Genomic DNA, 107,959 nt, shown 5'->3' with positions numbered 1-107,959 from the left:
GGGTTGATGCGGTAATGTTATTTTTACTGGCAAATGCACACAAAAGTTACATTTATAGACTGGCTTTACTGTCCAGCCAAACTGTGACTAAAGAGGTCGTGGTTTGTTATATGTGGGAGACAGATGGTATCAAGGGCGTTAAGAAAACTCTATGACTTTGAAACAAACTAAAGTGAGTCACCAAACCAACACTGGGTGGCATGTTGGTTGGTAAGTGGCATGGCAGCTACATGCTCTAAGCAACAGCAGACTTGTGGTGTTACTGCAGGTTTCCTGTCTTAAGGAAAATGGGTCACTGTGGCAATGTGACCCACACAAGAGAGGAACAGAGCATTGAGGATAATTACAGCTTGAAAACAAGTACAACAGAAGGCATACTGTATAGCATTCAAGCTAATGGTGGATACTCAAGCTAACAGATAGCAGCAACAACAACAGAGAAGTGCTGTTCCGTGTTGCATACTTTAAAGGCATCCCTATTCTTATTAAGCTTTCAGGCATTTAAGTGAAACGTGACGGGACGTACCAGTTTCTGGTATGAGTTCTCAGTGGAACATTAATGAGGTGGAAAAAAAGCTCAGCGGGATGTTGCCACTTCATCGCTTCATGCACCAACACATTTTAATGTGTCATTATCACTCAGGAATGTTGATGGCATTCCTGATTTATTAATCCACACAATTCAGTGAGGATGTGTTAGAGGGCTTTCCCTTGATGATGGTAGACTAGGTTCCGCTTTAGTGTTTAAACACAGTCTAAACACAAACACCACTCATACTGTACAAAAAAAAAGAAAACTTCATACTTAGAAGTTGTTTCATTGTAACACTTACTCAGTGGACTTATCGTTAAGCCAAACAGTGTTGCAACTTGGTATTCATAGGCACACAGAGAGCTGTTTTGAGGTTGGCTACTGTATGAGCTTATGTTGAATGAGAGTTACCAAGGCACGGAAAACTAAATTAAAATGTTCAAGTACAAACGTGATTCTAGCAGAATGGAGAACAAAACCTTTGGATGCTTACTATGCTTTACTTTTAGACCAATAGGTAGCTACTGTATGTATGAGGGCCTTTATGTGGGTAATTGGGTCAACTTGTAAAAGAAAAGCTTTGTTAACGGGGATGTGATCATTTAGGGGCGGAAACATTTCTCTCAGCTGTGCTATAGGTAAAGCACGTCTCAGAATTGTGAAGATTATTTAACAAATGTTTAAGCAATAACGCATTCCCTCACAATCAGTTTTTCCCCTAGGCCCTTGCAAGCTCATACTTGGGTTTACAGCATGTTATTACTTTCCATCAGTGGAGCAGAAAGTTAACAGGTAAAGATATGACTCATGAGACAGATTGTAACATGCAAATTGTCAATTTGGCAAGGAAACCTAAAAGCAGGGGTTTACTTGCATCGTTCAGAAACCATAATTCCATCCCCACTGGGGCAAGTGTCTATAAAGGCACCAAGACATATTAAGCAGATATTGAAGGGGTTTGAATGAAAGCAAAGGCAACAGTTTCTACAAATAACGTGAATTTATTTTTCCAAAAAGTTATTTACAGTATATACACATATACACACACCCAAAATAAGCGACATACAGTAACAGTAACACTTTGCACAAAACCTCAGACTCTGTGCAATGAGATCAGGAATCTCCTTCAGTTATACAGTGTATCAGTAATCTCTCAGCAGAAAGGCACACGTCTTGGTCACAACAAGCACAAACAAACAAACACACGCACGCATTTACCACACACAACATACACACAAGAATACTGCATCTAGGAGAAATGCATTCAATACATGCTTCATTATGGGATGTGCTCTGATAAATAAAGTTGGTCTTTGCAGTGCTTCCATTTTTTCATAAATAAAAGATATTTAAAAATGTACAGTACAGCGACTACATTTGCTGGTGTATATCCACTGGCACAGATCTGTTTTCTATCAAACTAGTCCACACAAAAGGAACGTTCTGCAGCTCCGCCGGCAATCTCAACACATTTTAGGACTGCCTCCCGATTCATTGATGAGTCTCATTTTCCAGCCGCCTTAATAGGCTGAACAGACCCGAGAGTCCTTGTTTTCAGAAATCAACAGAAACCTTCCAGGTAGAGTTTTGAGTCCAGTCAAGCCCCCTTCACCGTGTGCTGATCAATCCTCCTCCTACGAAAAAGTGCTCAAATAAAGAGAAGGTCGTTCTTCTCCAATCCATGTTGGGTCCCCCATGGTTATGGTGCTTTGATTGTTGGAGTGTGGAGTCGTTACATGGCCAGCCTGCCGATCAAAAAACAGTTTAATTTACTAAATATGATCTTATGAACATTATTCTAAAGAATGATCAAAAATCACATATCATTTCATCCACAAATATCCCAACATTTTACAATGTTCATACCGTTTTCTTGGTTTCACTTCCCAGCCATCACGACATTTCACAAAAGTAACAGAGTCCCCTGGTGAGATTTCAGTTTTTGAAGGGTCTTGGGCACAGAATGTAAACCTATGACAACACAGCAAAGTAATGTCAGTAAATGTGTTTCAATAAACATAAATCAGTTTTCATGTCAACACAGCTCATTCATGTACTTACTTCTTTTGAGTTTCTCCAGCTTTCACACGAATACGACGGACCTCTAGTACAGGTTTGGGAGGTTTAGGGTTCCAGGCCCAGAAGGTTTTCTTAAATGACTTCCAGAGAGAGTTCCAGGATTCAGAATCTCCTTCCCAGCTTAGACGGATCTTTAGCAGGTCACCGATATCCGACTCAGTAAACACCAAGAAGGTGTTGGTCAGGTTCAGTCCTATTGTGTTGGTATCATGGCTAGAAGAAAAGAGGAAATTAGGTTAAGTCAGGTGCCCAGAAAACTAAATTGTATTATTATTTTTTAATGTACATGGTTATGTCAAAAACGTTAAATTAGCATTAGAAATTTAAAGTGAACAATTACAGGAGTTCCTCTGTTGGTCTAAGCTTACTCTACTCCACAAACCATGTGACTGCCACTTTGAAAAGGTTAGTACCAACAAAGTTCAAGTTCAGATTTATATCCCTGCAGTCGTGTGTTTCTCTATGAAAAGGTCAGTGAAGCTACTAGTCTGCACATGAACTGTAGTTTACTTTGTAAGAAAAAACTGGTAGAATTAAAATTCTGCTACTTACACATCAACAAATAGGTTTGTGGTGTCATTGTGGGCTCCATATAACTGGACGTAGAAGGTGGGATCTGAATCATCTGCCCGTTTTCTGTTGAACACATGCATCTTCATCTGGTAGTGGTAGCCTTCAAAGAAATGAAAACAGAGTTAATGATTGACCCACTGTTGATTTGTTTACAGTAGTAATTTTCCTCTGCCATCCGTTGAGTCATAAAACGTGTTAGCTGTAGAGGTTAAAGATAAATACACGTAGCACTTTTTATCAGTTTTGCAGTAGGTAGTAAAATAGCAGTAGTAGAAGATAACTGACTGAAGTGCATGAATCATTGTATCAACTCACCTCCAAAGGGAGTGTCAGCACGTGTCTTCAGGTACATTTTACTGTTGCGCCTCTTTCGCATTTTTCTTGTGTTGTAGCCGATGTTGTTGCAGCGATTTTTACGGCAGCTGAGGCAGATGCCCTTCTTGAAGCGATCGGGGCCAGTGCACTGGAAGGCAAAGCTCATGTGGTCCTTGTTCATTAGGGAGTCCACAAACAAGTGCACTGCACGCTCATGCTCGCACTTCACTGCCTCCATGAAATCTGGAGAAATGGAGGACGGCTGGTTAGGTTATGCAAAACCCATAAAGCTGGTTATGTTGGATACAGTAAGATTAACCTAGTAAACTAAAAGATTGAGTGCAAAATTGTTGTTTTGTTACGGACAAACGCCAAAACAAGACAACCATTCTCTTTTCTTTCAAGAACTTACTTCCAGCCACTGCCAGCACGTCACCCAGACCACAGCCGGGCTGCACATCACCACCATTGGGATAGATATCAATGTCACCAATTGGCTGCTGGATCCCGATGCTGACACCCAAAGCTTCTCGAGTGTATGTGTGCAGAACATCAACAAAGTCAGCATCATCAGGGGAGAGACGCTTCTGTTCCTCTACACCCTCAAACATTGGTCCTGCTGGGTCTAGACCTATCAGAAATAAAGATGAGACAGGAGGTCAGTTAAATGAGGCAGCAACCTCTTTAAAGGAGTGTTTATTGCACATTTAATTTCCACTGAACCTACCAGTGATTCTGCCGATGTTCCCTCGCACGAACGTTCCCGCATAGCCGGCGACATGAGCGCCTAAACTGTAGCCAATCAGGTGAACTTTCTCCAAAGGAAGCTGCAGCTCGTCCTGTCAGAGAAAACCACACCAAGATTAGCATCTGCCATCTCGACACAAACTGAAACTGAGCAAATCCTGGATTTCAGCCAGTGATGATCAGTCATGCCTGCAGCTGAGCCAAGCTCAGTTAACCCGGACAGAATCTACCGACAGTCCCCTCAATGCAACCGAGCCTCAACCATCTGTCTCACTTTGTCTCCATGAAACACTCTTTTGTCTACGTTTACAACTACATGGCAGGACGCCTGAATCTCTCCTCACTTGTAACACCATGTGTTCTGTCCAATTTTGTGACAGTCTTGCTAAAAGGTAATTGTTGTCTTTGCCTCAGAGAAACTAAAAAGATCCCCATTAACTTTCTAATGAGTGTTGATCGAAAAAAGCTACTTAAACACAGAATATCCTGATTCTAATCAGTGGAGACATGTGCCAGAAGATATTGAGCTACTGCCCTCTATAGGTAACCTTAAATTAGCAATTTGGATATGAAGCATGCCATTACACTTCTTCAGACATGTTGTAATGTGACCAAAGGTTTGAGTAGGACACGTTTTTAATGGATCTGCAGGTACTCTGCTGCTGTTCTGTCACTCAGAATTACTGACTGAAACTACCACATCACACACTACCACATAAATAATTTACAGAAACACAACCCCAAACACATGAGAATGTATGAGACCAATGAATCTATCTGCCGTACATACTAGAGAAACCTTTACCTTATGGGAACAAGCTATATAAAGAATGAGTGAAAACACATGCATGTGGTCTGCAGGGGCATTTCTGCAAAAACTTTCCTTTTTTGACACCTCACTAGAAACCAAGTGATGCATCGCTGCATGATTTGCACATTTCCGGAGAGCACTTATTTGGCGTTTCATATCGGGTTTGACTAATTTCACTATTTTGTAAGGAGCAGAAATGACTGTACACACCTGGAGCCAGTTGATCAAGGCTGCGATATCAAGGCCAACGGTGTGGGTGTGGTTGACCGCGTCGGGGTACAACTGCTGGGCCATTGATATCCAATCTACAACCACCACGTTGGCCTCCGTTTCCCGCTGCATCACTGCAGACACCAGCTTGTGCATCCAGTTTTCGAACATTCCACTCATCTGATAGAGAAGAAAATGACAATAACAGGAGTTGGTCATTCATTCTTCATTCAAACAGCCAGACAAACCTGGTGTCCTCTCTGTGTGACTCTGCACTTAGCCAGCTCACATCCACATGATAAATTCCAACAATCAAAGCAGTCTGGGGTCAGAGAGACAACACTTCCTACTTTGCAAAACACACAAGATTCCTTCACTCCTTTAGGCAGCAGTGTGTCTGACCCAGATCCAGAAGAAAAAGTGAGAGTGTAACTGAATAAAAAAAAAGATATCAAATCATACTTACAGTCCAGCCGTGGATGATGAAGATGGTCTTGGATGTAGCATTGAAGCCACACTCTGCTAGACACTCCTTCTTGCCGGCCTGAAGGTAACAGCCCTCATGTTCCAGGTCCAAACTCTTTCTCATGTTGTATTTGACGATGCCATTGTGACCCTTGTCGTCTGTTGACGATTCTTCCAATCCACTGTTTACACCTGAAATTACACAAATGAAGGGAAATGCTTTGTATGACTTTCTTGGGTTTTTTCTTATGCATTCAATGAATGGGGTTGAATCAAATCTTTTATTCTTCATTTTCAAACCCACGATCCAGAAACCACTCAACCAATCACCTCTCACACTCTCAGGGAGCGGCTGAGGCAGCCAATCGCTTTGCTTCACAGCCAACATCTGATCTACTAATGCCGGTTGGGTGCAAGTTGTACCGGAGACACAGGCACAGAGCCAAAATACCACAACCACCATCCGTCTCCTGATCTTTTAAATCATCCTCTCCTTCTCTCTGACACAGTTGCAGCCTGGGCTCCTATAATTATATCACACTTAAACACTGTGCGCGCAACCCTGAGGCTAAAACGGTACGATTAAAGAATGTGACTGAAGCAGCAGGCACACATTTAGTCTAGGTTTTCTAAAGAACTAGGCTAATTCATGCCGAGATTGCTTTTTTAAAAACGATCATTAAAACACGAGACAGGTTTCCGTGTGCAATAAACTAAAACCAGGCAGGATTGGGCAGATGTCAAACGTCAGATCTGAATTTAAATGAACTCAACACCCTCTGGTAACTGGCCACACACACTAAAATGACTTCAGCTGGGCTGTAGACTCGTCTGAGCGGTCAGTGGTAAAACGCGGATTCAGCGGAACATCTTTCCAAGTAGTTCACAGTCACACAGACGTGGCGCTGCGTGTCCTACACTTTTGCGTCAAAGCCGCTGCTCTCCCAAAAAAGGACACGTCGCCGAGACGTTTTTTGGAATCCATCCCCGTTTTTCTGTCTCACTCCCTTTTCCGCCACACTTGCTATGAATTGTAATTTAGCATAATAGTCTAAAAGATGCACATTAATCAAGCTGCGTACTTTGGGAAATCAAAAATGTAGGCAACTTAATACACATTTCAGTCGCAGATATTTCCTATTCGCAGGTTTGCCCCACGTCCCATGTCTGATGTCAGGTTTTGACAATTTCCATAGAGGTTGGGAAATTACGGATACAAATGAATGAGCCAAAGACACAAAGCAGTTTTCTTACCTTGAAGAGCAGCGTTTTCCCCAAGAGCAGATGAGAAGAGCGCAGAGGCACACTGCAGGAAAATCCACAGTAAAAGGGCTTTATGATTCATTTCTCAGTCACAGAAGAGTGTGGTGTAATTAAAAGCTTCCTGGAAATATAAAATGCCTCTCTGTGTTGCCTGTTGTAGCGCAATAGGAAGGTGGTGGAGTTTAGATCCAGTGATGACAAAGAGCAACAGAGCCGGTGGTGCGTTCTGGTGCGCGCCTGTTAAACCACCGCTCTAGAAATGTATAAACTAGCATCAAGTGTGTGATTAGAGTTTTAAATAGTTTCTCCTTTTCAGTCATCTGATCATCGGCTGATCTATCGGGCCTCTTATTGGTCAAGCCCCCATTTGTTTACGTTGAAAGGCGTGGCAAAGCTGAATGAAGTCGTAGTAGGCTTCTCACGTTGCGCGTTTTAACCCTTGGGGTGTGCACGAATGACGCAGGAATCCATAAAACGTATCCAGTAGCTTTGGCTCTGGTATGAAACATCATGTTACGCACACCCTTGCTGCCTAACCGGATTTGAACAATGAGTTAAAATAATTTATTCTTGAGAGTTGATGATCCCACGAGGCTCACTGGAATGACAATAAACGCGCGTTTTTCTTTTTATTATTACAGCAAGGCTACAAACAATTCAAATATCTACACTTGCTCATTATCATAGGGGAAACCCACGACGACCCCCCCCCCCCCCCCCCCCCCCTCCCCCTCCTCCCTCCTCCAAAGCGTCGCCCTCTCCGGCTGGCTTGCTGCCAGACCGTCAGCTTAGCTCACCGACCGGTTTCAATTGATGAGGCGAAGAATGGGCTCACTCACGCAAGGGTCTCTGCTACAATAACACCACTGTTTTGTGTACATACATCAGCACCCACTACCCATTAGGAAGTGTCATCTGCCACCACGGCAGCCCCTGGTACCTGAGATCCAAACGACTTTTACGCTATGAAAACAGAGTCACGCTGCTGTGACAATGCGCACTGGGTCAATGATTTGACGGCAACTCGAGGTCAACACGCCATAAAGACATTAAACCGCACAATGACCAACCTCACAGCTCGTTATCTCTATTAGAAGACAGGAGACATATTTATCTCACTTTTCTTAATGGTTCCACATTTTCTTATCTATTTACTTTTCATATCAAAATAATGAATATAACTTTTATTTGGTTATCTGTTTGTTTTACTCTAACAGAGAGAAACTATTTTATGTGTTTTTTTCAAAAAGAATTTGCTAAATGTGTTGTATTGTGTACACACAGGGTGAAGGTACATGTGCTGTATTGTCATACTGATTTCAAAATGACCCTGGACAGATGAAATGAGTCATCAGTGTGTGCTCTAAGTGTGTTTTGTACCTGCAGTGTACTTCTTGATAAATGCAAATAAATCCAGTCCCCCTCTCCGCCCCAGTGTTCTTATTCTTTGGTCTGACTAGACAGAAATTAAGCATATTTTTAATCAGGCTTTTTCAAATACCGGTCTTAATATTAAAAATGTATTTTTCAAAGGGGAGATTAAGACAAGTGCGTGATACAGGAGTGTCTAAAATAACTTCCTATCGTCCTATTTTTACTCCATGTATTAATAGCTGTATGCTTAACCTAGCAGAAGGTGCCCTGATGCTGCATCTCCAGAGGGCACCAGAGTTCAAATGATGAGATGATGCAATGCAGAGTAGAGTAAAAAAAACCAACATCCTGCTCACTTACTGTTACAGATAGAATGCCTTTATGACTAGCTATTATCTCTGCTGCACAGTTTAGAAGACGATGATACTGTAAAGTACGAGCACTCTATCTCAACTGTAACTCTCAAGGGACTGAAGAATTATTCTCAAACTTATGATGCTTTTTAACCTTACACTAATATTTAAAACTACAGGAGCAAAATGTTATGTTTTGAAAGGAGTCAGTTTGTTTTTTGGGACAAAGCACGTAGTAAAGTAAAGTAGTGATTTAATTCAACTGAGCTTTATTTAAATAACATCTTTTGTACAAACAAGCAGTCAAAAGTGCTTCAAGATTAAAACAGCACATACATGAATGTTTAAAAAAAAAGGCACTGATTAACATTATATTAAGATATTATATAAAAAAATGTAAAAAATACAGAATACATGTCAATAACATAATCGACACAAATGACTAAAAATAATAGTATGAGCAACAAAGCTAGGTTAAAATGATCTCAACAGCTCTCAAAAGACACTGTTAGTCAGGCTAAGTTGGATTTGTTTAAATCCAGATGTGGAGTCCTAAGGTCTTTAGACAGACCATCAGAGATTAGAAAAGCGTGCAGTAGTTGGTGAGTGTAAACCTCAGAGAGATGCTCTAATCCCAGCAATGAAGGCAGTTGTTATTGTAAACTGAGGTCACAAAACCAAGATAGACCCAAGGTTGTTTTAAAAAAAAAAACCTTCTTCTTGGTACGGGGGCTGAGGACTGAAGGCGTACAGACAGTTGCTATTTCTGGGCTTTAGTTTTTTACAATTACAAAAATACATCCTCCTTTTGTTTCCATTCTAAAACTAAGCATCACAGTGACAAAAAGCCTGCAGTCACCGAGAGTCAGAGATATGCTGTTATATTTACTTCAAAGAGAAATGTAACTTTTCATGCAGGAGAACGGTCACTTTTTCATTCCACACATCGCAGCAGGCAGCTCTCCAGTTTGGTTCTGCATTGTGCTGACCTCTCTGATTTTTTGCCCTTCAAGCTCTGTTTGGAAAGACCTAACATCAAGGCATGAGTGAAATACTAAAACAATCATGTAGACTCATGCAGGCTACTCTGTGAGAGTGTAATCTAAACATCTTGACAAAGAGTTACCTTATTCGGATTCATTTCTAATAGCTGTGACTTCAAAATCACTGATTCTCTCATGTGTCGGTGCTTTATAAAAGCACTCACACAAAGTAACACTCTGTAACTCTTGGTTTGTACGCAAGTAAAATCTGCTTAATTCATTAACTTCTGAAATATTTAACCTATTAAGAGCTACTTACTGCTCTATCCTTTTATAAATGGCCATAATGTCTGAGGCTTGGATCTTCTTATTAAGGTCATGCAAATATGATTTGGGAGTTCGGGGAAATGTGTTGCCAGCTTCAATATGCATTGAGACATCTATTTGATAAGTGAAGTGGCTTGGAGATAACTTTAGGTTTGTGATGTTGAGCATTTTTACTGTTATGATTTTTTAAACTTTTAATATGTTTTTTTTAATTTCAGGAAAGACTTTGTCAGTCTCTTTAATAATTGTCAAATTGTATTTGTTGTGTTAGTTACAAAAGTAAATGAGTTTTGTTAAGGTATATTTCAAACCTAGAGGTGATGGGTATTGTGTTTGTTAGATCTACAGGGTATGACATGATGACTTACATTTAGGCTTATTTGTCACATCAATACAATGGCTTATTTTTCAAATTTGGCTCACTTCAGTTCAATGCTCTGATTTCTAGCCAGTCCTGGGTACTGTATTTAAATTAAAACAAAAAAAGGAATCATTTAGTCAATTCAGAAAACATACTCACTGTTATGGAGCCCCATCAAGTGGCAGGTATCAATATTGAAAAGGATAAATTATACCTGGTCAGAAATAAGGAGAGGGCACAAAATCAAGTAAATTAGGACAATATGTTTTCTAGAAGTTAATGATGGAATCATTGTTCTAATTGGGTTACGTCTTGGTGCCCTTTCAAAGTCCTACATCACTTTATTCTATCTTTTCTATTTCAGTATTCATACAGTTCTGGTTACTTTATTCCTGTTGTTTCTTATCCATCATTTCACTACGGTCACTTTATTTATCTCATTTTTACCTTTACAGTTATATTGTATATATTAGTTCTGTTGTTCCATTATTCACCATGCACCTTATTAACTTATCATTTAGTATTTAGCCGACTTGCACATAGCTCTGTACATATATATATATATATTTATTTCTTGTTTACTGCACATAGTTCTGTTTACATCTGTTTACATCTGTTAGTCCGATCACTGTCAACTCATATCTACTCTTTTTATATTTTGTATTTTAAATTAAGTTTAAGCTTTAAGTTGTATTTAAATTGACACTTTATATTTAGGTTAAAATGTTTCGTTTACTTGCACTGTTGTTGATTTACTGCTCTGTGTATCTCTTTTTTACCTTTACAGTAATATTGTATATATTAGTTCTGTTGTTCCATTATTCACCATGCACCTTATAACTTATCATTTAGTATTTAGCCTACTTGCACATAGCTCTGTACATATATATATATTTATTTCTTGTTTACTGCACATAGTTCTGTTTACATCTGTTTACATCTGTTAGTCCGATCACTGTCCACTTATATCTACTCTTTTTATATTTTGTATTTTAAATTAAGTTTAAGCTTTAAGTTGTATTTAAATTGACACTGTTGTTAATTTACTGCTTAAGTAAGTTAAGTTAAGTTTTTTGAATTGAATTGAATATGTTTGGTAACTCTCAATCACTCACCTGCTGAGTCAACTTCAACACTTTAAAAAATGTGACAACACCGCCCCCGTGCGGACAGACAGCGCGGTGCACCGGACAGTGACACAGCAGGAGGCGGAGGGAGGAGGGAGGAGGGAGGAGGGAGGAGGATTGGGGGGGGGGGTGGGGGGGCAACGAGCCAGACCGGATCCTTCATGAGGGAAGAGGCCAGGGACAGCAAGCCAACCCCGGCTTCTCTTCTCTTCACTAATATTGTTCTATATTGCAAAGCGGGGGAGCCCTAGCGAGGGGCCGCTTTAAGTGTTCATAGGATGTCCCGTCATGAAGGTAAGACTTGCACTTCAACACGGAGGCGCTAACAAGTCGCTGTTAGCGTTTTAAAAAACGTAGCTAACGTTAGCGAGCCGAGAATTTCTTGTTTTGCAGCCCACCCCCAGCTAGCAGCAAGGTTGCAGTGTTATTTCGTGGAGACGCAATTATGGCGGCCTGATACTAATGCATCTCATCTCAGGACATTGCAATTGCAGTTTCAAGGAAGAAAAAAAAAAAAAAAAACCACATGAACCAGCCTGCTGCCTACCACAACAAGGCTGACACAGACCGAGCTAACAATGCTAGGTAGCCTGTAGGCTAACAAGTAATGGGTTTTGTAGGTTAACGTTGACGAGATGGGGAGCAAAGGAGGGGAGGGGGAGTGCCGAGGATAGGAAACACAAGAGAGCAGTGAATCCCAGGTGGCGTTGCCGGGTCGAGGCTTGCCATAATCGTGAAAGTTAGCTGAGTTTTTAGCCTCCCTTCATGGTTAAAAAGTTGGCCTTTTTTTAGATTCCAGTTTTTGCAGCACATGAACACTCACCTCGTCCTTGCGATCAACCTTGTTGGGCTTGAAGCTCGTCGGTAGTGTGAGGTAGATGTCAGATAGTGTAGTCAGTGAATAGTTACAGCTCTCCAGCCTTTAAAAAGTGAAGTAAGTGAAGTGTAACACAGCGGATTTTTATTGGTTAAATGAGCCCCAAGCAGCGAAGGTTAGTGAGGCCTTGGGCGGCCTTTATTTTATATGCATGTGTGTTTTTGTTTTCCACTTTTGTTGTCAGTGCAGTCATCGAGTTTATTTATGCATGAGCTGTAAAGTTGTTACTGTCATTAAAGTGTCTGTAACAGCCCCTCAGTTGGCTCTGAGCTTTTACAGCTTACTAGTTTTGAATGGTGAGAAGAGGAAGTTTAGACAGGCTGGTGTCATACAATACACACCGAGACTGTCCCAGTCAATCAAGAGTTACCTTGAACACATGGGCTTCCTCTTAACCCCTATAGATATAGATATAGATATAGTGTGTGTATAGATATAGATATAGTGTGTGTATAGATATAGATATAGTGTGTATATAGATATAGTGTGTGTATAGATATAGATATAGTGTGTATATAGATATAGTATGTATATAGATATAGTGTGTATATAGATATAGATATAGTGTGTGTATAGATATAGTGGTTATAGATATAGTGTGTGTATATATATATATATAGTATGTATATAGATATAGTGGTTATAGATATAGTGGGTATATATATATAGTGGGTATATAGATGTAGTGGGTATATAGATATAGTGGTTATATATATATAGATATAGTGGTTATATAGATATAGTGGGTATATATATATAGTGGGTATATAGATGTAGTGGGTATATAGATATAGTGGTTATATAGATATAGTGGTTATATAGATGTAGTGTGTATATAGAAATAGTGTGTATATAGAAATAGTGTGTATATAGATATAGTGTGTGTGTATATATAGATATAGTGTGTATATAGATATATAAGTGTATAGACTTAGACAACGAATTAAAAATGTGCAGCTCAATTAGAAAATTCAAAAAACTGTTCAAATTCAGGGTAATAGAAAAATATAAAACATCATTATGATAATGTTTATAATAGTCTGACTATAGTTAATCATTTATGGAAGCTTTTCATTTATTATTTATTTTCCTTTTATTGTTTTGATTTGGTTAACTGACAACTGTCTTTCTGTTTTGTGAAATCAGGTTACTTTGTTTGTTTTGATATACTGTATAAATGAAATGTTTAAAGGGTAGGCATAGTACGCCACGGCTTCATCCTGCACCTTTTCGGCCATTGGTTTATTTTTATTATTGCATTATGTTCTATGCTTTGTGGTCATGGACCGAAATAAATATTTACTACTACTGTTTACTACTATAGTGTTGTAATAAAATCGGTGTAAAGATGTCTTTATGAATGAACATGGTGTTGTGGATGTAGTTCGATGAAAATGTGAACGGGGCAGAGGTTTGTGAACAAGTCTGTTTGACAGAAGATGAACAGAGTAATAAACCTGTGATAGATTCAATATCCCTGCTGTATTTAACACTGAGTTACACATTCAATCCTCAGTTTGGGGAAGAATGTGTCAGAGGAGTGATGTTTCTTCCACTTTGCTTCTCTTTCTTTTTTTGGGTACTTAATTCGAGTGTATTTCCTTTAGTGGATATTGAACATAAAGAGCCAAACATCATTAGGTGACGTCAGCTCTTTCCTTTAACGTTCACTGTCTTTGCTTACAAGTATTAGGAAGACTATAAATGTCATGCAGTGTTTAAGATTTGGGGCTCGGAGTGTTGCTTCATTTCTCTTATTTAACACATGTTAGTTATTGTGTTTCATTCAGGCAACACAAGTAAGACTGCACATCTTTAAATGTAGGCTAATGGTTTTTTCCATGACCACTAATCTGTCTGTTATTTTTCCAATTAATGATTTTGTTATTCAGCCTTTTAAATATCAGAAAATTCTGAGGTTTCACACTACAGATACCCCCTTTAAATATTACATTTTGAATAACCTATTAAAAAAAAACCCCGAATAAACTAGAAATATTTATGTTTAAGAATCAGCATTGTCTAATTGTAATGTGTTTTTATTTTGTTGTTATTTATGTTATGTTTACCACCTTCCACCAAAATCTTTTCATGCCATGATCGTCACTGATCTGTGAAGCAACCAGCTCATAGACAGAAATGATATGCATTAATAAATCCTTTAGCAGGCTAACCAACCAGACTTTAATCTGTCTCCATTGTTTGATTTCGAACCTTTTATTGCATTTACATCTTCTTTTATGTCTGTATCTTTTTTTTCTTCCCCCAGGCGTGAGCTGTGATGCATGTTTAAAAGGCAACTTCAGAGGTCGACGGTACAAATGTTTAATCTGCTACGACTACGATCTGTGTGCATCGTGCTATGAGAGTGGTGCTACCACAACCAGACACACAACAGAGCATCCCATGCAGTGTATATTAACCCGAGTCGACTTTGGTGAGTAGAATTTTTATTCTCATGAGTTTAATGATGAGCAGAGCACCTGTCCACGTTGTGAAAATGTATACAAAGTGTGATGAAGAGTCCTATGAGTCGGCTCTAAATCAGCACTATATTTCTTGTTCCATAACTATTTGCAGCATTCAATCTTTTTGGCAGATTTTGAAAATACAGAGGTTGAACCAAATTTGCTGCTTCTTTCTAGTGACGTTTCAAGATTCCCTCTCAAACCAGACTCATGGAGTCTTTACTGGACAAATACAGATTAATTGTTAAAGATAAACGATGTTATCAAACAGCTGAGTGTTTTTCTAAAATATATATTTTTTTTTACACAAAAGGTTCTTTTCTCTGTATTTCATTCAGCAAATTTAGTTTAAACCAGGGTTAGTTTGCAATACAAACAGTAAGATTTCTACATAGGTTTTCCTTGATCACTCTTAAAACGTGCAGTTTTATCACACTATGCAATGCTCCAACTGTCCAGGGGGATAGCCTCAGATAGTCTTGCAGGTGATGAAGTGGAATGCGTGGGCTGGCATGGTGACACGTGGTCTGTGAGGTCTATTGAATGCAGTGTTGGCACAAATAACAGGTTACTGTAACGCCACTACTCTTTGCGGTAACTAGTAACAAATTAATAACTTTCCAGATGCAATAACGCCATTATAATTACTGATTATTTAAAAGCACTCGTTGCTCGTTACTTGATGTGAAGCAGACGAAATACGACATTATTTTCCCCCTCCTCAAGTTAAACGACAAGAATATAGCAGTGAGTTGTATCTTATGTGCAGGAAGGAAAACTTCTCTCACAAGAACAAAGCGCAGAGTTAAAGAACTTGCTTCCAGCTGTCAGGAAGCTCGGTGCTGCTGACACGGGAGACCAAGCAGGAGACACTCCATACCGAACAGCCGGCTTGATTTAAAACACTACCTGCTCCGCCATCTGTAAACAGACGATAGACTGATAGACAGGTATGTTGTCGGCAACGTGCTTCATAGTAACTGTTGAGTCTGTTGTCTTTAGAGAATTGCTAAATAAACTACTAATTGAAAATTACTGTACGCTCTATTTGAAACGTGGTCAACTCTGCCAAAGAAATACTAAATAATGTGAACATTAATATGAGGATTGAAGCAAAAAAAAAGTAAGGCTCAAGTTACTTTCCCAAATAACTAGTTACTTTATAAAGCAGTAAATCTGTTAGTAACTCAGTTCCTTTTTGATGGTAGTAACTAGTTACTCATTTTCAGTAACGTGCCCAACCCTGATGTTGGTGAATGAATATTCAATTCAAGATTAACATATCATAATGATGGACAATCCTGCTGTCAGTATGCTGATATCATGCTCCTTAAAAAGTGCCACATCTGTCCCTTGTGTTGTGTTTTTTTGACCAGGCACATCTTCGTTATAACCATTCATTCACACTAAAATAGATTTGGGAATTAAATTTGAGAAAATAAGTTTTGTTTTAATAAATCATCTCTAAAATGCCAGTTTACTTCTGGTTAACTAAGTGTCACTGTTTAAACATCAATCACACGTATTGGTAAACGCTGTTTTACGGTTTTCAGTTGCAAAATGTTAATGGCAGAATATTCCAGAAACAAAAGAGAAAGTATATCTTCATTTCAAGAACTTTATATTTGTTTCATGTTAACAAGCCCTGTGGAAATCAGTCAAACAATCAAGCATGTATGAAAGGATAATGGTGTAATACAGACAGACCCCTGGACCCCAGTCGGTGGCTTTTATAGCCTTCTAAGACTGAAACGGTTACAGTGTGCGTTATCTTTTGCTGGCACCAGCTTTTGTTTTCAGATCGGAGGCTGCTTTTAAATTGCTTTGATTGATTTGACCCAGGCTGCCTTAGGAGGTTTTTGGAGTGTGTAATGGGGCTTCTAGGTTTCATTTATGTCTTCATGAATAAAACATTTTGTTGTGGCAGCAGTTAGGAAGGAGAAATCCTAAGTGGACCGTACTTACTGTAAATTCAGTGACTAATCATTCTAAATGAACTTAGAAGTACATTACATGTTGTGCTATTTCAAATGGTATCTGACAAAGCCTTTGATTGAATGGACCATTTATTCCCTGCTAATTTTTCATCCATTAGTGCCCCCGAAATATGTTAGGACTTAATCTCTCAAACTTCGGAAATGCTGTTTTACAATCTGTTGAGCAACAAATACAAACTGTGAATGTGTGAAAACTTTTCATTTGGAGTGGGATTTGTGTGTTTCCTTTTGTGTGCCTGTTCTATGGTGACTCTCGTGAGTGACTGATTTTCTACTATATGACTTGCTTTAATGGTATAAAAGTTATTTTTTTTGATTGGGTAAAAAAATGTCATTGGAGCTGTGTGTTAGATGTTGGAAAAGACTGTTGTGTTATGAGCTACTTGAAAGCTCTAGCTGCATGCAGTGTACTCACAGGTGGTTTTGTGTGAGTTGGAAATGTAGTTTCTTTTACAGTGCAGCAATACTTAGAAATCTGAAAAATGCTCTCTTCAATGAGGTGTCTCTCATCGCCTTTATCTGTCTGATTTGAACCTGTTTTATGATTTGACTGTTGGAAGATTAAAAAAAAAAAAAAAAGACTTTAATCAGGATGTAACCACAACTTTCAGTTTTTTTCATTATTATTTCATCAGTAACCACTGCTCTTGATATTGAGATTTTAGTCTCCGTCTTTGCCTTGCATCATTCTGTGACAGCCGTGATACAGCTTAAGTCCCATGTTGTAGAAACACTGCAACACAGGCACCTGAAATTGACTTACAGTTAAAACGAACCCAGAACATTGATTTCTATGTGCATCGTTTCCCCTCCCCCCTGCAGACCTGTACTACGGTGGAGAGGCGTTCTCAGTAGAGCAGCCCCAGGCCTTCACATGTCCCTACTGTGGCAGGATGGGTTACACAGAGCTCTCCCTGCAGGAGCACGTTGCTGCAGAGCACACAGAGACCTCAGTAGAAGTGGTAAGTTGGTGCTGAAACTTCACGCTCGGCCAGCTAAGAAACCTTGACAAGGTGTTTGCTCATACATCAACGTCTGGAAAGATCTACGCTTGCGTTGATTTTTTTCCTTGCATGCAGCTGACCGTATTTCACAAAGAAGTGAATTCAATCTGCGTCAGAGAAAAGTCCGTAATATAAGAGGACCCTGTAGTGTGTTTATACCTGTTTATTTGTCCTGCTTGACAGTGTCTCAAATGAAGCCTAGTTGTGATGTCAGCTTGTGACCTCATGTGACCTCATTTGTGATGTTCGATGCAAAACGGAGGGCATTGATAAACAAGAGCTACACAGTCTACCTGACAGTGCGGAGACATTGGCCCGCACACTATAACATTTTCATAACTCCTAAAACATGTTCCTTTTTTTTTTGTTCCTTCAAAACATACTTTGGTGTCCATTCAATTCAGCGCCATACATAAATGAGATAAACATGGAGTTGTTGTCGAAAGAGGTCTCAACTATTAACATTAAATATGTTGAAGTGATACATTTAAAGTTGTCGAGATTTAAGTAATAATGTCCAATCTGAAATCTATGTTCATTTTGAAATAGGTTTTGAGGAGTTAATGTTGATCTAATGTAACACTTATTTGACTGTTAGTTCAGGTTTTTTTTAATCTGATACCGACTGAACCATCTGAGAAAAAGAAATGAAGAAGTGTGGACATGTTTTTTTATAATCAAAATAACATTTTAATTAATTACAGAAAGTGTATCTGACGAAAAGATAAAATGTACTGTTGAGTTCACTCTTGATTTGTTGGTTTATATAAGTCACTGTTAGAGACTGCTGGTCGTGTTGAACATGCCACTGTTGACAGACATAGGATGAACTCCTGTCATTGAAATGTTTTCATATTTTCCACTAGAGCCAATGTCACTTGTCACAATGTTGGAAAGATGATTTAGTGACTTTGAGTAAATTGACGTCAGGTAAATGAACAATGTGTCTTCCCTGCAGCGGAGTTCAACATTTAGAATATGTTAAGCACATCTTTTTAATTATTATTTTTTTAAGATTAGTTTTGGGGCTTTTGCCTTTATTTGATAGGACATTGTTCAGAGCAGGAAATCAGGAGAGAGAATTGGGAATGACATACAGAAAAGGAGCCATAGGTCGGACTTGGAGCATTATAGCCTCCGTACATGGGGTGCAACCTAACGTTTAGGACATCTGCGCCCCATGTTAAGTACTTCTTTAGTATACTTTAGTCTATTAGATGACTATCATATTGGTGATACTGGAGCTTCCTTCAGCAAACTGTCAAAGCTCTAAATCAACCTCAGCCTTCAAATTCACGTCATATCTGCTGGAGCTTCCAAACACTCAACACTCGTGTTTAAATATGGCATTTGCACAGTAGATATTTACCAATCTATGTTTGTTCAGGAGGACCCGGCACCGACCGGTGAATGTTGAATGTGCTGATATTAACCAGTGCACTCTTTTCCTGTCTCCTAGATCTGCCCAATATGTGCAGCACTGCCAGGTGGCGATCCAAATCATGTGACGGACGATTTTGCTGCTCATCTCACACTTGAACACAGAGCACCCAGAGACTTGATATCCTTTTGAAGGCTGCGTTTACTCCTTGACTTTAAAAAGTTTTTATGAAGGATCCTGGTCTTCCAAGTATTACAAACTAATATCATGGATATTAAGGGATGGTTCAGTATTATTGAAGAGTGGTTGCATGAGATACTTGTCAATAGTAAGTGTGTTACAGACAGGAGAGCTCGGCCCCTTTGTTGAGTAATCGATAGGAGTGCGGTTGTTCGATGGAATAGTGCTACCCATCGAAATGTGCCACCGAGCGGCTCTGTACAGTAAAGGAAGCATTATTTGATAGGGGCTAGTTGTCTTTTGAGATATGCTTCCCCTTAAGCACTTCAGCACACCACATACGTCTTCGTCTGCCTACACTGTCTGCAATTCACTTATAGTTATAGTGTGAATTTTTATAATACCCCATCCCAGTTTGAGATCATTTTAATCAACAGATGTTTAAAGACCGTCTTACTGACACGCCACAGTAATGGCTGAAAGGTTTGTTTGCAATGTGGATTCCCTCTTTAACAAGTACACATAGCCTTTTTTGATAAAGTAGACATATCATGGGGTTGGGTTGTGCTAACCGCAAACCTACCTTGAACACATATTTCCTTTTGGCTTTTCTGGTTTTCCAATTTAATTTGTGAATATTGAAGGAGGTCTGTAAAACAGCAGTAAAGGAAAAGACTCCAAACAATGGTAACAATGCAGGCAGCAGAGAATGTGTTGGGGAAATTGGGGAAATAAAATCTATAGCCCTGGGTGTTTTCCTTAACTGCTAGCTTCACGATGAGTCAAGTGGGGTGCGGCATGTGAGGAGGATGTTTCACCCTGGGCGTGGGCTGGGTGGTCCAAGAGCCCGAAGGTCTAACATGCACTTCACCAGCAGCACCACAGGGGGGCTCTCAACCAGTCAGAGCTCCTCACAGAGCTCCAACTACAGCAGAGAGGCCATGGACCCCATAGCAGGTCAGTCATACCGCACACAGACGAGCACATGGTGAACTCGGGCTGACACGTGTGACTCAGACTCTACAGGGTTTATATAGAAGTCTGAGAAATATTCTTGTTATTACAGTAAGGAATTAAACAATTATTTTCAGGTAGATAAACTCATTGTGATCCAGCTGCTGCTGCTGCAGGAGGTCCAGGGCTCAGCTCTGAATCAGGCATGTGGCCCCGTTATAAACAGACACATTTAATGAGTCGTCTTTCTTTACACACACAAAGTGCAGTAGCATCATTATCACACATTTAGCCGTTGTTTTAGTTCACACTTAAGGGTGGACAGGACAACACAAGAATTGCTGGTGTGGAAATTCCTTGTTTAGAATTCTATAATATTCTAAATCTAAATCTGGTCCAGCGCCGCCTGGCATTCGCCATGTCAGCTCCAGCTGTGCTCTAATGAGGACAAGTCTGCCCCACCAACACATCGGCAGCCTCCTCTCTAATGACCCTTACACCCGCTGGGCAGTTGACCAGACTGTTCCGGTTTGAGCCCAAATATGGTCTAGAGCCACACAGAGGTCTCACTAAAATTCTGTCCTGGCTGACAAATGCTAGTTTTAAAGCACACACAGTGTCACTACTACATATCATTGAGAATAGTTGAGATCCTCTTCACATCCCTCAGCAATTAATCAGCAGCTCTAAAAAACAGGACTGTAATAATTGGGTTTTTCTTTGACCAGATGAAATGATTGGACGGCCTAGCGGTCTGTCTACCTATAATCATGCCCCCCATGTGCTGTTTGCCTGTGGACTTACTGCACATTAGCAGTTTTTCAAGCTAAAACCAACATCTTTGCCATTTCTGTCAAAATGTAGATCACCTGTATCATTTTCTTGAAGTTTCCGACCTCACCTTTTAAATGGAAAAGTCTTAACTATTGTTGTAATCTGTAATCGGACTTTAACACTTACGTCTTCTCCGTCCTCCATCAGAGCTTCTGTCACAGTTGTCGGGGGTACGGCGTTCGGCAGGTGGTCAGCTCAGTTCAGGCCCCTCGGCCTCTCAGCTCCAGCAGCTTCAAATGCAACTCCAGTTGGAGCGCCAGCAGGCCCAGGCGGCACGTCAACAGTTAGAGACAGCCCGAAACGCCAGCCGGGGAGGCGGCCGAGCAAATGCAATCCTCAATACAAATTCAACCGCCACAAACCCCAACCCCAGCGCCAACCACAATACCAACCCCAGTCCCAATCCAGGTCAACCTGAGTCCAACACACAGCATTCTTCACATAGCTCCCAGTTTCTACTCAGCAGGTCAGTTTGAGACTTTTTGTATCAAATCAAATGTCAACAGGAATATGGTTTTACTTTTTCCACACTTTGATGTTTTTATTTATTAAGCAGAATCTGAATTGTGCAGAGTAACGACAAGAGGAAGTTGTTTTCAGAATCATTTTATGAATAGGGTTTTTTTTTGTGATCTCCCTTTTTTCCATCTGTCGTCCTCCTAACACCGTAATATTCTTTACATGCACCTTCATCTCATTACTCTTCAATCTCTTCACGCAGGCTGAGCGAACCGCGGCTCTCTGAGGCCGAGCGGCAGGCGTGCGAGGCCCAGTGGGCCGACAGGAGTCTGTTTGTGACGGAGCTGCTGCTGTCCACGCTGCTGCACGACGAGGATGCCTCGGCCTCTTCCTCCGAGGACGAGGACGACTGTCATGGCTCGTTGCGGAATTTCGCTGACTTCGAGTCCATGGGCTGTGTTGAGGTCATGACCTTAGACGTGGCACTGGAGAACCTGAACCTCAAGGAGACGACCCCCGCTACCAAGACGACAAAAACCACGACTAAAACGGCACCAGCTAAGAAAGAGCCACCTGCTCCGCCCCTTTGATGACATGGCCGCTCCCTCCCCTCAAAACACCATTGTAACTGGCTGACTGTCGAGTCAGCCCGACTGCCAATGGATGACAAAAAAGACTGCAGTTCTTTTTGGCTTTTTTTTTTTTTTTTTTTTTTTCTCTCAGTGATTGTCATTTCAGCTCTGTCGCTCCCCACTCGACCCCCATGTTTATTGCGTTGTGTACATTGAATAAAAGTAGTGAGACGAGAGAATGTGAAAGCAAGCAAGGGTGGTGGATGCGTGAGAGAACGAGAAAAAATAATAATATAAATATATTATAGAAAAATCTATATGAAAGTTGATAATCATTTCCACGTAACCCGTGTTTCCTCTAGCAGAAAGCGTAGTTAGCCGTTTTTAAAGAGACAAACACGTCACACACTCAACCCAGGAGAGGAGGCGGACAGAAACCTCTCCGATAAAAACGCTGCTGTGTATTTATAGTTATTAATTAAAGAAGTGCTTGGATGGTTTACCACAACTTAAGCATGAGCTTAAATCACTATGTGCCCATTTTTAACTGCACAGTCACTAGGCGGGGAGGTCTTTGTCTTTTGTTTGGACACCTGAGTTACTGTAAATTAATGGTGCTGAGTGCCACATCGTTGGCATATCTGCACTACACACACACACACACACACACACAGACTGACGGCTGTGTTTGGTTACATTCATGTCCAGTCTCGACCCGCTCTCCCCCTTGTGTGACATCACCTGTTTTGGGTCATGTGACCTTGCTTTATATCGACTGTGGGCACTTTGGTTTTGAATTGCATATCCAGTGTCCATTTGTGTACACTACAGATGCTCTACAAAAAGGCGATACACGACTTGGAGGCAAACGGAGATGAAACATTCTCTTCAGCTCAACCGTTTTCAGGCCTTTTTCTAACCTGGACGAAACACAACACATTCAGTTGTTTTGTTTTTGTTTTCCTCTCTCTCTCTCTCTTTAACGGAAGACCAGATGCTTCTTTCTCAAGCTTCCTGTGATCTGAAAAATTAATCTTCTCTCCTTTACTCATGAATGCAAAGATTTACTCATCATGTGACTTGAAAGAGAGAATCCTGTATTGCTCTTTCCATGAATTGCTCTCAGTCAAAATGATCTTTGTATGCCTCCACTGCTACCTGAAGAAATGCAATGTATGTTTTTGGCTCTGCGAACAAGCCAAATCACAGGGTAAACCTTTCAGTTTGGAGGACAATAAACATGTTTTGGATGGAAATGAACTAACCCAATCCTGCTCTCTGGTTTCTGTTTTTACTTCTTTTCTTTTTTTTCCTCAGTTGCTAACTTCTTGGTGAGCATGTACAGCATATGGTAAAAATAAACACTTATCTTACAGGTCAAGTCCAATCTCAGTTAATCCTGTCATCTCCTGATGCATGTCATCATTTACAAAAAAGGATTTCAAGTATGTTGGCTGGCAAACGTAACAGACCTATAGGGGTGTGCAGTCAAAATAATATCTGTAATATGTCTTATATTAAGGTTACTTTAATGCCGACCCCTGATGAGACTTTTAGTAGTGTGCAGGAGTCTCCATTATCTCAGCTGAGGGGCTTTTCAGTGGTCAATGAAATTGAAGAAAAAAAAAAAAACACACAAAGTAATCAAGATGAAGAACTACCACTCTCTGACCATGAACACTGTCACTGTTCCTGAGACACTGCAGGGCAGGTGATGTTTTTTTTTTAAATGTAACTTATTTAACCAGCATGAAATGGAAACCATTATCCCATTGTATGTTGACTCTGTAACTCCCCGTATGCCAGCATCAAACCTGCATTTTTTCAGCGTTACTGTAGAGACATCTCAAATTAAACCCAGCGCACACGGCAACCGCGCTGGGAACCTGAATTGCCACCATGGTGCCAAGTCTCTGAATTATTACCTGAGCTTGAAACCTCTAAATAACAGCAGCTAGAAAAGAAGTGGCACGTTTATTCAGTCTTTCAAGAGGTCTGTTGCTTTTGGAAACCAAATGCATGCAAAGTGAGGGGAAATGAGCAGAGACAGCCACAACACTGAGTGTTTTAAGGCAGCAGTACATCTTAGGAAGTTAAATATATATATATATATATATATAATATGATCTTAAGAACAGTACAGGTAAGAGGGGTAAATAAAGAATCACATTGTATACATGTCAGTAAATAAAATTGTTTTAGTAAACTTGTAACCTAATAGAGTATTTTGCACTTCATGTAGGATTCAAAATAAATTGACGTATAGACATTTTTATTGTAATGATAAAGTGATGTTAAATCATACAGCTTGGACACAAAGACGCAAATAATTATAATAGGTAACTGAGTGAAGCAAGGTGTAAGGGATTCAATGTTTACTTCTTACAAATACCGGTACAGTGGCCAACCTTTTATAAAAGTACAAATTTGGCTTTAATTATTCAAGGAATAAGTAGTTATTTTGATACAGGGTCAAGATATGATCTATGTTTATGTATGTAAACCACAAGAAATATTTTATTACTGACAGAAAAGGAAAGAATAGTAAAATGGTTTCAGAGGACAATTTACAATGTTTTTCACTCATACACATCCTTTCAAAATAAGACACGACTCAGTGGGATTAAGGTAGTCTTTGTAATTTTAATTCCCATAATTTAGTTTAAATGCAGACATTTTTTCACTGAAATCTTAAATAAAACATTACAGTACGATATATGCAAATCAGAAGAGTTTTAAGATTTTGTAGAAGCAGGCTACAGTTCTTTTGATTATTTTTTTTTTTATTATATTTACTTTGTATTTACTTTGCAGGACCGGACAGTTAAATAGCAGTAAACAGTAAAAAGACAACACAGAGCTGTAAAGCCTGCAGGCCAGCCAAGGAGCACATTCTATTACAAAACAGACCAGAGAACTAGAGACAGCACGCCACATCCAGATGAAGGTCTGAACTGATGCCCCTCCACCTCATTACAAGCAGGAGGGGGCGCTATTACACCAGCGCAGGTGGAGCTACACACCACAGAGTGACAGCGATGTAGTTTCACCTCGACAAGAAACAGCTTGTATTGCACATCCAGGGAGAAAGAAATGGCACATTCTGTTTCTCTAGTTTCTCTCTACAAGGGTTACAAAACAGTTATAATGCAAGAGAAGCAACAGTTACTCCCTCAATGGCAATCACACATTTCATTGATTTGTAGTGATCAGTTGAAACGGACTGGTCTAAAATGCTGTCCCTCTCTACGGGGAGGGAAAGTGTCAAACTACGCCCTCTAGTGGCGGCCTTCAAATCTCACAATTTATAATCGCAAATTTTATCTGTCGAATCATTTTTATAATTGGCTCTCAGGATAATGAACAATGAACTTTCAATAACATTGTTGTACACTTCCGGGTAAAACATGGTAAGATTCATATGTTCAATGTGATCATTAAAAGGACATTAAAATCCCTTTTTTTTTAAAAAATCATTTAACTTCTTACTATTAATATGTGTCTGACATGAACACATTCTTTTCTCCTTAAGTTTAAAAAGGAACATTTCTGTATGTGTTTATTTCCTTTATTCTCCCTGTACTGATTTTAAAGGGGTGGGGCATGAATGATAAAATGTGACATCACTTTTTTTTGTGCACCAATCAGAGTTTTCCATCAGGGCTAATTGGAGTCACAGCATTGTGTCCTTATGTCTGCTCAAAATTCTTCAACACAATTAGGATGAAGCACATTAGCCGAGTAATTGAGTGTTACGTTTTTATTAAAAAATATATTTATTATTTGTTATAGTTGCTCTTAAGTAATTGATATCTAAACAGAATTATTTGATTTCAATGTTTTGACGAGCTTTATATGAAGGAATGCTTCTTCAATATTATGAAATGTAGCATTAGTCCTTTCACAAAAGTTGAGACAGGATAGTGTGAGCCATATTTAGCAGTTATTATTGCTGCCACTTGAGGGTGATTTTAACTTTCCCTGCCTATCTTGAGCAGTGCATCCCTTTTGGCCTATCAGGACTGAGAATGAATGAAAAAACAATTTAAAAAATGAAAGTGTGAGTTACAAAGGGGCGCCTGCAGAGCAGTGCTGTTACAGCACACACCAGATCCATCTGAGGGGAGTGACTTCAGACTCATTTAATGTTTGTTTTAAACAGTTTATTTAAGAGAAAAACTCATCCACCAGCGGAGGCCTAAATGTCTGTAATGTTTCCTCTGAAAAACTAACATGAGATGACAGAGGTTTCTGTTGTAGTTTAATGTTTGTTTGTTTTTTACTATTGCTCTCGATGGTAACCAATTATTTCCTTAATCATTCATAAGTTATGAATAAATGCTTTTGTTAGCATTCACTTACAGCATCAACAATGAGCTGTATGTGCACTCTTTGCTAAGACTCATTGTAGTTGTTTCACACTAATTACACATAATTATTATTTTTTGGGATAAATGACAGAGTGCAAGGATGTTACCTTCTTTACAGTAGTTTAGGCCTCTTTATTTTACAATATGACCAACAGTGTCTTCTTTTATTTTGGGTTGGTAAAAATATTCTTCAGAATTCAAAGTTTCTTGAACTGAAGCTAAGCAGCTAGTTACTCGCTGTAGGAAGACAAAAAGGGCTGGCTTATATATTTCTGTGTAACTGCCATCAAACAATGTTGTTTCTCTTAGAGTTCCTGTTATCAAATAGTCTTGAGCACATTGTTTTATTGTCTTTGTAACTTCAGGTCACAACAGTTTTTGTTCAGAAATTAGAAGTTCGCATCAGCTGACATATTAAGACTGATTTACAAAATGTTGTTTTTCAATGTTTTGGGAATCAAGGCCAGACCTTTAGTGTATTCTGAGATTTATATCTCAGTTAACTCCTTTCTGGCAAATTAAATGTACAAAGAGAGTTTGAGTACACCAGCTCTGCACGCCCCCCTGTAACACACAGCGGTAGAAAGAGTGAAAGGGTATGAGCATCAAGAGGGGTTACCTGCCAAAACAAGGAAACAAATGTCCTCAACGTCCAGTTATCAAGTTTAATGTTTCAATTTTTTCAGCTACAAAGATTTGGCTTCTTGATTTTGCATTCAGTGAGCAATTGTCCTGGTTTTAGCAAGAAGCCTGTCCTGCTCCTATAACAGCTCATGATCGAAGCAGTAGGGAAACAAAATTACAAAGTGTTTTCATCTAAAATTCAAAAATAAAAATGGTAAATTTAGAAATCTGATCTATTGGCAACCGACACGTCAAATCTACATGTTAGAAGAACACACTGGGCTGACAGGGGAGGTGTGGCACATGGCACCAGCGAGGCGAGACACCCCGTGATAAGACCTTTATCTCAGCATCACTGCGATCTGAAAACAGCTAACATCCCTGTTACTGTTCCCACAGTGTGTCCTCCAAAGTGTCTGGAAGCTCGCCCAGGTTAAAACTCAGATATGGTAGAAAAATATATATATAGTCTTGATGAGATTTCTCTACTCATTCTCTTCACTACTGAATTGCACCCATATAGGTAGAGTTAACACATTGTACTGTAGTAGTGTAAAGTGACAGGGTCATGATCAACACTACTAAAACAAAAACGACTCATTGCGCGCACACTTTCTCTCTCTCTCTCTCTCTCTCTCGGCCTCTAGACACTTCAGGTTATTTTTTTTTTTTACTTGCACTTAAAAATTCATGGTTAATAGTTTGTCTTTCATTGGCATCATTAGGCAACAGTTTTTTTTCTGATACTCTACAATATGGTTACGTTGTAAACACCACAGTACTTAGTACATTTACTGTATCTGCACAAAGTAAAACACAATGTTACAAGGCAAGTGGCTACTTAAGCATAGATTTGTTCATGAGACAGAAAAAAAAAAAAGGAAACACACCACAAGAACAAAAAAAACAACAACCTTGAAACACCTGACATCGAGTTTGTTCAAATAAAAATAGCTTTAGACTTTGTTCATCTACAGGTCACGTGTGACCCTGTTAAAAAGCTGGTGATGATCAGTACTATTCTTTCCCAAGATACCGTCTTCATTTTGTGACACGAGCGGCTTCGATTCAGCCCTCAACTCGACCCTTAGACCTAACCTTTAGCACTTAGATTGAAACACAGGTGATCAACAGACTAAATGCTTCTACGCTTCAAACAACGCCTGCCCATTTGTGAGGAGCTACACACGTGGCTGGGGTTGAATCTCCTCTGTTCACACCCCTGCATATCTGGCTGAGTTTTAATACAGTGGTTCGTGTTTGATATGACAAATGAGCGCTGTCTGACAGGACAAGGCTTCAACTTTCATACCTCAGATTTGTCAAAATGAGGGGGTTACATGACAAAGGTGAAGAAATAGATCAACTCTGGACTGCAACATGGGTGGGGGATCTGTAACGACCCGAGCATGGACAGTGTAGAGGTCAATCATTGGCAGGGAGGCTTTGATATGAGGAAATGACTCCGGTAGCTGAGCTTAATGTATGAAAACAAAGGCATACGGATGAAGATATGTGAACATTTTCTGGGACCTTAACTGTGTTTTTGTCCTTTTTTTTTTGGCTTCTGCTGCACCTAATTCTACTTTGAAGAGTCGCATCCTTTGCATATTCATATCCAAAAATCGCTTTAAAATTTTCTCCAGGAGGAAATTTTAAACAAAAGATAACTTTGTGCTGAAACCTTTGACTGGACTGATACCATTAAACAGAAGGGGCGGAGTATCTACGGTTTGCTCTCTTGTGATCAGGATTGATTCATTATTTTAAAGTTGTTTGCAACATCTGCAAAATAGCAGCTTGCCAAGTGTGTGTGTGTTTATTTAGTGTGTGTACGTGTACTCTGGGATGAAAAAAATACTCTATGACATCATGAAGATGCGACCGTAATCCTCCCCTACTCCCACCCACAAAACTCTGTAAGGACATTATTTACAGTACAAATTACAGTATAATACATCATTAAAAAATATGAGATCCATCTCTAAAAACATACAGGAGCTCTTGACAAAAAATCAACTCTTTAGCAAATCAGGTTTCTATGGTATCATGTGGAGAATAAAAAAAAGCAGAGTGACAGTCCCACTACCCCTCTCTGAGGTGTGCTTTCGTTTGGCCCTAGTTGTTCCTGGCTAGCATGTTTCAAAGTGAGATGATTGATGGGCTGGTTGACCACACGCACATCTTTTCTTCTTTCTTTTTTGTTTGTTTTTTTACTTTAAAGCAAGCCGCAATACAACAAATCACACTCAGTCCAATATAACAATATGTACAGGGTTATTTTCTGGCATTTCGGAACAATAATAATGAGCACTTGACCAGGGATGCTACCTGGATTAGCAGGCAGGATGATGTCATCTAACTGCAGGCATGTTTTATTGTGCAGGGTTTTTTTTGTTTTTTTTAAAGTCATGTGCTGATCTGAATTTTCTTTTTAAACTCATGATTTATTTTTTATGAAAAGACAGAAAGTGGCTGCCACTGCTTTTGAGTAAACCATAATTCTTGTTAAAGGTACTGGAATCGCCCTATTATTGTCATATGTACAGCAGATTGAATGGTATGGTGAACACTCTGGTTGCACACACTTTCTTATGCACCCGAAACGAGAATAAATAAAAACCGATCAGAAACTCGAATGAGTCAAAAAAGATCTCTGGACTACGGAGCCAGGCAGCATATGAACCAACTCTCCTCACATACTCAGTACAACCAAGTCCCTCTGAAAACCACTGCAGCTCCCTCCCTCCCCTCTTCTTTCCTCTGCATCACCCTCGCTCTTTCCCTCTCCTCTTTTCCTTTATCTGCACCCACGACACTCGAGCTATGATTTTTACCCAAGTTTCCCTCTCTGACTCTCTCTTCCTCCTCTGTGCTCCCTCCTGGCCGTGCGCCCTCAGACATAGGGCAGGATGCCGTAGACGAACAGGGCCATGACGGCGGCACTGAACAGGCCGGCCACTGGCACCGTGACGAACCACGCCAGGAAGATGTTCCTGAAGAGGCGCCAGTCCACCCCTTTCTGGGAACGGATCCAACCCACGGCGACGACCGAGCCCACCTGGAGGCCGCAGCCAGAAGGGAGGAAAGAAAACAATCAGAGGCAACACAGAAAAAGACAACATGAAGAGCTGCAGGTTGTTCAGGCTTTCTTTAAGATAGAGGGGTTTTATAGAACTGATCATTTGTACTATATCTGCTTGTTTCTCTGTCTACTTCTTTTAGCCGTTATTCCTCAATCTAGTTTTAATGGACCTGGAAAGTGTCAAATTAAATTAGCACTGGGACTGGTTGAAAATATACTTTATGTTGAAGGCCCTAAAACAAAAACATTAAGTATCAGGGGTGGAGGAACTACCACTAACAGAGTTAAAAAATACTGTTTCAAAAAAGTTAAAGAAAACATAAATTTTCTTTAATCAACGTAAGCTAAATGCAGTTGGAGCAGGATTTTTGTAAAATCCAACCGCATTAGAAGTCTGACGCAGTGATTGTATCTGCCATAAGTGAAAATATTTCTGGCGTCAACATTTGGACAGTGGGTGTGTAGCTCCCAGCCAATGACAGCCCACAGCGTGTGAGGTCGGGTCTTTATGAAAACAAAGTAACCATGTGCTTTTTCATTAGCAGGCATCCGTGCAGCAGGTACTGCCATCATTGATCAGAGGTGTAGTGCTGTGTTTACAAACCCAACAAATCACTGAGTTGCACAAGTGATTTAAACACCTCCTTTTCATAACAATGCCTTGTATGTATATACTTTTATTGTTAGAAATAATCAGATTATTAGATGATTACATTTAAAGTACTCCAACCCCCTGCTTAACTGACGTACTGGAGTTTTTGTTGACTGTGTTACATTCTAACATTGAACATTTTGCACGTAAATATATCAAAGGAGCTAAGAAAAAAAAAAAAAAAAAGCCTGAACCCAACCTACAGCTTTTCAGGACCAGCTTAGTCAAATGTTTTTGGGTTAGTTAGAGCAAGCAGAATTATATCTAAATAATATAAGTATAGTGTGGAAATCCAAAATGAGCATGTCTGGTACATATATATGTACGTATGTATAGACGTCGCTTTGGATAAAAAGCGTCTGCTAAGTGAATTCTAACATCAAACTACTGATTTTGTCTTCTTTTAATTCTGAAACATACACTTATTTAGAGGTTTTTTGTTTGTTTTGCTTTTCAGCTATTTCTGCTCATGTTAGACGTCCACTGTTCTCCCACCTTTATTACAGAAATCTAACAGAATTCAAACTCATCTGGTCATGGGTCATGACATTTCAGACACCTCAGTGCGTTGGAGTGGTCTGTGCAGTGACTGGTTTCAGCTCTGTTTGTGACACACCCGGGTGGGCGGAGTTAAACTGTGCCTGCTCTTATACGGCCAGAGAAAACATGACATGCCTTCTGTCACACTCACCACTAAGTGTGGGAAGGTCAGGTCAACAGAGACAGGCGCGTTTGTGGTCTATAGGTTAGTCAGATTCAAAGTTACATACAAATATCTTCCTGGAAGAAGATGTTAAGTTGGCCACTGTCATACTTATCAGAAAGTACCTCAGAGTATTGGCTTGATAATGACATTGTTGTGAAAGAAGTCTATCGAAAGCCTCTGTGGAAATAAATCTGAACACAGTGGTCAGGATGTCTGTTTAGAGCCAGTAGTAGTATTCCAGGCATGCAGCAGAAAAGCCTGAACTCTGTGTGACCTCTGTGTTTGTGTTGCTAACTGCCTGAAGAGCTTTTGAAACAACCAGTCATTGCACATAAACCTAAAACTTCAGGCGGCCCAAACAGTCGAGCTGGGCATCCATTTAGTTTTATCTGAACATGAAAAAATAAAATCCCTAAAGCAAATGGTCACTCTGTGCTGGAACCAAATGGATGCCCATCACTCAACACACACTTTCTCTCTCACAGACTTCTGGACGATGTTCACAGATGTTGTTGGCTACTCTCTTAAAATGTGAATGTTGCTTTTATGATCAGTAATTTGAGGTGAAAGCCTTCAAATGGAAAAAGTGGATTTTTATCTGTAAAAATAAAAAAATCAAGACTTCATCCAGCAACATCTGTGGACCCACCAGACAAAGACACCAAATCAACCAATATCACCAGCACAGTCAGAAACCTCTACCCATCAGTAGATTAAGCATTTTGACAAAGCAGCTGATTATGTGAGGTTTAAGGGAAGAGACAGGGGTATGTGGAGATGAGAAATGAAAGTAGATATTAATAGCCATGTTGATGTTTAGACAGATTGATCACCAACAATTTAACACCAGTTTTGAGTCTTGTGCAGTTTTCTCTACAGCAGATTTACAAGTTTGAATCTAAAATCTAAAAAAAAAAACATTTTCAGTAACTTGTGTCTTTTAATGTTTTCACAGTTGCATCAAGATATTGTTTTGACTCGCATCACTATCATGATATACGAAACATTCATGACAATGCATCTGATAAACTCATTACTAAACCTTCTCCATATAAAACAATACCACATTTAAAAGTGAAGTGTGCACTGTTCAAAAATGATCTACATTTTGAGAAATACACTTTTTGCTTTCTGACTTTCAGACTTAAGAGAACATCAATACCGTACAAGGCTACAGCTGCCTTAAGATAGCAGAAAAACACAGGTAGCCTTGCTCTGTCCAAAAGGACCTTTGAAGCCAACTAATTAATTTGTAAGATTTCTTGTGTTTAATCCTTAAAAAGAACAGAGTGTGAAAAAGCCAATTTACTGCTTTTCTGGAAATTAAATATCACCTGTAAGAGGTTATTCTAGAAATCTGTGTAAGAGTGGATACAACACAGAAGATGTAGGTGGTGAAGAAGGATGACTTTCCCTGTTTTTAGTCTTTTTATTTAGCCACTTACATGCTTCTGGTTGTAGCTTCATATTCAACACCAGCCACAAGACTATGGTTTAGTATCTAATAACCTTACATATAATTCATCAAATATTCTTGATTAAATAAAACAAAGTAACCAAAATCTTGCTGTCAGAGGAAAACTGCACGAGAGGTCAAAACAGAAACTCCAGGAGTTGTGATTGGCTCTGGTGATTGAAGGCTACAGGTGAAGCAGTGAAGTGGAGCTCTGGGAGGGCTCTACACGGCTTCACTACCAATGACTCCAATACCTTGCAGTGGGTGGAGCTTATTGGGATGCCCACATTTGATGCAACAAGCACTGTTAGGGCACTCATTACTTCAATGCAAAATCCGCTGTAAAGACAGATGAGTGGAGACACAGAGAGAAAGATGGAGAGGGAGAGGTAAGAGTGCTGTAAACAAGTCGGACAGGTGGGGTGTTGGCGGGCTGGTGGGGGCGGGAGAGGGAGTCTGCTTGCAGGCAAGCACAGGAGGGTGGATGACCCACACAGCAAACCATGCCAGTGCTGAGAGGACAAAAAAAATGGAGAACAGTTGTTGGAAATGAAACAGAGGATGAGACACCATGTCGATGGGGAGGGGGAAGGGGGGGCGAGAGAGGGGTAGGGCCAGGAGGGATCTGCGTTTCTTTCAGCCTTGATCCGATGTTCCTGCAAAAAAAAAAACAGGGGAGAGGGGCTGCACACTGCTGCCCGGGGCCGTCTCATGCAGGCTGGATATGGCTTATAGTTTGATTGTCTTTGAACAAACTTAAATAAAAAAGGTAAGGATTGTCAGATGTGGAGAACTAAAGGACAGTTCCTGTTTATAATCACTTGGTTCTGGTCTTCATTGTTCAGTTGTTACCGTACTCACCAAGTTATTTGCTCATATAAAAAATGAAATCATCAAGTTTTTTAAGAGACTGGATCAACTTTTAACAAGGACCTTATGCTAAGTATTGTGGATGCTCCCACTCCCAGTTTTAAAATGATGCACTTTGCTTGTTAAACAACCTTCTTCGTCACTGCTTTTTGTCTGGTTGTGTTTTCAGATCTCACCAACTACCAGCCTGAAGCCCTAGGAGGCAGTGTGAGCTCCCCTCTCCCCCGGAAACACCTGTAGGGGGGAGTTGAGAGGCCAGATGAGGGGGGCCGCTCGGTCATACCTTGCAGTGTGTAGTACTGACAGGGATTCCGATATTGGAAGCCAACACGACAGTGAGTGCAGAAGCCAGTTCAATAGTGAATCCACTGTGGAGGAGGAAGGGGAGAGGAGGGGGGGAAGCAAAGAGACATCTTAAATTCTAATGTCTGGGACGAGCTGCTGACGGCACACTCTTGACACATCCACTACAGCAGAACAGTGAACAGCTCTTTGAAATACACACAACAGGGAAAATATATGGAAATCACACACTGTCTCTCACACACACACACACACACACAAACCAGTACACAATATCTCCATCATATTGGCAGGTAATTCATAGAGTTCATAGAAAAAGAAAGAGTGAGAAAATGACTTGTAAGTGGATCATTAGCTGGTAGTTCTGCAGCTTCCTACTTCATAAAAACAAGAGCTGTTAAAACTTTCAGCAACACAGAGGTAAGACTCTAAAGGACAGATAATGTTTACAGCTTATTCACGAACATGAACAAAAAAAAAAAACCATTTCCCTTAAGTGGCTGTTGTGGCCAATCCATTTCACAGCAGTGTTTTTATCATTTGACTTGAGTGGATCTTGAACGAGTGTGCTCTCTCTGTGTTTGAGGAAATAAATAATAAATAATGAAGACGGCACAGACAGATGACCACAGGCTGAAGAGGTTTAACAGTGGCTGTCCTCCACATGGCTTCAAGAATGTGTTTCGATTGTGAGAATCTGAGCATCTTGCCTGACTGATCTAATCATTATGAAGTAATCCTTATTTAAGGATTTTTCTACAAATTTATTGGTTTCAGCAAAACTCTCGTCTGATCTCTCTTCAATTTTCTGCCCACCTTTAAGGTTTGTTCTAGGTGTATTCATGTAGCTACTGTTTGTCCTTTTTTAAAGCAGCCCTTTGCCCTGTGACTGTGTTGCTTTCCTTGATGCAGTTTAGGTCGGCTTTTAACACAACGGTCAGATACTTAAGGAAAAAGTTAAACTTTCCTGTCTGTAATAATAGTTAACACTTAATTGTCGATGATGAGATGATCACAGGGGGTGTTTTATTTTGAAAATCAACCTAAATAAGTGTGCAGTTCCTGTGCCAGAGTTCCTGCTCGGCTCGTCTGGGCAGCTCGAGGCGGCATAGACAGTAGCCCCATGAAAAATAGACAAGGGATGTATTTTTAGTGGAGCAGAGTAGATAGATTCATCTGGAAGCGACACAAGCGTTAACAGCGTGCCCATGATCAGCACAGAAGGGACAGAACTCAGACGCGGGCTGTGGAGGATTCTGACAAGGAGATCTAAGTGTACCATGTTCAGGTTCAGTCAGAGAATCTTTGGTGAACGTCCTCACCAATCTCCCTTGTGACTCGTTTGCTGTGAGATCTTTGTTGAATGCAATCTAGAAAGCACAAAAGTAATGACCAAACGACTGCGTGGGACATCCATCGGTGTCACAAAGGAAGTAATCTATCATTGTGATCTCTTTCTTTCTATAGAGCTGTGATACCTGCTCTCTGCTAAGCTGTGAGGGTACGATCAGGAACTGTGATTATAGCACAGCTCTTGAATTTCATTCTTCACAGCAGACATTTTGACTCCAAAAGAAGAAAAGCACACTTCTATTCAGGTGTCACAGCTTGAATCATCATTCATCCTTACCTTCTATTTTACACATTTTTTTCTCCTACTGTCATGTGTCAAATATTTTCAACTATACCAGGAATGTCAGAAAGTCGTTCTGAAGTCGAGTTCTGCAGATATCAACACCATTCACTTTGCCTAGAACAGGAAATATGATATCTGTGGCCACACCACACAGGATCAGCTCATCGTTAAGCATCAGTAAAGTTCGCTGCTTAGTGTCACATTGGCAAAGTTTTAATCGGCCAATAAGATTTGCAGCTGGCTGTCCCGGTGGTGATTCAACAGCCGAGGTGTTCACACTGATGAAAATCCATATTTCAATTTAGGAAACAGTTTTTACTGCTGTGATAAACGGCCCTGTTCAAGTGTCACCATGCCTGCTAAAATATATGTTCAGCCTCAGACTCTAGACACTCAACTGCACCTACACACACACACACAACACACATTCTCCTGTTCCCGAGCTTCTTTGTAAGATTGATGCTTGGAAAGAGACACTGTAGGACAGAGAGCCTTTAGAACAGCAAACCAGAGCGAATCTGTCTTTGAGTCCTGGCAAAAGACGGAGTTGGTGATGGAAGACGGAGATTAAGTGAGAAAGAATGAAGGCATAGAGAAAAAGAGAGGCCAGGAAAGAGGACAAATAAAAAAGAGGGGCAAATAATGTAATGGAAGTGAGCGTGAGCGTGAGAGACACTGCGATACAATAAAGCAAGAGCAGAAAAGTTGGGAGGTGAAAAGATGATAAACAAAACAAAAGATGTGGTGAGGAAAGGAAAGAAGGAAGAAATTAAGACGTGGAAGAAGTCAGGGCAAGGAGGAGGCAGTTAACCTCATGGATGGAGATTTAAAGGAGTGGGTAGAAAGGAATCTGAAAAAAAAAAAAAAAAGACGAGGCCAGACGGGAAAAAGAGGAGTGCAAAGAGAAGGAGTCAGGCTGGCGTCCCTTCCTGCGGTTGCATTGGAGAGGCCAGGGTTCCCACTGTGGCTTTGCCCCTCCCTCACCCTGCCTTGCTCTACTTCTCTCCATCCAAAATGCCAAACAACTTCCTGAAACCCTGTGTGATGTTCCTGCCAGGCAACAGAGTACACACACACACGCGCACACACACACAGTCAAATAAATAACTGGAACAATTAGACCGCAACTTGCACGCGTGCACGCACACATACAGTGCGTTTGCTGCAGGACAACCTACAGGCACAGAGCCGAGCTTCTTTAAGCCGACAGGATACACATAAACAACCTTGAGGTATGCACAATCACGCACATACACATGCACACATTTGGTCTCGAGCTAGCGCGTGGGAAGACGAGAGGACAGCCAGAGAAAGAGAGGGAGGAAGAAAGATCAGTCTCAAGGACAGAGGAGGCTGCGTGATGTCTGCTGCTGAGGTTGTAGGACAAAGTGAGCCCGAGGGCTTTATGTGTTGTGGACTGTTTATTTATTCATAATCATTATGTAACAAGACAAAGGGCAGAGGAAAACGGAGATTGTATCTTTCCTTCTTTATTCCTGTAGAACATGTTCTAAAGCAGGACCGATTAGCTCCCTGTGAGATTACTCCTTAATGTGCATTTTGTTATTGTACTACCAGGAGTTTATTCTATTAACCACTAAATAGTTTATGAATATGTGGGTAGAATTTTTCAAACATAGTTTTTAAATACTGAGAATATTTTTGGTTTTATATTCAACTTGATCATAACCATTCCGCCCTCTTCATGAGAAATAGAAACACAAATGCAACAAACAAAGAAAGAAAAATACTGCAAAGTACTTGCAGGTTGCATTATGTAAAACTGCCTTCAGCAGCAGCTCTGTTAAAAAAAAAGTGTATGTTTGAGACAGACACTTGATTAGCCAGTTTACTGTACCTGTAGACAGAGAGCTCTTGAAGCAACAGAGGAGCCACTCCAGCTGTGACTGTGCGGCTTTAGGTTTATGGATTTTACTGGCAGCGGATTTAAAATTACTGGTTCAATAGCATTTAGCAACTCTATTAAAGAAATGTGTGTGTGCATGTGTATGTGTGTATGTGTGTGTGTGTGTGTGTGTGCGCGCATTTTTTTTTACAGCTGCATGCACATAAACACTTACCAAAGGAGCTGTTACTGGACGGACCTGTATGTCAGCATGGTGAGGCTTTTTAGAGCAAGTGAAACAAGCGTGCTGGAGAGTTCTTCTCTCTCACATACATTTTCATCTCTTGTACACACAAACACTCACACCCACACTCTCCCACGCTCTGGCTCTCTCACCTTGAAGGGGTGATAGGAGTTAGGTCTTTCCCCATGGTCTGAATGACACGACGGCCCCATACCCACAGACCGGCACAGATGCCTATACCACCGTAGAACAGCAGCCAGACAGGAGTGGCAGCATCCTGCATCACTCCGCCCTGATCGTAGATCATCCACAGCGCCACCAGGGGCCCGATGGCATTACTGCAAATGTTAGAAAACAGATAAGAGTATTCATACTTGACTGAACATAGAGGACAAAATCGTATCAAAGCAGCAGAACAAAACTGATCCTTTTTTTGAGGTTACAAAAACACATCTTTTATGTTATTTCATGAGGCAAAAAGGAATCAGGAATAACAATACATGATGAGATCCTATGGTGTTATTTGTCAACTATGTAGATTGTTGTATATCATATGAGCAGCAGGAGGCAGCACCTGACATCGTTTCCTCCATGGGCGAAGGAGCCAAAGCATGCGGTGAGGATCTGCAGGAAGTGGAAAAGCAGGAACACCTCAGACTTATCCTTATCCTCACTATCCTCCTCGACCAGTTCGTCCAGAGGCCCCGGGGCTGGAGCTCCTTCTTCCTCCACTCCCTCCAGCTCTGTGGCCAGCTTCATCTCCACCCCACCCTCCTCTGCCTCGATCTCTGCCTCTGCCACGGCGTTACAGTACGACGAGTAGCTATCGTAGCGTATCCTCTTCTTGGTGTAGGACACGCTGTTGCTCCTGCCGCCTCCCTCTCCTACCAGCTTTTCACTGTCGTCGCGTGACTCTGTGCGGATGAGCGGCTGGACGGGCATGCCGCAAATAGCTGCCGTGTAGCAGGTGTAGCTGTTGTTGCGGCGAAGCAGGCGGTAATTGTTGTCTGCCTGGCCGGCCCCTGAACGATCGTTGTCATCCATGCGTCCCAGGTGGATCTTGTGCAGTAGGTCTTTGTAAAGACCAGAGTCCTTGTGCACTGTGTGGTACACTTGGCCATCGCTGCGCATGTGGCCATCAAAGCTGAAGCTGCCATTGGAGACCGGGGACTTGAGGCAGCCATTTGTCATCGAGTGTGTCCGGCCTGAACACGGGAAAATTAAGAAGCAGGTGTGAATGTCATATCAGGAGTTTAATGAGTTTTATGACAACCAAAGCGGTAATAGTATCCAATAGCCAGATAGATTGTCTCCACCATGAAACTTTACTAGAGCTTTTCAACATAGAAGTAGCCTTTAATGACGATTGATTTCTAAATTGAGAAATATAAGATGAGCAAGCAGCCATTACTGGTAAGCAAAAAAAAGTATATTATTTGGTGTTTTTGATGAAAAATGACTTGCTTACCAGTCATTTTTCATCAAAAACACAAAATAATATACTTTTTTTTAATGTGGCTGAAAAAGTATCCTGTTTAGAGACTCCTGAACTCTCAAAAAAGTGTTGAAGTATTAATGTTGGAAGAAAAAGAACATGAATTTCTATATTTTTCAGTCATTGACCGCCACATCTCATATCAATGTTATATTCTTAATAAAAAATATTCCCGTTTTACCATAAGCCCTGCCGTTTGGAAGGACGCTGCCTCCATTAGCTAGGTTGGCGAGTTCTCCACTTGACTCTCGGGTGCTGCGTTCACTGCTCCCGGTGAGCGGTAACACAGCCTCATCTGTGCCCTTGGCCCCTGGTAGCTCCTTGAAGACGGGGCTCTCCTCCTCCTCTTCAGGTATCTTATCGAGGCTCTCATCAGAGATCCTAGACAGAGCCTGCTCCTTCTTTAGACGACCTGGAGGGATGGAAGGTTTAGTTGAGAAAGTGTACAAGCCTTTTGAAACTATAAACAGATACCGTGCAGATTTCTGTACATTTTAGGCTTAGGTTTGTCTGAGGGGTATTTGCAGGTTTATAAAGAGACACATAAGTATAATGCAGGTAAAAAGAAAAAGAGGTTTCACAGAAAAACTTTTGATGATTTCAAACAAGAGCAAGCCGATAAAATCAAGAGTTACACAAGTTAATTAACTTATTTGGAACATAGATCAGATTTTAAAATATTTAGAATATTTAGAATTAAGTTGAACGTACTCTGAATGTGCACTCATATCAATACAAATAAATAAGAAAAAAAAAGCCTGTTTCCCGTCAGAAATATTGAAACTATGCAGCAACATTCCACAAACACAAGTTCAGCCATCAGCTGATCCAAACTAATCCTGGTGCTGCTAGCCCTGATGCCCTGCTACTCCTCAAAACAACCCTGACTACAAACACATAACCTCAGCCATGGCCCGTTTCATTTTGACGGATGCGGTCATATCCAGATTAGGGCCGATAACATCACCTCCAATCCTCAGCGGCATTCAGAGGTTGTGACATGTTAAGCAACAGGTTAAATCAGCCTCACCAGTGTGTCAGGCTAAAGAAACATTTGAGGAAATGATGTATTTGGAGCTTCAGCGTGGGCACTAACACTTCAATCATGTTTCTTATGAGCCTTTCTTTTTATGTTTCAATTATTCATCAGGTCTGGAACTTCAACAAGAAGGTTTGGAGCTTAGTCTAAGTTCGTACTGACATCAAGATCAATTTGATAATGACTTCCTTCCCATCCAGCACTCTCTCGAATAGTCCATCAACTGATCTCTACATTGTTATATACAGTGGTATGTCTCGTGTGTTTATAACGTTTTATGCTTTGCTGCAGGCGGATTTTCCCATTAGGGAAACTATTCCTAATGTTGATCTGAAAGCTTTCTAGACTGCAGGCCACGCAGTACTACACAGAGTTCACAGAGTTGTTTGGGTGGCCTCATTGGCTCTGGCAGAGGCCAACACATCCCCTGGCATCCCTTGTTTGGTGTCAGGGCACAGACTGAGCATGCAGAAGCTTAGGCTCTGTTGGAAGGCCTGGGTCAGAGTGCTTTGGTTTCAGATGGCGTGAGAAAGACTGGACACACACACACAGAAGTAGGAACACACACATAGACGGATACCTACTTGCTATTTTCCTCCTCATCCAGGGACAGACGAGCATCCAAACCAGAGCAGCACACACCAGCGACTCCGCTAAAGTGATGAGAAAGATGGCCCACACCGGCAGCATCTCTAACCCGAGCACTGCAATTAACGCACACACACACACACACACACACACACACACACACACACACACACACACACACAGTGATAAGAAAATAACATCTTGCAGCTAGTTTCAAAGTAGTAATTTCTACTTATACTCCCGTCACCTCCAAAAGGAATTTTGAGCAAGGCAACTACACAGGCTGCATCAGTTAGGAGTCAAATGATAATTTGATAGTACGTCGGTGTCAGACTAAATAAACAAAGACAGAACCTTCATTAGAACATGAAGCACAACTGTCACGCAGCACTCACATGGGGCTCCAGTGTACAAGATGGAGAAAGTGTTGATCCCAATGGTGGAGGCGTAGAAGACGGGCAGCGCTCGCAGGCCGTTGGGGACAGAGTCGTCCTGAGTAGCGACAACACACATACAGACTATGTCAGTTTCTTATGGTATTATATGATGTGAATTTGTAGTGTTACAGCTTAACAGATTGCTTTGAATGAATTTTTCAACCCCCCCCCCAAAAAAAAATGTAATTATTGGTGTAAAGTTGAATGTATTAGTATTTGTCAGGATTTATAATGTGATGAATAAAATATGGATGAACCTTTGATATGATTCGTTATAGTTAGATACTTAATTCTTGTAGTTTTTAAATAACTTTGAACAGTTTCAGTGAATTTGTAAATAAACATAAAAGTGTGTAAGCTCACAACTAAAACAAGGAATACTCAAATTTCTCACTGAGCTGCTGAAAATGAGCAAAGACAGATTTAACTTTCTCTTTTGTCTGCCCCTAAATATGCACAGCTCGTATCCTTCATACAATTTAAACAGGTGAGTTATAAAACAAGTGGACTCCGTACAGTGCGTGCTGATAAACACTGGTTCAGACCAAAAGGTTTCTTTGTACCAGGATGTTAATATGTTCATTTCTGCAGTCAAAACAGACATTTTAATATTGGCTGTGCATGGGACAGCCTCATGTGGACATACGAGGAACTGCAGTTTTTTTGCAGAAAAACTGAGTGGTTGTATCAGAACAAATGGTCAAATGAATGTGCAAGTATCAAAAGAAAACGTGATCACTGTAGAAAAAGTTTGCTCTCGTGATCACAGCTTAAACACGCGCCGTACTTTTTGATCAATCTTGTAAAATTTTAATTCCTGCTGAGGTCAGAAGTTCAGCTCTGCTCAACTCAAAGGTTTGGAAATAATAAAAACAAATGATGAGGTAAAACTAGATATCAAACAATTCACTGTTGCACAATGTGTGTGGGAGACTGATGATGTACAGAAGTTAAACTTTCACATCTTCAAACTAATCCTCCCTCTTGACTCTTGATGTTAAATAGCACTTTTCTGCAAAGCATAGATTAAAATTAAATATTCAGACTAATGTGATGAAAATACATGTGGAGACAGAGATAAACTCATCCCCTTTTCAACCGAGCTACACAGTAACTCCAGTCCAAATGACAAATCGTCCTATGACTCATTCAGACATAATCCTGCAGTCGTGACCTTACGATGATCTACAACACTTTTTCTTCTCCTGGTCTGCCAGAGATTGCCTCTTACGTAACATCAGATCTGTGAATGTTGCCAAATCAAATGGATTTTTATCTGTGCTGCAGTCCTTTGGACAAGTTTTGTGTGCATGCGTGTGCCTCTGTGTACAAATTTTAGTATTTAAACATGTGGAACAACATGTCCCTCTGCATGGTGACAGTATCAATGTGACAAAAAAAACTCTAACTGCATGACATCATAAAATTATAAACTGACAACAGTCCTCACATCGGAAGCCATAAAACATAATTTCTCATTAAATGTTTTCCAGCACCCTGATCACAGGGTTAATTATGCAAATGAGGGATTGTGCTTATTCATGTTTGTGTGTTTCAGAGGAAGAGTTATTGTGAGCCCACCTTCTTGAGGATGAAGTGTCTGATGAGCATGAAAAGGAGTCCAGACATAATTCCAGAGAGCAAGGGGGAGATGAACCACGATGCCACTAAAGAAGGAGAAAATGTAATCAGAAAGAAATGTGTACACTTGCTTTAAAAAGAAAATCACCCATTTATATCTTCTGTTCCTTATTTACCTCACTTACCGGTAGTTATTTTCTACATTTCAACAAAAAGCTTTCAATTAAGTAGGGGTTAATAAATGCTATTCAAGCTGAAATATAGTATGAGTTTATTTTACTGACTGCATAGTCTGCAGCTCTATTGAGACTCCTAACGCTGGAGAGATCTGTTCATTCTGCCTCTTCTGAAGCACATTACTCTCTACGTACAATGGGCGAGGGAGTCGTACTTGCTGACAACAAAGTTACTGAAAAGCATTCTGGGTTAAACTCCCCTGTGAGGATTCTTAAGTTCTGCAGTACTTATGTGCGAGTAGTAATGTGTTTACCATGTATGTATGCAGGTTTTAATATGTAAATACTATAAAGACAGAGACACAGGGCTCATTCAGCCATAGGCTTTTACCAATCTTGACAAGCTGCATCCACTGGACGCCCTTCGTGCCGATGGCCACCATGGAGAAGCCGATGGTGGCGCCAACAATGCAGTGAGTCCCGGAGACCGGCAGTTTGAGGAAGGAGGCGATTAGCTGCCAGACTGCTGATCCTGTGATCAAAACGCACACAAAGATTTCAGATGATTATTTATTTAGCCACAATTTCCCATCAAAAAATCGTTGCATCCCTGCAACGATAAAAAACACAAATGCAGCTTCTTTTTGCTTATGTTGTAAGATAATGCATTTTGTCATTTACTTCAGATTAAGAATATCAAACTGGAATGTGACAGCGTGGGAAATGTTATGTGAGGGTCTGAATCCTGTAAGAAATGTAAAAAATAACTGATATAAGTTTGTGTTTTTTTTAATAACAGCAAAGGCATACAGTAACTACCTAACGAAAGTATCTGATATCGCAGTAATGTTAACATATTGGATTGTGGATCTTTGACAAAGGGAAAGCTTCCTGCAAAAAATAATCTGTCCTTTATGCAGAAAGGAACATAAGAATAAGTGAAAATATGTTGGGTATCATGACACCTCAAGTGTCTAATTTTCAGGTAACTTTTCTCAAAGCCCAGATTTCCCCTCACACTGACGAGGACACACTGTGCTTTTGTGCCGTTTCAGAGAACTCCAGTGAAACAGACAAAATAACAGTATTTCCTTCTTTTATCTTTCAAATTCATAAAGTCCTCCTCTATAAACAATACGCTAGTGAAAGCTGTTTCCTATTTGAGATAAAGAAAACTGGTCAGCCACACCTGATTTTTAAGCCACACAGGAATTCCCCGGTTCATAATACCGCCTTATTTATCACTGCTTCCTGGCAATCGGTTTGTGATAAAAAAAGGAATTGTCTCAACAAGAGCCCCATTGTTTTCTGTTCTTGGCCATTTATTTACTGAGGTAATATGATGTTGATGTGTAAAGCTACTGTTGATACTCAAACATTCACACCTGTGCTTCAATGTAAAATGGCTTTAATGTGAGGACAGGCTTACTTAGGGAAGCAACTCAGCAAGATTTTGCACAATGCTGCAAAGTCATAAGCAAAACAAAAAATCTCTCAAAATTCCAATGAGGGAAAATGAGTTAAAGATAAAGAGATGTTGTTCAAATGAAAGTATGACCTGTACAAAGCACAAAACAGCACTGCGTGGGTTGTGTTATATAGTACCTATAAACATATATACCTAGCAGGAGCCAAAAACTTTAGGAAAAAACATCACACTCCAAACATGCAGTAAAGATAAGCAATGCCTCTTCTCCTTCCTGTAAGGTTTGGAATACAACTTCAGAAGGTCAACACTTTTTTATTTTTATTTTTTTATATTCAGGTCTAATTACAGATTGTTTCCTCACCTGTTTATAGGTTCTTGCTTTAAATTACACATTTTTTTTTTATCCCTGCATGGGTTATGTACATTTCTAGTCTATTTTTAATTGCACAGTTTAAGTTTGATTCATCTAGGGGTATTCTTCAAATCTTTTTTCAGGTTAATATATATGTATGGGGAGGGGGGGGGCGTCAGTTTTGGGGCTGAATTTGTAACAAATGTTTCATGTCATGTACGTCTTTGTAATCTGCTACTGGATGCTTTGAATTTCCCTCGGGATCAATAAAGTATCTATCTATCTATCTATCTATCTAATACAGGAAGATTGCTGCATCATGAACTCTATATGCGGCATTGCAGAGTTTTTCATAAGGTCTACATCTACATTCAGTACACAGCTGGAGCTCTCCAGCAGGCAAATATGTTAATGTTATATTTTATTAAGTAGTCTGAAATGATTCATTTTTCCTGCCCTGAAAAATATTGTATTAAACAAAGTTGTGCAGGAGGTGTTTACAGGGGGCATCATGTTCATGAAGACACATGTTTGTTTGACTTTTCAATGTGAACATCAATAATATCTGAAATACATTAAACTCCACAGAGAATTAGATGTTGTTGGGCTAACATTATCAGTTGATTATGGGGCGCCAGTAGCTTTGCCATTAGTGCGTGTGCCCCATGTATGGAGACTGCAGACCTCAAATCAGATGACCCGGGTTTGAATCTGACCTGGGGCTCCTTTCCTGCATGTCATTCACCTCTCTCTGATTCCTGACTCTATCTACTGTCCTGTCTCTAAAATAAAGGCATAAAAGGCTCAGAAATAAAGCTTTAAAATAAAACACATTAGTTGATTATTCATTTGCTGACACAGAAAACTAAGTGGCATCTATTTTGGACTTTATTCAAGCAATACTGGTTCTCAAATATGATGATTTGATTCTTTCTTCCACTGATCATTTTTGGATTGTTGTACTGTTGTTAAGAGAAAAGAAGATGCTAGGAGAAATCCCCCCGGAGATTTGTTACACTATTTGTTTCATGTAGTCTTAATATTCATCAATAGAACTATTGTTTATTTACATTTCAGATGATTTTGGTTAAACAAACTAATGTTGCAACATTTTGGAAAAAAAAATTACAGCGGCAATTGCTTGGAGTCCCTAGGGACATCCTCTTAATGTTCAATTTCTGTCCAACTTACCGACCATGGCGCTGACCTCTCCCGCCATGAGGACAGGCACCGTTTCGTTGTACAGGCTGACATCTATGATGCCCTTTCGAATGGTCTCTCCCACTTTGGCCCCGAGCAGCATGGAGCCCAGTGTCTCAAAGATGGATGCCAGGATGCAGGCCTGCTTCAGCGTGACCACTCCGGACCCCACTGCTGTGCCAAAAGAGTTGGCCACATCGTTGGCTCCCACTGAGAAGGCCAGAATGAAGGCAATGACGAAGCCAAGAATCACCATCCACAGATACGGTTCCAGATCCATCTTGATGTGATTTCACAAGACAAAAATCCAAGCAGGGAAAAAAAACAATCTAGTTTAAATAATCTAAAAATAAAAGAAGTGCTCTGTGCGTTTAAAGCGAGGACTTGTCAAGTCTGCTCCTTTTCTTCTTCCCCTGGTTTTAAAGAGTTCGAGGGGAGAAGCACAGCCGCTAACTAAGCGTTTGGAGTTCAGTCCAAAGATTGGAGACTAATGATGGTGGGTGCAGGGAGCATTCCATAGTTTAGTGTGAGACAGCCGGTCTGCACGATCCTTCACCTGCAGGAGAAAGAAGACAAAAGAGACACAGAGACAGATTAGTGTCATAAACCATGATTACTCTTTTTCAACAGCAGATAGCATCTGACAACACCTCCATGTGACTGCCTCAGAAACCCTAAAGCAAAGGAGGGGAGGGGCCAGGAGAAAGAGGAGGAGAGCTTATGCAAGCAGAAGAATTATGGGCATAAAAAAAACAAAAAAAAAACAGAATCATTCGGGATGATGCCCACACAGGCTCGGGTGAAACACAGGAGACACTCCAGTGCACTCCAGCGGGGAAATCTGAGGACATTTCAGATAGCCACTGTAGGAAATCACAGTCTGCACTTCAAAGAAATCAAATCAGTCTGATCAGAAGGGCCTGCTGTCAGCAGAGAGGCTATAAAAAGCCCACAGTGTCCAGAGTGAGATGTGAGCAATGCTTTTACCGTTAGAGTGGACTATTAACACCTTATCCTCACGCAGCAGGGCAGCAGACTTCTCTGCCAAACCTGCTTTTGTTTTCCTGCCTTTCCCTTAGTCATACAATGTACTGCATCAGATCAGCAGATTATCTTAAACACTATCACATCCATAACTGCAAATAAGCAGAATCATCTCGGACATCAAATATTTTACAGCATGATACTGCAGCACTTCTTGACATTTCTGGACTCCATTTGATTGAGCCTGCACTGTCAACTGAGAAAGGCACTTTCACTGACAGCCTGGTGGTGGATGTTGTTTGCATGACAAATTACATTACGCTTCTAATCTTTGCTCTTTCAGTCTCAGCATGACTGCCACTGCTGTGCTCGCTGCTCACTGGGTGACAGTCAAAGGTACACACAAGTTTTGTAACAAGCACTGGAGAATGAGTTCAAACACAATCAAAAGGCTTTGCTGCAGTACAAAATGTGGGGAAAAAATGAAACAGTGAAAGGATTTATGTTAAGACTGCAATGCAGTAAGAACATCAGCAGTGATGTTGCTATGGGGGAGAGGGGAGGGGGGGGGGGGGGGGCAGTTCACAAAACTGAATTTTTGGGGCTCAGATAGGTAAACAGATAAAACCGTACAGAACATGCAACTTTTCTTGTGTCTTTTATTAAAAACAATGAGAATGTATGTATCAACAAACATCAGTGAGTGACTTCCAAATCTTTTAAATTTAACAAAAATCCACAAATGTTAAAGTTCAAGGAAATAATCAAAGGAGAAGAAAATGACTTGACTACAGTCAAATGTCAGACACAGACAACGAGTTTCAAGAGGTAATCACATTAATGAAGGTTTGTAGAGATCTCAAGGGAACATTTCTATGTAAATTAGCGAGCCTGCAGCTCGAGCATGCCCATGTAAACTGCTGTGACTTTAATTAATGAAGAAGCAACCTGAACCATAAGGGAAATGCACCATTTTTTTTTATTTCAAGTTTGACTTATACCCTGAAGTACAACAAGTCCAACCTGAGAAAAATCATGAACTGCTTAGCTGATAAAGCAATCTTCCAAGTCTTTTTATTACATAAAAATAAAATATTACCTTGTTGCAGTATTACTTTAGTTTTATGGCCAAATATTTGATCAATTATGTAAACATTTTACATAATATAAAAGAAACAAAAAATGATTTACAAATGAATAAAGAAAATGACTCGTGTTAGTTGCAGCCCTTTTTACAGATTTCTTTAGTGTGGCTGTTGTTAGGTGATCTAACAAACAGCAAACAGCTTCCCATGCCCCTAGAAAGTTCCACAAGTCGTATTTACATCACAACAACATCAACAACCGTGATGATGATGATGTTGAGGCCACCAGCCTTGAAACCTCTGGTGGTCCCTGAGAGACCTCCCCACCACAAATGACTTAATCAGGGTCCTTCCCTCCCTTTTTTCTTTCTTCTACGCCACATACTCAAAATCATGTCATACGGGTTAATGGCAGCACTTTTCCTTCTATGGTTAAGCCAATTGTTAATGGGGAGCTAGAACATTAAACGTAAACCGCTTTGAGGCCAGACAAGCACATTCTCTCGGCATGAATGGACTGTGGGCTCCTCATCGCGTGGGGGCAGGCAGCTCCCTTCTAAATAGCCTGAGGCAAGTTATGGCTCTCTCCTCTCAACCAACGGCTCCATCTGGAACAGTTCAGGTCACATACATCTACCCTTTGTCCTTTGTTGAACCACATCACACTTGACCAGGTCACTCTCAAGACCTCTGTGAATCAGCAGATAGTGCCCTAAGTGATAATAAGTTATCGTAGTGTTAAAAGAGAAAAATCTATAAAAAGAAGTCGGTTTCATTTTGGAAATGAAACAGTTGGAAAGTTCTTTTTTTACACAAATTTATAAGGAGAAAGAGAGCTTAGAGGAAGGCAAATCTCAAAATACGATACTTCACTGATCCCCGAGGGCAGATTATTTTTTCAACAGACTTTCTCACGAGACAGGACTTTAAGATTCAGACAGAGGTTTGAGACTCATCTCATTGGTTTGTGACTTATGGACTATATCAGCCCATGTCAATCAGGAAAAGCTAAAAGGTGAACTAAGTGAATAATTCATGATAAATATACTGATAGAGTTATAGGTATGATGTTATCTCTAAAAGAACTCTTAACGACTTCCTGAAGTCCTTCAGGTCTGACCCCTACAGACAGATTTGTTTATCAGAAACATTAAGTCTGCAGAAATCAGGCAAGAAAAGGCTTCAGACAATTGTTTACACTAAATACATCACCATTTGAATCCTTATTCAACAAGTTATTAGACACTTTAATTTGAAAACTCCTAGAGCATGTTTGAGAAGTGCTGTATGAATCATAGGTTTTACAGTCAATGTGTTGACAGCAGCAGACTTGGAAGGACTCACACAAGGAGGCTGTGTAAATGTTTAACATGGGGAACACCTCTGCCACAAGAGGACCACACAGTCAAACATTGCCATCCACCAGGTAGACCCAGACACATCTCCCCTACAAAATCCCAAACATGGGAAACAGTCCGTGTATCGGTCGAACAAGTCGCCATAAAAAGCAGTGACTCCATCTTTAAAATCTGTGTGTGTGCATGTGTACAAAGTGGAGAGGAAAGAGGACCAGAAGTGACTCGAGTTCGGAGGTTTGCTCACAAGTAACAGACCTTTTTAAATCAGGTCTAAAATTTTCTAAACATGGAAACTAAACGTGACAGCCGCAGCTGACGCTTGGTCCCCTCTGAGGACCCCGTCAGACTGTAACAGATGAATGCCAGATCACATACCAACACTTTCAGTTGTGCACATAAAAACTATTTTCTCCAGTGGGGGAACTTTTACAGTAGTGTGATCAGGTGGTAACACGTGCAGTCCACTTACTGACTGCCGTGTACCCAGTGCTACAAGAATGACAAACCCTCCAATAATCTGAGGGGAATGTTACCTTTAATATCCTGAGTGAAGGCTGCCAAACCCAGAATGTCTGCCAGAGGGTCAAGAGACCAATTAGACAGTCATATGTAGTAGACCGTTACGTTTAATAATCTGTGAAATTTATGGTTTGATTCTTTTCTCTGTCCTGAAGAAATGAATAGAGTTTATAAATGTGGTTCCAGTGTAAGCTTAGAATATTAAGATGGCAAAGATAATAAACTAAACTTCTCTTAATGCCTTGGGGTATATTCTTTCTCTTTACTGGACCTGTTCTTTCTATTTAGAAGCAGAGGGCATCCACAGTGCAGCTCATGGGGTGTGTGTTTTTCTTGGAAAAAAATGTTGTCTACAATAAGACCATTCTCCACCAACGTATGGACAGTAACCACACCACCATACATATACACTGTCAAGCTGCATTAGCGTCAGCAGGTACATTGTAACCTCATTAAAAAATCCTTCAAACAGTGGTCAAATGTACATCAGCACTAAAAGCTGTGTGCTACTCCAGACATTGACTGTGAGATCATCCACATGTCTTTGCCACATTTGAACACAGAAAACACAGCCTGGGCACACAGACATTCTTATAGACGAAAAGGTATTTGACCATGTGTCATCGAAGAGCAAGACAACAACTCTGCAATGACTTGCTTCATACACTGACTGGTACAAATACAGCAACAGTTCAGAGAATACAGCCTGTGCCAGAAAGCCAATTTCAGATTCATGTGTTTTTCTTGCCATCTCAGGCTACAGTATGAGTCCTCACTGCTACAACTGAATGGAATGAGTCATTGGAACCTTGAATCTTTGAAAAGGCAAAGGAATCAATAAAATCTTCACAAACTAAGAAGAGTAAAATAGTTGCATAATATGTTATGCAACATAACAAAAGGTTTTCATGTTTTCTTTTCTCTCCCCCCCTCTTCATTTCCCCAGTAATAACCTACATGAAAGAAATAGAAATTCAGCTAATTAACCTTCAAGAAGCATTTCATTGAAAATATAGTTCAGTAACAACTGCCCAGTCTGGGTTTGTAATAGAGAGAACAAGCACGGGCAGCGGTGCCATAATGAAGATTCAACAGCGATGATCATAATTGCTTTATGCTAGCAGGGTGAGAATGCACTTCATGATTATGTTGCCGTTTTGTCGGATCATTCAGACGGGGGAAACATACACAAGAGGTTCAATTCTGAATGCTGAATTCAATATGTAAAACCTGTAGCAATGAGGGAAGAAAATACGTGTCTGCTCAAACAATTAAGGAGAGTTGTCTGGAATGATAATCTGCAGGGAAAACTCAGGATGTTTTGTTAATAGACACAGAAGTTATGGTTTCATGTTATTGAGTCATCTCGACATTGATAATTCTGCATCAATTGGTTTAAAAACCAAGCAAAATGTATTTTTATGATTATCATATGAAACATTTAACGCATGTTAGCTCAAAAGGCTTGCATGGAATTAAAAAAAAAAACTGAAAATGGGTCAGTTTCATGTTGTTGGAAAGCCTGTTGGAGCTTCTCTTTTTATCTGTTTATAGTTGCCAGGATCACAAAAAGACCAAACAGTTATTGTTCAGTGACTCTTATGGCCTATGGTCAGACATACTCTGTCCCCTCTTCAGATCAGGTGAGTCATTGGTGACATTCTGCACGGTGTGTCACAGCTGCTGTCCAAGGTGCTGATTCTGAGACCACCGAGGATGCGTGAGCTGTCCAAGACACTGCTGTTGTTCCAACTTATTATTATTCATGACACTAGGAGAACAAACACGACTTTACTTCTGCCTGAGAAGCCATATTTAAGTGTGGGTTATTCTGCCTGAGCATTGTGAGACTTTGTTTTATTCTGAAGTGTAGAAATATTGTAGCTAGTGATCCTTGAAACTCCCTCTGCTGGGGCCTGTGTAGATGGAAAATTGGTAATTAATTGAGAACATTTTAACAACCAAACTAATGTTTTTTATGTTGTGAATAGTGTATTTAAAGTTTTGTTTTATAAATGCTCCATATCCCATTATCCCCAACAATTCTCAATTGGTGTTTACAGACTGCCAGTTCAAGGTAATATACTTGCACTCCTGGTACGCCTCACTTGCAGTTTGCGTTGCACAGAGGTGGAATGGTGGGGCAAAGATTTTCTGCCCGATTGGCCATTTGAGGTAGTAACAGAGTCGTAATGGGGGAAAGACGGCACTAAAAAGCGCTGTGTGTGCATATAGCTGAGTGTGTGTACGTGATGCTCCCACTGTGTTTACATGCCCGTGCTCATCCACTTCCACAATGTGAAACCTCACACTGGGACAAAAGATAATACTGCAGATTCAATGTGTGAGTTCAAAGACGTAATGACGGCGGGACTTTGTGACGATGCTGATGCATAATCGCAATCTGTAAGCAGCTACAGTGATCAGTTGTTTAAGAATTTCTAGATTTGTTATTTTCTTGGTTCTTGCACAACAGTTGGTGGTGACATCCCTACCTCCTTCAGTATTCCTGTAAATTGCTGACCCTCAATTGCTTTCCATGAGCAGGTCAGTGCTTGACATGGCAGCAGTGAAGGGTGTTTTTACAAGGTCAACTTCAAAGTGTTTTTTCTGCTGAAGTTGAAAGAGCCCTTCATAAATGCAGCCTCTTTACCACCACAAAGGGCTTTCAATACAATGCTGTAACCAGCCCCCTTGGTAAAAAAAAACAAAAAAACAAAAAAACAATTGTAAGTGGAAAACCTGTGAGGCAACAGGTTTTCAGGCTTATTCCCGGCAGATACAATTGCTTCCTGCTGCTGGTATCAGGTGGCGGTACACATAATGAGGACACTGACACAAAAAAGAACCCCGACAACACGGGGAAACAAGACAGAAATAGGTCTTCATTTTGTCTTGTCTGGAGCTGATGTCTAGAGGACAAATTCAAGACTTCAAGAGGGAAAAAAAAGCAAAATACATGCAGAGAATACAAACAACGTGAGAGAATTTCATTCATGCAGCTCCATTACAGACTGAGCAGAGCCTATTACCTGTTACGGCACAGACCTCTGAAACCACATGTGTTCCATGAGTATGAGGAGGCATTGGTGTGCAAGCTACGTACTGATTGCTTCTCCAACAGTGAGTTGCAGTACAATGCTCATTAATCTGCCTGAGATGCCACTGCAGCACAGCCACAGCTGGTGCAAAAAAACACTGTGTCACGAGCTACAGTCTGCATTGACACGCGGCTGCACTATCCACGCACTCATTCAACTCCCCCCTCCCCTCTCCACTCTGTAAGTAACACTGCTTCTTTTAGGCACATGCTGAGAGAACATATATGCAGCGTCAGATGATGACTCATGGCAGCATCCTACATGTGCCAGCTAATTGTTACACCTGAAGCATACGCTGCTGCTGCAGTCCTCCAAGGACACAGGATGCTAACAGCTACCAAATGCCTTTTAAAGTTAGAAAACAGAGACATATTGTTGAGGCCAAAAAAGCAGAGGCAAACAGGCCCGGAAATCAACTCCACTCACCTTCATGTCTTCTCACATCAGTGGAAGGTGAGAAAGTGGAGGAGATGAATGAATGTAAAAGGCGGAATAGGGAGAAACATAGACGTAGAAATGGTAGAAAAGAACTGATGTATAATACGGTGGTGAGCGTGTGATTGATGGGGAAAAATTCTGAAAAGAAGATCTGATGACAGGCGGAGAGGAGGAGTGAAAAGGAGGAGGGAAGTCGTAGCAGGAGAGGCTTAGTGAGAAATCAGCAGGTTGTGGTGGTGTTGCAGGAGGGAGGAGAGAGGGAGAGAGTCTAGACTGCCTCTTAAAGGAAAGTATCCGCATTCACATCACACACTAGCCAATGACAAATGTTGGAGAGGCCGAGTTGTATCGCTGACTGGTTGTGTGCGTGCAGAGAGGATGGACGGATGGAGCGGAGGCAGCCAATGACAGGGGAGCAGGATAGCCAAAGAGGGGGAGATGAGAGGGGGGGGAGGAGAGCCTGAGCGTGGATGTGTTTTACAGCGGGAGAAAAGCATGCAGACAGATGAAGGGCATTCAGAGCGCTAGCATTCCCTTGCTTATCTGCTAAATACATGCAGATAGATAATTATGAAATGCTCTTTTTTTTAATGCTTAGATTGAAAACATCAAACTATCTTCGGGTTGTACAATCATCCATCATGATTTTTAGATGCTCTTCCAGTTTGGGTTTAGTTTTCCTTGAAACACAGAGGCCCATCACACTATCTCAACACTGTTCTATTTGGCTATCATACACCCATCACTTTCTGTGCCACAATTGTTCCTTTCAAAAAGGCGTGCTCAACAGTGTGCCTTTATGTGACTCGGTCTCAGCAGGCAGAGATGGGGGCTCTCGTCATCACAATGAAGCGCACAGACAGGAGTCACTGCAGGCTTATTGCTGACCATGTCCTCGTCAGCAGTTACTTGACACTCGCTGATGATGCTACATGAACCAGAACAAGACAGAGCCTATCCAAGATAAAATCTTTCTTACTGCTCTTTGAGACATAAGCCAGGAAACTTCCATGAGTTGAAACTTAATGGGTGTTTTTTTTTTTTAACTATAACTAAGGGAACTCTGGGTTTTGTTAATACTGCCATCCTTAATGTTTTTGAAACTTTGGAAAATGTTATATAAAGAGATTTGATTGAATCACATACGACATGCCTTACACAATCCTGCCTTTCTTGAATGACCTCCACACACCATTGTTTTACTTTTCAGACATAAACTCAAAAAGACTCCTTACTCACGTACACTGTAGAGGTGCTGCTCCGTTCGTTCTTACATACTGTTCCCGCACAAGATTAAGAGTGATAAATTCATTTGTCCAGAACAGGTCAACTGTCCGATCTTTTGTTTGTTTGAGTTCCTGTGGTTTCCTCTCTGTCGTCTCTCACTCATTCGCTCCTTTTCTGTCCCTCAACTGGTCCCTGCCTGCTAAAAAGCCTGTCTGCGTCAGCTGCACCTGCTGCCTCTGACTCTTTGCTTCGCAGCAGGGAGGCGCTGTCTCCAAAACCAAAACACACACATACACACATACAGTACACTGTGTGCAGTGTTGACATCAGTCAGCCTCCATGGGCAGGAGGGGGGTCGCTTAAGAATGACAACAACTGCACGCATGACTGCAAAGTGAATGTTGCTCGCAACACCATCTTCAAAAGCTCCTCACAATACATTTCCAGAAATCCTTGCACTCGTTCTATTTTCCCTCCACAGCGAATGGTCTGCATTGCAGCACTCAGTCAGGTTGTTAAGAAGCGAGGAACTCTGGTAATCCTTCGGACTGCTACTGACAGCCATTACAAGCATACAGGCAATCTGTCAGAAATTAATGTGGGCCTGCAGCTAAATCAATAGTTTCTAGGAGACTTTTTTGGCTGATTTTCCTGGTAGAGTGATCATCCTCCTACTGTCTCCTGCCATCAGTTCAGTCCCAACCAAGTTAGCAGTGAAACATCTCAGGGCACAATCTCTTAGAAATACAATTCCCTCTAAAGGTAATATACATAGTTTTTTAGATTTGACCAGAACTGACAGCATGTGATGCCTGTAGTAGTAAGTTCTAAAAGCAATGTTGGGTGCTGCTTAAATTACACTTTAAACTGATGAGGAACACCTGAAATTACTGTTACATGTACAATGTACATTGTTTACAATTTAAAGGATCGATGAATTCATTTGGTGTCATTTGCACTTTCTCACCACTCACGACAAAGATAAGCAACTACCAACAGTCTCAAGACACACTTAACAACTAGGAAATTGATCGGAAGCCAATGAAGGGAAAATAAAAAGGGAGTAATGTGAGTTGCCCTGTTGGACCCAGTCAGCAGTCTTGCAGCAGTGTTCTGGATCATTTGTATAAGGGTTAAGAGAGGACTTACTGAGGCAGGTGAAAAGGGAATTACATTAGTCAGCATGGGAAAAAATAAAAGCATGAATAAACATCTCTAACTCAGCTTGTGATACAACAGATTTCGGTTGGGAAATATTTCTGAATTGAAATAAACATGAATGGGTCAGTCGATAAGATGGTCAAAATGTATTGCCTGATCAGAAATCACTACAGTATTTTTCAGATTTGCTTTCAAAGTAGAAAAAAGGGATCCAATCCACGCAATAACATAAGAAAAAGAAATACTATCAGAGGCAGTAAAAAAGGACCTCTGCTTTATCAGTATTTATCTGAAGGAATTTATAGTAGTAAGTTTATCAGTGACACCAGGTTTGAAACGGATATATGTTCAGTTGAATGTCATCAGCATAAGTGAAACAAGGTATTCCTTACATTTCTTTTACCACATAACGTTGCTAAAAAATTAAGCATGAATTTCTATAACAATCTAAATAGTAATCAAATCAATACTGTTTTTAATTCCATTTCTACAGATTGTTTAGTCTTGTAGGAAGTTGGCACCTACATTGCACCAAATGCAGCTAACTAACCAACAGCTCTGTTGTCTGTTTGGGTGTGAGCAGAGATGTGCGGTGTGCTTTATTGTCATCTAGTCAGCTGAATTCTTTCTGACTAATCGACTGCAGATGTTAACTAGCTCTAAGCCAGGGGTGGTCAACTGGCCACATGCGGCCCCCCCCATCAACCCTCAATGTGGCCCTCAGGTCAATTTTGACACATCAATTAATTGGAAACATGAAGAAAAGATGACAAAATCTGCCGCGAAATAGTGAAAACCAGAAATATGTCCATAATAATATTTGATCACTGGTATATGTTGAGATAAATTTGAGACATAATTGACTTTAATCGTTTTTGTATTCTACAATTTGGCCCTCTGGCATTGAGAATTAAATGAATGTGGCCCCTTGCTGTGACCAAAGTTGCCCATCCCTGCTCTAAGCTAACTCTGGTACAATGCATCAAATGGCAACATTTATGTTTAATATTGTACATGGTCATTTTACAAATAGCAGACAATACACACTGTCATATTTGTACTGATTAATCCCAACTGAGATTTGAAAATATTTCAAGCAGCTATATATTTTGTGTAGCTCCCTCTACAGCTTCACACAACTTTTATGCATTCACAGTAGTCCTTTCCCCATTTTGGAAATTAAAATGTGAAACTTCCCCTTCACGAATCAAAAGAAATGTCTGGTACACAACTTCATCGCCAATAACTTATTTAATTACTATTTCTAACAAGACGTTTGTCATGTTACATTGGTTTGTAAGCAGCTGTCTTCAATTGTTTAAAAAGAGATGACAAATTCAGAATTGTCTCATCCTCCCTATAGATTGGATAAGTAACTGAGTCTTTAACAGCAAAAGCACAGGCTGTGTTACAACAGCAAACAATTGAGCCCCCTCTGGCTCTCCTTGTTTAGTAGGCCTAAAGTTTAAATACTTTTTTAAGGTCAGCTCTCTCTGGTTTCAGTGGAGACTGTGCACAAGTTTGACTCCCTAATCCTGAAATGGCAAAGCGATTTAAGAGACTCGAGTTTGATTATACAACTTTTTCAAGTAACAGACGGACAACTTCCCTATCCTCACACTTTTTTTGTTCAAGGTGATTTACAAAGGGTTTATATTAAGACACTGATTTACAAGCATGTGGCAATGACTGAATATAGACATTTACGGACTATTTGAAAGACACATTTCAACATGTAGTCTTTTCTTGTTGTTAGTAAGTTAATAACTAAGGATTTGTCGTTATTCAATGGAAAAGTCCAGCTGAGCACACAAACACAATCCCAAAGCACAATGCATAAAAACATGAAGGCTAAAATAGCAGCAACACAATGGATGAAATACCAAAATAAAGCTTTTAGGCTGGCAGAAACTATTAGTCATCTCTGAGAATAAACCATGCTCACAACATGGATCCTAATTGACCTATCAAAATGTGCCGCAACGATGAAAATAGAGCCAGCTACTTTATTACTAACAGTCAGGGGTCTAGTCGTGTTGGCAAGCTTTAACATCATCCAACTACCGACATAATTAGGCTCAGTACTTACCAACAATTGTGGCTTTTTTGAGGTTGCAATCCAGCTTTCTTCTCTTTCTGCCATCTGTCCCGATACTCCCGAGTGTGGGAGTCATCTTACTCTTGACCCTTTCTCTGTTTTCCTCTCCTCTCTCACCCCCCACCCCCTGCCACGCTCAGCCTTAGCCGGACAGTTCCAGTTCTCTTCAGGAATCACCATAGGTACCCAATAGCAAAGCCTGTCCCCTTTCACCCCGACTGTTAACTCCTTGTTCTTCCTCTACTTAGCCCACCCGATCTTTCCTCATTTTGGATGAGGAAATGGAGAAATGTTGGTGTGGCTTTGTGCTCCCAAAACATCGCCAGGACCTCTAACCTCCCCACCTCTTTCCTGACTGCTGGGACTGGTAATCTACTGTTGGCCTTCTCTGTGGTATTAAAATGTGTTACTGGGGCAAACTGGGTGCCGGCATTAGCAAGTGCTAAAAAATGCAAGAGAGGGACTTTGAAAAAGGAGAGGTAACAACATTATTAATATTGGTTTGGACTACATCCACACTAATGAGGATAAAATGCATGTGGCCGCCTCCATTTCAGCCTTCTTCACTGCCAGCAAACCAATTAAATTTTGATGAAAGTGTTCTCCTAATTAGAGATCTTATAAAAGCTGTTACAAGTATTCCCCCCATTGTATGCCTTCATGTTTTATTACCTTACAATATTAAAAAAAAGCTTTCATGTGGGGGTTATGACTCTGGTTAACAGTGACAGGGCCGATTTATATGAAAAAAAAAGTCCATTGCAACTATGATTATGTGATGCAGTTTGTCAGAGCACCAGCTGTCCAAGAAAGTTCTACATAGCACTAGTGTCCGGCAGGCAGAGGAGCAGGTGGTAAAAGGTTAAAGAGAGATACGACACAGTTTTAGTATCTGCAGTGGAGTGGACATCGGATCACTATGTGACATTATGAGCTGTTCATGGAAATAGAAAATAAACAAGCTAAAGGGCCAACAGTGAGTGAACTAAAGGGTAGTATAAAAATTCAAGTTTGGTCCATTACAATCTCGTGTAATCTTGTCTTGTGTGGAACAACAAAGTGACTGACATTTGTAACCTTGCATGGCCGTGAGGTTTAATGATGAGTATAAAAGGGAACTGAGGGTGAGAGATAGAGAGAGAGAGAGGGGGGAGACAAAGAGAGAAAGAAAAATAGGGAGAACGCTCCCTCCTAAGCTGGATCTAGTGGCCTGTGCCCTTCTGCTCTTAATCCTGGCTTCCAGCACATGACCCAGCTAACAGTATTATGGAGTGCTTTGATTAGACCTGCTGCTGTGCGCACGTAGTGGGAGACCTGGCGGCAGTGGGAGGACATGGGGTCCTTTTCTCTGCCACCAATTTGTGTGAATAGTGGGCGTACATTCAGACGCACACGCAGCATTAGCTGCAAGTATAATCTCAACGTATGCAATCTACACACATCTGAAGAAAAGACACGAGGCCCGCTGGATTAGGTCGGCAAGTCAGTGAGTCAGCGGATTACCCCGGCGCTGTTATTCTAGGTGAAAACTAAAAGTAATACTCAAAAACGTGCTGCTAGCATAAGCTGTGGCCGCACAATAAGTTTCAAGAATGGCACTCAGAGCGGTCAAAACAGGAAGGGGAATTTCACATGACAACTGCAGCATTAGGCCTTAATCGCATCAGGGGTCCTCGCAAGGGACATGTTTATTTTTAAGTGTATGAATTCATTGAAAACATAACACTGAAGTTAAAGCTTAGTTTCTAAAGTCAATTCTGACAACAAAAAAAACCCCAAACAAACATGGAAGTACATTTGTGGTCAGATTTGCCATTGACATGATCTCTGATTTAAATAATTTTGTCCTGTTTCTTTTTATAAAGCGGCAACCTCTGGTGTTAAAGAAAATGTTTTGAAGCCAATGAAAGTGTAAAAAAATTGCAGTTCCTTGAGTGTTCTCTTGAGACCTGCTCCAAACATCATTGAAACATTAGGTCCAATGTTAAAACACCTTTTTTTTTTTACAACAGAAAAAAAGCCTGGTATATAAAACAGCTTTGGTCCATAGTGTCCTTTATTTTCTTTTAGGTCCAACCAATATGGGATTTTTGGGGCCGATGTCGATATGAATATTGGGGCGAAAAAAATCGTCTAGATACATCAGCCGATATCTTTCTTAGATCTATGTTGGATCAGAGATAGATAGATGTAGGCATTTATTGCGTTGATCGCTCAAATGAAGATCCAACACTTGTGGAAAAGACATAGATGAAAGACGACAAGATGATCACTCAACCGGAAAATAACTGTGAATGCATCACTGCTCTTGACAATCTGAAGAGTGATAATGCTTGTTGTAAAACCATATAGCACATTCTGCTGGTGACAGCTAGAACTAGAACTGCTAGTGTAACACAATGATGCTCAAATTAAATGCTATTTGACTGGGGAGATATTACTAGGGCTATAAGGAATGCCTTACAGCCCTAATAATATCTGCGCATATTGGAGAGAAAACTAACCAATACTGATAGTCACTAGATGTTATCAGCTGGCTGATTAATTCTAATTTTCATTGGCAAAAACTGTACAGAGGAATGCCTTTTTTTTATCATTCATCCATTTGGATTACATTAAGGCACATAGTTATACATAAATCTGCATAATTAGGGGTTGAGTTGATTGTCAGTAAGTAAAGATATTGAAACATAGCTATCCTGGCAAAATAGTCTGGAAAATATGTAAAAGGAAAAGAAATAAAACCTGTTGGGGATTCAGAAAAGATACATCTTCACCACAAGAGATCAACTGTTCTATTCCCTGAAGGGAAGATATTTCTGCTACATCCTTACAATGTGTGTAACATAACAAAGGGGAATTGGCTAGAGACCCAACTTTAAACCATGAAACTAATATGTTAAACCATTGAATAACTGTTTGGTTCAATAGCTGCGACCATTCCAGCTGAACATTTCGAACTAGAAAACTTTGGGGAAATATTGATAGAGAAACTAGAAAGTAAATAGACAGCACGTTTCTCTCAGTGAACAAAATCATCTTGAATCTAGCACTGAACCGAGAATAAAAATATTGCCTGGCAGGAGAGTTAGCCTCCATGCTGCTCTGACTGCTAAAACTACCTCTGAAGCATGAATGAGTTCACCTTAAAATTACACAGTACACGCTGTGTGACCAGCGTTATCTATCACGTTTGCTGTTTGTGTTACACATTTCAACGCATGGTGAGCACACAGATTGTACCCTGTTCAGAATGTAGGGCTGCTCCCTTTTGCATTGTGTGGCAATTTTGCAAACCACGCTGTACCACACATGCAGCTTTATTTTACAAAGAAGTTTGTCTGTCTATTTTCTTTTTGAATTCATACTCAAATATAGTCCTCAGAATCAATTAATAATAATACTAATAATAATAATAATAATAATAGAAATGCCTTATAGCCCTAGAAATTGAATCTATTTCAAACTATTTTTAAACAATATGTTTTATTGATTGCTCCACAGAGAGGTATTTTGGGGACAGCGTTGTTTGAGGCTGTGCCGCATGTGCTACTTTCTTTGTGTCTTTGAGTGCTGTCACAGCATGCTCCACGCTGAAGGAAACTCATCGTGACAAGTGGTCTGCTGGTGTTCCGGTGATGGAGGGTAGATGAAGAGGAAGGTGGCTTTGACTGGGTCAACTCTAATCTTGTTGGGACAAATCGTTTCCTTAAGACTTTTCCACCCATCACCTCAGATCAGGACGTAATTGCACCACCAGGAGGTGGCACAATGAAGCTCAAATCCACTCTTTTTTTCCTCATGTGTTGCTAAATGCTTTATTTCCATTGTGATAAATGCCCCTTCAAGCCTAAACACTCATACCTGCACTGCTGCTTTGTACGTCACTCTAAAGTAATTCACCATTTTAAACTAATTTGTATTATCTCCCCAACATGACTTAAAAAGGCTGCTCTATGACACAACATAATATTATCTCTTCACGCGCAGTCTTCAGCTAGATGAATCCTCTCCAATTCAACTTTCAATTTGTCTCTTCAATGCTGCACAACTAAATAAGGAGCGTACATGATAAAGGTGCAGTAGAAAAAAACTGAGTTTCAGACTGTGGCAAACAAATCAGTGACATCTTTATTGAGCTTAAGTTTAATTTGAGGGGAAAAAATCAACGGTATATTTTTGACAAAAGAAATCTGGTTTAGAATTTATGCATTTTTGCATCGGTGGTCACGTAACAAGATATGAAGGTACTTAGATCAACAGAAAATAGCTTTTTTCCTAAATGGATGAGAAAAATGTAAATAAATTGGATAAGATCATTTAGTTTATAGATAAGGACCTCCCTAAGTACAGGGAATCCACTTCAAAGTAAACCTGCATTGTTTCCAAGATAACAATGCACTAATACATAGACATTTTAAAATAGTACATATAGGCAGCTCCAGTCAAGTGGCTTTTTATTAGTGTAAATATATGACCAAACAAGGTAAACAGGCCACAACAACCTTCATCATTTGGAATGTGCTGCAGTTGCAGAAAGGATGCCACACAGGAAATCAGACAAGAGTGCATCAACTGAAACATTAACATCACTTTATCAGGAACAAAAAATACCACTGCATATCTTGTCACTGCATCACAAGTTCTCAATGCCTCTAGGGGCTGCCAAAGTGGAACACTTTGTTTTTCATACAGAGAGAGACCAGGAAAGAATGCAAGTTTTGTTCATGCGTACAAATATGGAGAAATAACTCAGCATAACAAACATCTCAGTCTTATTACATGTGTTTTTTTAACATCACGGTTGCATTTTTGGGACATTGTACTGTTTGCCCTTTCCAGCAATACTGTATTATTAATCTGTATATCAGTCACCTTTGAGTAATAAAGAACATCTGCTGGTGAGTCACATCTTACAATGTGTTGACACTTAAAACACCTAAAGTTGAAAGTATTTAGTCACTGAAGCTAAAGGCAGTTTGATAAACTGATGATAGAAATGCTTTAAACTTACAAACCCTGGAGGTCTAAGTTCAGAGCTAATAAGGTGATGAGCTTAAAACAAAGATTAGATGAGATCAGATTTAGACTTTTCCTCTGTTCATCAGCTCAGTGTCAGTACAAGCGTCTTGGTCATTTATCAGCGAAGAAAACACTTGTTAGTCCTTAACTTTCTCTAACCTCCTTACACTGTTACTGTAGATGTTTATTAAGACACTATAACTATGTAAGATATAATAACAGCTCAAGATAATAACAATACAACATTTAGCTGGAGACAACAGGAAACAATTTACCCCATTGTCTATTTTGCAAGATACAAACAAACAGAAGTGTTTATGCGTAAAGATCATGTTGACAGGTTTGTGGACTACAGTTCAGTCTGAGGCTGGGTAAGCCTTCTCAACATAACCCCGGCACTGGGGGGTTACTTACTCTTGAGCTAAAGCGGGGCTGGAATGTGTGAAACATTATGAAGATGTCAGCGCCTGTTCAGTAAAGGGAACCCTGGAGATTTTCTACAATATTTAATCCTTGACTCCCATAGTTGACTGGCCTGACATCACCCTATAAAAGCATCTTTGCTCAAGGACAGGACCGCTTTATTTTGTGCACACTCCACTTTAAGTGTTTTCCCCAGGGTTCCCTGTAGTACAGAGGTATTTTTGGTACCAGTGCATTTTCCAGGCTACAATCCAAAACGGTTCTCATTTCTATGTTTAGATTATCATAGATCTTAAGAGGAACAATTATACAATTTACAATTATTAAATCACAGGGCTTCGAGGCCTGTATTAAACCCCTAATCATATCCTTCACTCTGTTTAAATACTGTGATTAATTCATCTTCTAATAAAGGAAAACAATTACCCATAATACCTTGTTCGGTATTTTTTAATTATTTAAAGCCTAATGACATGATACAGTGCAGTTATAATATACTGTACATTTTAACTACGGTATTTTCATAGCACCATGCAATTAAATGTCTTGTAGAAGGACCCAATCACATACATCTACAAATTGTTTTTACTTACACACTATTGTACAAATCAGTCAAATAAAGATGGAAAATGTAAATATCCATGTACCACTTTAGTCAGTACCAGAGATGTTATTTAAAGTCTGGGATATCATTATAATGAAAGTGGTGACTGACTAATGACACTGATTCCTAAGTACCGTAATCATACATCTAAAGACAGGCACACACTGGGCATACTGCATGTAGGATTACTTGTGTGTTGACACAGAGACTCCACAAAGATGGCATACCTAGGCAGAAACTAAGGACCATGAGAATGTGGACAAGTTACCTCCAACATGTCAATCAAATCAGGTAATGGGTCTGAACAGCAAACAGCAAAAAGGAAAAGGTTGGTCATCTTAAAATTGCAAGCATACCAGAAAGGGTTTTTAAATATAGTTTGGACATGCAGGAGAAGTTGATGGAGCATAAGGTTTTATTGTTGTCAAACTTACTACACTAACCCATGTAATCATCACAAAGACTCAATAACATCACTATCCCCTGATCTCTTGTCACCCTGTCAGCTTCCACGACAGATGTGTTTATTTTGAGTGAACTGAAAAATGTGCAAACACGACAGGACAGTTGACAAATTGGCGGCAGCAACCTGAAAGTCAACTTCACTCTGCTCACAGCACATACGATTATGCCACTCTTATCTCAAACAGAATCATTTACATTTTTACATGCCATTGTTCTACCTTACAGCTCCTCACCTCACAAGGTGGGTCCTTAATAGATACCACCACTCTATCTGACAAACTGCCCCCACCTCCCAGCCACACTAGTTTCTGAGGTGTCACATATCCACTACTAGCTCCTGTTGCTAAAGGCAGGAGAGTGGAGGAAAGGTTTGGCTGGAAATAGCAGTGTCACATGAGTGTGTGCAGTGACCAGTCAGCCAGCTGCTCATCCTAACATGGAGCCCTGCCCCAACCTGACAATCAAATGCAGATAGCAAATAGGCGGTAACATTATCAACACAACAGCGCTGACAGGCCGAGCGTTCGTCCCTTGTGCTTGTCACACCCTTTGCTCACGGAGGTTTTCCTCTGGATTGTGGTAGAGTTAAAAAGGACACGTGAGCTCACACCTGGTCAAACAACAACATTTCTACAAAACGTTGGAACATTCAAACAGACAAAAGAAACCGATTGGTTAGCTATGAGAGAGAGCAAAAACATATAAAATATTCACAAGGTTAAGAGTTTAGAAATTAACCAAGAAAACAGGGTTGTAACACCACATGTCATAAAATTGTTAGTACCTCAGTTTTGGTGTCATATGGTAATGATTTTGTCAGAGCATAGAAAACAATATTGTGAAATTATAATTCTTGTCAATAGTTTTGAACAATACTAACATTCAAAAGTAGCAAATTTTCGACCAATTTTTAAAGTTATTTTGTGCATTTATTGGCTAGGACAGCTGAAGAGAGATGGGGTGAAGGGCGACATGCAGTAAATGCAGCGGTCGGATTCAAACCCACAGCCTGCAATGAGGAATAAAGCGACTGTACATAAGATGACAACATAACCAGTTAACCACTACGCTGTCCGGCGCCCCAAATTATTCTACATAATTGTAGTCGCTTATTTAAGGCCTTTTATAGGCAGCAATACGAGCTGAGCTTGGCTAGTCTGGCTAAAATATGCTAAGCTTACTATCATGCAGCTGATGAACATCAACAGGTGGCTTCTAGGTAAAACATTCACTCCATACATTTCTGTTCCATTCCCAGAAGTACTAGACATTTATGGAGCATTTTTGACACTTACTGCTTGTGTCATAGTGTGTGTCTGTTGATGTCTCAGTATTTTGCTGTCTTTATTTATTTTTATTATATTTTGTTGTTGCTGTCCTGACCTTGTGTGTTTGTTTCTTTGTGCCTCATTTGTCATGTATATGTCTCCAGTTTGTCACGCTATTGCACCTAATAAATAAAAAAAAGAAGCGGACCTGAGTTCATCGGCTGCATTGTGTAGAAACTTTGTCGTCCCGTTCAGAGGTAAGTAAACTCACAGTATAAACTCTGTCATCGGTGATGCACTCTGAGTGTGGGCTAGTGCACGCAAGGGGTAGAGCACAAGCAGTGAGACAGGGAGGCGTGATTTGTTCAACAAATTGGTAGCTCGTGGCAGACATTGGTTTAAGTCTAACATGCTTACAACTGCTACACATGACGGATTTTATTATTATCTTCTTCAGAGCACATGAATTATTAATTTCTGTCAGGACCTAAAGACAATTTCATCTAAATTCTTAAAAATGTGTTTGGAGAAAATGACCAACCCTGCCTTAAATATTATGCAGCCAACACAAAAAAGGGTTGCCAATTTTTAGAGTGAAACATCACAAGCTGTTGAAAACAAAAAGGTCATAATCAGTATCCATACAGCAACAAAAATGTGTAATTTACATGACCTTAAGAAATCCTCACAAATGTCAAGAATGGCTGTTCCCATGCCTTCACAGTAATCTGCGTTAGGGGTTTACTTAACTTTAAACTGACCACACGTCCGTAAAAATAAGACTCATTAAAGTCAAGCCCCAGGTTGTTCTGAAAAAAATGCTTTCGAGTGAGTTGAACGGGAAAACAATGTCCTTTCTACTTCCCATAAATAAAACCACAATGCCTCACAGTTCAGCAGTAAGCCCGTCATTAGCATAGTTAACACCAGGCCAGCACCAAACAAGAGACGCTCTGTGTGACAACGCTTTGATACAGACCCTGCCGCTTACAGAAGGCCACCAGAAACCCTACAAAACGGCTCTCATGACCGAGTGGAGAGGACAAACACAGCCAAAAAACACACAAAGGGTCAGAGAAAACGATGCAACCAGCATAAGCAGTCACATGCTAACTAGTGTAATAATGGCTAATTGTTTCCATGTAAGTCAATATGAGTTCCCGTTTTATGGGGAGAATATAGAGCCTTAGTCTTTAAGGAGCCCATAACTTAAAGAGAAGAGGTTTATTTGAATGCGTCACTCCCTAATTTAACTGAAGGTCTCTTGCTTCAAAGCAACCAAGACAGGAAAACTACCAGGAATCGTGATTAAATAGAGTAAATGCTAACTGTAAATGCTTATATTTGTCAGGAACACAAAAGAAACCCCCAAACTACCACACTCATTCAGTGAATACATGTCGGTAAAAGAATTGGAGCATTACAGGCAATTAAGGCTCACATTTGGGTAAAAGAAAAATGCTGGCCTACGTGACAGTGGTAACAGGGGGACAGAAAAGCATTATGGGATGCTGACATTTAGTCAGTTGCTAGCTTGCCACTCGACAGTTCCCTGAAACCCGTTGCATACCTAAACATGTGAATAAACCACAAATATTGAATAAAAATAAATATAAAAATAAATTGTTTAAATGCAGCCTCGAGTATTTTCTTCCCCAAATGTCAGACAATTCAAAACTGAACCTGAGGTTGAAGAGTAGTCTAGTAGTAGTAGAGATGATTTTTATTTTGTTTATTTTCACAAGATTTAAAGGTGTCCTGACCCTGAAGCAAAGCCCAAATTAAGTGTTCAAGAGACTTTAGAAACTGTGAGGTTTGAAAAATTGCTATTCTGAAGATTGTACTATTTGTTCTCAGCATCTTTCTCCATCACCTCTAGGTAGCATCTTGCTAAATGTGCGCTCCTCTCAATTTCCTGTTAACAACAACCTTGTCATGTACAGTAGACCTCGCTTTGCACTCTGCTCTCCACTGTGTTTGTTCAGAATGTTGTGTTGAAAGACCTGTTTTCAGCTCCGTATGATCACTGACATGCTTAACCAGGTTTTCAGCGACAGCACTGATAAGCAATGCTTTTACATGACATGTAACACACACATATGCACGGCGTGAAGATTTCCACTGTGCTATCGTGTGATGTTGCCATGGCGAAGGAGGGCTCAGACATAACAGTACGATTGTGCTCTGAGGGCGAGGTGGGCCGATCAGAGAGACAGACTGTTCCCTGACGGTGACGCTGCCAGTCCTGGGGCCAAGTGCCTTTCCGCCACAGACGCACAGACACACTCACTGGCAGAAGGGCCAGACTGCACGGGGCCCCACCGTCATGGACACCACAACAGAACCCACCACACTTTCCATACATTTCTTTTTTTTTTGTCTTACCTCTTTTGTTTATCAAAGCCATATGTTATTTTCATCAAAAACATGTGACTTAAGTTCTTTAAATGTCTTTAGTTCCATCTTGTAATACAGTACCTACAAATTAGAATCTGACAAATGTATCTGTCGTCTTAAGTTATCGGGCCAATTGGAGCTTCTGACAAATGCATCCATATTTGTTTTGGGCTGATGAAATGTCGTAGCAGCTCAGAAAAGAAAAATGATAACAGAAAAGACTTCCATAGATTTTGCTATTCACCAAAATGTATATGTTTAGTGTTTGTGAAGTAACCTTTGCATGATCATATCAGCGCTTTCATTCCAGCTGAGAAACGCACTATATTAGCCTCCACATCCATCAGTGGTAAAATCTTCCCTTCTGTATAGGTTTCTGCATCAGTCTCAAATATTTAGCAGTCCCATGATGACAGTTAAAGAAATGCTATCAGCTTTAATGTTACACAGTGGGGCAGCATTTAACACATGTCCATTACTGATAAATGTGTCAATGGTTTAGGGATTAATAAATCTGCAGCCCTGCAGGCACCTCTGTGAAACTGCACTCTACCAAAGTGGTGTTTTGACATCAAAACGTGCCAATCACACTGATCAGCAATAAACACAAACAACTCTGCTGATGAGATGCGTGCGTCATTTTTGCTGGAATATTCAAATTATAATTTTGGCCTCATTATGTCGTTACGGGGACATAATGAGGTCAGGGATACGGACACAATGACGGCATCCTAAACCAACAATGGCATATGGTGCGAGTGAAAGAAAACTGCAAAGCCAACAACTTGTTACTCTCATTAAATATTTCTGCAGATGAAGATCAACTTTCTGGCACTTTTTCGGGATAAAAATCATGTGACTTGTATTTACACGAACTTGCCCAGGACAGGTGCAACAAATTGGGACAATCAACTTAGGAGGCAAATCTAAAAGGAGGCCTGGAGGCAAATGCGTGTTATGGGAAAAGGTAGAGGATCGTCACAGTCATTAGATTTCATCCTCTGGGGATCATGAAAGTATGTACAAAATGTCAACTTAAGCCACCTGATAATTGCAGGGATATTTCAGTCTGGACAACAGGGCTGGACTCAATGACATTAGCCATGCTAGGGCCACTGGCATACTTGGCTAAAAATCCCATCAAATGTAGTAAAATGTTTTTAAAAATAGACGAAACATCAAGCCAGAAAAATAAGTCAGTTAAATGATTGAGCTTTACAGAAGATGAACATAGAGGGGCAGCATATCCTCATGCTTGAGAATTAAACCCAGCATGTCATTTTTGGATTATTATTTTTTTTTAATGTATTAAACAGTAAAACAGATGTGCAATGTTTCCATTGATTTATAATTTATCAAAGACATTGGCATCTGGAATTGGACTACATCTCTGCAATGATTCCTCAAAACATACAGAAAAATCATCCTCCACTTGCGACTCTTATAAAGAGAGCGTATCTCGGAGGAAAGGGTGCACCTCTCAAGGGGGGGGAAGCTTGGAAGTGATGTGGTGTAACCTGCCCCCACTTACCACAATACGAGAGGCCTAATATGAATTTCACTTAGACTGGAACTAAAGGAGGAGCCACACTTTACAGACAGTTCTTGGAAGTGTGTTGTCACATGTACTTTGAAAGCACACCTCCGTGAAAACTGGTCTGACAATGATCTTTTAGCATAGTGTTAAACATGAAAACATTACACAACGTACAAAAATACTTTGTGCATGCGTGGATACAAAACAGCTCCCCCCTCCTCCACTGACTTCAACACAGAACAAATACAACATAAAGCTTCAGCTGCCTGATTTAAACTGTTGTTTAAATGTTCACTGCTGTGTGTTTGTGATGAAGCCTTTCACTTCATGTGTTAGCACAAAGGAGAGGCTCTATTGGCTGTTTGCTCAAAGCTGTGGCTGCACACCGGCAATTTAGCCGTGAATCACTCTGCCTGGATTGTTTTTCTCCACAAGGCTTACACTCACAAAAGGGGCGGTCATAGTACAATCATAGTATAAATTGAATTTGTCCCTGATGTTTCTGTGAACTCACCTGATTTCCACAAGGTAGTGATTGAAAAATGTAATTAAGGCTCAGCAATAGTTGCTATGTTCAACAAAAATGTTTCAATGTTTCTTAGAAAGCAGGTTCACTAAGCAAATCAGGCAACCTCAAAAGCAGAATAGCAGATTAAACTGTGTAGGCACAACATTTTTTTCTTAATCCCTGTTCTTCAAATAGAGTAAGATATAAACATGCGTGAGGGTTTGAGGATCTGCAAATGATAAAATGATACACGCACGATTCAAAGGTAGGTGGACGTGTGTTTAAAGAGTGCAGGGACGGGAGAGGGAGAGTCAGAGATGTGTTTTTCTCATAGAAGCTGGTCAGCAGAAGTCTGACATTGTTAACTCTTATAGTCACATAAACAAAGAAGAGAGTAAAGAAAGGGAAGTCATTAATCAGTATATCTTTTCACAATCTACTTTTACATCAGTCCAATGGCCTTTATGACTAGACAAGATAGTCTCAGTGTGTTTACTTCCTTCAGTTTATGAGCCCACTCTAAGTAGAAACCACCGATGTTACATAATTTCAGTAAAGCTTTATAAAAGAGAAACTACTAAAAAAAAAAGAAAACATGCGAGGTGGTGCCAGACCCCTGCATTCCTCTCCTTTCTCAACCATTCTTATCGTAATGTGAAGATTAATCATTAACTCACAAGCCCCTTTCTGGCTGCCAGGATTCTATGTACTCACACCGACTATAACGCAGCAGGCTAATGGAAATGTTTTTGCTGTGGCGTTTGTGTTGATCAATAAAAAGGTGCTGTATGTGAAGACTTGATTTTTGACACATTCTAGCTAAAACAGAAGGGATTAAACAAAATCACAGAAACTCTCAATGCTATGATGCAATCCACAACAGTGGCCTAACCATGGATAAATAGTTAAAGAAGCCAACAATACATTTAGTGTTGTAAGAGTGTTTAACAAAACATCATAAGAGAAATGATTACTCTAGTCCTTCAAGCTCATTTAAGGGGTCTTTAGTTGGTTATGAAACAGACTAAAATAAATACTGGTGCCTCTTTCTGGTCGATAAAACCAAACCAGACCATAAGCAAGAAGAGGATTTCTATATAATCCTTTTCAATGCCTGTTAGAGCTGCCGCCTGGTTAGGTGTTGGACAAACGGATAAAAAGCACGCTACATAAACAGCCTTTAATTACGTCTTCCACAGAAAGAATAAATAATAGTGAAAGCTGCATAATGTTATACAACAGGATGAGACTTATGCTCAGAAAACACGCCGAACACACGAACGGGACAAGATCGGCGAAGAAATAAGAATTTAGAGTGTCGGCCACAGGGGGCCACCAAGATCAACACAAAAATAGAGTTCCTCACAGCGGCTTTCAGATTTAAAGGTACGTGGAGTCTTCTTTACTTTTTTCAACACGTTTATTTTAAGTATAATATTGATATTGTATCATACTTCACTCGTTTATTTTAAGTATAATATTGATATTGTATCATACTTCACTCGTTTATTTTAAGTATAATATTGATATTGTATCATACTTCACTAATTTTATAAAATTAACAGTAGAAGTTAAATGATCTCAAACTCCACGAAATTAGTAAAATCCAAATGACATGTTGATGCATCTGTATTCAAATACTGTATTCCTAAATTCAAATAGAGAAAATATAATAGCATTACACTCACAGGAGGCCTTTTTCTGCATCAATTTTGAATTCTATCCTTGATAAATCAAGTGGATTTAACTTTGAAAATATATTTGGACTTAATTGGCATCATTAAAATTGAACTTTTTCCAGAGCAGTTTTTTTTTTTTGTCCAGGCTGTATTTGTTATATTTTCCACCCCTCTATGTTGGCCGTGACTGTGTTCCAGTGTTTGTGATCTTTAATGGGGACAAAGGAAGAGGCTCGCCCTGGGGCTTACTAAACAGAGACACACTGTCACAATAGGTGCCTGGCTTGTTATCACACACTCATATCTGTAGGTGAACAGATCAGGTTTATTTTTCCTCTGCTGTCTGGCTGGCTACCACCCACAGCTCAATAACAAGGTAGAGAAAGTAGACAATAAAAGCCTAATGCTCGTGGTGCAGACCAGGGAACAGACCTGAGGCACTTCTCAGATTTTGGGGATAGGCTTTCCCGAACTTCTTATCGTTATTGGGCAATGGGGCGACAGTTACGGAGCCTACTGCGCATGCTCGGCTGTTGACCCGCCTTACCGTCAAATAGTGTCTACTCGGTGCACGAAAAAAAGCTCAACAGAGTGAAATTAACTCGCGTGATTAACAGCAAAGCAATTACAAGCACATTGAACGCGGCGCCCAGGGCAAAGGAAGCTCTTGCCTTTTCTTGGCTGGTGAACGGACCACCAGACTGTCTGTGTGTCTGTCTGTGTGTGTGTGTGTGTGTGTGTGAATCGGTGCTATTGTGATACACACTGGGTGTAGAGTCACACACGTGCAGCGGCTTCATTCAGCTGCGTCGCGAGCGGTGGGCAACAACAGCACGGGCGCGTTTTTAACAAAATGCAGCCGCTCGTGGTGAAATCCGACTTGAATTGTCAGCGCTTATCAAACGTATGCGAGCAAAAAAATGAAATATTTCGAGGCTGCCGCGGCTAGCCCATTATACACAGACATGTATGTTTCACGTTGTGTTCACACTTACCAGGCCCGTTCCGTCTCGTTCACCACAAAGAAATGCGTGAAGGAAAAGTGGCCGAACAAGGACAGCAGGCCAGTCGATAAGAACAACAAACAGGGGGCAGCGTGTCCTTTTTTTTTTTTTTTTTTTTTTTTTTGCCAGACAAAATGTACTTACCAACGAAATCGGACACCACAAGGGGGGAAATGTGCCGTGTTCCTCTCCGCCTCCTCGCCTCTATCCCCTGCCCTGTATTTTCCCAGAACCGCTCTCCGTGGGCTGCTGCCGAGAATGTCACAGATTCCAGCAGTGGCCGTCGTCCCCCCCCAACACCGGAATGGTTGGTTGCCCTCGTCTCCGCCGATTCATGCGACCAAGTTGCCCTGAATGTCGCCTGCTGCTCTCATCCGGGCGTTTAAGGGATTGAGCCGTCGTCTCAGCAGTGCTCAGAATGACAGATAGCCTACGGGATGAAGAAGAAGGAGGAGGAGGAGGGGAATAGCGTGAGACAGGGAAGGAGAGAGAGAGGGAGAGAGAGAGGGGGGGGGAGTAGTGGTCAATCTGTTGCGGGCATGGTGACACCATATTGCGGGAGAGAGAAAGGCAAAATACACTATTAGCCTCTCATAAGTGTGTTCAGGGCGTTGTTAATTAAACAAATGTGCAATATTTATTTAAATTTTTATTGATATTAACTCTGGTTTTATTCATAATCTACCATATTTGACTAATCGCCATATTTTTCCAACATTTATTATAAATAAATGAATATTTATTTATAATTTCTAAACTTTAATTCAAATAAGCGATGTGTGTTGGTTGGCTATAAAGTGATATGGAAACCCAAAATATTAATTATTTCTGAGCAAAGCTGGCACAGCCTATTTAAACTAATGCACATTCAGATTATGAGCAAACACATTGTCTCCCCCCCCCCCCCCCCCCCCCTTCATTCTGTTTTCGTTGTGGATCATTTAATGGTATAAGACGGAGAGGACTCGTGTCGTGCACAGGAATCTGTCTCTGCCAATCAGTCATTAAAGAGAGGGAAACTGTTATTTTGCTGTTTATCCCCCCCCCCCCCCCCCCCCTAACTTCGCCATTATTCTGCGCCCCAAAAGGTAAACCTTGGGTTGCGTGATAAGGTTGTGATCACTGGGTCGATGGTAATGTTTAATCCGTCAAAAATGATGCCATCTATTATGGCTGGGGCCACGTGCGCCAAGCATAAATGTGTTACGTAACCGGCGCAGCCAGTCAACAGCAGTGGGAGGGAGACAGAGAAGGAGGGGTCGTTTGGAGGGTAATTAAACCTGGCTCGACTTCATGATATGAATGAACATTTTGTACGGTATAGAGTTAATTCTGAGATTGTTAAATTTAATTCAAATTAATTTGTAAAATAATTCAAATGAAAAGTGTAACAACATAACACTTAGGCTAATGAATGTTATTTACCTCAAAATTCCCCTTCAGCAGCTTCTGAGTTTATGAGGGGGGGGGGGGGAGTTGTTAACATCAATTATAATATTGTTTACAAGCTTAGAAGCACTGGTGTGTGTTGTCGTGGAAATAATTTCCCTTTTGAACTGTACAAATGCTGTGTCCTGTTGGGACATGACTCCATTCACCCAGTGGTTGGGTGGAACAAGTGACTCTTCTCTCCAAAGTTTCACCCACGCCTAGTGGGTCCTACCGTATTATTCCACATTGGACCAAAAAGCCATAAAAATCTTCTCAAACTATACACCATGAACCCTCAGATCTAACCACACTTAACCTGTTGGAAAACTATTTGTATATCCTGTGAAATCTTGACAGGGTTGTTTTTTTTAATAGGCTAGCTAACATGTGATTTATCGCTACAAAATGGTCAATATTTCACAGCATATTGTCTGCGAGCTGAACTATCATTTGCATTGACATATTTGCACTTTATGAATATAAAAAGAAAGGTGTAGTTGTGAGAAAAAAGGAGTAAAAGTAAAATGTATTTTAGGGTGCAAACTTTTGTGATAGTCTAGGATGGTAGCCTACATCACAGAATTTATCAAGCCAACTATGAGTCTGGAATTTTTACAACTAAACCCTCACTTCACCTGTCAGCTATGGAGGATATGTAAATAGTATTTATAGAATAAGCATCTAAGGCTAGGCGCCTGCACTAATGCACATCATTAGTTTCCCATACAAAAAAGTTTTACGGGGTCTATAATGGGAAAAACTTCCAAAACGTCAGGAATTGTAGTTTGTGAAATATTATTATATATTACTTTAATATTGTTAACATGTTTTTTTTTTAAGATGATCAAATATCTTGGGAAGAGCCATTTCAATTTAGGCTTCATTTTGTTCACTTGACAGTCGCTCCTCAATGGAACTTGTGATCTGAACACTTAAGGGTCGACATCTTGTGCCTCAGATGTACTGTCTGCTCTCTAACAGTCACACAACAAATATCACAGCTTCATCACAGTTACAGGAAAATGATCCTCTTTGTTCTTGCTTTCCGGGAGATTTCTCATACCATGTTGAGTTCCGGTTGTCGGCAGAACTATTTACTGTACAATTTGTATTGGATCTAATTTTTTCAAACTATTGTCCTTGGGTTGGCAAACAGTCCATCAACATTAAAGCCATTTATTAAGTAAACCACAGCTTTGCATTAGTCACGCAGGATAATACGTAAATTCTCTATCAGTGTCGTGTCCAGGCAAGCCTGGTTGGGAGCGTTGTTTACCACATTTTCTGAATACACTACACTCCCACCACTCCCACCTCTCAAACAACCCTTTACTCTATATACGTACTGTATGAATACACAGTAGTATTTAAGCACTTATGAAGTAAAATGATTACTGTCTAACTTAAGAGATAAAACCACATTCTATGATTCAGAATAAAGTGAGCAGTGTTTTTTATTTTTTTACAGTTATTGTTCCAAACCTCATATGATCATTTAGGATCTTTTTAGTAGAAGTTTTATCAGTTGGTTTACAATGTAATGATTTTTTTTCATTGATGTCTTCCTTTACACATTTTAATGACTGTTTTCTGGAACTGTGAGCAGTATAATTACATAACCCACACTGCCGTCAGCAACATTGCTCAGTCCACTTTAACGGTGACCATAGTGTTATTTTCTGTTTATATATCTCACTTTCAATTGTTACTGAAATATCTTTCTGTTGTTACTGTTTTAAATCGGCCTGTATTAATCGATGTTTAGGGGCTGTAGATGGTAGTACAGTCACATTTTACAAGAAAGTCTATGTTAAAAATAAATGCATATTTATATTTTGAAATACTAACATGTGAAATGTGACCATATACATTGAAAATGTGATTTTCACGAGTGTGTGTGTGTGTGTGTGTGTGTGTGTGGGGGGGGGGGGGCAGTATCCCCTTTTCTGGTTTTATACTTCAAGTATTTAAAATGTAAGAACTGCAGTTCAATAATGAGACAGGATAATATCCCAGTCTAAAAGATCAAAGTCATGCCCATTCACCCAAAAATCATACAAACATCTCTTTCTGATTTGAGAGCAGGTTTTTTTCCTTTTTTCTTAATTGATAAACAGTCACTTAATATTTTCCCCCCCTTCAGTTTAGTCTGATGAATCATTGTCTTTGTTAAGTTTACCAGGAACTTCTGGCTACAGATATAAGCTACTCTGTAGGGACGGTTGCATCACTGACTCTTGGTAATCATAGCTTTACACAATATCCATTGAAATTATTTAAACATATTGTAAGCGATGTGAGTGTATGTCAAGGAAAAAATCTCTCCTTCAGTACACAGCTCACTCCTGCCTGAACAGCGCCCACTAGGTGGCCTACCTAATAACAGGATATTAACAGTACTGTAAACACTTGTAACCAACATTATAGCAATCATTTAAGAACATACTAAAGTTATGTCTGCATAGAGAAAGAACATATATTTCTAATATTCATAAACATATGTTTCTAACTTATTTGCATATCCCATTTTCACTCTTACAATATACTGCATGTGTGATCTGCAAATTACATTCTTTATGAACACCTGAAGCTCCTTCTCGCTTTCTGAGTTTTCAGGTAAAGAAAAAATCCCAATGAAGTAAACGAACCAAATATTTGCTGCCATCTTGTGGCTTACCAGAGCACGGCTTAGTTTATCACTCAACATTTTTCTTTTTTAGCACTTCTTATAATATAATTATAACATTGCTCAACCTTGATTTACTTCCATACATTTTCTTTATGAATGAAATGTTATATTAATGAATACATATCCGATATAGGTCACTTTTAAAACGCTAATTGATGTGTTTCTAAAACAGCATGCATAATTATACAATGTATTACATATGTACAATATATTCTTCAGTGAGATAGTATCCTGAGTGTTTACTATATAGCCTAAAAAGAAAAAAATATATAAATAGTTGAATTCTATTAGTGTTATTTTGGATTATTTATTTGCTGAACTGATTTACTGACTGAACTTATTCTGGGAGCTTTGGTGGTGCTGTTGTACAACTGTATAGTCATTTAGCAGTTTTTAGTGTTTACGTGGTCTATGTTTGCCAAACAAGGTGTGTAGCCTAAATACTGCAGTCCCTTTTTCGTGATTTTTTCTTTATCTGACTAACACTGCAATTGAATAACAAATAATTAGCCATGTTTTCTCGTCATAAGAAAATGTGCAGCTTTTACTGTACAGCCTGTCATTCATCAGCTGTGCTGTCTATGAACTGCCCTGCCCCCCCCTCCTTTTCTTCTGTCTCGTGCACAATCGCACACACGCTTTAAGACACTCACACACACACAAACATGGCGGCCTCTGTTTCACCGCTACGCTCCTCCTTCAGGATTTGTAGCCCGTTAACGTTGCACCATCACTGCTGCCGGACAAAGCTGCAAATGCACAGAAAATGCGAGAGCCAAAGGAGACATCTACACCGGACAGCAACGAGGTAAAACGACACTTTGTTTGAAACACAGCAGCCCTTTTTTCTGTCCCGTTCATGTAACGCAGGGACGGTGAGAGGGTTGCGGAGGGATGAGCGACGCGTCAGCAGCTGGTGAAGGCGTGTGTGTGTGTGTGTGTGTGTGTGGTCACGTGGTGGAGGACGGTGATTGACAGCAGGTTTCACCGTTCACGGTACAGAGGGTAGAAAGGGCTGGTTTTGTGTGCAGACATCCCTCAAACCGTGAGGTCAATTTCAGGACCGGGGGCTCTGGGTTAACCGACAACGCGTTCAACAAACACAGCAGCGTCAATGTAACACAAGTCGACGCATTCTGCACGCTGCTGGTTTATGATGCTAGTGGTAGCTAACATTACAATACAGTCGGTAACGTGTGAAAAAGGTGCACATTTATAGTTTACGGAAGCCGAGAACGTCCATACTGTTATTGGCCTTTATTAATGATGTCATGGTAACAGCAATGCTCATTGTCTAGTGCAGGGGTGGGCAACTGGCGGCCCCCCATCAACCCTCAAAGTGGCCCCTCAAGTCATTTTTTTACATATCGATTAATTGGAAAACGTGACAAAATCTGCCATGAAATCATGAAAACCAGAAATATGTCCTTAATAATATTTGATCACTGGTATATTTTGAGACATAATCGACTTTAATCGTTTTTGTATCCTACAGTTTGGCCCCTCTGGCAGTGAGAATTAAAATGAATGTGGCCCTTGCCGTGGCCAAAGTTGCCCATCCCTGGTCTAGTGAAACGCAATTCATTTTTTTCATCTTGAATGTCAGATAGCGGACGACAACATCATTCATAACGAGCAAAAAAAGGCTCATGAGATGAGATTCAACTTTGTTGTCATTACACATATACAAGTATAGAGTAACAAAATGAGGTTTGGCATCTCACCAGAAGTGCAATAAGCAGAAAGTGCAAGAATCTGTGCTATGTACAAGTAATTACAAAATTTACAGATGTAGACTAAAAAAAGTGAATTATTGGGTATATATGGCTGGATTAATGGGATGCTATAAATATAAATAAATGCTATAAATATAAGTATATTCTTAGGATTATAATATACAGATTAAGGTGCTATACTAGTTTACAGATAATATACAGAATATGGACATATTGTACAGGTCGATAACTTATTGAGGCGATATGAACATTAGATTAGATTCAACTTTATTGTCATTGTGCAGAGTACAAGTACAGAGACAACGAAATGTTTTTGGCGTTCTAACCAAAAAACAGAGGGACAGAGTTCAGAGTTCGGGGGAACTCATGACTGGATTCTTAGTTGAGGTGTTAGTGTTGTTTCGTCTGCTGGAGTCATTTTATACAAGCAAACAGTTTAAAAGATTAAAAAGTTTGACAACCATCTCTACTAATGCATAAGACCTAAATACTGAGGTTGACCTATTTTTAAAAGTTTCAGGCCAAATCAGTATCTACTGTTGCCAAGCCACCATCCATGAATGCGGGCTTGGCACTACCTTTTGCCCAATTATCTCACAACTTTGAGATAACATACTTTTATTCTTGAGATAAAGAAGTAACTTACATCATTACTAGATAATGTTAAATTCATTAAAGCAAGCACCGCCGGCCCCTGCCTCATTTTAAATGATACAGAAGTGGAGAAAACCCACCAACTGGAACATTTAAGAAGCTGGAACTGGGGAATTTATGGCTTTATGCTATCTAATCATTTGTTGTTGGAATATTAACCATTCCTGTCTTGGCATGTTTGCTGTATATGAGTTATCGGTCTTTGTTATTTGATTTACCTTTCCAGGCATGCTGCTGTTGTGATCTCTGGGACAGAGATGGCTCGACAGATTCACAGAGAAATCCAGCGCGATGTGGAAGATCTGGTTGCTCAGGGCAACATGAGACCCCACTTAGGAGTGGTTTTGGTGGGGGACGACCCAGCCAGTCGTACTTATGTTAGGAATAAGACCCGGGCAGCCAGTATCCTGGGTAAGTAAAGCATTGCTGAGTAGCAGATCAACAAATATTTAATATCTAGGCATGCACAAACAAACTTAATATACAGTGTTTTGCAGTTACTACTGCACACCAATATGTTTATGGCAACATTATGAACATGGAATGTGTGATGTGTTTGTTTGCTCTCCAGGTATTTCAAGTGACACAGTTATTCGGCCTAGCTCTGTCTCTCAGGAGGAGTTGCTCGAGCTGATTGACAAGATGAACCGTGACTGGAGGGTCAGCGGCCTGTTGGTGCAGCTGCCACTTCCTGGTAAATCCCCTGCTGCATAAGTGTTTTCCTGACTGACATAAAGGTTAAATAAACAAGCTGGTCCTTACAAAACAATGACCAGAATGCTTAAATGGATATTTTCTTAAAAAAGTACATTCCCAAGAGGGCAAGAGGGTTTCTTGCTCAATTCTTTTTTTTTACTGCTGATATTGAAAACATCTACATACTGTATGTTTCAATCAGCATGTAGTCCCAGTGTATGATGTTGTCAAAAAGAAGCCACTCTGTTTTGAATGTGTTAATGTATCTCATTGAGCATCTGTCCTTTTCAATTGGATCTTTAGAGCACATCAATGAGCGAGCTGTATGTAATGCCATCGCTCCAGAGAAGGATGTGGATGGCTTTCATATTGTGAATATTGGTAAGCTGTGTCTGGACCAGAGGTCTATGGTGCCTGCCACACCTGCAGCTGTCTGGGAGATCATCAAAAGAGCTGGTAAACAAAAAAAAAAGAACTCCCAAGTTTTTCCTTTTTGTGATGTTTTTGTATTGTCCTTTTTACTTTGAATTTGTGGAAATTGTGATATCATTGAGTGTGAGGACTGCAGCAAATGCAACCTGTTTCTTTTGCCTGAATCATATAATTATGATATAATGAATAACTTTGTAATCACACTTTTTTTCTCAAAAGAAAACCATCATCCGCAGATAACTTTCCACCAACTATGCAACTATTGTCAGACCTGTCATGGTGCTTTGACTTTGAAACATTAAGTCTTACTTAAGTATTCTACATTACACCTCAAACTTATAAAAGTCACCTTTGGAGCTACAGTGTCTTATCCTCTAGATGGCGCTTGTCAATAACTTTTCCAGCCTTGTAATTCAAATCTGTCCACAGTCTAAATGCAATCTTTATAATCAATCTTAGTGATCTTCTTGATAATGTAAGGATATAAATATTTTGGCAATTCAGAACCTTGGCTGAAAGAGTCTACCAAAATGTTAATGAAAAGGAAAATGTGGTTTGGTTACCTCTTATTCTCAAATTAGTTTGTTTGCAGAATCCAAAACCAAAAGGAAGACGAGTTGTAGATCAGTTGTTGTGAAGACATTTAATGCTGTTTGGGTTACAGTTGGATTCAGACCTTACTCAGCTAGAAGCAGAGTTTGATGAACTCCTTGCTCTCTTTGTTCAGTCCAAGTAACTCCTGCTGAGACTGGAAACATTTTAGTGTTTGAATCCAGAAAACTGTCATATCAATTCATCAAATAATATCTATTCAGTAATTCCCATACCAGACAGCACTGAAGCAGTTTAGGAGCTTACTGCTCAATATGTTGTAGATGACGACAGGATGGACCCCCCCCCCCCCCCACACACACACACACACACACACACACACACACACACACACACACACACACACACAGATGATAAACTTGGCAAGTTTTACTGGTTTTAGAGAGAACATGACTGGACAACATTGAATTATGTAATATCCGCTTAATAAGCAAACTAAGGGAACAGCCTAATACATGTCTCATCATCATCATCACTTTCATGACTTTTGTATTGGCGAACAATTCATGTTTGTCCAGATTCTGATTATTCTGTATTAGTCCCATGAGGGGGACATTTGTTGTGCAGCAGGAGCACACAGAAATTCAAGATACACAAGGACAACATCAACAGTAAAATCAGACACATTCAAAACAGACACAATGTAAAAGAACAATATCAACAACATCGTCACTAAAATCAGTCATGAGCTCATACTGAAAAGGAAGTTTCTACCATGTAATGCAAAGTGTGATGTGAAGGTATGTACGGTAAATGTGCAACAACAGTGCAAGAAAAGTAACCACAGGGTAACCTGCCGTTTAGTTTATTGCACTGAGGATAAACAAGACCTGGAGTCTTTTAGTCTTCCTCACAGGTGCTCTGAAACGACGGCCTGAGGGCAAAAGCTCCAACACACTCTGAAGTGGATGATTCGGGCAATCCAGTATGGCATTAGACCTCCTCAGGACTTGCCTGCTATAAATGGCCAGAAGCCCAGCCTGTTTCAGGAAGTTTCCATGTTGACCAGGTTTAGGTTTCCAAACCATGCAACAATACAAACGCATTAAACAAGATTCAGTTAAACTTCTGTAAAAGAGGGCCATCATCTCATGAAACAATTGAGTTTTCCTTAAAAAGATCAATGGTTGCTGTACCTGTTTAAAGCTAGCATCAACATCGGTGTTCAAAACCCAGTTTGTTATCAAGAACAACACCCAGATTTATGTAGCGCTCCACAATCTTAATAACAGCTCGCAGTGGGCTTGCTTGGGTCTTTCTAAAATCAATAATCATGTATTTTGCTTTTGACACATTTAATTGGAGAATAGACTCATCACACAAGATTGTCCCTCGCGTGAGGAATCAGTATCAAATCCCTGAACATACTAATGGGATGAGTCAGGCATGCTGTGGGATATTTTCAGAATTTTGCAATTATCAAACAATTATCTCCTTGCAGGCTCTTATCTTCCTTTGTCTAAGCTGAGCAGAGCAGTTATTAAGGCAAAAGTTATTCAAAATATTTTTTCTAACAAAACATGTGTTTGTGCAGGTATTGAGACAGTGGGAAAGAATGTGCTAGTGGCTGGTCGCTCCAAAAATGTTGGAATGCCCATCGCAATGTTGCTGCACACTGATCGCAACCATGAACGCCCAGGAGGTAGGTGTGCTCGTGTGTGCAATGTGCATGTATGCAAGTTCATGACGTCTGTGTCTGTCAAAGGAAGTTGGCATTGCATTATGATCGGAGCGCTTCTCTTGTATGAAATGGTATTGCACCATCTTGGCTTTCCCTGTTAGGTACATATTGCTTCATTTTTTTTTGTCAAGATGTGGCCAATAAAATGAAGGCTTCAGTGACTTTTGCATCTTTCACAAAAAAAAAAAAAAAAAAGCGGATGCATGTCCTGCCAAGAGAGTTGAAAGGGGAAAAAGTAGGGAGTGTGAAGGAAAAGTCCAAACAGGGCAAGACTTTTGGCATTGCTCCGGGAAAACTGCTCAACTGTCCTTATAAGGCTACAGGAAGCATGGAGGGGACGTGGGCAGGTATTGTAAGGAATTTGCAAAGATGAAGCATCAAGATACGTTTGTCGTGTCAAAGTATGTTGATATTACACATAAAGATCAAGGTGAAAGGAAGCAGCTGCATACAAACAATAACGGGTGGAAGGTTGGGTGTTGTCTTATAATTAATAAGAAGGCGGTCAGCTAAAATGACACATCACACATAAAGGTCCGGTGCATCACACAGTGGGCTGCGTCATTGCAGTGTTTAGGGTCACTTTGCTGGGGAATGTGTAGGATCTAAACCTAACCCGGTGGTCTCTGATAAGTATTATAATACGGTTCTAAATGATTCCATAGTAAAGATTATTACAAATGTGGGCAGGAAAAAAATCATTGGGAAGTTATTAAGCAGTGTTTAGTTGCACATCTTATATAGAGTATTTGAGAGACTCACATGAGCAGGTCTTGTCCTCGTACTGTGTGTGTTATGATATAAGCCAACAGAACCTCTTTCTCATTCTTTGAAATGCCAGTTGTGAACATACTTAGGTTTTATTTTCTAACAACAGAAAAGACAACTATGCATTTTATTTATCAGGTCCCAACAAGTTAAAGCAGGTCAGAATTTAACCCAGATATCTGTGAGATTCTTGAAAAAGCCCAGTACTCAGTATGAGGGAATCCATTGAATTTGATCTTGATGTAATGTTGATATAAAACCTTTGAATTTTACATCAATTTGTGCAAATTAAAAAGACTTTTGTCTTTGGCTGAATTTGCAACAACGCACTGACTTGGTTACAGAGCTGATGAAACTAAAAGAAAAACCTTTAATAAGGGGGGTCAAGGATATAATAGTCTCTTAAACTTCAAAAACAGGGGAACAAATATTTAGCTTCAAATTGTATTAAGTTTTCTATAAAAGTGGTTATTTCTTTATAGCCACAAATGACCCATTAAATGTTTTGTTACTTAATTTTTAAAAATGGGATTAGTTCCCTTTTTCTCTTCCGCCCACCGGCACACACACACACACACACACACACACACACACACACACACACACACACACACACACACACACACACATCCTGTCAGGTATGTGACCTGAAGGTTTGTTGTGCTGTGACTTGCCCTTCCTTCTCCTTCATCCTTATCTACTCTGAGTGTACCTCTTTGTCCCGCTCCACTCCTCTTCCCCTGGTCACACTGCATCTGTTATTGCGCAGGATGCCTTCGCATGTTTCTAGATGAAGCTCAGGATTTACTGTCATGTTGCTATGCCTTGTTGTGAAATTAATGACTAAATCAGATGGGGATGAAACTTCCACAGTAGCCTAACACAAGATGCACCACAGTTCTGATGCAGATCATGAAGAGAATTTTTTTCACATGACAAATAAAATAAATAATAACATGGGCTACCATAGGTCATAAATGATTCTGCTTATTAAATATAAGTCTTTGTCTTAATGGTAGAAATGCTGATCCTTGCAGATAGTTAACACTGTTATTTTGAGATATTCTTTGCCAACTTAATATGATGGAGGGTGAATAAGAGCTTTGTTTGTAATTTCGCTGTCAGTGTTACGAAATGACACTGAGCAAAAGCAACCTGCTTGTACTTTTCCAAACTCGTAAAAACATTTGAACACGCCGGCATTCTTCTTTCCTCCTCTCTTCCAGTGCGATTGATGAGCCGCTGTAACGTCCTGTGCTCATTCTGACGGATCCATAAATCAGACACGAGTCAAAGACTAATTTGAGGGTTTCAATTGAACCTAGTTTTTGTTTAATTAGAGTATATTATTTGAAAAAAAAAAAAAGACTTTATCTCCTAAAACTTGTTGGAATGGAGGTAAATTAAATTGCAGCAGCAAATAAAAAAATGGCAGCTTTATTTGAAAACGTGATAGTCTGTGAATTATCACTGAGTGCATAGATCTGTTTTTTGATCTTTTAGCGTTTTTCACTTCTTTAAGCACAGGATGTAATATTAAAGACCAGAAAACTCAGAGACAGATATTTCAAAAATGACAATGATCTGTTGTTTCCTCTCAGGTGATGCCACTGTGACCATCACCCACAGATGTACACCAAGAGAACAGCTGAAGGAGCTGGCCAGCCTGGCTGACATCATTATTGCAGCTGCAGGTATTTTTTTTTTTTTTGTTTGTTTGTTGGAAAAAAAACTTAGTGAGATAAAAAATCTCCTTATTAAGAGTGTCCTGGCGGAGACGGGCAGCAGCACACTTAACAGGGTTTCTGACAAACAATGAGCAGCCATACATATAAACATGATATAGCATACAACATTAGAGCAACAACAAAAGGCACTAAATTACACATTTCACCAGAAAATATACTTCAAGATTGCCCACAACCATAAATATATCAGGCAGAACATCTACAGTCAGATGTGTCAGCCTCCAAGTCTTTTAACTTATTTTTGTAATAAGTTTAAAGTAAAGGGAGCAGCAAACCTTTTCCCCAGTTCAGGTCTGACTTTTAAAGCAGACAGCAAGAAAGGTCCTGGGACAGAAGGTTGTAAGTTCCTGTACTCTTCTGACTGATGCAGGTAAGGAGGTACGAAGGAAGAAGACCTAAGACGGACCTTTAGATAAGAATATGTCAGTGTCTAAGTTAAGAAAAAGAAGATCATCAAACATGTGCAGACAACAAACAATGATGAGTGATCTTTGAAATGAGTGATGAACCTCATGCAAGCTTTATAACGAGTCATGCATGTATAAAACATCGCCAAAGTCCAGCACAGACAAAGGAGTAGCAGCAACCAGCCTCTTCTTAAGATTCAAAAGAGAGACAGGATTTGTTTCTAAAGTAAAAACCAGGTTTCAGTTTTGACCTTTTTACCAGCTGCTGAATGTGAGGTGTCAAAGAGAGAGATTTGTCAAACTAAATTCAAAGACATCAGTAGCTCGAAACAGACTGGATATATGTACCCGGGGGCGCCACTCAAGCCCCATGAAAAGATATCGCATTGGACACCACCACCACAGCCCAAACTAATCCTGGAAAATGTCCCTATACCCGCAACTTTATAACACAAGTGACCCATTCAAACTGTTTTACACCCTGAAAATGAGAGATAAATAATCACTGTAATATTTCCTCAGCAAAATCTGATTCTGCAGTTCTAACACTCTCTTGTCACTCTTTACATGTTGCAAGTTTTAAAAGCCAAGTTTCCAGTTTAAATCGATACAATACCTTAAAAAAAAGAAATCAATTATTTACTCTATTGTAGTCAAAATTAACAACGTAAATAGTTTAAACTATGAAATATATGCACATTTCAGGCATTTGAACCAATTGAACTGGATTTTTTTTAACTTTCTTACTTGATATAATGAATGTTCTTAAGGCCATCTGTTACTGTCTAAAAGTTATTTTGGTTGGCTTGAATTAAAAACAAGACAGGACGTTAACACCATGGACTATGAGTCACGACTTGATCATCATGACTTACTGTATACTCTTCTTACCTCAAGCGTTCACTTGTTAAACCAGTGTAAGATGCTATTGACCTAATGTGATCTCTTCTGAATTTTCAGTATCAACGTTGATGTTTAAATGTGTTTTTTACCTGCTAACCTGCCCCACACTGCAGTCAGAAGTGACTGCTTCATGTAATAAGAATAGTGATATTTGGTAATTGGAATGTGAGACAGTCAGTCAATGCAGGACAGGAGTATCTGTTGAAGGACATCAAACGTTTATGTGCCTTAAGGGGATGCTGTCCTTTTCTTGCTTTTGTAATAAATGGCTATCTCTGATGACTAAGAGCGGCTTTCTGGGAAGGGCATCTACACTTTCTTTTCATCCAACTGTAAGGTTTCACTTTTAAAGACGAGCCACTGTATATCCAGTGCTCTGTATTATTAAATGAACCACAGCCATTCTGGCAAAGACTGTTTTCATGTCACTTTGGAATTGGCAAACGTTTGTTTTGTGTTTTTGGAAATCCTTGTTTCAAACTGTATCCCGTTATTTGATAGCTGTAAGTGCAATCTGAGAAGTTCAAAGTGACAGCTCCCTGGCAGCCGACATAAATATAGAATATTGAATAATTTCCTTTCTTTTAGACATTCAACTGTGGTGTCAACTTGTCCCGCTTCTGTCTGAGGTAAAGAATTGTCAAAGTTTTCCAACAGAGGCCATGATTAACAGGAGCTGACAAGCATCACTTCAGGAAAAAAACAAAGGCTGACAGTTCAGTGACTTCGATACTTTGACTGAAATGGAAACTGTAGAACTTTTGTATCTTACCTTATAAGTCTCATTTAAATGGCCATGGTGGTTGTATCAGAAAACGTAGGGTGGCTTCAGATGTCTTTTAACAAACCAACCAAACTTTGCCAAGGTGACCAATAATGTTTAAAGTTTCAGCGTTCAGATGAAAAGGAAAAAAAGCCTCCTAATCCTTTCAGACATTTAATGCCATATATATATATATATATATATATTTTATGAATGTATTATACTCTAAAGTGTTTTCTACCTCGAAAGCAGAGTATGATGTTTTTTAAGTAAGCATCAAAATGTATTCATCCCAATATAAAGATATCTCTTATTGGAGCTTTAAGCTTTGTTAAGGCCAGCTTACTCAAAGAAAGTCTTGGTATATTGAGCTTGCTTCTTGGTACACCCTTTCTGCTTAATTACCTCATCTTATATTTCAAATATCTTTATTGAGTTTTCATCATATATATATATAAACACAAAATACAAAAAAATAAAATAATAAAACATAGAAAACACCAGGGTTGGGCAGTAATATTCCACATTGCCACAAATGGTATAGTAATGTGCAGAACAAGTAAGACAAACAAGTCATTACCTCATCTTAAAGCAGTCTTGAAGAAGGTCTCTCTGCCAAAATCTAGTTTTGTGATCTAAACTTTAACTGTACATATTTTGTGTTCTACAGATTAATAAGTTAATACACACCAGGAGCTAGTTTTGCCAAGGCCGCGGTCTTGTGGCGTTTCATCACAAAAAAAAAACTTTGCAAACAGCATCAGACCTCTTGAAGTATGTAGCTGTGTTCTTTACTCTCAAACTGAATCCACTTGTGATGGTGCAATTTCTGTCCGTAGGTGTTCCTGGGCTGATCACAGCAGATATGGTAAAAGAGGGAGCAGCAGTCATTGACGTGGGAATTAACCGCATCAAGGACCCCAAAACTGGAAAACTGCGACTCATCGGTGACGTGGACTTTGAGGGTAAATATATAATAAGTTGTTTGTTAATATCTCCAGAAAGGGAGGCAAGTGCAACACTGTTTGATCACGAGTGAATAAATCTACTACCTTTACGTCATTTCTTTCTTAGGGCAGTCAATATACATCATATTTTCTATCACATTGTGTTCACAAGAGGCACTGAAAACCAGATTGTTAATCAAATCATTTTCTGTTTCACCAACACCAATACAACCCTGTAACGGAGTTCATGATTCATAATGAATGGACTATGTCACATTTTCAAATTGCTTATAATTAGTTTTAACGTTTTGTGCCTCCACTTAACATCAGAGTTAATTTGATTGACATTCACTTCATAGGTTTAAAACTGACATGAAAGAAATCAATGTGCAAATTACTTAATGTCATGTTCTTCCAAATACGCAGGAGGCCAAACAGAGATTAAACTGTCAATCTTAGCTCTTGTTATTGAAATAAATAAACTCCTGGTTGGTTGTTTGTTTGTTTGTTTGTTTGTTGTAGGAGTGAAAGAGAAAGCAGGTCTCATCACACCGGTTCCCGGAGGCGTGGGTCCGATGACGGTCGCCATGCTGATGAGGAACACTGTGACTGCTGCCAGAAACGCACTGATGCATTGAACACACACCATATAAAGCCACTGGTTTTTATTGAATGATATACAGTCCAAACACTGAATCCATATATGCAAACACACACATACTTTTATTTCAAATCCATGAGCTGAAGACTCCATACCTGCTGGGAAACTAACTTGATATATACTTTATTTATATTTTGTTCAACTATTTATTTAAGTTATTTATTCCAGAGTTCACTTTTAAAGAGCTTAGATTCATATTTTTTCTACTGAAGTCATTCTGGTTCATTTTTGAACATTCCAGATTCACTGGAAAAGGAAATAAAAAACAATGCTGTGCCAATATTATAGACTCTGTCATTTTTGGTGCTTCTGCCCATTCCCGTCAGCCTCACTTTCAACGTGTGTTCAGAGCAACATGGCAAACGTTAGCATGCTAACCCCCAACATAGAGCCATCGCCAATATTTCTCCCACTTAACATTTCTTGTTAGAATGATCAGTTTGAGTAATTTAGCATGTAGATGTCAGCATTTAGCTTAGTACAGCCTCGAAGAATTACAGGTTTGTCTTGTTTATGCTCTAAATCCTGAGACAGCTCATTCTGTAAAAGTCCCTCTAAGAGCTTAGTACTGCAGTGTATATTTACTTATTATCTACTTTGGTAACCCTTTACATTAAAGTCACACTATTCAACATTGACTAGTTGCTTATTAGCATGCTAATTAGCGTACTGGCTGCTTATGATATTAATATGCTTTGCTTAGTAAGGCCCTTATATGGTTGAAGGAGGCAAAAGCATATTAAGATCATAATTCATGCGCAGTAATTAGGAGTGTATCAAGGACAGACTCTTAGTTAATGGCCTATGAGCTATAGATTATGGTCATGTAGAGTAAGGTACTTATACGCTCTATAGTGACCAATAAGCAGCCAGTACATAATGTTGAATTTTGTTACCTGAATTGTATTTATTTATTTATTGGAATACATTGTTTGACCTCCATTTAGTGATGCACCATTTATAAAGAGTTTAAAAGAAGAAAAAAAAAACTTCAAATTATGCTTTACTTAAATTAAAAAAAATAATATTCTGAAGCCATTTCATTGGAAAACTTTCTCCTGGAACAAACTTTAAACAAGCTTTAAATCCTTAAGGAAGATGTATTTAACAGACCTTTTAATTATGGCAGGCTATCTTCTATGCTGGAAAGATTGTCTGTCCTGCAACAGAGACGTTTTAGGAAACATTTCTTTACATTCCTCATTTCTTGAAATCTCCCGTCTTGATGCCATCAAATGAAGACTATATACTTCACTTCATCTGGACAGCATCTGTCAGGTTTGTCTCTTATCTTTCTTATCTGGAAGTCTTATGTCACATAAGCAGTCACATAAAAATCCTCTGTTATCACCCCTCATAGAAAATTGAGGCTTTCACAACTCCTCTAACTGCCAAAGAATCAACCCCCTTAAAACTGCAGCGTGAAGCATTTAGGCGTAACTATCAATTTGCCAAGAGCTTACGTGGCTTCTGAGGCCTCCAGAGAAGAAGCCACATTTAAAGCTTCAGGGTAACTGCTTGCCCCCTCCACCACCATCAACCTGTAGACTCTGCCCGTGCATGCAGAGCATCAGGGCACATAAAAGGAAATGATGCAAATAGCATTTTGGAAGGAAATGCTTCTCATTTTTCATAAATCCCCTCTTCGTTGATTGGCTGTCCAAATCTTGGCGGTGATTGGATGCAAAGTATTAAAGCTTTGCAGCAGCACTCAGAGAGGCAGAAGCGTGGAGCTGAGAACGTCAGACATCACACAGACAGAAGACGAGATGTTCACACAAAGACAGACGAACATGGAGAAGGGTAAGTTTCTAGTTTACTCAAATTTAAAAAAAAGATATATTAGGAGATGAACCATTTTCACAGTAAAATCATATTTTTGATGTTTTTTTCCGCAGTTGTCCTGTCAGCAGCAACAGTGCTGATTCTCCTGACCTCAGCAGGAAATTCTGCAATGCTGAGCGACATCCTCCTTACCACTAAAACTCCTGCTCTGTCAAACTCCTCTCTGACCACACTGATCAACAATGGTAAGTTACTTCAGTTGAATCTGTATTTTGTGTCTTGCAGACATTGAACTGTGCTAAGGTGTTTTTAATCACATTCACAACTATACATTCATTAAAATGTATTATTTAAACAGAAAAAGTTAAATAGAGCACAAGAAATTCCAAGCTTCAAAACTGTGTAATTAGGAAAGATGAGTCTTATAAATGTATGACAAATTTGTGAGGGGAATGCCTCAGTCTCCAGAGGGTCCAACTTTGCTCAACTTTACACACCAGTAATGAGTGGCAGTATGGGTCCCATTGCTGCACCATAGAATGAGCAATGTGCAAAAACATGTGTTAATATCACTCACTTTTAACATAATCAAAATGATTTCCTAATGAAAAAGAAAAAATGTTCTGTTATCAAATAGTCCCCCCCCCCAAAAAAAAAATTGTTAGCATATCAATATTTCTGAACTCTTCACTCTATCACTTCATTTTTCCATCAGTCAGTTGATAACCTCATGGCACAATTGGGCCACTATACAATGTGTTCAAATCTGATTATTGATCATAAAATGACTCTGTTTCTCTGCAGGCAGTATGGAGGAACCTCGCGTTCTGCACTCACATAAACCATGTGGAAGCGAAAATGAAAACTACTGTGAGAATGGTGGAAAGTGCATGTTCCCTCAAGACAGTGAAAAACCTTTCTGCATGTAAGAACTGTTACCACACACATGTTTAAGCCGTGGCCTGGTACATGGTTATGATAAGTCTATTTCGCTTCATATCTAGATGCACTTGTTGGTTCGTGTTCCTCTGTGGAATGCACTCACATATCTTCTCTGTTTGTTCTACAGCTGCACGTCTTCGTACAGTGGGCCTCGCTGCCTCTTCTTCCTCGATAACAGCCGCTCTCTGGCTGATCTGGAGGGACTGATGGGTATCGTTTTTGGGGTTCTCATGCTGACCATTGTCCTGGCCATCTTATTCTACTGCTTTGTCTATAAGAGGTGAGTATCTGCAGGCGTTCTACATACAATGCAGTGCATGCATGAAGGACTGTGGAAAATGTATTTTGATATTTGAAATCCCTTTAAAATCCAGATTTTATTCATAAATATTTGAATCCACAAACACATTATTTGTGTCTGCATTCTCTCTCTGTAGCTTTGTTATCTCAGTCTTCATATCCAAAGCACTGTTGTATTTATAGAAATCACATCTTTGTTTGAAAAAATCTTGAAAAGTTATAAAGTATTAAATAACATATTCTAATTCAAATGATGTTGTTTTCCAGGTGTATAAAATCAGCACCACTCATAAAATCTGCCCCGTCTGAGTCATCAGTGTGATACAACAACTTTCTGCTGTTCATCATCTACACCTTCACCTTCACTCTCAGTATGAGTATGACTCTTCGGGGAATCATGAACCAAACATTTCAACAGAAGAAGAATCAATCAGTTCAAACGGACTGACGTGTGTCCGACACCTATGGTCAGACCTGGAGCGGAATATTTATGTAAAACAGGCTTAGATATTAATGACTTTATTGTCCTTGAAAGAAAGAAATTATAATTTATTGTTATATTGCTGTTAACTTATTCCTCAGTGTTCAATTTATTTAAAATATGTAATAAATGTAAAAAAAAAAAAAGATACCCGAATGTCTCTGTATGTTTGTTCACCTTTTACCTACAAACACAAGTTACAACACATCTATAACTGTGATTATACGATAGAGAGGGAGAACTCACACTGAGATACACGTACACATTTTGAAAGAGCTAAATGGAACTAAATTTTTTTTTTTTAAATCTCATCGCATTATTAAAGTCAAAGACTGAACCGTGAATATGCATCAACAGATCATAGCCTTAAAGAAGATGATGCGTCTCTGTAGTCTAAGATTGGATGGTGAAAATAAATAGTCAAATCTGTAAATCTCACAAGAGCTTTTTTCACCATTTATCACTAGTGGGGGGAAATGTACAGTATGACAGTTGATTGACAGGGTCGGCTGTGGCTCAGAGGGTTAGTCGGTCGTCTCTCTACTGGAAGGTCGGGGGTTGTTAATTTATGCAGTGTTTCAGAATACTGTAAACTACTAACAGTTTATAAAGTTTTATAATGAACCCAGTCCCACTTTAAGCTGCAACAACAGTAAAATGCTTCTTCCTTGTAGCCTTCATGTATTTATTATTACCCCTCATTAGAATATAGAATACAAGACAGAAGCTATACTGCTCTATAATAACATTCAGGAGGACTTTTTTTTATTTTATTTTTTTACTTGATCTGCAAAATTGTCCCACCACTGTCTATCTACTTTCATTAAAAGAAGGGCGAAAGCTTGACTTGAGTCAGACTGTGAAGGAGTCCATCCTCAGTCTTTGGCGGATGACGGTGATAGAAGCAGCCCCTCCTTTTTTATTCATTTGGACCTTTGAAGTGTGAAGTAGTCCAAATTACAGGAGTCTGTCATCACCACACCCAGACCGCAGGATTAAGCCCATTGGTTTCGACCTTGTGTCTGCCAGGAAACCCATCGACCGCTTTACTTTTACCTTATAATTATTTTTTGACAAGTCGGAAGCGTCTGTATACCTGCGCGCAGCACATAGAGCCTCCTGCCTGTCTCTCTCTCTCTCTCTGTGTCTGTCTGTGTGTGTGTGTGTGTGTGTGTGTGTGTCTGTGTGTGTGTGCGTGCAGCTCTCTGAAATGGGGAACAGCAAACCTTCAACGCTCCTCTCACTCATCGGTAAGTTGATGTTAAATATGTCCATTTGACGGAGTTTTACTGCTAATTGTACATTTAATAGCTTTTCATTTAGTTACTGTGATTTTTTTGTGTTACTAATTATATCTAGGACTCCTCAAATACTTACCCTAGGCCTACGTTCAAATTCAAGGTAGGCCCTTAGCCTATAGCTCTTTCCCCCCAATTAAAGTGAACTTCATCTTAAAGTTGATGGTTTCATCAAACATTTTACTACACTGCATTTTTCCAACAATTTATTCTTAAAGTTTCTTTTTTAAGTTTTTTTAAATTTAATAATTGTTTTCTCTGTTAGGCTTAAAAAAAGGAGATAGTGATGTAGTTTCTGAAATTAATGATGTATTGAAGATCAACCTAGTCAACCTTTAACATCTACATCTATATGTAAGATATAAATCAATATCAGCACTAAGGCAATTCCAAATCAATGGCAGTAAAATGATTCTGCCAAAGGAGTTATTCTCCTTTGGATATTTAGCTGATGGCACTTCTGTGCTTTACATAGCCTATAGGTGAAATCCAGCAAAATTTAATTTTAATTTTAATTTTTCAATCATGGTATTTCTAAACGTCTGTCTGATTTCAAGTGTTTCTTACTTCTTTCTTTGCATTTCCATTTGTGCAGTTATTTTTTTATGAAATATTTTACTCCTTTCATGTGTCTGACAGTTTGACAGTGGTAAAAGTATTCTGACATTTAAATCAAGTACAAGTATTACTTCATTATTAAAAATAGAAGAAAAAAAACACATTACATGGAAAAGCCCTACATTTGAAATGTTACTTCAGAGTACAGAAGTGCAGTCAGTTAAAGGCACTTAAAGGACTCATTTGGCAGACAACAGCTGCTGAGTTGTATAATCCTTTATTATAGTTGTTATCTGTATAGTATTACTCAATAATGCATTATCAATAGATACTGAAGTGGATGTCTTGTGCCACATACCTGTGTTAATGAGCTGACGCACTCTGAGCTCTGAGCCTGAAGGATGCTGCAGGATTTTGGCAAACACATCGGGAACTGAAGATTTACTGTTCGGTTGCACATGTGGCATGAATAAATCTGTCATTTCAGGTTAATTGCACAAGACACTAAACAAGGAAACAATATATTCTTGCCTATATAAACATTTGAGTAACAAGTAGTTGAGGTAATAACATCCTGTATTAGGAAAATTGAGAAATATGCAATTTTCAAAATGTTAGTAATGTTAAGTAAAAAGTCCTGCTTATTATTGTATGTAAAAAGTACAGATGCATTATAAAGAACATTTAAGAATCAAAAGTAAAGCACTCTTTCTTCAGACATATGGCCCCTGTGGAGTTGGGACCTTTGAAGGGTCACGAGATCATTGTGAGGGGTGCTGGGAAGATTATTCAAACAGTTTCAGGAGAAAAATAAAGTTCTGCCACATACATTGGTATTCATGTTTTAGACATTTACCTACATTTTATTTTATATTCCAAATGCTATACATGGTCTACTCAGCACAAATAAATCATGTTTTTTTTTTACATAAACACAGCAGCCTTCTTAAGTAAATGTAGCATGCAACACTTTGACAATCACAAACACTAATACGTGTGTTAAAAAGATTATAACTGAAAGAAAGTTCACCTTTTTGTCTCTTCCGACCACTTATGTTGTTTGATTACAAGTGACTGTTATCGGTCTCCGACAGAGCTGTAGCAGAAGGTTTATATAATTATCTATAAAAATGTACTAAATGTACTAATGTAAGAACTAAGAATGTTTTAGACTTTGTGTGACCGCATGGTTACATTGATGCAACATTGTGAAACATTCACTGTTTGATTGGCTTCATGCTCCAAAACTATTTGGCTTGGTCCAAATAATGTAGTTTAAGGTAACTTAAAAAATTAAAAGATAAATTGTAATCACTGCAAAGCATTACATGACTAACATTTGAATAGCTCAGTTTTGACTCTTGCTATCCCATGGGACACAAACCCAGATCTCCCAAATGAAAGTCTTGTGTTTATTTGACCCATCCATCCACTCTCACCATCTTCTAATGCTGCATTTCCCCAATGCTATTACCCCTCTATAAGTACAGCGACTAGGTCACGGCCCTTTAATGTCATAATATGTCATTCTGCCAAACAGTCCACAACTAGAGTTCCCAAATTTTTTGTTCTGTGACCCCCAAAATACGGTGCTAGAGACCGGGGACCCACACTGTCCAATGTATAAATAATATAGTTAATAACAATAATGGGTAAAATATGCAATTCTAAGTCATGTTTTTGGAAGGAATCTTGTGACCCTCCTCTCAGTGTCTTTTGACCCCACAGGGGGTCCCGACCCCCACTTTGGGAACCACTGGACTAGGAGGTAGAGTGGTGCCGTTGATAGCTTTGCTCCTGGTAAAACCTGACAGCAGCCATGTAAAGGACCCCTGAATCAGCTTTTTAATTTACAACTCAATGATCCACTAATGAGCCAGAAATCAAACCTTCTGTGTTTTGCAGTAATATGCTTTTATTTATCTCTGAATATATATATATATTTTTTATCTCAGGCACATTTTGTCATAAACAGTGATAATATTTCCTCTTTCTGCTGCTCTTGATTATGTGGATCAAATAAAGTATTCTTTGTTGTTGTCCTGCTCAGTTTTACCCCAGACTAATGTTTTTTTCAACCAGCAGAGTGGTGCAGGTTCATCTGCTCTCCTTTTGATGATTATTCAGTTTGTTGGAGAAGGTGTAACTCTCATGCTTATTGATATGATGAGGGGAAGATTGGTATCAGCAGTGAGTCAGAGACTCATTACATAAATAAAGGGTTATTGATTAGTACTGTAATTTGGTTCGTCACCACTTCCAGCTCACCCTGTACTTTAAACCAATCAGCCACGTCAGAAACACCCAACAACCAGCCTTAGTCCTTTCACAGAAACCACTGGGAAAAATATTGCTGCTGCCATAACAACAAAGAGAAACTCAGAGAGAGAAACGATGGACAGGATTTAATAGCGAGATTCATAACCAGTCACAACCAGACACATCATGCACACAGGTTCCTATGTTATTCTGTCCTGCCTGCAGGAATGTGGGCGTCTGCAAACGCAGCACATTATCAAGTTATGCAGGCTGGTACAGGCATGTGGACCTATCGTGTCTAATTTGGAAAAGTTAACACACAAAAAAAAGGCTGCAAAGCTGACGTTTCTTGCCAAAATGTTTTATTATTCCCCTCGTATGTATGACCTGAAATTTTCCTTCATGCGGGAGGTATCACATTACCACAATCAACAAATAAATCAATTGGGACTAAAGAATAAGATGACAATCTTTTGTCAGGTACAATATCATGTAGCAGAGGGACATTTATCATCATGTCATGTGAAAGAATACTTTTAAGTAATGTCTGAAAATATGAATGTAATCAAATAATTCATATATTGAAGTTATGAACATAGGGCTTTTCCACACATAAAATAAATCATGTGATGTCAAAAATCATATATGTGTTAGCTTACATTTATTAAAAGCTTGCAGTGAATTGATTTGTGTCACAGGTTCATTAACAGGACTAAAGGCTTTTCTTTAAAAAATCCTGCTTTTCATGTGAAATATTTAAATTTTACAGTTCCAGGCCCTGAGTTTATTCAGTTAAACTGTCTGGGAAGAGGATGCACAGTGGTGCAGTGATTAGTGCTGCCACCTCATAACAAGAAGGATCCTGGTTTGGATCCCTGGTCGGACAGCGGCCTTTGTGTCTTGAGTTTGCATGTTCTCCTCGTGCATAAGTGGTTCTCTGGCTTCCTCCCAGGGTCCAAATACATGCTCATTGTGTGCATAGGTGACTCTATCTTACCTGTAGGTATGAGTGGTTATCTGCCTTTTAAGTGTCAGCCCTGTGATTAACTGACAACCTGTCCCGGTCCAGGTTCTTATACCCGCCTCTCGCCCAATGACAGCTGGGATCAGCTCCAGCCCCCCCGCCATAATAAGTTAGAATAAGTGGTATAAATAAATGATGGGTGGGATCTGGGAAGCAACAACATCAATTCTTCGATATATTAAACCTGTAGAAGAGTTGATTCTGTCCTGAAGACACGATGCAAAAAGATTGAAGTCAGCTGTATTGTGAAAGTCATGTAATAAAACAAAAAACAGGTTCCTTTAAAGAACATGTTATATATTTAACATAACATATTCTCTGTTCAACAGGTGTCATGCTGCTCTGGCCGTATGTTCTCACAAAGAGCGTCTCATCCAGCTCTTCTCTCACTGCAGGTATTCAACCAGACATCCGTTGTTAATGTTTGTTTTTGCAAGTTACAACAACAAATCATTGGATGTTTTAACTACGACACATTTGCAGGTGTTTAAACGTCTAATGCAATTTTTAAAAACACATCTTTCAAAGAACTATTTTATACAGATGGTATCACGCTGGATGTTACTGTGGTAACTGTAGATCATACCTGCTACATTTAGCAGGTATGATCTACATATGTCATTGTTTTTAGAAAGCTGGTTTTGATGTGATAGTAATGCTGGTCAACTAAAAACACAGATTTATTGAGGTTTTTGACATAATGCAGGACAATGTCTCTGAGGGGATAAACTGAAGTAATGTTGTTGGCGGTCAGGTGACACATAGCCTCCCTGACCTTAAAACACCACAATTCAAACCGTTCATTCTTCATGAGTGATTAGTTCCAAATGTGAACATTTTTCCTACAGATGTTCTTGAGATATCATCACTACAACAAGGGTCACGAATAGCTGCCATAAGTCTTAATAATTACTACTTAAATTTTTATTTTATTTTACATTTTATCATGATGTCATAGTCAATTATTATTCATCTGATCTATTGGGGTGAAAATGCCATGACTTTTTTTTTTTTTTCTTACTTTTGTGCGTATAGGGCACAAACAGCTTTCTTCAGGTTGTGAAGAAGGCTCCTGAAGAAGGCTGAATGAGCCACTACCAGTGGGTTGTTGTTACCCAGCTTTATGATTTTTAACATTTCCATCATGAAATAGCCACTTTAATAAAGGCTTTTTACTTTTTTTTCCAGAATTCTCCTTAGGTTTTTTCCAACTTTTTGTAGTTTTTCATAAGGTTGTATAAGTTGTTCATTAACATCATCTATTTCTCTGATCTATGTTGTATTTGTATGCTGATGAGGATGAGGATTAATGTTTACGATTTATTGAGTCTACTGTAGAGGAGGCACATTTTCCAAAGGGGACTATGAAGTGTATTGTATCTTATCATAAAGATGTTACTGACTCTGTAGCTCTCAAATCCTTATTGTACTTTTATCACTGGAAAAATAATAAGGGCCAATAAAAAACCCACAGTAAGAAGTAAATATGTGTTATTGTGATCAATGTATACTCAGATTTAGACACATGTGAGTGTCTTTTTTTAAGGGTACTTTTGTTGAAAACACTATTAATAATATCGCTGCCTTGTTGTCTCAGTTCAGGGAGAAGAGCGCCCTCATGTGGTGAAGCGGTCAACACAGAAATGTGAAAGCACATTTGATAAATACTGTCTGAACAACGGCCTGTGCATGCTGCTGGTGGACATCAACGAACATCACTGCAAGTATGAGCCAGTGTGTGTGTGTGTGTGTGTGTGTGTGTGTCTGCTGTTGTGAATCATCATGTGTTCACTTATGACTCGTCGCCTTGCCTTGCAGGTGTGAGGATGGCTTCTACGGTCCCAGGTGTGGAAACCTGGAGCTGGTGTTTCAGCCAATGGCAGAAGAGCAGATCCTCCTCACTGTTTTCTGTGTGATTCTGCTGATGATCGGTCTGGCTGGAGCTCTGTACTTCTGCTGCAAATGGTGAGGCTTGAATATGTGAATGGATGCAGTGTGTGTGTGTGTGTGTGTGTGTGTGTGTGTGTGTGTGTGTGTGTGTGTGTGTGTGTGTGTGTGTGTGTGTGTGTGTGTGTGTGTGTGTGTTCACTGTTGGGGAGAGCTTATCGAGCTGATATTTAATGGATTTCTTTGTATAAGAAATGTATAAAAAAAGTATTTTTAACATGAAACAGAACACTTTATATTTCTTTCCAATAATGAACCTCAGGTTTTGTTTTCCTCTTTGACTTTGGCTCATTTCCTTGAATCTCAGTAGACAATAAGAACTTGAATAAGTGTTCATGCTCAAGATCATTTTTTTGCTGGAGAGCTTGATATTCACTCCGTAATAATCCTTAGAGCATTTGAGATCTTATCTTGGACAGCAACTTGTACGGTGTTGTCAGAAGAGTTACAGCAGTTCTTTACAACAGTTTCACTTCCATGGCTGTTGTAGATAAATAAGATAAGATATACTTTATTCATCCCAGCAGGGAAATTTAGGTGTTCCAGCAGCCAGCATACATACAAACACACAACACAACACATATACATACATATCCCACCCATACAAAAAAATTAATAAATAAAGTGCTGTCTTTTCTCAGCTTTCGCTCCTTTTCTTTCTCCAGCGGGAGGCCAAATATGTAAAAAAAATTAATTCTCTTTATTTGTTATGTTTTAATTCAGCTAATAAAGAGTGGTCATGATTTGAAAGGTGCATCAGTTATCACCTGTCATCATGTAAAACCTGCAGGTGTACCTTCTACCTGAAATCAAGTCCTCACTATGTGAGGTCTGCTCCACCACCTGTTTCATACAGACACATGTCAAAACCATAAATATGACCTTAAATCTTAATTCAATTTATCACTTTCCAGTTTTTTCAGGTCTTTGTAACAGTTGTATACAAAGTGGTTTTTGATAAGAGCTTTTAAATGAAACATAACTGTCCTTGTTTTCTTCCCCTCACAGGTACAAGAAAAACAGATTCTCACGTCCCCCAAAGCGGCAGGGCTACAAAGGCGTCCAGTGTGACTCGATCCCGTTGCATCAACCTCTCTAAAGGCAATCTTGAATTTTTACCGGACAAGCTTTTTTCTTAGTGGCTGGTTACTTGATTTTCTCTCTCACATCATATATCCTCTGATAAAACATTTAAGAAGACAGTTTGGCAAAAAGTTCCTGTGGGTGACACCGCACACAGTAATGGTGGGTCATTAAAGAAATATGGACGTAGGCACAATTGGGAACATTTCTAACCCCTGTAGTAATACTTTCTCATAGAAATTCACAGATATGCCCAGATGAGCAAAAGGGCTAACAATGATTGGCATACATTTGATAATTACAAATATATATATTTGTAGCTATTATGGAAATACAAAATAGTCATTACAATCACAAGTGCTGCAGTATATTTTTAATGCCTTCTTTTTGTAATTGTATTTTATCAATTTTTGCATTCATAACTGCACTGTATTTATATCTGAACTGTTTTGAATATCTTCTCTTATTTTATTTATCTTTATTTCTGTCTGGTATTTCTAAAAGCCCACCTGGACAGGTGTGTAAACACTAAGAGCAGTGCATCTGGTTCATGGTTAGACATTTTTTTTAGTCAGAAAAAAAACCAAGTTATTGTTGATAATTTATTGATAATGTCTACACTGGAATCTGTTACTCATTGAATATCTCATTCTGTATGAATTTATTTGACGTTTTATTTAAGTCTGTCTATTTTAAAACATGTCTGTGCTCTGAAGGGCACGTGAATCAAAGTCTCTACATTCTTCAGTTGCTGTTTTTTTTTTTTTATGTGATGCAAAGTTTTGTTTGTTAAAGGAAACAAAAAAGTGTATTAAAGATCATACATTTCAAACAGTTACATTGTTCTGTCTTCATTCAAAGGCTGACTCTCAGATCTGTAAAAACTTTCCAGTACAACAACTTTAGTGTAAAGTTTCTTATTGTATTAGTATCTATGTTTACAACAAATATACTATAGTTGCATTACAGAGTCAACAACAGTGAGTCACCGTGTTTTGTCAGAAACTGGATCTTTTAGTAAATGCTTTACTTGATAAGTTGAGGGCCAGCTTCATGAATCCAAAGGCGTCTAACAGCCTGATCATAGTGGACATTGTGACTAATTACTTCCAAACACGTTCTGTGTTTCATTCACAGTGTGCTGGCTTGTTAAAGGTTTATGCTCACTTTATGCTTTTCCTGTTTTAATCAATCAAATGTTAATAAAAGGAAATATTAAGCTTTACAATAGATCTTTACATCTTCTAAACCTGTCAACCGGCCACTGATAGAACCTTTGAAGTACATTAGACTCTAACATGTTAACTTTAGAATAATAATATAATTTACTTCCACATGATGGTAGCAGTAACTATCAGACCTCAAACCTAAGTGCATCCAAATTAAATCTAGAAAACAAGACAGCAAGTGTTTGTTTGTAAGTTACCTTGGTGCATTTGCTCACTCTTGTTAACTCCTATTGTTTGCCACTAAATGTTATCTTAATAACATGTATAGGGTTTACAAACAAGTAATTTTACAGGCAAAAATCTCAGGACTTCTCAAACTTTCCTTTTTGTCTCGAGATTTGTTTTACCTTGGCCACCCACTTGGAGGACTATAGTCTCCCTATATAGAGGCTAGGCCATCTGCGCCCCTCAAATAATACATACCAACGGCTGCAGAATCTGTATTTTGTGCCAACACATACAGAGCTTTGTATGCACGCAAAATCGACAAGACTTTAATCATATTTGGTACGTAAGGATGGTTGTAAGATTCTGTGTGTGTCTGTGGATCTCTGTGCCATGTGATGGTTAACAGTTATTTACTGTAAAATAAACTTACTGCACATGCCTTATATCGAAACTGTTACCTGTGAAATGAAAGACTTATGAAACAAGTTTTTCACTGAAACTCTTCTACCTCTTCATTTTTTATTAGATTTGTGAGGAAAGAAATATAATAAAGTGATGTCTAAACTGTTGTTCTTTTGATTTTATAAACCAAGACAAACATAGTTATTTAGAATTGCAAGGTCACAATACGGTTAAATGATGCTTAGTAATGCTCAGTGCTGTGTCCGGTGTCAAGTTAAACAATAGCTCCATTTTACTTTTTGTACCTTCATTAGAGTCAATGAGTCGTTTTAACACCAAACTGAAGCCTTATAATGTGTTCTTTGCATGTAAACATTAACCCACCTGCAGACACTGCACTGTTTTAGACCATACTTAAAAACACATTAGCATGCACACACACACACACACACACACACACACACACACACACACACACACACACACACACACACACACACACACACGCACACACGCAAGTTGCCAAAACACACCCATTCAGTGGAGTTAATTTTGTTCTACATTTAGGAAATGCTGCTCTAATCTGTGTAACTAATCTATTACCTCATTATTGCATAAACACGAGCAGGTTACTCGTGCCGTGAGTAGAGAGCATGGTGGAAGCCTTGTCCTGTGACAAAACACATGAAATTCCACATGTGCCATGTACACATATGTTTTGCATCACAATGTTGACTCATGCTGTGTTTTCACTGTTAGCTTTGTTAGCCACGCGAGCAGCATGGATCTAATGGTGATGTAGGTCGATTGGTTGATCCAACACTCTAACATTGAATTATCTCAACAGTTTTAAGTTGGATTGGAACAGAATATGGTGCTGATATTCATTATCCTCAGAAGAGGAATCCTAATAACCTTTTTTGAAGATACCGTGGCTTTTATACTAGCGCCACCAGCAGGTCAAAAGATCCAGGTAGTCCAAATATATCCCAACATCTTCTTTATGAATATTCACAAACTTTTGTTCGGGGATTCATAGTTTCTAGAGGATGACTCTGATCTCCTTTACTTTGTTACTTCATCATCAGAATAAGGTTTGATGAAAATGCCATGACAACTGTTGTATTTCATTTGGGTCTCCTTCAATAGTTTAGCACCTTCATCATTATCATCATCATCATCATGGGTGAATAATAGTTCTGTCTAAGTATTCTAAGAAGGGCTGCCATGTTTTGTTGAAAGCATTACCAGGACCCGCAAGTGAGAGTCTAACCTTCTCAAGTCTGACATGAGTTAGGACCTCCCTAAGCGAAGGGGGAAGAGCATGTTTCCATTTAAACAAAATAAGGCGTCTGGCCAGTAGAGTTGTAAAGGCCAATACCCGCCGCTTTGTCATAGGGAGATTAGGTGTTGTAAGTGGGGGGGGGGGGGGGGAACCAAACAGGGCCGTGCAAGGCTCAGGGCCAAGATCCAAATCAAGCACTATTGCAAATGTATCAAAAATTTGGCGCCAAAAGCCAGAGAGGCTCGGACAGGACCAAAACATGTGTGTGTGATTAGCAGGTGACTGCTTACACCTATTACAACTGTCACTGGTGCCTGGGTAAATCTTCGCCAGCCGAGCGTTTGTGTAGTGCACTCTGAAAAGAACCTTACATTGTAATAAGCCGTGCCTAGCACACATGGAGGACGAATGAACTAGCTTAAGAATTTGGTCCCACCGGCTGTCTGATATAGGTACTCCTAATTCCTCCTCCCAAATCTGCTTCAGGCGAGTCGTTTGGTCAGGGTTAAGGGAATCAATGGAGTTATAAATCAGAGAGATGGAACGTCTTTGGTCAGGGTCGAGGGTAAGCAGAGAGTCAATCAGAGACCCGGGCGGGTGGTTGGGGAAGTGGGGGTAGGCGGCTTGGACAAAGTGCCTGGCTTGAAAAAAATGGAAAAAGTGAGAGTGAGGTAATTCGAGCCTGGCTGCAAGCTCTGTAAAATCAGTAAAAATGTTTTCTTTGTAAAGGTCCTTGACATATAGCAGGCCTTTGTTTCGCCAGATATTAAAAGTAGGGTCGAATAGGGAGGGTGGAAATAGATGGTTTCTAACAATCGGGGCTAAAGTTGAAGGTTCATTCAAACAATAATATTTATGGAATTGTATCCAAATTTTCAGTGAATTGGTAACAACAGGGTTCTGTGAGATATTATGAATCTTGAGAGGAAGACGTGCGGTGAGGAGGGACTGTAAAGAAAACTTTGAGGACCGTAGTTCTATCTGAGCCCATGAGGGACCTGTGTCAGCTCCCCTGTCAAGCCAATGATTAAGTTTGTTAATGTTGCATGCCCAATAATATTGGATAAAGTTGGGTAGTGCGAGACCGCCCAGCTTTTTGGGGAGTTGTAAAACAGCTTTTTTTATACGGGGTGGCTTATTCAACCACAGAAACGACGATACTGTCTGGTCTAGCTGCTGAAAAAAGGACCTTCTCATAAAAATTGGAATATGTTGGAACAAATAGAGGAATTTAGGTAGAATCACCATCTTTACCAGGTTAACTCTGCCAGTTAAGGAGAGAGGGAGAGAGGACCAGCGAGTCATATCAAGCTTACACTTATCAATAAGAGGCTGAAAATTTTTGTTGAAAAGGTCCTCAAAAGAAGCAGTGACGAATATGCCTAAATATCGAAACCCCTCTGAAATGACTCTAAATGGGAAAGAGGACGATGGCATCCTCCTAGCCAGGAGGTTGATAGGGAGAAGTTCACTTTTATTAAAATTTAATTTATAACCAGAATATCTGCCGAACTGGGTTAAAATGTCTGTAATAATAGGGATGGACGAGGCTGGGTTTGACACAAATAATAGCAGATCATCCGCGTACAGGGACAACTTGTGGGTGACATTGCTCCTGGTGATGCCCTCGACTCTCCCCTCCCCCCGAAGCCAGATGGCCAACGGCTCGATAGCGAGAGCAAATAGGAGGGGGCAGAGGGGGCATCCCTGTCTAGTTCCCCGACGAAGGGCAAAGGAGGGCGACCTCACCGTTTGTTATAACCGTTTGAGTCATAAAGCAATCTAATCCATGCAATAAAGTCAGAGCTGAAACCAAATTTTGACAGGACGTAGTACAGATACTCCCACTCAACCCTGTCAAACGCTTTCTCAGCGTCTAAAGAAATTACCACCTCAGGTACCACAGGGTTGGGGGAGCCAATAATATTGAAGAGTCGTCTGGTGTTGAATGACGAATTCCTTCCAGCCATGAACCCAGTCTGGTCTGTGGAAATCGGGGCAGGTAGGGCTTGCTGCAGACGAGTGGCTAGGACCTTGGCGAGAATCTTTTGGTCCACATTTAAAAGTGAGATGGGCCTATAGTTACTGCATTCGAGGGGATCCTTGTCTTTTTTTAATAAAAGAGAAATGTTAGCTTCAGATAGGGTTGGGGGCAGTCTGCCACTAGTAAATGATTCATTGTAGACATTAACCAAATGTGGGGTTATAGGGTTTGACAAACCCGTCTGGGCCAGGGGATTTGCCATTTTGTAGCTGTCCAACCACCTCCCGCACTTCCGCCAGTGAGATCGGTGCGCCTAGTTTATCAGCCAGATTACTATCGACTTTGGGATACGTAAGCGTCTCCAGGGGGCTGTGGCTCCTCCAAATTTCAGGCGAGTACTCTGAAATGTACAGGTCAGAATAGAAATTTTAAAACGCATCGTTTACCAATTTGGGGTCGGTGGCCACTGCTCCCGATGGCAATTTTATCCTGGGGATCAGTCTCGAGAGAGCTGCAGTCCTAGCCTGATGGGCGAGAAGTTTGCCCGCCTTATCTCCCATTTCAAAATAACTTTACCTTGTTTTTAACAATTTGGTTTCAACCTTAGATGTTGACAAAAGGTCAAACTCGGCCTGAAATTTAAGACGTTGGTCATAAAGAAGGGGAGTGGGGGTGACGACAACAAAACAAAACAAAACAAAAATAATAACAATAATAATAATAAAGAATAAAAATCATTAACACAATTGAAACCCCTATACAGTTTCCAGTTTTTTTATACTCACTGATCCTCATAACTTCACCACTCCCGCAGGACAAAATGTAACCCTGATAGCACAGACAGTCAGACAATAACAGAGAAAAGTTTAAGCGCCTCCCATATTGTAAGGCTTAAAACTAAACTAGTCACCTGTGAGCATAAACGTTGCAATACAACAGTTACTATGGAAAAACTCCCCCAGAGAACAGTGCAGGTTTTCCCATTACTCAACCCCTTAGAACAATAAAGGGCGATATGTCCCAGAAATAGAAACCAAAGACATGAGTAGAGAGGCTGCATCTTCATGTAACAGAAAAAACAACCATCATAACTCCCGCTGCGACGTAACAGACATCTTTGTATTAAACGTTTGACTGATATTACCCCTAATAAAAAAAAAAGCATGGTCAAGGGCCAAACGGGCCATGTGGCATAGTTAACCACAACAAACAGGGGCAGACTCCGTTCACAACATCGGTTCAACAAGTCCAGACGGAGTTTTACAAAAACTAAAAAAAAAAAAAAAAAAAAAAGTCCCAATGTTCAAAAAGCATCATACGACACTAGTAAGAGTTCACAGTCACTGTGTGTTAAATATTATCGTGTCGAGACACTCTTACCGGCTGAGCAAGTTATCCCGAAGCCGATACCGGTGTTAGCATTAGCCACTAGTAGATTAGCCCGTGCAACGACTGCAGAGTCGGGGCAATGAAGCAGCATCATGGGGCGGGCATGGACCTCACGAAGGCAGCAGCTTCTTCGACTGAGGAAAAACGTTTCTTATTGCCATCTTTCCTGGTGATTTGAAGCTTTGCTGGGTAGAGCAGAGCTGGTCGGAGGCCCAGGTTATACAGCTTAGCCATGACATCGCGGTAGGTCGTACGTTGCTCTAAGACGTCGGGGCAGTAATCCTCGTAGATGCGGACCGGCGAGTCACGGTACTTCAGGTCATTCCTCCGTTTACGGGCCTCCCGGACTACCAGCTCTTTGGTCTGATGCCGGTGGAAGCATACGATCACAGGCCTGGGCCTGTCACCCTGTCGCGGCTTAGCAGCTAGGGAGCGGTGGGCCCAGTCTAGCTCTGGTGGGGTTTGCAGCACTTGGTCCCCGAAT

The 107,959-nt window shown here is 39.8% G+C and overlaps 6 protein-coding genes across 9 annotated transcripts; 4 read left to right on the top strand and 2 right to left on the bottom strand.

Moving 5' to 3' along the window:
- Positions 1-1,513: 1,513 nt before the first annotated feature.
- lipg (lipase, endothelial) lies at positions 1,514-7,315 on the bottom strand. The gene is made up of 10 exons (XM_061038529.1): positions 6,987-7,315; positions 5,734-5,924; positions 5,268-5,447; positions 4,227-4,338; positions 3,912-4,130; positions 3,500-3,742; positions 3,164-3,284; positions 2,594-2,824; positions 2,399-2,503; positions 1,514-2,277 (listed from the first exon to the last, which is right to left on the bottom strand). The coding sequence occupies exons 1-10, from the start codon at positions 7,075-7,077 to the stop codon at positions 2,265-2,267; spliced, it is 1,506 nt and encodes a 501-aa protein (XP_060894512.1). The 5' UTR covers positions 7,078-7,315; the 3' UTR covers positions 1,514-2,264.
- Positions 7,316-11,662: 4,347 nt separating this feature from the next.
- Positions 11,663-23,515, top strand: LOC132974455 (E3 ubiquitin-protein ligase KCMF1-like). Its single transcript, XM_061038527.1, has 7 exons — positions 11,663-11,814; positions 14,667-14,834; positions 17,685-17,824; positions 19,326-19,427; positions 20,204-20,384; positions 21,363-21,681; positions 21,937-23,515. Exons 1-7 carry the CDS (start codon positions 11,799-11,801, stop codon positions 22,262-22,264), a joined length of 1,254 nt encoding a protein of 417 aa, XP_060894510.1. The 5' UTR covers positions 11,663-11,798; the 3' UTR covers positions 22,265-23,515.
- Positions 23,516-24,869: 1,354 nt separating this feature from the next.
- Positions 24,870-73,660, bottom strand: slc20a2 (solute carrier family 20 member 2). 3 transcript variants are annotated; one of them, XR_009673121.1, is made up of 12 exons: positions 73,358-73,660; positions 46,327-46,891; positions 43,746-43,886; positions 43,179-43,264; positions 41,556-41,652; positions 41,157-41,276; positions 39,715-39,945; positions 38,613-39,243; positions 38,191-38,376; positions 34,293-34,377; positions 33,394-33,478; positions 30,163-30,301 (listed from the first exon to the last, which is right to left on the bottom strand). XR_009673121.1 is itself a non-coding variant. In XM_061038526.1 (11 exons), exons 2-11 carry the CDS (start codon positions 46,613-46,615, stop codon positions 30,137-30,139), a joined length of 2,031 nt encoding a protein of 676 aa, XP_060894509.1. In that variant the 5' UTR covers positions 46,616-46,891; positions 73,358-73,660; the 3' UTR covers positions 24,870-30,136. The 3 variants fall into 3 exon arrangements, 2 of the variants coding, with proteins under 2 accessions (XP_060894509.1, XP_060894508.1); XM_061038526.1 differs by lacking the exon at positions 33,394-33,478 and having other exon boundaries at positions 24,870-30,301; XM_061038525.1 differs by lacking the exon at positions 34,293-34,377 and having other exon boundaries at positions 24,870-30,301; positions 73,358-73,659.
- A 4,311-nt stretch (positions 73,661-77,971) lies between these two features.
- On the top strand, positions 77,972-89,621 carry LOC132974452 (bifunctional methylenetetrahydrofolate dehydrogenase/cyclohydrolase 2, mitochondrial-like). Of its 2 annotated transcripts, XM_061038523.1 has the most exons (8): positions 77,973-78,141; positions 79,950-80,134; positions 80,295-80,417; positions 80,723-80,875; positions 82,998-83,105; positions 85,514-85,606; positions 88,573-88,698; positions 89,203-89,621. In XM_061038523.1, exons 1-8 carry the CDS (start codon positions 77,999-78,001, stop codon positions 89,316-89,318), a joined length of 1,047 nt encoding a protein of 348 aa, XP_060894506.1. In that variant the 5' UTR covers positions 77,973-77,998; the 3' UTR covers positions 89,319-89,621. The 2 variants fall into 2 exon arrangements, with proteins under 2 accessions (XP_060894507.1, XP_060894506.1); XM_061038524.1 differs by lacking the exon at positions 80,723-80,875 and having other exon boundaries at positions 77,972-78,141.
- Positions 89,622-90,994: 1,373 nt separating this feature from the next.
- On the top strand, positions 90,995-92,998 carry LOC132974993 (epigen-like). The gene is made up of 5 exons (XM_061039341.1): positions 90,995-91,144; positions 91,240-91,371; positions 91,931-92,051; positions 92,196-92,348; positions 92,636-92,998. Exons 1-5 carry the CDS (start codon positions 91,111-91,113, stop codon positions 92,688-92,690), a joined length of 495 nt encoding a protein of 164 aa, XP_060895324.1. The 5' UTR covers positions 90,995-91,110; the 3' UTR covers positions 92,691-92,998.
- A 734-nt stretch (positions 92,999-93,732) lies between these two features.
- Positions 93,733-101,853, top strand: LOC132974451 (proepiregulin-like). The gene is made up of 5 exons (XM_061038522.1): positions 93,733-94,099; positions 98,318-98,383; positions 99,586-99,712; positions 99,807-99,953; positions 100,944-101,853. The coding sequence occupies exons 1-5, from the start codon at positions 94,060-94,062 to the stop codon at positions 101,032-101,034; spliced, it is 471 nt and encodes a 156-aa protein (XP_060894505.1). The 5' UTR covers positions 93,733-94,059; the 3' UTR covers positions 101,035-101,853.
- The last annotated feature ends 6,106 nt before the right edge of the window (positions 101,854-107,959 follow it).

Source organism: Labrus mixtus, chromosome 5 (assembly GCF_963584025.1).
Source record: "Labrus mixtus chromosome 5, fLabMix1.1, whole genome shotgun sequence".
Lineage (NCBI taxonomy): Eukaryota > Metazoa > Chordata > Actinopteri > Labriformes > Labridae > Labrus > Labrus mixtus.
This window is presented reverse-complemented; position numbering and strand designations above follow the sequence as displayed.

What these genes read in the sequence shown, in the direction of transcription:
- lipg (XM_061038529.1), bottom strand. Translation starts at nt 7,077, where the DNA reads ATGAATCATAAAGCCCTTTTACTGTGGATTTTCCTGCAGTGTGCCTCT. An exon ending in ACAAACCTATTTGTTGATGT is followed by an intron (nt 2,825 to 3,163) that starts GTAAGTAGCAGA and finishes CTTTTCTTCTAG; the next exon opens with CCATGATACCAACACAATAG. An exon ending in GCTGGAGAAACTCAAAAGAA is followed by an intron (nt 2,504 to 2,593) that starts GTAAGTACATGA and finishes GTGTTGTCATAG; the next exon opens with GTTTACATTCTGTGCCCAAG.
- LOC132974455 (XM_061038527.1), top strand. An exon ending in ATTAACCCGAGTCGACTTTG is followed by an intron (nt 14,835 to 17,684) that starts GTGAGTAGAATT and finishes TCCCCCCTGCAG; the next exon opens with ACCTGTACTACGGTGGAGAG. An exon ending in TCCCAGTTTCTACTCAGCAG is followed by an intron (nt 21,682 to 21,936) that starts GTCAGTTTGAGA and finishes CTCTTCACGCAG; the next exon opens with GCTGAGCGAACCGCGGCTCT.
- slc20a2 (XM_061038526.1), bottom strand. Translation starts at nt 46,615, where the DNA reads ATGGATCTGGAACCGTATCTGTGGATGGTGATTCTTGGCTTCGTCATT. An exon ending in GATGCAGCTTGTCAAGATTG is followed by an intron (nt 43,265 to 43,745) that starts GTAAAAGCCTAT and finishes CTCCTTCTTTAG; the next exon opens with TGGCATCGTGGTTCATCTCC. An exon ending in CATGGAGGAAACGATGTCAG is followed by an intron (nt 38,377 to 38,612) that starts GTGCTGCCTCCT and finishes TAACATTTGCAG; the next exon opens with TAATGCCATCGGGCCCCTGG.
- LOC132974452 (XM_061038523.1), top strand. Translation starts at nt 77,999, where the DNA reads ATGGCGGCCTCTGTTTCACCGCTACGCTCCTCCTTCAGGATTTGTAGC. An exon ending in GGTGCAGCTGCCACTTCCTG is followed by an intron (nt 80,418 to 80,722) that starts GTAAATCCCCTG and finishes TTGGATCTTTAG; the next exon opens with AGCACATCAATGAGCGAGCT. An exon ending in GGAGATCATCAAAAGAGCTG is followed by an intron (nt 80,876 to 82,997) that starts GTAAACAAAAAA and finishes GTGTTTGTGCAG; the next exon opens with GTATTGAGACAGTGGGAAAG.
- LOC132974993 (XM_061039341.1), top strand. Translation starts at nt 91,111, where the DNA reads ATGTTCACACAAAGACAGACGAACATGGAGAAGG. An exon ending in GACCACACTGATCAACAATG is followed by an intron (nt 91,372 to 91,930) that starts GTAAGTTACTTC and finishes GTTTCTCTGCAG; the next exon opens with GCAGTATGGAGGAACCTCGC. An exon ending in TACTGCTTTGTCTATAAGAG is followed by an intron (nt 92,349 to 92,635) that starts GTGAGTATCTGC and finishes GTTGTTTTCCAG; the next exon opens with GTGTATAAAATCAGCACCAC.
- LOC132974451 (XM_061038522.1), top strand. Translation starts at nt 94,060, where the DNA reads ATGGGGAACAGCAAACCTTCAACGCTCCTCTCACTCATCG. An exon ending in AACGCTCCTCTCACTCATCG is followed by an intron (nt 94,100 to 98,317) that starts GTAAGTTGATGT and finishes TCTGTTCAACAG; the next exon opens with GTGTCATGCTGCTCTGGCCG. An exon ending in CAGCTCTTCTCTCACTGCAG is followed by an intron (nt 98,384 to 99,585) that starts GTATTCAACCAG and finishes TTGTTGTCTCAG; the next exon opens with TTCAGGGAGAAGAGCGCCCT.